Genomic DNA, 110,000 nt, shown 5'->3' with positions numbered 1-110,000 from the left:
GTTTAATACAAGCAGATTGGAAATGCAATTTGGATCAATGTGATGTCAATGGAGGTTATTGCAAGAAATCACACCCGTGTGAAGTGAGGGGCGCTAATATATTAAAGTAGGTGATGTGATGTAAAACAAACGGTGACAAAACAAACATTAAATTCTCTTTATTGTTAATGGCATTTAATGTTTGTGTTATAGGGACAAGATGACGTAAATTGTCCCTTCATTGTCAATGGCGTTTTTAAAACAAATATTGAACTAAAAATAAACATTAAACCTGTATATAGGAGGGGATAGCGCCCCTCAAAAATCTAGTGTTGCAAATTGTTGTGTGTGTGTGTGTGTGTGTGTGTGTGTGTGTATATGACATAGGCCAGTGGTTCCTAGCTCAATTAGAGATATAAGGCTTATATCTCTAATTGAGCTAGGTTAAAACCCTAACCCTAACCCTCAAGTACCCCTAGGGGTCCCCGGCGGGAAGCGAATGAAACTGTTGTGGCAGTCTGACACACACACACACACACACACACACACACACACACACACACACACACACACACACACACACACACACACACACACACACACCTCTGTATCGTACCAATTTCAGTTTCCCTCTGGTGGCGGGCGGGTGGTGTTACAGCGTGACACAGACAGACAGACAGTTTTGGTCAGCTTCTATAGTTAGTGCTCACTTCGTTCGCAATCACTTCGTTCGCAATCACTTCGTTCGCAATGACATAGGCCATGTGTTCTGTGTTAATTTTTTCCATGCAGGGGATGCCCCGAATTAGAGTGAGGAATACCTCCAGAGGTCTCTACCCACCTGATGCCTTCCCCCTGGCATACCAGGCCGTGAAACATGGCCAGTCTGTCCGTGGGGCAGCGTATGTCCATGGGGTTTCAGAGTCTACACTGAGGCGTTACATGAAGAGGAAGGCCCAGGACCCTGACGCCCCACTACCTGGCTACAAGCCCCACAACAAGGTGTTCTCTGCAGAGAAGGAGGCTGTCCTCGGAGATTACCTCCTCACGGCATCAGATATTTGTTATGGCCTCAGCAGTAGGGAGGTAAGATTAACCCATTTAGGCCTGAAAAAAATGTCTTCAGTTTTCTGAAATACCTATGTTTCTAGGCCTATATCACTCAATATTTCATGTCAAGGACCCCAAAAATTATCTGTAATTGGCCTCCGACCCCCATCTGAAAATATGTTGTTCCAGGGACCTCCCCAGAAGCAAAGATTTGAGTTTAAAACGTTTGTATTTATTTAAAGACGGTTACGCCGCGGACAAAGCCAAATCTTGTCGTGACAAATCATGACAATAAACACAATGTTTAGGGCCAAACAAGAATTAGAAAGTAGAAAAAAACGGCAGGTTACAACACTTTTTTTGTTGTTTTTCTTCTTTGTAATTGTTTGTTTGGTCCAAAATATTGTGTTTATTGTCATGATTTGTCACGACTGGAGTTGGCTTTGTCCGCGGCGTAACCGTCTTTAAATAAATACTTTTTGAAATGTCTATGGGAAAAATGCATTGGGATTCATTTCCTGGGCCTGGCGTCGTCATGACAGGGGACGGGACTGGGCCTGGCGTCGTCATGACAGGGGGCGGGACTGGGCCTGGCGTCGTCATGACAGGGGGCGGGACTGCAGCGCTCTATAAGCACAGCGAAACAGCACAACAGATCCCAAGCTAAAGTGGTAGCCTAAGTCCAGGCTACTGGTGGTAGACTAGTTTAGGTAACAGGTCCGGTCGCCCCTTTTCCATCTCGCCCCACTACTCTGCCTAGCTGTGAATAACAAGCATAATTCATGTTGGTGATTATATAAAATATAAAATCCCATAGATAGAAATGCCATTATATGAATAATGGCATTTATTCATGCCTAAATGCATGAACTGGTGCTCCTTGAAATTTAAAATGGTTGACTGCTATAGTTGTAAAAATGTTATAAGCCTAGTAAGCATAGTTCCTCTTTTTTTATTTCAGTTTTGACAACTTATATGAATGCATTGTAGGACTACATGCTAACGATTTTTTCCCCCTGTTCAGCTGTTTACAATAATGTTACACAAAGCAGAAATAATGAAAATATAAATCAAAATCATACATCAAGGTGCATAACATGTATGACTTTGATATGGACAATGAACCTACTTTTAATAATTCACCTTTGATGTCATCAGGCTCGTAGGCTTGCCTTTCAGCTGGCCAGGGAGCATGGCTGCAAATATCCGGCGGCCTGGGCTGCCAGAGAGATGGCCGGGAAGGGCTGGCTAGCGACCTTCCTGGAGCGGAACCCTGTCCTGTCACTTCGCCGTCCTCAGGCCACCAGGCCTTCAAGAGCGAAAAGCTTCAACCCTGTCAATGTTGGGAAGTTCTTTCAGAGCCTGTCGATGGTCCTCACCCTCCACCGCTTCCAAGCAAAGGACATCTGGAACGTGGACGAGACGAGCACCGTTACTGTCCAAGCTCCAGATGAGGTCATTGAGGCCTGCCAGGGGAGAAGGCAGGTTGGCGCCATGACGGCCGCAAAAAGGGGGACCTTGGTCACCATGGCGTTCGCCGTTAATGCACAAGGCAACAGCGTTCCACCACAGTTCGTCTTTCCCGGTAAGGACTTCAAGGACCACTTTGTGCGGGACGGGCCCCCGGGTTGCATCGGAACAGCAAGTGGTTCCGGATGGATGCAGGAGAAAGACTTTTTAGTTTTCTTGAAGCACTTTGTGCGTCACTCCAGAGCTACCAAGGACGCTAAAGTCCTTCTGCTGCTTGACAACCATGTGTCTCACCTCTCTTTGGAAGGCATCGATTATTGCAGGGAAAATGGAGTGGTGCTGCTGTTCTTCCCTCCACACTGCTCCCATAAGCTCCAGCCTCTGGAGCGCAGCGTGTCCGGCCCGTTGAAGACCTACATCAACTGGATCGCAGCGTGTCCGGCCCGTTGAAGACCTACAGCCTCTGGATCGCAGCGTGTCCGGCCCGTTGAAGACCTACAGCCTCTGGATCGCAGCGTGTCCGGCCCGTTGAAGACCTACATCAACTCTGCCATGGACCAGTGGATGATGCGAAACCCTGGGAAAACAATGTGCATCTACGATTTACCAGGTGTAGTGGCACTCCGTCTATAGATCAAAAGGTTACATAGTCCAGTGTACAGTCAAAACACTGTGTTGCTTCGATCAATGTCTGACTTCAACTGAACTAAAAGACTGACATCATCATAATTATACATTTGTGCATCAAACTGGATTAAACGTTACACATCAAAAGGTTATCAGGTGAGACTCGGGTCAGGTCAGCTAGACACCTGGCACTAATGAAATGCAATCAAATTACCAGCATAACCTTTTAACCATTTTTAGCAGCTTATTCTTACTCTTAAAAATTACTCAAACATTGACCAATTGGCTCCTACACCAGGTATGATTTGAAATAAAAGTACACTAGGCTAAATTTCCTCCATTTCTTTTCTGCTTGTTGTCCCTCCCAGGGATCGTAAGAACAGCACTTCCATCAGCTGCAACGCCATCCAACATAACGGCTGGCTTCCGGTGCACTGGCATTTGGCCTTTCAATCAGGATGTTTTTGATGAGAGAGATTTCGCACCCTCGTCACCACCCGCATCGGAGGAGGCGGCACCTGCCAGTCCTTCCTACTCCACACCCGAGGCCACCACTCCCATCCACGCCACGGGTCCAGTTTCCACCGCTCCCGTCCACGCCACGGGTCCAGTTTCCACTGCTCCAGTCCACGCCACGGGTCCAGTTTCCACTGCTCCAGTCCACGCCACGGGTCCAGTTTCCACTGCTCCAGTCCACGCCACGGGTCCAGTTTCCACCGCTCCAGTTTCCACCGCTCCAGTTTCCACCGCTCCCGTCCACGCCACGGGTCCAGTTTCCACTGCTCCAGTCCACGCCACGGGTCCAGTTTCCACCGCTCCAGTCCACGCCACGGGTCCAGTTTCCACTGCTCCAGTCCACGCCACGGGTCCAGTTTCCACCGCTCCAGTTTCCACCGCTCCAGTTTCCACCGCTCCCGTCCACGCCACGGGTCCAGTTTCCACTGCTCCAGTCCACGCCACGGGTCCAGTTTCCACCGCTCCAGTCCACGCCACAGGTCCAGTTTCCACCGCTCCCGTCCACGCCACCGCTCCAGTTTCCACCGCTCCAGTCCACGCCACGGGTCCAGTTTCCACCGCTCCAGTCCACGCCACGGGTCCAGTTTCCACCGCTCCCGTCCACGCTGCTACTCCTCTGGCTGCTCAGGTTCAGGCCGTGCTGCAGGCTGCCATCGCTCAACTCCAAGCTACTCTGCAGACCGTCACCACTCAACCCCACGCCACGCAGCAGGCCACTGCACTGCTGGCCATCTCCTCTCAGATGCTGGCTCTGCATGAAGCCGCCCCTCAGGTCCACGCTGCCCATCAGGTTGACGCTGCTGCCCACCAGGTTGACGGCGCTGCCCATCAGGTTGACGGCGCTGCCCATCAGGTTGACGCTGCTGCCCACCAGGTTGACGGCGCTGCCCATCAGGTTGACGGCGCTGCCCATCAGGTTGACGGCGCTGCCCATCAGGTTGACGGCGCTGCCCATCAGGTTGACGGCGCTGCCCATCAGGTTGACGGCGCTGCCCATCAGGTTGACGGCGCTGCCCATCAGGTTGACGGCGCTGCCCATCAGGTTGACGGCGCTGCCCATCAGGTTGCCACCCCTCAGGTTGCCGGCGCTGCCCATCAGGTTGACGGCGCTGCCCATCAGGTTGACGGGGCTGCCCATCAGGTTGACGGCGCTGCCCATCAGGTTGACGGCGCTGCCCATCAGGTTGACGGCGCTGCCCATCAGGTTGAGGGCGCTGCCCATCAGGTTGCCACCCCTCAGGTTGAGGGCGCTGCTCCTCAGGAGCATGCCATTGAAGACGGGGTTGAATGCATTGTGTGCCGGGAAAAGGACTTCAACAGCAGGCCTGGGCCGTGGGTAGAGTGCACGGTCTGTGGCATCTGGGCACACGAGGAGTCCACGCCACGGGTCCAGTTTCCACTGCTCCAGTCCACGCCACGGGTCCAGTTTCCACCGCTCCAGTCCACGCCACAGGTCCAGTTTCCACCGCTCCCGTCCACGCCACCGCTCCAGTTTCCACCGCTCCAGTCCACGCCACGGGTCCAGTTTCCACCGCTCCAGTCCACGCCACGGGTCCAGTTTCCACCGCTCCCGTCCACGCTGCTACTCCTCTGGCTGCTCAGGTTCAGGCCGTGCTGCAGGCTGCCATCGCTCAACTCCAAGCTACTCTGCAGACCGTCACCACTCAACCCCACGCCACGCAGCAGGCCACTGCACTGCTGGCCATCTCCTCTCAGATGCTGGCTCTGCATGAAGCCGCCCCTCAGGTCCACGCTGCCCATCAGGTTGACGCTGCTGCCCACCAGGTTGACGGCGCTGCCCATCAGGTTGACGGCGCTGCCCATCAGGTTGACGGCGCTGCCCATCAGGTTGACGGCGCTGCCCATCAGGTTGACGGCGCTGCCCATCAGGTTGACGGCGCTGCCCATCAGGTTGACGGCGCTGCCCATCAGGTTGACGGCGCTGCCCATCAGGTTGACGGCGCTGCCCATCAGGTTGCCACCCCTCAGGTTGCCGGCGCTGCCCATCAGGTTGACGGCGCTGCCCATCAGGTTGACGGGGCTGCCCATCAGGTTGACGGCGCTGCCCATCAGGTTGACGGCGCTGCCCATCAGGTTGACGGCGCTGCCCATCAGGTTGAGGGCGCTGCCCATCAGGTTGCCACCCCTCAGGTTGAGGGCGCTGCTCCTCAGGAGCATGCCATTGAAGACGGGGTTGAATGCATTGTGTGCCGGGAAAAGGACTTCAACAGCAGGCCTGGGCCGTGGGTAGAGTGCACGGTCTGTGGCATCTGGGCACACGAGGAGTGCACAGAGACAGAGCAGACGTATGTCTGCCACATCTGTGAGGACTTCGATTAAGCTGCTATGCCCCCCCCCCCCCCCCCCCCCTCCACACACACACACACACACACACACACACACACACACACACACACACACACACACACACACACACACACACAATTAGGGGCCTATGTAAATCAATCAATCTAATCAATGGGTTTCTCCCCTGTGTTTTTGTGTTAAACTTTCCAGTTATTAGGCTAGGACTATTTGTTCAATCAATCTATCTAAGGGGCTTGGTGTAGGTTTCTCCTGTGTGTGTGTTTAATAGTATAGGCTACTTGAAACTTTCCAGCTAGTATTTTTGTAAGTTTTACATGTTGATGTTTCCAGTTAATGTTTGCAGTTGCACTTTAATAACCTATTTTTCTTTTTATATATGAAAATGTTTATGTTTACAATGTGTAGCCTATGTGTGTCTATGTTTCCTAGTCTACCTGAAACGTTGTGGTTGAATGTAGGCTGAATGCAAAGTCATTCCAGTGTTCGGATATATTTTTAGTAGGCCTATGTTTCTGTTTACGCCTGCAAAAAGCTTCCAGGTTATAAGCTATTCGATAGTGGCTCAGGGATAGAGTGGCTGGATGGGAACCATGAGGTTCCCAGTTCGATCGGCTCGCCAAGAGTTGGTGTCGAAGTGTCCTTTGATGTGCAGGTTGGTGTCTTGCATGGTTTCCTCCGCCATCGGTGTGTGAATGGGTGAATGTAATGTAATGCACAATCTAACCAAGTGGTTCCCAAACGTTTTCATGTCAAGGACCCCCAAAATGACACTAATTAGCCCGTGGTCCCCCCATGTGAAAAGATACGCCAGGGACCCCCATAAGAGAAGATTTTTACGGCTCTAGCAGTGATTTTCAACCCGTTTAATTTCAAGGACCCCCAGTTTGACATGCATTAGTCTACGGACCCCCATTTAATAGCATTTATATCTCTTGGAACCCCAATTTATTTTGTAAAATCAATGCTAATTTAACTCCGAAAGCTTACAAATGGTCCCCCCTGGAACTCCCTCAAGTACCCCTGGGGGTCCTCGGACCCCACTTTGGGGACCACTGAGGCTATGAATGGGTGAATGTAATGTAATGCACAGCCTAGCCTCTATGTAAAGGTGTATGCTATGAATGGGTCCATGTAATATAATGCACAATCTAGCCTCTATGTAAAGGTGTATGCTATGAATGGGTCCCTGTAATGTAATGCACAACCTAGCCTCTATGTAAAGGTGTATGCTATGAATGGGTCCCTGTAATGTAATGCACAGCCTAGCCTCTATGTAAAGGTGTATGCTATGAATGGGTCCCTGTAATGTAATGCACAGCCTAGCCTCTATGTAAAGGTGTATGCTATGAATGGGTCCCTGTAATGTAATGCACAATCTAGCCTCTATGTAAAGGTGTATGCTATGAATGGGTGAATGTAATGTAATGCACAGCCTAGCCTCTATGTAAAGGTGTATGCTATGAATGGGTCCATGTAATGCACAGCCTAGCCTCTATGTAAAGGTGTATGCTATGAATGGGTCCCTGTAATGTAATGCACAGCCTAGCCTCTATGTAAAGGTGTATGCTATGAATGGGTCCCTGTAATGTAATGCACAGCCTAGCCTCTATGTAAAGGTGTATGCTATGAATGGGTCCCTGTAATGTAATGCACAGCCTAGCCTCTATGTAAAGGTGTATGCTATGAATGGGTCCATGTAATGCACAATCTAGCCTCTATGTAAAGGTGTATGCTATGAATGGGTCCCTGTAATGTAATGCACAGCCTAGCCTCTATGTAAAGGTGTATGCTATGAATGGGTCCCTGTAATGTAATGCACAGCCTAGCCTCTATGTAAAGGTGTATGCTATGAATGGGTCCCTGTAATGTAATGCACAATCTAGCCTCTATGTAAAGGTGTATGCTATGAATGGGTCCCTGTAATGTAATGCACAGCCTAGCCTCTATGTAAAGGTGTATGCTATGAATGGGTCTATGTAATGTAATGCACAATCTAGCCTCTATGTAAAGGTGTATGCTATGAATGGGTGAATGTAATGCACAATCTAGCCTCTATGTAAAGGTGTATGCTATGAATGGGTCTATGTAATGTAATGCACAGCCTAGCCTCTATGTAAAGGTGTATGCTAGGAATGGGTCTATGTAATACACAATCTATGTCAAGCACCTTGAATATAAGTGCTATATAAATCTACCATTTATTAAATGTTTGCAGTTGTACCATTTCGCCTTTTCAGTAGCCTTGTTTTATGGTGACCGAAGGGAATAAAAGAGTCAACATGTTTATTCTATTTAATTAATTCAACGCCTATTGTTGGTATAGAGAACTAATCATTCACTCTTAATCTAGGCTAAATGGTCTAGCAGCTAGCCTAATTGTTTTAATTTGCTGGGGGGCCCCTAGAGCCCCCTCAATGGCCCTTGTGGTCCCCGGAACTCATGTTCTATTTCCACACTCACTCCAGAGGGCCACAGTGCATATTGCTGTCGTAGCAAAAATAGCTGATCTACAAGCTCAAAACATGTCTCATCGCGACGCATTTTGAGCTTGTAGATCAGCTATTTTTGCTATATTTGAATTGAAAAACCGGAATAATTATTGCTATTTTCCTGAAAAGTAACCTTTTTATTGAATTTCAAATGCATAGTTATAGTTATGTTACCTTTATGAACTACTACGTTGGACACAAAAAGACTAACATTTTAATGCTAGTCATGAAGTACTAGTCATTTAATACTAGTCTTGAAGTAATTAAAGCAATTGTGTTCATATCAGTATTCTGATATTAACATGTGGGCCGCATTAAGTGAAGGTGGGGGCCGCATGTGGGCCCCGGGCCGCCAGTTGCCCACCCCTGCTCCTGGACATGGAGTGGACATGATGTGAAACCCTACACAAAGGTGAGAATTAGAACCCCTGCTCCTGGACATGGAGTGGACATGATGTGAAACCCTACACAAAGGTGAGAATTAGAACCCCTGCTGTTGGACATGGAGTGGACATGATGTGAAACCCTACACAAAGGTGAGAATTAGAACCCCTGCTCTTTGACATGGAGAGGACATGATGTGAAACCCTACACAAAGGTGAGAATTAGAACCCCTGCTCTTTGACATGGAGAGGACATGGAGTGAAACCCTACACAAAGGTGAGAATTAGAACCCCTGCTGTTTGACATGGAGTGGACATGATGTGAAACCCTACACAAAGGTGAGAATTAGAACCCCTGCTGTTGGACATGGAGTGGACATGATGTGAAACCCTACACAAAGGTGAGAATTAGAACCCCTGCTGTTGGACATGGAGTGGACATGATGTGAAACCCTACACAAAGGTGAGAATTAGAACCCCTGCTCCTGGACATGGAGTGGACATGATGTGAAACCCTACACAAAGGTGAGAATTAGAACCCCTGCTCCTGGACATGGAGTGGACATGATGTGAAACCCTACACAAAGGTGAGAATTAGAACCCCTGCTGTTGGACATGGAGAGGACATGATGTGAAACCCCACACAAAGGTGAGAATTAGAACAGGTACAAAGAGCACAATTGTAGGACAAAGTGTGTGAAGCCGGACGGCAGTGGGACGTGTCAGGGATTCTTGGAGCAGAGGGAAAGGTAGTAGCAATAATGGCGAGGAAGGCACTGCATGTTTACATTTTTTTTTGTACAATACCAAACCTGAGACAGTAGTAGATAATATAAGGAAAGATCAGCACTGGGGGAATTGACATGAGGTTGCACACTGTTCTCTTGTACAGTAGATGGCGGTATGCACCTTTAAGGATGGTTGCGATCCGCCTATAAACCGACTAGAGAAGAAGACGCTTCCGTTCCTAAACATAGCATCGTTTTAGAGGCTCCGTTCTTTTGGCAAATCTAGAACTTCCTGCCAGAGAGCTAGCAAATTTAAGACATCCGGTTGCTTTCAGAATAAAAGCGTGGTTAATTAAATAATTATTACATTACATTATTAGTATTGTTATTACATTACAGTTATTGTGAAGACACACATTATGTTTCTGTGTAAAAATAAGTAATTCAATAACGTAAAAAAGTTATCTAAATGGATAAATGCCCAAGTCCATGCACTGGAGTGCCCAAGTCCATTCACTGGAGTGCATGGACTTAATAAAGTGGATGCTGGACAAAATCCCTGCTATGTTTCAACTAGTGTGACATATGCACGCGTCCGGGGAGACCTCCTCTACAACACCACACTGTCCGCTAAGCAGCAGAGGTGTAAAACAAAAATTGGCACCAGGTCAGATGTAAAAAAACTTAAAAAAACGTCCCATTTCCAGACTACAGTGGACTAAAGTCGACGCTGGACAAAAATCCCTGCTATGTTTCGACTAGTGTGACATACGCACGCGTCCGGGGAGACCTCCTCTACAACACCACACTGTCCGCTAAGCAGCAGAGGTGTAAAACAAAAATTGGCACCAGGTCACAGGTAAAGAAATATAAAAAAACTTCCCATTTCCAGACTACAGTGGACTAAAGTGGACGATGGACAAAAATCCCTGCTATGTTTCGACTAGTGTGACATACGCACGCGTCCGGGGAGACCTCCTCTACAACACCACACTGTCCGCTAAGCAGCAGAGGTGTAAAACAAAAATTGGCACCAGGTCACAGGTAAAAAAACATAAAAAAACTTCCCATTTCCAGACTACAGTGGACTAAAGTGGACGCTGGACAAAAATCCCTGCTATGTTTCGACTAGTGTGACATACGCACGCGTCCGGGGAGACCTCCTCTACAACACCACACTGTCCGCTAAGCAGCAGAGGTGTAAAACAAAAATGTAACAACAGACATTGTAATTACTGGTGTTGGAACACTAATGTCTGCATGAATGGTAATGGTAGTACTTAACTACTGTGAAGTACTATGTAGATCGACCATTAACAGTCATAGTGAAACATTGATAGCTCTAAATTAGGGCTTTTAGGGTTTGACAAGTTGTTAACGGCATGCATGCACACTTGAGTACAGCCATTACTGCCCCCCCAACCCAACCATCTTTCTTCTGGCTGTCCACCACTGGCTGGGCGGTGCCCAGGTAATGAGGTGACAACGATCAATCGTTGTCACCTCATTACCTGGGCACCGTCACCTGGGCACCTGGGCAATCGTCGTGGAATGTCTTTGTTTCAACGATCAGCTCCCATTTGTTGTCATCAAACATGGGAGTGTCCTCCAGTTTTAATATAAATTGAGGTCAGATAGAACTGACTTTTAATTCCAAGTGACTTGCGAAGTTGCATGTAACATGGCAGTTTTTGGCAAGCGTCACACAGTGCTGCGATGGCCACACTCTGAGGTTTCCAAGAAGCGTCACAGGACAGTGATTCCGTCAGTGGACATCATCCAGGACAAAGAGGTACGTCTCATATGGCTATATATGGTGCGTGTCTTGAGTGTACAGGGTTTGATGAGGTCAGATCAACAACATATGGAATTTTAAAATGCATGTTGTAGTTCCTTTAAAAGGTAACTAGTAATGGGTAATATATTACTCAGTTTTACACCTCTGCTGCTTAGCGGACAGTGTGGTGTTGTAGAGGAGGTCTCCCCGGACGCGTGCGTATGTCACACTAGTCGAAACATAGCAGGGATTTTTGTCCAGCGTCCACTTTAGTCCACTGTAGTCTGGAAATGGGAAGTTTTTTTATGTTTTTTGACCTGTGACCTGGTGCCAATTTTTGTTTTACACCTCTGCTGCTTAGCGGACAGTGTGGTGTTGTAGAGGAGGTCTCCCCGGACGCTTGCGTATGTCACACTAGTCGAAACATAGCAGGGATTTTTGTCCAGTGTCCACTTTAGTCCACTGTAGTCTGGAAATGGGAAGTTTTTTGACCTGTGACCTGGTGCCAATTTTTGTTTTACACCTCTGCTGCTTAGCGGACAGTGTGGTGTTGTAGAGGAGGTCTCCCCGGACGCGTGCGTATGTCACACTAGTCGAAACATAGCAGGGATTTTTGTCCAGCGTCCACTTTAGTCCACTGTAGTCTGGAAATGGGAAGTTTTTTATATTTTTTGACCTGTGACCTGGTGCCAATTTTTGTTTTACACCTCTGCTGCTTAGCGGACAGTGTGGTGTTGTAGAGGAGGTCTCCCCGGACGCGTGCGTATGTCACACTAGTCGAAACATAGCAGGGATTTTTGTCCAGCGTCCACTTTATAAAGTCCATGCTCTCCAGTGAATAGCATTTATCCATTTAGATAACTTTTTAATTACTTATCTTTACACAGAAACATTACTTATTACTTATTTTTACACAGAAACATAATGTGTGTCCTATAGCATCGTTTAAATGCTTAATTTATAGTTTTAATGTGCAAATTAATCTTTTTTTCAATACTCTAGAGGGTACTCTTATTTTGAAGAGATCGTCCACCGGAAGTCTTATATTTGCTCACTTAGATTTGCCAAAAGAACAGTGCTCGTTTTGGACTAGAGTGCTTCTTGAATGAACGTATTATTAGCCTTTTAATACTAGTGTTATTGCTGTTTAGTGTTAGCGGATCGTAACCACAGAGTTTCTCGTTAAACCTGTTGTGATTGTAGTCTGTGTGATGTGTTGAGTGTAGATGTATTATTACAGTGTAAGTGATAGTTGAGTCATGACGGGGTGCTTCGTTTCTGACTGCAACCACCAATCTGGTGACTATACATGTTCATTCCACCGTTTCCCCAAGACTACATCTGCGAGGAGACGCTGGATTCAGAATATAAGGTAGATATAATGATATATAATGAAGTTGCTTGTGTTGTGTGGTGTTCTGTAGGTTTGTACTAGTACTACTAGCTCTGGTCCATAGCCCTAATGATAATTCTGCCCCGCATAGAGCTAGTAGCTTTTTGATGAATTGAACATGGTGGACCCTCTTGTAAACAAGTGTAATGCTTTATTGGGTCGCCCGCTCACAGTTAACAGTCTTTGTATTGAGTTTGTGCTTGAAATGTACTGTAATTCTGCAAACTGTTAATAAATATTTCAATCAATCAATCAAAGCACTGGGAAATGGACATGATGTTGCACACTCTTCTCTTGTACAGTAGATGGCGGTATGCGCCTTTAACGTTGGTTGCGACCCGCCAATAAACCGACTAGAGAAGAAGATGCTTCCGTTCCTAAACATAGCATCATTTTAGACCTAGAGTGCTTCTTGAATGAATGTATTATTAGCCTTTTAATACTAGTGTTATTGCTGTTTAGTGTGAGCGGATCGTAACCACAGAGTTGCTCGTTAGTCTGTGATGTGATGAGTGTAGATGTATTATTACAGTGTAAGTGATAGTTGAGTCATGACGGGGTGCTTCGTTCCAGACTGCAACCACCGTTCTGGGGTCAATAAATGCTCATTCCACCATTTCCCTAAGACTACATCTGTGAGGAGTCGCTGGATACAGAATATAAGGTAGATATTAATGATATATAATGAAGTTGCTTGTGTTGTGTAGGTACTGTACTATAGCTCTGGTCCATATAGCCCTAATGATAATTCTAACCCTGCATAGAGCTAGTGAAATGAAATGAAATGATTACTATATTTACCCAGGGTATCTGGAGTAAGCATCAGATACTTGTTTACAGCCAGGCCCTGCTCATACAACATTTCATGGTAGGGGTTCAATGCCTTGTTCAAGGGCACTTCAGCGGCGGTAATTTTAACGTGTCGGACCGCTGATTCGAACTGGCGACCTTCCGGTATCAAGACCGATCCGATATCCGTTCGGCCACCGCTGCCACAAGTACTGTTAGTAGCTCTGGTCCATAGCTCTAATGATGATTCTGACCCTGCATAGAGCTAGTACTGTTAGTAGCTCTGGTCCATAGCTCTAATGCGTTGCATTTCGCATTAGAGCTATGGATCAGAGCTATAGTAAGCAAAGCAAAGCAAAGCAAAGTTACTATATTTACCCAGGGTAACTGGACTAAGCATCAGATACTTGTTTACAGCCAGGCCCTGCTCATAGAACATTTCATGGTAGGGGTTCAATGCCTTGCTCAAGGGCACTTCAGCGGTGGTAATTTGAACGTGCCGGTCCGGGGATTCGAACTGGCGACCTTCCGATAACAAGACCGTTCGGCCACCGCTGCCCTTCTGGGGCAGTACTGTAGATATATGATTGATTGATTGATTTATTAACAGTTTGCATAATTACAGTACATTTCAAGTAGCCTACAACTCAATACAAAGACTGTTAACTGTGAGTGGACGACACCATAAAGCATTACACTTGTTTACAAGAGGGCCCACTGTTGAAAGTATCATTGCAGTGATAGGAAGAGTTTGTATACTGTGGACATTTGTCGAATGTATGGAGGAAATAAATAATGAGACGAGAAGGCAGTAGCTTCAGTTCACATCCTCTCTCTCTCAGCTGTACACAACAGAACTGATCAGAGGCATTTATTCAACCAGCCTATACAGGCACTGTTTTTTTGGCAAATCTAAGCTAGCAAATATAAGACTTCCCGTGGACGATCTCTTCAAAATAAGAGTACCCTCTAGAGTATTGAAAACAAAATTAATTTGCACATTAAAACGATTAATTAAGCATTTAAACGATGCTATAGGACACACATTATGTTTCTGTGTAAAAATAAGTAATAAGTAATGTTTCTGTGTAAAGATAAGTAATTAAAAAGTTATCTAAATGGATAAATGCTATTCACTGGAGAGCATGGACTTTATAAAGTGGACACTGGACAAAAATCCCTGCTATGTTTCGACTAGTGTGACATACGCACGCGTCCGGGGAGACCTCCTCTACAACACCACACTGTCCGCTAAGCAGCAGAGGTGTAAAACAAAAATTGGCACCAGGTCAGAGGTAAAAAAACTTCAAAAAACTTCCCATTTCCAGACTAAAGTGGACGCTGGACAAAAATCCCTGCTATGTTTCGACTAGTGTGACATACGCACGTGTCCGGGGAGACCTCCTCTACAACACCACACCCTCCGCTAAGCAGCAGAGGTGTAAAACAAAAATTGGCACCAGGTCAGATGTAAAAAAAAACTTCAAAACACTTCCCATTTCCAGACTAAAGTGGACGCTGGACAAAAATCCCTGCTATGTTTCGACTAGTGTTACATTATACACACTGTTAATAGGCACTTCCTGTTAAGTGCTTGGCATTTCAGAATAAGAGTTCATTGTTTACATATAATACAAGCAATAAAGATCACATGTTTAACACCCACCATTTTCATTTTTATGCAGACATGCATAAATAAATAGCCCTAGAATGGTTGTGATATTTACATGCATGTAAATATCCAGTGATTGAAAACAAGTACTTGCATGTTTTTTACGTAAGTAAAAGTATTATTACCACTATATAGACATACTCTGTTACAAGTAAAAGTCTGGTATTCAAAATGTGCTTGAGTAAATTTGCCATCAAAAAATATACCAAAGTAAAAGTAGCCTACTTAAACGGCAATGTTCACCTTCCAACGTCCTATACTACTGTAGTCTTTGGCACGTTAATTATACTTCACATACTGTACTGTGTGGTGGGAGTGAACACAGGAAACGCTAGCAGATTTATGTCCAGTCGACAGTCGTTCCAGTTTGGGTGTATTTATTTATTCATTGAATAAAGTCGAGCAGGTGAAATGAACATACCATGCATAATGTGTAATAGCAATTCTCTGGTCTCCTGTCTGTGTGTCTGGCCTGATTACTGGTCAGAGGGCCACAGGCTGGCCCTCTAGCCTGGAACTCACCTATGCTTTTTATGGCATAGGCAGCTCCCGAGAAACTATGCACAGCTGCGCGACATGAAACTAATTACTTAGACTCTACCTAGACACACTCTTCTCTCTCTCTGTCGCTCTAAGTCTTAGAGCGACAGAGAGAGAGAAGAGTGTGTGTGTGCGTCAATTTAACAAAGGTGCAGACGATCAGAAATCAGCAGAGAGTGAGCGATGTTTGCACTACTGTATGCCGAATTGAAGTGGACTCGGACCCAGACTTTTTCTCCCTGGAAATAAAAACGTCTTTACTTATTGGGGATGCTATGCATTATGAATTCCTTTCAGGCGTGGAGACAGTAAACCCACTCAACATTCCAGAGTGTGCAGCTGCCACTTTACCAAAGGACTTCAGAAGGGACCAATATGGTTCCCGTCACGCGTGAAGGGCATTCCGCCCGTGGAGGAGGACACGGAGGAGGAGGACCAGGATGAGGAGGACAGTCCACGCGTGGAGGTGGGTAGCGCTTTCGGATGTTATCAGATGATTTAATCTCCGTCATCATTAGCCTTTCCTTATCAAGACCATGCAATGGTCATTTCCTACATATTGACTCCTCAACATTTCCTACATATTGACTTTGTTGTCAGCCATTGCTAACCCTATTACTAATACTAACCCTAACTCTAACTTCAGTCTTAACCAGCCACGTAACTAATCATAACGCAAAGTTGTTGTATAGAGGGTATGCATGTGACATCATCATCATACTCGGAAGTTATGCGGGAACGCCTACTGAGTGGCAAAAAAACCCTTACTCTCCCCTTTCCCCTGCCCTCCTTACTCTCCTCTCTCTGCCACCTCTCCCCTTTCCCCTGCCCTCCTTACTCTCCTCTCTCTGTCTCCTCTCCCCTTTCCCCTGCCCTCCTTACTCTCCTCTCTCTGCCTCAGCATCAAGCTGCATCAGGAGGAGTGGACTGTCCGGCCAGCGGTGCCCAGCAGCAGGATCAGCGGATGGTGGTAGTCCACCAGGACCAGGGTCCGGCCACAGGCCAGCTGCAGGTCATCCCACAGGGAGTGACGGTGATCCCCAGCCCTGGACAGCAGATCATGGAGGTCACGTTGCCCAACGGCCAGACCCAGAGCTGCCTCTTCAGCCCTGTTGCTCAAGCCTCAAGCGCAGGTATGACCATGGTCACAAACTCACAATAAGTCTTTCTAACATGACGGATCTGACTCTTCTCTGTAGGGATGGAGCTCGTTAATGTTTTATTGATAACGATCACCTTATGGATCAGGCTTATCGAGCCGGGTTCTCATCGAGCATTTTATATTATTTTGTGGAAAGACAAGAGACGATAAATTCTGAACAGAACCAGTATATCTTTTACCAGGGCCTTCAAATACAGTATTTTTCTAACAGACAGAAGGCTATTGACCTTTTTACCAATACAATAATATTAAAGGAACTGTTAACTGGTTAATATGTACCGCCACTTTAAAAGCCTAATTGTGTTTACCCGGACAGCGCTGGTTGGCATTTATTTCTTGATCGCTTCTTGTCTTGATTGTTTAAACATGACCGGGGCCACTATGCCGCTATGCTCAATAACAAGCTTGATAAGCCCAAAGCTTATTGATAACGGGTACTCAATAAGATTCTTATCGGATTTTTTCGGGTATCGGTTATCGAGCTCCATCCCTACTTCTCTGTGTGTCTGTCGCCTGTGTGTGCCTTCGAACATGCGAGACGATTTACAAGTCCACCTCACGTCATTGTTGCAACACTGTGTGGGTTTATAGGTCAGCTCAGCTGTATTCTACACGAGAAAAAGCAGCAGGCTGCTCTGGACCGGAGCGCACCGCAGTACCTGCAAGGCGAGTAGGGGTGATGTGATGGCGCCATACAAAAGTCAGAAATTAGCATTTCTACAGCCGAGGGTAGCTTCACCAAATGGACAGATTGATTGTCTGTGTGTCCGTGATGGACGAGGTGTCAGTGGAATGCAGCGCAGCTATTGTTGTCCGGGGAGGTGTTGACGAGGTGTCAGTGGAATGCAGCGCAGCTATTGGTGTCCGGGGAGGTGTTGACATTCATTCCATTTCTTTGCCGGCACACTTTGGCAATTCAGACGGCACACTAAAGTGCCGCGGCACACAATCACTGCTATAGACTTGGCCGGAAAACAATTCACATCATAAGTGCTCTAAACCAGGGGTTCTCAACCCGTGGGTCGCGACCCCTCGGGGGGTCGCCAAATTATTTTAGGGGGTCCCCAAATTATTTATAAAACAAAACAAAAAAAAAGATTTTTTTTTAAATTTTATTTTTACGATTTTTCAAAAATAGCAGACCTACAAGCTCGTAGCGCGCCACTCGGTGGCGCGCTATGAGCTTGTAGATCTGCTATTTTTCAATAGCTAAATTATAACAATGCTTAAAACACCAAAACGTTGAGAACCCCTGCTCTAAACAAACGTTAAAAAGTGCATTAACCCATTTAGGCCTGACGTCGAAATTAAAAAAATGTCTTCTAAATTCTGACAGTTTTCTGAAATACCTCATGTTTCTATGTCAGAGGTGCTCAATATTTCATGTCAAGGATCCCAAAAATGATATGTAATTGGCCACCGACCTCCATCTGAAAATATGTTGTTACAGGAACCCTCCCCCAGAAGCAAAGATTTGAGTTAAAAACGTTCGCTCTGAAAGAATATATATTCAAAGATTTTTCAAAAATAGCAGACCTACAAGCTCGTAGCGCAGCACTCGGTGCCGCGCTACGAGCTTGTAGATCTGCTATATTTCAATAGCTAAAGCATAACTTAATGCTTAAAACACCAAAAGGGGTTCCCGCCCAAAATGGGTTAAAAGAACATGAAAGATTCACCTGGTATTAAATGTGACACAATTTACACCTTTGTTAAAAAATAATCAGAGAACCCCATTGTCCTTATTTGCATAAATCATTTGTATGTGGATAAAAACATAAAATTCAGTTTCACTAAATGTATTGGTGTTCTTATAGTGTCATGTTCTTCTTTCTCTTCTAAATGTATTGGTGTTCTTATAGTGTCATGTTCTTCTTTCTCTAAATGTATTGGTATTCTTATAGTGTCATGTTCTTCTTTCTCTAAATGTATTGGTGTTCTTATAGTGTCATGTTCTTCTTTCTCTTCTAAATGTATTGGTGTTCTTATAGTGTCATGTTCTTCTTTCTCTTCTAAATGTATTGGTGTTCTTATAGTGTCATGTTCTTCTTTCTCTAAATGTATTGGTGTTCTTATAGTGTCATGTTCTTCTTTCTCTTCTCTTATAGTGTCATGTTCTTCTTTCTCTTCTAAATGTATTGGTGTTCTTATAGTGTCATGTTCTTCTTTCTCTAAATGTATTGGTGTTCTTATAGTGTCATGTTCTTCTTTCTCTTCTCTTATAGTGTCATGTTCTTCTTTCTCTTCTAAATGTATTGGTGTTCTTATAGTGTCATGTTCTTCTTTCTCTAAATGTATTGGTGTTCTTATAGTGTCATGTTCTTCTTTCTCTAAATGTATTGGTGTTCTTATAGTGTCATGTTCTTCTTTCTCTCCTCTTATAGTGTCATGTTCTTCTTTCTCTAAATGTATTGGTGTTCTTATAGTGTCATGTTCTTCTTTCTCTCCTCTTATAGTGTCATGTTCTTCTTTCTCTCCTCTTATAGTGTCATGTTCTTCTTTCTCTAAATGTATTGGTGTTCTTATAGTGTCATGTTCTTATAGTGTCATGTTCTTCTTTCTCTCCTCTTATAGTGTCATGTTCTTCTGTCTCTTCTCTTCTCCCCACAGCAGCTACAACTATAGATGATGCCGGTCGGCCCCACTCTGCCACCCGGACCCCGGCCCGGCCCGCTAGGCTGGCACCCGCTGCCCCGGTGCATCCCACCGGTACGCCAGAAAGAATCTAGAACCTTGCGTCACCACCAGGGGGCAACGAGGGTTACCACCACTCGTCCCGTAAAACACGGAATCGTCCCGTATTTGAAAACCTTTTGCGGCTTTCGCCTTTTATTTTATATTTTTTATAGAGGGACAGACAGTAGGCTGACAGGAAACGGGGGAGTGACATGCAGTAAAGGCCGTCGCGATCGGGAGTCGAACCCGGTTTTTAAGGTTGACTAAAAAAAGAATTCACTGGTGACGACTACATAAACTAAATGAAAATTAAGCTACGATGACTAAAACTAAGACTAAATATATTGACAATTTCGTCAACAAATAAAAACTAGACTAAAATGTTAGGAAGGTACTAGTGGACAAGAGATCCAGTATGTAAGTGATTTTACACTTGGTTGCATGCTGAAAATAGCTGCTCTACAAGCACACAACGCGTCGCAGTGCGATCAGCTATTTTCAGAAAGTGTAAAATCAGTCATTACGACGGCATCAAGGCCCGCTGAAATACATTTTAGTCGACTAAATCAACCGTAGATTTATTCGACTAAAATGGCATGACATATAGTCGACTAAAACTAGACTAACTAGGCTAAAACATTCCAGGTGACTAAAATGTGACTAAAACTAAATGAAGTTTCATTCCAAAGACTGAAACTAAAATAGAAATTTGCTGCCAAAAAACAAACACTGCCTGTTTTGTCGTGTTTCTCCTCAGACCCCCTGCAGTGCGTTCAGTGTTGCATCACGTTCTCTGACGCCAAAGGAAAGATGAGGCACACTAGGAAGAGCCACCGGGAGGAGTACAACCAACAGCTTGAACAGGTAAGGAAGATCCACCGGGAGGTCAGGAATACAACCAACAGCTTGAACAGGTAAGGAAGATCCACCGGGAGGTCAGGAGTACAACCAACAGCTTGAACAGGTAAGGAAGATCCACCGGGAGGTCAGGAGTACAACCAACAGCTTGAACAGGTAAGGAAGATCCACCGGGAGGTCAGGAGTACAACCAACAGCTTGAACAGGTAAGGAAGATCCACCGGGAGGAGTACAACCAACAGCTTGAACAGGTAAGGAAGATCCACCGGGAGGTCAGGAGTACAACCAACAGCTTGAACAGGTAAGGAAGATCCACTGGGAGGAGTACAACCAACAGCTTGAACAGGTAAGGAAGATCCACCGGGAGGTCAGGAGTACAACCAACAGCTTGAACAGGTAAGGAAGCTCCACCGGGAGGAGTACAACCAACAGCTTGAACAGGTAAGGAAGATCCACCGGGAAGAAGAGTACAACCAACAGCTTGAACAGGTAAGGAAGATCCACCGGGAAGAAGAGTACAACCAACAGCTTGAACAGGTAAGGAAGATCCACCGGGAAGAAGAGTACAACCAACAGCTTGAACAGGTAAGGAAGATCCACCGGGAAGAAGAGTACAACCAACTCCTTCAACAGGTAGGATTCCCCGTAGAGCAGTCAGTGATTCTCAAACCTTTTTCGACTCGGGGAACCCCCGTAAATAATTACTCCACGGCACCCCCTGAATGACATTGTTATTTTTAGCACCTTACATTCATGTCATTACGGTATACGTACATACCTTACATTCATGTCATTACGGTATACGTACATACCTTATATTCATGTCATTACGGTATACGTACATACCTTATATTCATGGCATTACGGTATACGTACATACCTTATATTCATGTCATTACGGTATACGTACATACCTTATATTCATGTCATTACGGTATACGTACATACCTTACATTCATGTCATTACGGTATACGTACATACCTTATATTCATGTCATTACGGTATACGTACATACCTTACATTCATGTCATTACGGTATACGTACATACCTTACATTCATGTCATTACGGTATACGTACATACCTTACATTCATGTCATTACGGTATACGTACATACCTTATATTCATGTCATTACGGTATACGTACATACCTTACATTCATGTCATTACGGTATACGTACATACCTTATATTCATGTCATTACGGTATACGTACACACCTTACATTCATGTCATTACGGTATACGTACATACCTTACATTCATGTCATTACGGTATACGTACATACCTTATATTCATGTCATTACGGTATACGTACACACCTTACATTCATGTCATTACGGTATACGTACATACCTTATATTCATGTCATTACGGTATACGTACATACCTTATATTCATGTCATTACGGTATACGTACATACCTTAATGTCATTACAGTAATACTGTACGTGATGTTAGGATTGATGTTAACAGATGTTTGTGTTTTCTTCTAATGTGATATTAGGATTGACATTATTTATTGACTGCCAGAATTGATTTCAGTCTGCGTCCGTTCCCTGTCAGAGGACCTTGCAGTGAGGTGCCTTATTATATATTCAAGGGGCAAAACAATACCCTGTGTCCTAACCGGAAGTTAACAAACGGCTAAGCGATCCTCCCGCGAGGAAGGGTTAAAAAAATTAAATAAAAAACGAAATCTGAGAAATAGATTCCGAAATAAATGGGGTTTAAAAATCAAGTTATGACCATCTTGTTTTGATAGCTATAGCAACCGGGAGCTAACCAGATGATAATGAAGACGGCGATCTTTCTTTAATTCAATATGAAACAAAATAAAATAAAAACTTGTTTAACTCGTCCTTGACAAGCAGTAAAAGTCAACAACAGATGATGTTCTCTTCCCTCCAGCAGGGGGACACCATCTTCTCCTGCTACGTGTGATCATGTTATTCTTCCCTCCAGCAGGGGGACACCATCTTCTCCTGCTACGTGTGATCATGTTATTCTTCCCTCCAGCAGGGGGACACCATCTTCTCCTGCTACGTGTGCGAGCTGAGCTTCCCGTCCTCAGAGGAGCTGTGCACCCACCAACACACACACAGCCGGGAGGACAAGCGCTACAAGTGTGACAGCTGCAGCGAAGGCTTCTACTTCCTCTCTGAGGTCGGTCGACATGGTGTCAAAGGAATACGTAGTATATATATATATGTTTATTCCCCGTGAATGTAACGCCATACTACTCCATCATTCTACACTAAGCGTCACACAAAAGCATCCCATTATTAGCAGATCTGCAAGCTCGAAAGGTGGCGCGAAGCAACGTGTTTTGACCCTGTAGATCTGAAGCAACGTGTTTTGACCCTGTAGATCTGAAGCAACGTGTTTTGACCCTGTAGATCTGAAGCAACGTGTTTTGACCCTGTAGATCTGAAGCAACGTGTTTTGACCCTGTAGATCTGAAGCAACGTGTTTTGACCCTGTAGATCTGAAGCAACGTGTTTTGACCCTGTAGATCTGAAGCAACGTGTTTTGACCCTGTAGATCTGAAGCAACGTGTTTTGACCCTGTAGATCTGAAGCAACGTGTTTTGACCCTGTAGATCTGAAGCAACGTGTTTTGACCCTGTAGATCTGAAGCAACGTGTTTTGACCCTGTAGATCTGAAGCAACGTGTTTTGACCCTGTAGATCTGAAGCAACGTGTTTTGACCCTGTAGATCTGAAGCAACGTGTTTTGACCCTGTAGATCTGAAGCAACGTGTTTTGACCCTGTAGATCTGCTGCTGCTATGAGGCTAACTAACTAACTAACGACATCACGTCTTGTCTCTTGTTGTCTCATCTCAGCTGACGACCCACAGAAGGCAGGTGTGTCGATTCATCCGCCGCCGCCCCAGGAAGATCGCCCTCCCCCGGGGCCGCCCCAAGAAGATCACTCCCTCTGCCCTCCCCCAGGAACCCTCTGCCCTCCCCCAGGAACCCTCTGCCCTCCCCCAGGGCCACTGAACCCTCTGCCCTCCCCCAGGGCCACTGAACCCTCTGCCCTCCCCCAGGAACCCTCTGCCCTCCCCCGGGGCCGCCCCAAGAAGATCACTCCCTCTGCCCTCCCCCAGGAACCCTCTGCCCTCCCCCAGGGCCACTGAACCCTCTGCCCTCCCCCAGGAACCTTCTGCCTTCCCCCAGGGACACTGAACCCTCTGCCCTCCCCCAGGAACCCTCTGCCCTCCCCCAGGGACACTGAACCCTCTGCCCTCCCCCAGGGACACTGAACCCTCTGCCCTCCCCCGGGGCCGCCCCAAGAAGATCACTCCCTCTGCCCTCCCCCAGGAACCCTCTGCCCTCCCCCAGGGCCACTGAACCCTCTGCCCTCCCCCAGGAACCTTCTGCCCTCCCCCAGGGCCACTGAACCCTCTGCCCTCCTCCAGGGCCACTGAACCCTCTGCCCTCCTCCAGGGCCACTGAACCCTCTGCCCTCCCCCAGGAACCCTCTGCCCTCCCCCAGGGCCACTGAACCCTCTGCCCTCCCCCAGGGCCACTGAACCCTCTGCCCTCCCCCAGGGCCAGGAACCCTCTGCCCTCCCCCAGGGCCAGGAACCCTCTGCCCTCCCCCAGGGCCAGGAACCCTCTGCCCTCCCCCAGGGCCAGGAACCCTCTGCCCTCCCCCAGGGCCAGTCGCCCCCCACAGACTCTGTCCTGAATGTGGAACGTTGTTTTTCTACAGTAAGAAGACTTTGCATAGTGAGCACAAATAGCCCTACTAATATTCTTGTAATGTGTGTGTGTGTGAAAATAGATTTTTCCCCCCCCAGAACATTTAAGCTAAGAGCTCACGACAAGATCCAGGAGGAAATGGTATGTCTGCAAGCACTGCTTCTCAATGTTCAGAGCGAGACCAGACGGACTTGACCATGAGCAGAGTCACCCCCCCCCCCCTTCCCCTTGACCATGAGCAGAGTCACCCCCCTTCCCCTTGACCATGAGCAGAGTCACCCCCCTTCCCCTTGACCATGAGCAGAGTCACCCCCCTTCCCCTTGACCATGAGCAGAGTCACCCCCCTTCCCCTTGACCATGAGCAGAGTCACCCCCCTTCCTTTCAGACGTCAGACTTCGGTGCTCTATTGAGGGGGAAAAAAAACAGGAGCGTCATCAGGCTGAAGGAGAACATGTTAGACTGAGGGGCCATTTGGTTGTTTTGTTACTGTGTTTAATTACACTGTGTCGTAGCTGGCTCTGGCAAATAATCGGGGAGAGGATTAAAAGAGGAGTAAAAGTTGTAACAAAAATGGGATTTATTAAATTAGGCCTAGCCGCCTAGAAACGATCAACTACCAGTCCGTGGCGGGGAGACCTTGAAAGGCAATGTTTCAATCCATGGGCTATTTATAGCCTCCTGGAGGCACTGGCCCAGGTGCTCTCCACTGGCCCAGGTGCTCTCCACTGGCCCAGGTGCTCTCCACTGGCCCAGGTGCTCTGGCCCAGGTGCTCTGGCCCAGGTGCTCTCCACTGCTCTCCACTGGCCCAGGTGCTCTCCACTGCTCTCCACTGGCCCAGGTGCTCTCCACTGGCCCAGGTGCTCTCCACTGCTCTCCACTGGCCCAGGTGCTCTCCACTGGCCCAGGTGCTCTCCACTGGCCCAGGTTCTCTGGCCCAGGTGCTCTCCACTGGCCCAGGTGCTCTGGCCCAGGTGCTCTCCACTGGCCCAGGTGCTCTCCACTGGCCCAGGTGCTCTGGCCCAGGTGCTCTCCACTGGCCCAGGTTCTCTGGCCCAGGTGCTCTCCACTGGCCCAGGTGCTCTGGCCCAGGTGCTCTCCACTGGCCCAGGTGCTCTCCACTGGCCCAGGTTCTCTGGCCCAGGTGCTCTCCACTGGCCCAGGTGCTCTCCACTGGCCCAGGTGCTCTCCACTGGCCCAGGTGCTCTCCACTGGCCCAGGTGCTCTCCACTGGCCCAGGTGCTCTGGCCCAGGTGCTCTCCACTGGCCCAGGTGCTCTCCACTGGCCCAGGTGCTCTCCACTGGCCCAGGAGCTCTGGCCCAGGTGCTCTCCACTGGCCCAGGTGCTCTGGCCCAGGTGCTCTCCACTGGCCCAGGTGCTCTCCACTGGCCCAGGTGCTCTCCACTGGCCCAGGTGCTCTCCACTGGCCCAGGTGCTCTCCACTGGCCCAGGTGCTCTGGCCCAGGTGCTCTCCACTGGCCCAGGTGCTCTCCACTGGCCCAGGTGCTCTCCACTGGCCCAGGAGCTCTGGCCCAGGTGCTCTCCACTGGCCCAGGTGCTCTGGCCCAGGTGCTCTCCACTGGCCCAGGTGCTCTGGCCCAGGTGCTCTCCACTGCTCTCCACTGGCCCAGGTGCTCTCCACTGGGCTCAGTACAGTGTGTGTGTGTGTGTGTGTGGGGGGGGGGCATCACAACTGACCAAGAGAAACACTTCTAATTTTGTTGTTGCATACAATGACAATAAAACCTTTGTTTTGTACCACATCATTTGAGAGGGCCACTATATTTCCACAATCACTCCAGAGGGCCACTATATTTTAGAGATGTGTAAATGTGTCAAAAATGAAAATCGATTAGCATAATTGTCTCCACCAGGCCGAAGGCATGGGGAGAGAGTATGTTTTGCACTCCGTCCGTGTGTGTGTCCGTCCGTCCGTCCTTCCGTCCGTCCGTTACCAGCTAATCTCCGGCACCGTTGGCCCGATCCATGCCAAACTTTGCACACACACTCCATGGATGCCAACGACGAACCTCTGCCCCAAATATTCCTCAACGGCCTGTTATAGCGCCACCATGAGGCCGATTTAGGCAAAACACATTTCTGTAGATTACTCGTACACATTGTATCCATACATCACACAATTCGGTATACACTATCTCCATAGTCATGTGATCAACACAGATCTGCACAATTTCCCATCTTCCATCCTGATTGGCTAATATTGGCTTCCAAAGCTCACATGATTGGTCCGTTTCGAACAAAAGGCCACAAATCACAAACAGTGTGCAATTTCCGTGAAATTATACACACACATTTCCACTAGGCCAAGGACGACATGCCACTCATTATTTTCCAAATCAGCCTCATGGTGGCGCTATAACAGGCCAATTCCTGTTTTTAGCTATAACTTCATCAATCTGTATACAACTTATGTATGCGCACTCCCTAGAGGCCATGGAAAAACATTGTCCCTGCATCCCTCCACATCTGCCGGTTATAGCGCCACCATGAGGCCGATTTCTGCTAAACACATTGCTTATGTTAGTCGCACAGATTTCATCCAAATCTCACGCAAATCGGTACACATGATCTCTGTAGTCATGTGATCAAGACGAGTCTGTTGGATTTATCAGATTCTACACTGATTGGCTAACATTGCCTGTCCTGCTCATCCAGAATTCTATCCTCAGAGATTCGATGAGTGATCTGTCTCTGCATTTCCTCAACAAAATGAAGAAAATTGTTGCAAAAAACAAACAAACAAAAAAACATGTTTATATTACTCCTAAACATTTTGCCAAACATATCACACACTCCTATCCTCCTGGTGGAGCCCTCACTCCAGAGGGCCACTATAGTTCCACACTCACTCCAGAGGGCCACTATAGTTCCACACTCACTCCAGAGGGCCACTATAATTCCACACTCACTCCAGAGGGCCACTATAGTTCCACACTCACTCCAGAGGGCCACTATAATTCCACACTCACTCCAGAGGGCCACTATATTTCCACACTCACTCCAAAGGGCCACAATATTTCCACACTCACTCCAGAGGGGCCACAGTGCATATTACTGTCGCAGCAAAAAAACATGGTTTCAACTGATTCATGAACACGGATTCAACTGATTCATGAACAGATTAAAAAATATATATATATATTTTTTTTTAAATCAAAAAAATCAAAACTGATTTTTTCTTTTTGATACGTGGTGCCAAACTTTGTGTTTTCGCCATTGAGAATGCATTTGGCGTTTAAATTAAATACCTATAAAACATTTCAAAGTAAAAAGTTCCAGCATGTGTCTCCACAGTCAGCTGAATTATAAAAAATGTGAATGGATTTTCTAGGTGAAAGTGATTTTTGGCAGTTTTGCGTGGGCTCTCAATGTTAACTTTGGATCCCATTTGGATGCCCATCATTCTAATACAAAATGCTCAGACATGTTTCCAAATAATTTATTATTAATGTATACAAATACAAAACACCTCTCTTGGTCTCGGTCAATCATAAAATAGGTAGGTCTTGTCGTGGCGGTTTCTAGCGACTCGTTGACCAGTTTGAAACGTGTATCATCATCATTCCCTTCACAACTTGCTCTACGCCAGTGGTTCCAACAGTGCGGTCTGGGGACCCCCAGGAGACCCTGAGGCAGTTCCAGGGGGTCCGGGGACCCCCAGGAATCCCTGAGGCAGTTCCAGGGGGTCCCCAGCTAAAATGTGACCCTAACGGGTCCATTTCGTTCCATTAAATGAATCGATTTTACAATATAAATTGGGGGTCCGTATAGACTAATGCAGGGGTTCTCAACCTGTGGGTCGCGACCCCTCGGGGGGGTCGCCAAATTATTTTAGGGGGTCCCCAAATTATTTAAAAAAGAAAAAAGATTTTTTTAAAAAAAATTCACGATTTTTCAAAAATAGCATACCTACAAGCTCGTAGCGCGCCACTCGGTGGCGCGCTACGAGCTTGTAGATCTGCTATTTTTAAATAGCTAAATTATAACAATGCTTAAAACACCAAAAGGGGTTCCCGCCCAAAATGGTTTAAGGTTATTGTAGCAGTCAATTTATATTGGGGGTCGGGAGGGGGCGGGGCGGGGGTCCCGAGACATTGCCAAAGCATTTCCGGGGGTCCCCGGCCAAAAACGTTGAGAACCCCTGGACTAATGCATCAAACTGGGGGGTCCTTGAAATGAAACGGATTGATAATCACTGCTAGAGCCGTAAGAATCTTCTCTTATGGGGGTCCCTGGCATGTTATTTTCAAATGGGGGTCCACGGGCTAATTAGTGTCAATTTGGGGGTCCTTGAGGTGAAAAGGTTTGGGAACCAGTGCACTATATGCACCCAATGGCAGTGGTGGAAAGTAAGTCATGTACTTAATACTGTACAATTCTGAGGTATATACACATTTGTTTTTTACTTTACTTGAGTATTTCCAATTTTCAATAACTTTATTTCTACATTCTACTCCACTACATCTGAGGCAAATATTGTACCTTTTAATCGACTTTTTAAAATTTGAAAACTTTAGTTACTTTTTTTTAATTTTGATTATTACAAAACACACATTAACCACTTCAGGCCTATAGGTTTACTTTGGCTACAACTCAAGCTTGTCGTCTAATTTATTTATTTATTTTAACTTCTTGTTAAATGGGATATTGTGCATAATGAGTGCTTTTTACTTTTGGTACTTTAAGTATAACAAACCTTTGAACTTTTACTCAAGTAAATGATGAATACCAGACTTTTACCTGTAACAGAGTATCCCTACATTGCAGTATCGATAACTGAATGCCACAGACGAAAAACAGTCTAAGTCCACACTATTTATCCATAATGTATAAATGATAGATAAGGGGTCGTGACAACGAGGCCTTTTCGTGGAGGGGTCAGAATGAAATTTGGACTTGACTGTTTTTCGTCTGTGGTACTCAATTGTACTTAAGTAAAGAATTCGAGTACTTCTTCCTCCACTGCTGAATAGCAAGTCGTCGTCAGGTTGAAACCTCATTCCAAACTGAACAACTTTTATTTTTTCCCTACTTTCTACTTCATAACAATAATGTCGCGCAAACGTAGCAAAAGGGCAGATCTACAAGCTCACATCGCATCACGATGGGATGTGTTGGGAGCTTGTAGAGCTTGTAGAGCGGCTACTTTCACTATTTCCTTTTTTTCTGTTAAAATAATCAAAAAAATGAAGGGTTTTGGACATATGAGGTTTCCAACCAACGATGACAGAGTTAAGTTCTTCGCTGCCGACTGAACAGTTTCAACTGATTCATGAACACTGTTTCAACTGATTCATGAACACGGTTTCAACTGATTCATGAACACTGTTTCAACTGATTCATGAACACGGATTCAACTGATTCATGAACACGGTTTCAACTGATTCATGAACACGGTTTCAACTGATTCATGAACACGGTTTCAACCGATTCATGAACACTGTTTCAACTGATTCATGAACACGGATTCAACTGATTCATGAACACGGTTTCAACTGATTCATGAACACGGTTTCAACTGATTCATGAACACGGTTTCAACCGATTCATGAACACGGTTTCAACCGATTCATGAACACGGTTTCAACTGATTCATGAACACGGTTTCAACTGATTCATGACCACGGTTTCAACTGATTCATGACCACGGATTCAACTGATTCATGAACACTGTTTCAACTGATTCATGACAACGGTTTCAACTGATTCATGACCACGGATTCAACCGATTCATGAACAGTTTCAACAGATTCATGAACACGGTTTCAACTGATTCATGAACACGGTTTCAACCGATTCATGAACACGGTTTCAACCGATTCATGAACACGGTTTCAACCGATTCATGAACACGGTTTCAACCGATTCATGACGACGGTTTCAGCTGATTCATGAACACGGTTTCAACTGATTCATGACCACGGATTCAACTGATTCATGAACACTGTTTCAACTGATTCATGACAACGGATTCAACCGATTCATGAACAGTTTCAACAGATTCATGAACACGGTTTCAACTGATTCATGACCACGGATTCAACCGATTCATGAACAGTTTCAACAGATTCATGAACACTGTTTCAACTGATTCATGAACACGGTTTCAACCGATTCATGAACACGGTTTCAACTGATTCATGAACACGGTTTCAACCGATTCATGAACACGGTTTCAACCGATTCATGAACACGGTTTCAACCGATTCATGAACACGGTTTCAACTGATTCATGAACACGGTTTCAACCGATTCATGAACACGGTTTCAACTGATTCATGAACACGGTTTCAACCGATTCATGAACACGGTTTCAACCGATTCATGAACACGGTTTCAACCGATTCATGAACACGGTTTCAACCGATTCATGAACACGGTTTCAACTGATTCATGAACACGGTTTCAACCGATTCATGAACACGGTTTCAACCGATTCATGAACACGGTTTCAACCGATTCATGAACACGGTTTCAACCGATTCATGAACACGGTTTCAACTGATTCATGAACAGGGATTCAACCAATTCATGAACACGGTTTCAACCGATTCAAGTCGTCCAATTTGATCTTGCAGGTTCATGTACACACAAGATCCACGGTTGCTGATGATGGACACATTAGAAATAGTTATATCAACAACAGCACAGAACTAGGTACGGTACGGTACGGCCACACGGATGGAGATGTATCAGGTTTCATGAGTCGTTGGTCTTTCTCTTGTATTGATCTCCTTAATACAGTACAAATGGTGGACAACATTATTGGAAAACAAAACTGTCCAATCTGCTTGTAGAGAGATATTCAAGTCCTTTTTTGTGAAATTGGTTTCTAAACATAGGGGAGTAACAACACACATTAAAGGACAACTATAGTTTTTTTTTCAACCAAGGTTCATGTTTTAGGTTGTTATTGGAGAAAGTAAAAGATGAGTTACATTTTTCTTCATTTGCTGCTTTCTTTCGTTTTAGGGATTTTAGCGGTTTTTGACAGGGGGGCGGGGGCATTCGAGCATGGGGCTAAATATGTATTTCTTTACAAAATATTATGGCGATTTATTATTTACTACAGTCCTAATATACCCCAGGAAATTACATCTGGCCACAGAAGATCACAGGATCTACTGAATGTGAAGGAGGCCTACTGGGGGGAAGCCACACGGTGTGTCTTAGGCTCAATATGTCAGTTTGACACATTCAGTAGATCTTGGGATCTTTTGTGGCCAGATGTAATTTCTTGGGGTCTAGTAGGACTAGAGTAAATAATACAAAAATAAATCGCTTTAACATTTTGTGAAGAAATACATATTTAGCCCCATGCTCGAATGCCCCCGCCCCCCTGTCAAAAACCGCTGAAATCCCTACGAAAGAAAGCAGCAAATGAAGAAAAATTAACACTCATCTTTTACTTTCTCTAATAACTTAAAACATGAACCGTGGTTGAAAAAAACTAAAGTTGTCCTTTAACAAACGGCAGAAGGGGGGGGGGGGGGGGGGGACTGACCGACAATGGGGGTGAGGGGGGGGGGTCAAGAAACTTTAGGTAAAAGACAGTCATTTTGCATTTTATTTTGTCTTGTGCTTTTTGGCCTTTTTAAAAACAGATAATGCAACAAACAGAAGTATCTTTTGGCTACATGTAGCCAGGAGAGCCACAGGTTGATTAATGTCGTCTGATCTGACCTAAAAATGATATCATAATTTTACTCTATTTCAGTCACAATAACTTTATTGAAAAACAAAAAAAAAAAGAAATAAAAGAAAATCAGTCTTTCGAAGGACTGGTGTTGTGCCGACTAGGTTCTGGGTTCCGTCCTCTGAAGTGGCCTCGCGTACCCCCACCAGCGTACTGTAGTGATGTACTGCTCTTAAAGTCTTGTTTTTTTAGGACCACAGTTTTAGCACATTTCATTTTGTAGCTCGTTAAAATCAAGGAAGGGCTTCCGTTTCTTAGACATCTCTACCCAGAGTGTTCCGAGTGCTTCCTTTAAAAGCAGCGTCCGCGCCCCAGGGAAACCCTCCTCCTCCTCCCAGCAACGGGCTGACTGCTCAGTCCTCTGCCAGACACACACGGAGCCTGAAGGACCTCCTCCACAGACACACACGGTGAAGGAAAAGATGCAGCGCGTCTTCAGACCAGCTCCAGTACCTGCGGAGAAAAGAATACAAAACATATTCTTAACCCATTTTGACCTGAGATCAGATTCTAAAAATGTCTTCTACATCCTGAAAAAGCTATGTTTCTGTCAGTCGTTCTTTGATTTTTCAAAAATAGCAGACCTACAAGCTCGGAGCTTGTAGATCTGCTATTTTTCAATAGCTAAAGCATAACATAATGCTAACACCAAAAGGGGTTCCCGCCCAAAATGGGTTTTAAGCAGGGATGATGAGACTAAAAATGTTCACAGACTACCTTTTTTTTCACTGACGAGAACTGAACAAAAAAACAAAATGCAAACAAAGCTGTGATGACTAAAACTGAGGCTAAATAAATATACAGACAACTCCGTGAATGAACAAAAACTAGACTACAATGTTTGGGATGAGACTCTAGTGGAGAAGAGATCCAGTACAACTAAAAGACAAAGGTTGTGTGCAGGCGTCACTCTCCGAAAACAAAAGCATACAGTATCTACAAGCTCACAACGTGTCACATCACGTTGTGAGCTTGTAGATCTGCTATTTTCGACACACAGCCGAGTATAAATCAGGCATTTCTTCACCATTACGGTCCGCCAAAATACATTTTAGTCGACTAAACCCACTGCTGATTTAGTCGACCAAAATGTTTGCATATTTAGTCGACTGAAACTAGACTAACTAGAAATATGACGTCGTAAACTAAATGGAACTTTATTCAAAAGACAGAACTAGATCAACGTTTGAACCCTGGCATGATGTGAATCTACCTTTCCTCCCTAATAAGGTCACATCCAGCCTCTGGATGCATCCATGTTCTCAAATAACAACAATACCAAAACTGTACATCCTCAATATACTGTACATATATGTGTGAACAGGTACATTTGGAAGTGTTAAGTCCAAAGTGCTCAAACAGAAGGATCACGTATGGACCAGAAAGGCTACAATAAGCGAAAGAAAATGCCTAAATGAAATAAAAAAGCACAGACCTTGATTGTTCCTTGGCTGTTTGCTGCAATAAGAACATTTGACTCCTGAAAGATAAGGAGACACAAAAATATCAGAACATTTCATTCACAGGTTGTTATGACTCTTATGTAGGTGTGCAGTAAAAAGAAGGCTTCGATTGTGATATGACAATCGTGCCTTGCACTTATTATTAATTGCTGTAGTGTTATATCATTATAAAGGCAAATGTGACCCAGTGCGAGAACTGATATACTATATATATATATATATATATTACAAGGGCGCCTAACTTTGTTTCCAGGTGGGGGAGCACAGATTTAGACTCATAATTTGGGCGCGTGCGGAAGCATGACAGCCACTACTAAGAAGTCACTACTGACCTCAGCCCGTTCCGTCGCAGTTGATTTTTCACCTATTTAAGCTGCGGTCGGTTTGGAGACCGAGTGTGTGGACAAAAAAGGTTTTATTTCAAATAATTAGTCAAGCATGGACCGACGACCTCTGCGACGGTTCATTTTAATCTGCTGGAGCAGCTGCTCCGTTTGCTCAATGGCTCAGGCGCGCCTGATATATTATATAATAATACTAATCTCCTCACCCCATCAGGCAGGGCTCTCCAGCACACAGCGCTGACAGTAATAATAATAATAATAATAATAATCTCCTCACCCCGTCAGGCAGGGCTCTCCAGCACACAGCGCTGACGAACTCGTTGGTGTCGTCCTCCTTCTTGTCCTTGTCCAGGACACTCTTCACCGTGTCGAACTTAAAGGTCAGCAGCGTCTTGGACAGGCCCTTGTAGTAGAGGTACAGGGAGTTGTTCTCACTGCCTGTCAACACAAACAGTAAGCCATTAGAACAGGGTTTGCCGTGACACAAGTCCAGGGGTGGACACAAGTCCAGGGGTGGACACAAGTCCAGGGGTGGACACAAGTCCAGGGGTGCCGCAGAATACTGAGACCAGATTCTACAAGTGTCTTCTGTTTTCTGAAAAAAACCTATGTTTCTATATGTCAGTGGTTCTCAAACTAGTTCATGTCAAGGACCCAGAAAATGATATGTATTCGGCCACAGACCCATTTTTTTTTTAGTTACGATGAATGTTTATTTGTAAAGGTATAGCACGTTACTGTGCAGTGTTGTTTTCGTCGACTAATACCACGACGAAAAATGTTCGTCGACTACCTTTTTTCACTGGCGAAAACTAAATGGAAACTACATGAAAACTAAGCCATGATGACTAAAACTAAGACTAAATATACTGACAACTAGACTAAAATGTTAGGAAGGGACTAGTGGACAAGAGATCCAGTATAAGTCATTTTACAATTGGTTGCATGCTGAAAATAGCAGATCTACAAGCTCACAACTGTGAGCTTGTAGATCTGCTATCTTCAGCAAGTGTAAAATCAAAAACAGAACCACTCTTTCTGTATTGATATTTACCACAAGCCACATAGTCTCCGTTGGAGGCCAGGCCCACAAAGTTCTTCTCGTTGATGTGACCCTTGAAGGAGCGGAGACAGTGAGGCTTGTTGACGTTCCACAGCTTCAGCTGGCTGTCTGTTGAGCTGGTGGGGAAAAACACACTTATTTATGCAAACATTTACAGCATACAGTTTACAGCATGATACAGGAGTCAAATAAGTAAAAACTGACATGAGAGTGAAAAACGGCATAAGCATCTCGTTATTTTTTTTCAAAAGAGCTAAGACTGCATTACACATTTTTAGCCCTCTCTAATATTGGCTAGAATGGCTATTTTACTTAGCCTGGGGTTCCAGCCTGATTGGCTGCAGCTGGCTGCTGCTTCAGTGAAAACATATCAAACCGTAACATAACTGCACGGAATCCCTAAACGCAGGAGGAAGAGCCGACTTACGCAGAGACGATTTCCTCTCCGTTGACAAACTTGGCGTAGGAGACGGCTTTCCTGTGGCCTTTGAACACCATGATTGGCTGCTTAGTGTGGCGGAGGTCGTAATAGTGAACACAGTGGTCTGTGGAGACAATAAACACGGTCGTAATAGTGCACACAGTGGTCTGTGGAGACAACAAAGACAATATAGGACTGATTGAAAAGCCATTATTTACTCAAATGGACTCAAAGGGGTCCATGATTCTAAGGCCGGCTTTAGACTGCAGTCACATCAAGTCAAATCCCATTCAAATTCGATTGCAAGTGACCAGATCCGATCTGTGCATTCAGACTGATTTTAACAACTCAACGTAAAGCCGCCCTGCATCGACATGTCTGCTTTGGTTACCAACAACAATCTGACATTGCAGACAGGACTGTGTGTAGCGCTCTGTACGTACCTGCACAGCCAAAGGCCAGGTGATACCTGGATGTGGGGCTGAACTTCACACAGCACACGTTGGCTTTGGCCTCGATGCTGGCCACGGAGTTGTCCAGGTTAGTGGACCACAGCTTCACTGGAAGACAAAGCACAACGAGAAACAGGTTAGTGGACCACAGCTTCACTGGAAGACAAAGAACAACAAGCAGTCAGACACAGGTTAGTGGACCACAGCTTCACTGGAAGACAAGGCACAACAAGAAACAGGTTAGTGGACCACAGCTTCACTGGAAGACAAAGAACAACAAGCAGTCAGACACAGGTTAGTGGACCACAGCTTCACTGGAAGACAAAGCACAACGAGAAACAGGTTAGTGGACCACAGCTTCACTGGAAGACAAAGAACAACAAGCAGTCAGACACAGGTTAGTGGATCACAGCTTCACTGGAAGACAAGGCACAACGACACAGGTTAGTGGACCACAGCTTCACTGGAAGACAAGGCACAACAAGCAAACAGACAGACATGTTCGTCAGGGTAAATGGTGCATTTATATAGCGCCTTTATCCAAGGCGCTTTACATAGATGTGCATTACATTCACCCATTCATACACCGATGGCGGCGGAAACCATGCAAGGCACCAACCATCACATCAGGAGCAATTAGGGGTTCAGTGTCTTGCTCAAGGAAACTTCGACACTAACTCTGGGGGAGCCCACAGGGTTCGAACTGGCAACCATGTGGTTACCATCTGGCCACTCTACCCCCTGAGCCACCGCCGCCCCCTAGTGGCCACTCTACCCCTGAGCCACCGCCGCCCCCCTAGTGGCCACACTACCCCCTGAGCCACCGCCGCCCCCTAGTGGCCACTCTACCCCTGAGCCACCACCGCCCCCTAGTGGCCACTCTACCCCCTGAGCCACCGCCGCCCCCTAGTGGCCACTCTACCCCCTGAGCCACCGCCGCCCCCTAGTGGCCACTCTACCCCTGAGCCACCGCCGGGTAAACCCAAACGATGGGAGGGCTGTCCACCTGATGAAGGAATGTCAACTGAAATGTTGTCTAATAAAACATTTGTTTGTATATGCAAGTGAGACATACATTTCTATGTCTAGGAGGTTATTTAACCCATTCTGGTCGGGAACCCCTTTTGGTGTTTTAAGCATTACAGTATGTTATACTTTAGCTATTGAAAAATAGCCTCATAGCGCGGCACTGAGTGCCGCGCTATGATCTTGTAGATCTGCTATTTTTGGGGGATTTCTTTTTGAAAATGTAGAGCGAATCTTTCAATATATACAACATATTTTCAGATGGGGGTTCGGTGGCCAATCACATATCATTTTGGGGGTCCTTGACATGAAAAAGGTTGAGCACCACCGACAGACAGAAAACTGATTTAGAAGGCATTTGTAGAGTCGTCCTCGGGTTTAAATGGGTTAACAAGGTCCCTATACTACATCAAGCCCAGGTCTTACTGACTGGCAGAGAGAGGCAAACAGTGGTTTAACTCTGTTCCTGACTGGCAGAGAGAGGCAAACAGTGGTTTAACTCTGTTCCTGAGGAGAGGCAAACAGTGGTTTAACTCTGTTCCTGAGGAGAGGCAAACAGTGGTTTAACTCTGTTCCTGAGGAGAGGCAAACAGTGGTTTAACTCTGTTCCTGAGGAGAGGCAAACAGTGGTTTAACTCTGTTCCTGAGGAGAGGCAAACAGTGGTTTAACTCTGTTCCTGAGGAGAGGCAAACAGTGGTTTAACTCTGTTCCTGAGGAGAGGCAAACAGTGGTTTAACTCTGTTCCTGACTGGCAGAGAGAGGCAAACAGTGGTTTAACTCTGTTCCTGACTGGCAGAGTGGAGGCAAACAGTGGTTTAACTCTGTTCCTGACTGGCAGAGTGGAGGCAAACAGTGGTTTAACTCTGTTCCTGACTGGCAGAGTGGAGGCAAACAGTGGTTTAACTCTGTTCCTGACTGGCAGAGTGGAGGCAAACAGTGGTTTAACTCTGTTCCTGACTGGCAGAGTGGAGGCAAACAGTGGTTTAACTCTGTTCCTGACTGGCAGAGTGGAGGCAAACAGTGGTTTAACTCTGTTCCTGACTGGCAGAGTGGAGGCAAACAGTGGTTTAACTCTGTTCCTGACTGGCAGAGTGGAGGCAAACAGTGGTTTAACTCTGTTCCTGACTGGCAGAGTGGAGGCAAACAGTGGTTTAACTCTGTTCCTGACTGGCAGAGTGGAGGCAAACAGTGGTTTAACTCTGTTCCTGAGGAGAGGCAAACAGTGGTTTAACTCTGTTCCTGAGGAGAGGTAAACAGTGGTTTAACTCTGTTCCTGAGGAGAGGTAAACAGTGGTTTAACTCTGTTCCTGAGGAGAGGCAAACAGTGGTTTAACTCTGTTCCTGAGGAGAGGCAAACAGTGGTTTAACTCTGTTCCTGAGGAGAGGCAAACAGTGGTTTAACTCTGTTCCTGAGGAGAGGTAAACAGTGGTTTAACTCTGTTCCTGAGGAGAGGCAAACAGTGGTTTAACTCTGTTCCTGAGGAGAGGCAAACAGTGGTTTAACTCTGTTCCTGAGGACAGCTGGTCTGTATGCTGTGCTGTCTCTATGTCTCTATGCCTGTCTCTATGTCTCTATGCCTGTCTCTATGTCTCTATGCCTGTCTCTATGTCTCTATGCCTGTCTCTATGTCTCTATGCCTGTCTCTATGTCTCTATGCCTGTCTCTATGTCTCTATGCCTGTCTCTATGTCTCTATGCCTGTCTCTATGTCTCTATGTCTCTATGCCTGTCTCTATGTCTCTATGCCTGTCTCTATGTCTCTATGTCTCTATGCCTGTCTGTATGTCTGTATGCTGTCTCTATGTCTCTATGCCTGTCTCTATGTCTCTATGCCTGTCTGTATGTCTCTATGCCTGTCTGTATGTCTGTATGCTGTCTGTATGCTGTCTGTCTGTCTGTATGCTGTCTGTCTGTCTGTATGCTGTCTGTATGTCTGTATGCTGTCTGTCTGTCTGTCTGTCTGTATGTCTGTATGCCTGTCTGTATGTCTGTCTGTCTGTATGCTGTCTGTATGCTGTCTGTATGTCTGTATGCTGTCTGTCTGTCTGTATGCCTGTCTGTCTGTCTGTCTGTATGTCTGTCTGTATGTCTGTCTGTCTGTATGTCTGTATGCCTGTCTGTATGTCTGTCTGTCTGTATGCTGTCTGTATGCTGTCTGTATGTCTGTATGCTGTCTGTCTGTCTGTATGCCTGTCTGTCTGTCTGTCTCTATGCCTGTCTGTATGCCTGTCTGTCTGTCTGTCTCTATGCCTGTCTGTATGTCTGTCTGTCTGTATGTCTGTCTGTCTGTATGCTGTCTGTATGCTGTCTGTCTGTATGCTGTCTGTCTGTCTGTATGCTGTCTGTATGTCTCTATGCCTGTCTGTATGTCTGTCTGTCTGTATGCTGTCTGTATGTCTGTATGCTGTCTGTATGTCTGTATGCTGTCTGTATGTATGCTGTCTGTATGTCTGTATGCCTGTCTGTCTGTCTGTATGCCTGTCTGTATGTCTGTATGCCTGTCTGTATGTCTGTATGCTGTCTGTCTGTATGCCTGTCTGTATGTCTGTATGCTGTCTGTATGTCTGTATGCCTGTCTGTATGCCTGTCTGTATGCCTGTCTGTATGTCTGTATGCCTGTCTGTATGCCTGTCTGTCTGTCTGTATGCTGTCTGTATGTCTGTATGCCTGTCTGTCTGTCTGTATGCCTGTCTGTATGTCTGTATGCTGTCTGTATGCTGTCTGTATGTCTGTATGCCTGTCTGTATGCCTGTCTGTCTGTCTGTATGCTGTCTGTATGTCTGTATGCTGTCTGTATGTCTGTATGTCTGTCTGTATGCCTGTCTGTATGTCTGTATGTCTGTCTGTATGCCTGTCTGTATGCCTGTCTGTCTGTCTGTATGCTGTCTGTATGTCTGTATGTCTGTATGCCTGTCTGTATGTCTGTATGCCTGTCTGTATGCCTGTCTGTCTGTCTGTATGCTGTCTGTATGTCTGTATGCCTGTCTGTATGCTGTCTGTATGTCTGTATGCCTGTCTGTATGTCTGTCTGTATGTCTGTATGCTGTCTGTATGCCTGTCTGTATGTCTGTATGCCTGTCTGTATGTCTGTATGCTGTCTGTATGCCTGTCTGTATGTCTGTATGCCTGTCTGTATGTCTGTATGCTGTCTGTATGCTGTCTGTATGTCTGTATGCCTGTCTGTATGTCTGTATGCTGTCTGTATGCCTGTCTGTCTGTCTGTATGCTGTCTGTATGTCTGTATGCTGTCTGTATGTCTGTATGCCTGTCTGTCTGTCTGTATGCCTGTCTGTATGTATGCTGTCTGTCTGTCTGTATGCTGTCTGTCTGTCTGTATGCTGTCTGTCTGTCTGTATGCTGTCTGTCTGTCTGTATGCTGTCTGTCTGTCTGTATGCTGTCTGTCTGTCTGTCTGTATGCTGTCTGTCTGTCTGTATGCTGTCTGTCTGTCTGTATGCTGTCTGTCTGTCTGTATGCTGTCTGTCTGTCTGTATGCTGTCTGTATGCCTGTCTGTCTGTCTGTATGCTGTCTGTATGTCTGTATGCTGTGCTGTCTGTATGTCTGTATGCTGTCTGTATGCTGTCTGTATGTCTGTATGCCTGTTTGTCTGTCTCTATGCCTGTCTGTATGCTGTGCTGTCTGTATGTCTGTATGCCTGTCTGTCTGTCTCTATGCCTGTCTGTCTGTATGCTGTCTGTATGTCTGTATGCTGTCTGTATGCTGTCTGTATGTCTGTATGCTGTCTGTCTGTCTGTCTGTATGCTGTCTGTATGTCTGTATGCTGTCTGTATGCTGTCTGTATGTCTGTATGCTGTCTGTCTGTCTGTATGCTGTCTGTATGTCTGTATGCTGTCTGTATGCTGTCTGTATGTCTGTATGCTGTCTGTCTGTCTGTATGCTGTCTGTATGTCTGTATGCTGTCTGTATGCTGTCTGTATGTCTGTATGCTGTCTGTCTGTCTGTATGCTGTCTGTATGTCTGTATGCTGTCTGTCTGTCTGTATGCTGTCTGTATGTCTGTATGCTGTCTGTATGTCTGTATGCTGTCTGTATGCTGTCTGTATGCTGTCTGTATGTCTGTATGCTGTCTGTATGTCTGTATGCTGTCTGTATGCTGTCTGTATGCTGTCTGTATGTCTGTATGCTGTCTGTCTGTCTGTATGCTGTCTGTATGTCTGTATGCTGTCTGTATGTCTGTATGCTGTCTGTCTGTCTGTATGCTGTCTGTATGTCTGTATGTCTGTATGCTGTCTGTATGTCTGTATGCTGTCTGTATGTCTGTATGCCTGTCTGTATGTCTGTATGCTGTCTGTATGTCTGTATGCCTGTCTGTATGTCTGTATGCTGTCTGTATGTCTGTATGTCTGTATGCTGTCTGTATGTCTGTATGCTGTCTGTATGTCTGTATGCTGTCTGTATGTCTGTATGCTGTCTGTATGTCTGTATGTCTGTATGCTGTCTGTATGTCTGTATGCTGTCTGTATGCTGTCTGTATGTCTGTATGCTGTCTGTATGTCTGTATGCTGTCTGTATGTCTGTATGTCTGTATGCTGTCTGTATGTCTGTATGTCTGTATGCTGTCTGTATGTCTGTATGCTGTCTGTATGTCTGTATGCTGTCTGTATGTCTGTATGTCTGTATGCTGTCTGTATGTCTGTATGCTGTCTGTATGTCTGTATGCTGTCTGTATGCTGTCTGTATGTCTGTATGCTGTCTGTATGCTGTCTGTATGTCTGTATGCTGTCTGTATGTCTGTATGCTGTCTGTATGTCTGTATGCTGTCTGTATGCTGTCTGTATGTCTGTATGCTGTCTGTATGTCTGTATGCTGTCTGTATGTCTGTATGTCTGTATGCTGTCTGTATGTCTGTATGCTGTCTGTATGTCTGTATGCTGTCTGTCTGTCTGTATGCTGTCTGTATGCTGTCTGTATGTCTGTATGTCTGTATGCTGTCTGTATGTCTGTATGCTGTCTGTATGTCTGTATGCTGTCTGTCTGTCTGTATGTCTGTATGCTGTCTGTATGTCTGTATGCTGTCTGTATGTCTGTATGCTGTCTGTCTGTCTGTATGCTGTCTGTATGCTGTCTGTATGTCTGTATGTCTGTATGCTGTCTGTATGTCTGTATGCTGTCTGTATGTCTGTATGCTGTCTGTATGTCTGTATGCTGTCTGTATGCTGTCTGTATGTCTGTATGTCTGTATGCTGTCTGTATGTCTGTATGCTGTCTGTATGTCTGTATGTCTGTATGCTGTCTGTATGTCTGTATGCTGTCTGTATGTCTGTATGCTGTCTGTATGCTGTCTGTCTGTCTGTATGCTGTCTGTATGTCTGTATGCTGTCTGTCTGTCTGTATGTCTGTATGCTGTCTGTATGTCTGTATGCTGTCTGTATGTCTGTATGCTGTCTGTCTGTCTGTATGCTGTCTGTATGCTGTCTGTATGTCTGTATGTCTGTATGCTGTCTGTATGTCTGTATGCTGTCTGTATGTCTGTATGCTGTCTGTATGTCTGTATGCTGTCTGTATGCTGTCTGTATGTCTGTATGTCTGTATGCTGTCTGTATGTCTGTATGCTGTCTGTATGTCTGTATGCTGTCTGTATGTCTGTATGCTGTCTGTATGTCTGTATGTCTGTATGCTGTCTGTATGTCTGTATGCTGTCTGTATGTCTGTATGTCTGTATGCTGTCTGTCTGTCTGTATGTCTGTATGCTGTCTGTATGCTGTCTGTATGTCTGTATGTCTGTCTGTATGTCTGTATGTCTGTATGCTGTCTGTATGTCTGTATGCTGTCTGTATGTCTGTATGTCTGTATGCTGTCTGTATGTCTGTATGCTGTCTGTATGTCTGTATGTCTGTATGCTGTCTGTATGTCTGTATGCTGTCTGTATGTCTGTATGCTGTCTGTATGCTGTCTGTATGTCTGTATGTCTGTATGCTGTCTGTATGCTGTCTGTATGTCTGTATGCTGTCTGTATGTCTGTATGTCTGTATGCTGTCTGTATGCTGTCTGTATGTCTGTATGCTGTCTGTATGCTGTCTGTATGTCTGTATGTCTGTATGCTGTCTGTATGTCTGTATGTCTGTATGCTGTCTGTATGCTGTCTGTATGTCTGTATGTCTGTATGTCTGTATGCTGTCTGTATGCTGTCTGTATGTCTGTATGTCTGTATGCTGTCTGTATGCTGTCTGTATGCTGTCTGTATGTCTGTATGCTGTCTGTATGTCTGTATGCTGTCTGTATGTCTGTATGCTGTCTGTATGTCTGTATGCTGTCTGTATGCTGTCTGTATGTCTGTATGCTGTCTGTATGCTGTCTGTATGCTGTCTGTATGTCTGTATGCTGTCTGTATGCTGTCTGTATGTCTGTATGCTGTCTGTATGTCTGTATGTCTGTATGTCTGTATGCTGTCTGTATGTCTGTATGCTGTCTGTATGTCTGTATGCTGTCTGTATGTCTGTATGCTGTCTGTATGCTGTCTGTATGTCTGTATGCTGTCTGTATGTCTGTATGTCTGTATGCTGTCTGTATGTCTGTATGCTGTCTGTATGTCTGTATGTCTGTATGCTGTCTGTATGTCTGTATGCTGTCTGTATGCTGTCTGTATGTCTGTATGCTGTCTGTCTGTCTGTATGCTGTCTGTATGTCTGTATGCTGTCTGTATGCTGTCTGTATGTCTGTATGCTGTCTGTATGTCTGTATGCTGTCTGTATGTCTGTATGCTGTCTGTATGTCTGTATGCTGTCTGTATGTCTGTATGCTGTCTGTATGCTGTCTGTATGCTGTCTGTATGCTGTCTGTATGTCTGTATGCTGTCTGTATGTCTGTATGCTGTCTGTCTGTCTGTATGCTGTCTGTATGTCTGTATGCTGTCTGTATGCTGTCTGTATGTCTGTATGCTGTCTGTATGTCTGTATGCTGTCTGTCTGTCTGTATGCTGTCTGTATGTCTGTATGCTGTCTGTATGCTGTCTGTATGTCTGTATGCTGTCTGTATGTCTGTATGCTGTCTGTATGCTGTCTGTATGTCTGTATGCTGTCTGTATGTCTGTATGCTGTCTGTATGCTGTCTGTATGTCTGTATGCCTGTCTGTCTGTCTCTATGCCTGTCTGTATGCTGTGCTGTCTGTATGTCTGTATGCCTGTCTGTCTGTCTGTATGCCTGTCTGTATGTCTGTATGCCTGTCTGTCTGTCTCTATGCCTGTCTGTATGCTGTGCTGTCTGTCTGTCTGTCTCTATGCCTGTCTGTATGCTGTGCTGTCTGTATGTCTGTATGCCTGTCTGTCTGTCTGTATGCCTGTCTGTATGTCTGTATGCCTGTCTGTCTGTCTCTATGCCTGTCTGTATGCTGTGCTGTCTGTCTGTCTGTCTCTATGCCTGTCTGTATGCTGTGCTGTCTGTCTGTCTGTCTCTATGCCTGTCTGTATGCTGTGCTGTCTGTCTGTCTGTCTCTATGCCTGTCTGTATGCTGTGCTGTCTGTATGTCTGGATGCTGTCTGGATTTTGTGCCGTGCTCCGTTTAAGACCGTATATTTACTTAATACAGAGAATAAATATTTGTTTGGACTTCGGTTTTATTGGGCCAACGTCTTAACATCAAGTGTAGGACTTTGGCACTACAATAATAGGTTGCGGTGGTACGACGTCAGTTGCCGCTGAGAAGAGTGGAGGCTGTGAAGGGTTAACAGCATACTGTACAAGGAGGAAGTCTAAAGGTGAAGTACAGTAGAAGGAGAAGTTCAGTTCCAGCTCTTGCTCTCTCTACGAAACCTCCAACAGAAGAGAAATACTGACTACTTAAAGACAGGTGAATACAAGATAATGATTTATTATTCACTAAGTAAGGGATAATATCTGGCTAGGTGGTCGTTGTCACCATAATTCACCTTCAGGGAGTGTAACCACCTCAGCTTCGCCTCGGTGGTTAAACTCCCTGTCGGTGAATTATCTCCCGACAATGACCACCTAGCCAGATATTATCCCGCTTATTACATGGCTAACTAACATAAATTAATACATTGACCCAAAACACAACAAAAAAGTATTCCATAAGTTCACGCTGTCTGCGTCTGCCCAGCTGCAGGACTGTCGGAAAACAAGGAAGTGAGTTGATCAAATAGAAATAGAATCCATTTTCGGGTTTTACTGCTTCGTCTATTTCTCGCTCAAATGTTTTCAACATTTTTGAGAGCAATGTTTAGCTGTAAATGACATTGTGTGTCACTAGTGTGTGTGTTTACATGACTCATGTTGGAAACAGCAGTAAATCCAAGTGGGGCGCAGCCGCGCAGCTGGTGCTCAGAGGGTTTGATTAGGCAGAGGTCTGTTATACAGCGGCGGTCATTATCATGAGATAACTCACCGCTGAATTAACCCATTTTGACCTGAGATCAGATTCTAAAAATGTCTTCTACATCCTGACAGTGTTCTGAAAAAGCTATGTTTCTATGTCAGTGGTTCTCAAACTATTTAATGTCAAGGACCCCTAGAATTATTTGTAATTGGCCGCCATCTGAAAATATGTTGTTCCAGGAACCCCCCAGAAGCAAAGATTTGAGTTAAAAACGTTCGCTCTGAAAGAATATATATTCAAAGATTTGTGACGCATTTTCACGATTTTTCAAAAATAGCAGACCTACAAGTTCGGTGGCGCGCTATGAGCTTGTAGATCTGCTATTTTTCAATAGCTAAAGTATAACATAATGCAAAAACACCAAAAGGGGGTTCCCGCCCAGAATGGGTTAATAACTATCAAGACGTGGGAAGTAGCATTCAAGAACTATCGCTGATACTTTAACTTTTATCCTCGGCGTGTAGAAAAATGGCGTCATCCAGCGTCCTCCTGTCTGAAGAGCAGTTCCTGTGTTCCATCTGTCTGGACGTGTTCACCGATCCGGTCAGCACTCCGTGTGGACACAACTACTGCAAAGCCTGCATCACACGCCACTGGGACAGCGCCGATAAAGAAGTGTGCAAGTGTCCACTTTGTAACAAAACCTTCCGTGGTGGGAGACCGGAAGTCTTCGTCAATACTTTAATTTCTGAGATGGCCGGTCAGCTGAGGAACCACAAGATGAAAGAAGAACATGAAAAGACTGTGGATGAGGTTCAGCAGATGATCCAGGAGAGACGGCTGAAGGTCCAGGAGGTCAAACGCTCAGTAGATCTCAGCCGGGAAGATGCAGACGCAGTGATAGCCGTCAGTGTGCAGGTCTTCAGCGCTCTGATCAGCTGCATTGAGAGAAGCCAGGCTGAGCTCAGGTCTTCACCGCTCTGATCAGCTGCATTGAGAGAAGCCAGGCTGAGCTCATCGACGTGATCGAAGAGAAGCAGAAAACGACCGAGGAACAGGCCGAGGGCTTCGTCAAAGATCTGCAACAGGAAGTCGTTCAGTTAGAGAAGAGAAGCTCTGAGCTGAAGAAGCTCTCACACACTGAAGACCACCCGCTCGTCCAGAAGGTCCCTTCCAGCACCGGGTGGAGACCCACCAAGGACTGGACAAAGGTCAATGTCCACCAGTCTTCACTTGTGGGGGCATTGAGGACGGCTGTGGCTCAGCTGGAGAAGACATTCAGTCAAGAGATGAAGAAGCAGCTGTGTGACGTCGAGCTGAGGAGCATCCAGCAGTATGAGGTGGATGTAACTCTGGACCCCGAAACAGCAAACCCATACCTCACCCTGTCTGAGGACGGGAAACAAGTGAGTTGTGGAGACGTATGGAAGAAAGTCCTAAACAACCCAGAGCGATTCTCCATCTATGCCCACGTCTTAGGACGACAAAGCTTCTCCTCAGGAAGGTTTTACTACGAGGTTCAGGTTACAGGCAAGACTAAGTGGAGTTTAGGAGTGGCCAGAGAGTCCATCAACAGGAAAGATTTAAACCCACTGAGTCCCACCAATGGTTACTGGACTATATGGTTGATGAATGGAGAGGAGGGGTACCAGGCTCTGGCTGACCCTCGTGTCCTCCTCCCTGTAAGAGAGAAGGTCCAGAAAGTGGGAGTGTTTGTGGATTACGAGGAGGGTCTGGTCTCCTTTTATGACGTGGAGGCCAGAGTTCACCTCTACTCTTTCACTGGCTGCATCTTCACTGAGAAACTGTATCCATTCTTCGGTCCGTGTTCCAATGATGGAGGTACGAACTCTGCTCCTCTGATCATCTCTCCTGTCAATCACATGGATTAGACTCGCATTTCTCTCCCACACAAACCTCTCGCTCTTGCTAGCAAGAGCCTCCGGAGGTACATTCAAAACAGCGCAGCTAGGATCCTGATGAGAGTGCGAAGGTATGGCCATAATTACACCCATCCTCTGTTCTCTCCACTGGATCCCCATCAGGACCGAATACAAGATTTCCCTTGTCATACATCAGGGCATCTACGGCAATGCCCCCCCCCCCCCCCCACACCTTAACCCATTTTTACCTGAGGACGATTCCACAAATGACTTCTAAACTCTGACAGTTTTCTTTTTCAAACATTTTCATATCAAGTACCCCTAAAAGTGTATGTATTTGGCCGCTGACCCCCATCTGAAAATATGTAGTTCCAGGGACCCTCCCCCCAGAAGCAAAGATTTGAGTTAAAAACGTTCGCTTTGAAAGAATATATATATATATTTCAAAAATAGCAGACCTACAAGCTCGTAGCGCGCCACTCAGTGGCGCGCTACGAGCTTGTAGATCTGCTATTTTTCAATAGCTAAAGTATAACATAATGCTTAAAACACCAAAAAGGGTTCCCGCCCAGAATGGGTTAACAGAGCTTGGTCCCATGACATTGATTGTTGTAAATGCTGTTTTTATTTGTATTCTTATTTTCTGCCATGCTTTTAACCCTGAAGCAGTGCTTTATAAATAAAATGCATCGTTATTATTTCTGAAAACTGAAAAGGGTGCAAAAAAACAACCAACCATGAGAATTGTTTTCCATTAAAAATTGCACCCGTACTAACCGAGCGGTGCAACTATATCGTTATAGTTACGGCGTGTGTGTCAAGCCCTCCTCCCTGTGTGTGTGTGTGTGGTGTGGTGTGTGTGTGTGTGTGGTGTGTGTGTGTGTGTGTGTGTGTGTGTCAAGCCCTCCTCTGTGTGTGTGTGTGTGGTGTGTGTGTGTGTCAAGCCCTCCTCCCTGTGTGTGTGTGTGGTGTGTGTGTGTGTGTGTGTGTGTGTGTGTGTGTGTGTGTGTGTGTGTGTCAAGCCCTCCTCTGTGTGTGTGTGTCCCAATCAGGGGTCAAGCATAGTTGTTCCTGGCCTGGCTGTCTGTCAGTCTGTGGTGTGTGTGTGTACGTGCGCGCTGCAGTAGTCAATGGGTGAGTGCTTAGGGTGAATGGCCCGGCATATGCAGAGTCAATAGGTCAATAGGTCGTAACGGGTCAATAGGTCCTACTCTAATCAGACACACATAGGGACAGACAGACATACGGACACAGACACACATAGGGACAGACAGACAGACAGACAGACACACACACACACAGTGGGCACTGCTCAAAAAAAAACAACTACCCGATACAATCAATCAAAGCTAGGCCGAGTTATACCTCAGTTTTCTGGCAGAAAAACATCCTTATCTGCCCTGAATCCACTGACTGCACAAGATGAAACCTCTGGGATTTATTATTTAAGCAAAGCTCCATTTGTCAAGTTACCTTTAGCGTCGTCGGAACCAGAAGCTAAGAGTTTGGGATCCATCAGGTTGAAGTCGACGCTCCAACATCTCTTTTCGTGCTCCTGGAAAAAAGGAACACATGTGACGTGTCAAACTAGGGGGTTTTCATGATGCTGAATCCATTCCATTCCAAGCATTAGTTTTGCAAAAAATGGGCATGGCCGTTTTTAACCCAATGTGACGTTTTGACACGTCACATGCTACATAAAGCATGATGACATTTTTAATATTTTGCCTTCTATAGGTTGTTAATGGTATGGTCACATATGCCAATTATGAAAATTGCTCAACATATGCAAGTTAGCATCCGGCAGTTTCTACATGCTGGGGACCCATACTAAACATTTCTAACATAAAACGTTGGTGTACTCAACACGTCTAACATTAAACCTTGGTGTACTCAACATGTCTAACATTAAACATAGGTGTACTCAACATGTCTAACATTAAACATAGGTGTACTCAACATGTCTAACATTAAACATAGGTGTACTCAACATGTCTAACATTAAACATAGGTGTACTCAACATGTCTAACATTAAACATAGGTGTACTCAACATGTCTAACATTAAACATAGGTGTACTCAACATGTCTAACATTAAACATAGGTGTACTCAACATGTCTAACATTAAACATAGGTGTACTCAACATGTCTAACATTAAACATAGGTGTACTCAACATGTCTAACATTAAACCTAGGTGTACTCAACATGTCTAACATTAAACCTAGGTGTACTCAACATGTCTAACATAAAACCTTGGTGTACTCAACATGTCTAACATTAAACGTTGGTGTACTCAACATGTCTAACATTAAACCTTGGTGTACTCAACATGTCTAACATTAAACCTTGGTGTACTCAACATGTCTAACATTAAACCTTGGTGTACTCAACATGTCTAACATTAAACCTTGGTGTACTCAACATGTCTAACATTAAACCTTGGTGTACTCAACATGTCTAACATAAAACCTGGGTGTACTCAACATGTCTAACATAAAACCTTGGTGTACTCAACATGTCTAACATTAAACCTTGGTGTACTCAACATGTCTAACATTAAACCTTGGTGTACTCAACATGTCTAACATTAAACCTTGGTGTACTCAACATGTCTAACATTAAACGTTGGTGTACTCAACATGCCTGGGTTCACATTCTGGCAAGTGGACTATTAACTATTAACACTTTGATTGCTGGAAGATCTCAACAGGCCTATTTGGATGTTGCTGCCATTTAACATTGCACAAAGGCCTTGTTCGGGGGCCCACAGTAAAATGTTCTCTTAAAGCGAGAATCACACGCCTACATCAAAAGAAAGCTGAACTTGTCCACTTCAATTAAAAAAATACATTTTGATTTTACCATGTTCCATTCTGGAGATATTGACCTTTTTGCAACACCTGCATTTGCCTGGAAGTGGTTATCTTGAACAGCGAGCAGAGTTATGGATGGTTTAAAGTCAGAGACATTGACAGGCAGATATAAAATTGAACCCAATAAATATCCTATACATCCTATACACCGAATGAAAGCCCTGAATGTGTACTTTTACGAGGAAAAGAGTAAACATTGATCCCATGTACAGTTAGACAGTAATTGGTTATTGAATGCAGCTTGTGCCCACCAGATAACTTCAGAGAAGACATGGACGTGAACTCCTCAATATTCACAAAATAAGGCCTATAGCGACATATAAATACTATATACCGTATGAAACAGAAGACTCTCTGCTTTCATAAGAAAAAAACTTCTACTGTAGTAATAATAAAAATCACACCCATGTGAAGTGAGTGGTGCAACTCTGTCAGAGTTGCACCACTCACTTCACATGGGTGTGATTTTTATTATTACTACAGTAGAAGTTTTTTTCTTATGAAAGCAGAGAGTCTTCTGTTTCATACGGTATATAGTATTTATATGTCGCTATAGGCCTTATTTTGTGAATATTGAGTTCGGGTCCATGTCTTCTCTGCAGTTATATCTGGTGGGCGCAATGTGCATCCACCCAGTATCCAATTTATGACAAACTGTACATGGGATCAATGTTTACTCTTTTCCTCGTAAAAGTACACATTCAGGGCTTTCATTCGATGTATAGGATGTATAGCATATTTATTGTGTTTATTGTTATATCTGCCTGTCAATGTCTGACTATAAACCTTCATAACTATGCTTTCTTTTTGATGATAATTGCCGCCTCGCCTAATCTATCTCACTGCTTTCATTGTTTTGATCGCAGTAACATTGGGGGGGGGGGGGTCATGGGCACATTGGGCAGCAAAAGTCTTGATCCGTACGGCTATAAAAAGTCCCATTCCACCGTTCGGTTCAGAACTATAGTATAACGGTGAGACGCGTTGTCATCAGCTGATTTTGTTTTTCAAGCTAGTGTAGGGGAACATGCCTGGGCATGCTAGCCTGGCACGGCCAGACTCATAGCGAGGGTTCACTGATGTTTCCTCCGGGGAAGAATCTTCAGTGAATCCCCGCTATGAGGCTGGCCAAGCCAGGCTATGGGCATGCAGCTTGGGGGCGATGGAGGGAAAAAAAAGCGTCACCCGGCTGTGATGTCGACGAGAAGGAAAAAATGACTTCCACAGATGACAACACCACGGTTTAGGTCGCGGAAAAGTTCGTTATACATTACACCCGGGTCGATTACGTCCCCGACGCGTTCATTGCGGTCTTATCACTACAATTATAATGAATAAAAAAGCGTTACAATCACACGTCTGAGCGATCTCCGATTATGACGGCTCTGCATGGCGATACGTGATCCACCAACGGAACACTGTCTTGTCGTGGCGGCCCCTCGATACTGTGGTTAGTTCGTAGTATTGTAGGCTCGGGGATCGTTTGGTCGCTACAGTATGAAGAAGGAAACATGCATCTGTCCATGTGTGTTGCAGATGTTATGCATTTGCAATGCCGATCTGGCAGCGTTCCGTTCAGCGTTCATCATGTTTTTTTCCGAGAGACAGAGGAGAGCATGTACCCCCTCGCAAGATCCTCCTCCTGGAGAAACCGGAGGGGAGGGGGGAATCAAATGTCCGAGCCGAGGTGGAAAGCCTGGTGAGGCGAGGTTAGGTGAAATGTGATTCTTTTCACACATCGGCATGGGCGCATCCATTACACTGGCTTCTACTACACGTAAAGCGGCCCGCCCTCCTGTTTTCAGGAGGGGAGGGTTTTTTTTTTTTCTGATCACGTGAGCGGGACTAAGCAGCAATGATAGGGCGATGGATCTTCATTGTCCGGGTGGGTAAAAAGATGAATGAAAGTATGCTATAAAAAAGTGATTGAAACGTATTGATACGTGATCCGCACCCGACGTTTGATTCATTGATAACGTATTGATACGCGATCCGCGTTGGGAGTGTTAACATCACTGATTGCGATCGGGGCGATGATGTAGTACTGGTGACAACAGGCTGCAGGTCCTACCTGGTACACCTATAGTATTGGTGACAGGCTGCAGGTCCTACCTGGTACACCTATAGTAATGGTGCCAGGCTGCAGGTCCTACCTGGTACACCTATAGTAATGGTGACAGGCTGCAGGTCTTACCTGGTACACCTATAGTAATGGTGACAGGCTGCAGGTCCTACCTGGTACACCTATAGTAATGGTGCCAGGCTGCAGGTCCTACCTGGTACACCTATAGTAATGGTGACAGGCTGGAGGTCTTACCTGGTACACCTATAGTAATGGTGACAGGCTGCAGGTCCTACCTGGTACACCTATAGTAATGGTGACAGGCTGCAGGTCTTACCTGGTACACCTATAGTAATGGTGCCAGGCTGGAGGTCTTACCTGGTACACCTATAGTAATGGTGACAGGCTGCAGGTCTTACCTGGTACACCTATAGTAATGGTGCCAGGCTGCAGGTCCTACCTGGTACACCTATAGTAATGGTGACAGGCTGCAGGTCTTACCTGGTACACCTATAGTAATGGTGACAGGCTGGAGGTCTTACCTGGTACACCTATAGTAATGGTGACAACAGGCTGCAGGTCCTACCTGGTACACCTATAGTATTGGTGACAGGCTGCAGGTCCTACCTGGTACACCTATAGTAATGGTGCCAGGCTGCAGGTCCTACCTGGTACACCTATAGTAATGGTGACAGGCTGCAGGTCTTACCTGGTACACCTATAGTAATGGTGACAGGCTGCAGGTCCTACCTGGTACACCTATAGTAATGGTGCCAGGCTGCAGGTCCTACCTGGTACACCTATAGTAATGGTGACAGGCTGGAGGTCTTACCTGGTACACCTATAGTAATGGTGACAGGCTGCAGGTCCTACCTGGTACACCTATAGTAATGGTGACAGGCTGCAGGTCTTACCTGGTACACCTATAGTAATGGTGCCAGGCTGCAGGTCCTACCTGGTACACCTATAGTAATGGTGACAGGCTGCAGGTCTTACCTGGTACACCTATAGTAATGGTGACAGGCTGGAGGTCTTACCTGGTACACCTATAGTAATGGTGACAACAGGCTGCAGGTCCTACCTGGTACACCTATAGTAATGGTGACAGGCTGCAGGTCTTACCTGGTACACCTATAGTAATGGTGCCAGGCTGGAGGTCTTACCTGGTACACCTATAGTAATGGTGCCAGGCTGGAGGTCTTACCTGGTACACCTATAGTAATGGTGCCAGGCTGCAGGTCTTACCTGGTACACCTATAGTAATGGTGCCAGGCTGCAGGTCTTACCTGGTACACCTATAGTAATGGTGCCAGGCTGCAGGTCTTACCTGGTACACCTATAGTAATGGTGCCAGGCTGCAGGTCTTACCTGGTACACCTATAGTAATGGTGCCAGGCTGGAGGTCTTACCTGGTACACCTATAGTAATGGTGACAGGCTGCAGGTCCTACCTGGTACACCTATAGTAATGGTGACAGGCTGCAGGTCTTACCTGGTACACCTATAGTAATGGTGACAGGCTGCAGGTCTTACCTGGTACACCTATAGTAATGGTGCCAGGCTGGAGGTCTTACCTGGTACACCTATAGTAATGGTGCCAGGCTGGAGGTCTTACCTGGTACACCTATAGTAATGGTGACAACAGGCTGCAGGTCCTACCTGGTACACCTATAGTAATGGTGACAGGCTGCAGGTCTTACCTGGTACACCTATAGTAATGGTGCCAGGCTGGAGGTCTTACCTGGTACACCTATAGTAATGGTGCCAGGCTGGAGGTCTTACCTGGTACACCTATAGTAATGGTGCCAGGCTGCAGGTCTTACCTGGTACACCTATAGTAATGGTGCCAGGCTGCAGGTCTTACCTGGTACACCTATAGTAATGGTGCCAGGCTGGAGGTCTTACCTGGTACACCTATAGTAATGGTGACAGGCTGCAGGTCCTACCTGGTACACCTATAGTAATGGTGACAGGCTGCAGGTCTTACCTGGTACACCTATAGTAATGGTGCCAGGCTGGAGGTCTTACCTGGTACACCTATAGTAATGGTGCCAGGCTGGAGGTCTTACCTGGTACACCTATAGTAATGGTGCCAGGCTGCAGGTCTTACCTGGTACACCTATAGTAATGGTGCCAGGCTGCAGGTCTTACCTGGTACACCTATAGTAATGGTGCCAGGCTGGAGGTCTTACCTGGTACACCTATAGTAATGGTGACAGGCTGCAGGTCCTACCTGGTACACCTATAGTAATGGTGACAGGCTGCAGGTCTTACCTGGTACACCTATAGTAATGGTGACAGGCTGCAGGTCTTACCTGGTACACCTATAGTAATGGTGCCAGGCTGGAGGTCTTACCTGGTACACCTATAGTAATGGTGCCAGGCTGGAGGTCTTACCTGGTACACCTATAGTAATGGTGACAACAGGCTGCAGGTCCTACCTGGTACACCTATAGTAATGGTGACAGGCTGCAGGTCTTACCTGGTACACCTATAGTAATGGTGCCAGGCTGGAGGTCTTACCTGGTACACCTATAGTAATGGTGCCAGGCTGGAGGTCTTACCTGGTACACCTATAGTAATGGTGCCAGGCTGCAGGTCTTACCTGGTACACCTATAGTAATGGTGCCAGGCTGCAGGTCTTACCTGGTACACCTATAGTAATGGTGCCAGGCTGGAGGTCTTACCTGGTACACCTATAGTAATGGTGACAGGCTGCAGGTCCTACCTGGTACACCTATAGTAATGGTGACAGGCTGCAGGTCTTACCTGGTACACCTATAGTAATGGTGCCAGGCTGGAGGTCTTACCTGGTACACCTATAGTAATGGTGCCAGGCTGCAGGTCTTACCTGGTACACCTATAGTAATGGTGACAGGCTGCAGGTCATACCTGGTACACCTATAGTAATGGTGCCAGGCTGCAGGTCCTACCTGGTACACCTATAGTAATGGTGCCAGGCTGCAGGTCTTACCTGGTACACCTATAGTAATGGTGCCAGGCTGCAGGTCTTACCTGGTACACCTATAGTAATGGTGACAGGCTGCAGGTCCTACCTGGTACACCTATAGTAATGGTGCCAGGCTGCAGGTCATACCTGGTACACCTATAGTAATTGTGCCAGGCTGCAGGTCATACCTGGTACACCTATAGTAATGGTGACAGGCTGCAGGTCATACCTGGTACACCTATAGTAATGGTGCCAGGCTGCAGGTCGTACCTGGTACACCTATAGTATTGGTGACAGGCTGCAGGTCTTACCTGGTACACCTATAGTAATGGTGACAGGCTGCAGGTCTTACCTGGTTCACCTATAGTAATGGTGACAGGCTGCAGGTCCTACCTGGTACACCTATAGTATTGGTGACAGGCTGCAGGTCATACCTGGTACACCTTGGAGCGCTGGCCGGTGAAGCCGTCCCACAGGATGACCGTTCCCTCGTAGTCACTGCTGGCCAACAGGTTCTTGTGGTAACTGCTCCAGCTGATACAGCTGCTCAACAGTAAGATAAAACCACAACAAGGCTGGGGATGAGTTCACGTCTTCAAAGTGCAGCTTCTTATGCAAAGGCTAACATGTAATTTAGCCCATTTTGACCTGAGTTCCATTCTACATGCTGACAGTTTTCAGAAAAACCCATGTTTCTGTATCAGTGGTTCTCAAACATGTTCATGTCAAGGACCCCAAAAATTATATGTAATTGGCCGCCGACCCCCATCTGAAAATATGTAGTTCCAGTAACCCCACCATAAGGAAAGATTTGAGTTAAAAACGTTCGCTCTGAAAGAATATTCAAAGATTTGCACCACATGTTCACAATTTTTCAAAAGATAGCAGATCTACAAGCTCGTAGCGCGGCACTCGGTGCCGTGCTATGAGCTTGTAGATCTGCTATTTTTCAAAAGCTAAAGCATAACATAATGCTTAAAACACCAAAAGGGGTTTCCCGCCCAAAATGGTTTAGATAGAATGTTATGTAGACCCGAGTGATATAGTAAGAGAGTGGCGACACTAGCATTGACTCCCATTGTAACAATGGAATGCGGAAGTGCTCATTCTATCTCAATGGGATAGTTCCAATGTTTGGAACTATAGCCCATAGGCACGCGCTTTGCGGCGAGATCAAAGCATGTCGCCACTCTCTTACTATTCCACTCGGATGTAGTCCAGGGGTTCTCAACCTGGGGCCCCCCAAAATATTTTGGGGGTCCCCAGAATAGATTTAAAAAATAAAATGAAAAATGGCTGGAAAATGGAAATTAGGTTATTGTAGCGGTAATTTTGTATTGGGGGCGGTGCGGTGTACAGGCATATTTCATGATAAATACTTTTTATATATGTGATGTATTGCCATGCTTTTTGTTCTTGCTTAATGTAAGTCGCTCTGGATTAAGAGCGTCTGCTAAATGCCTACATTGTAAATTGTCTGTTGGTGTGGACTGGCCTGTGAGGAGAGAAGGACCCCCTAGCTGAGAGACAGATGAAGCAGGAGGACTGGCCTGTAAGGAGAGACGAGCAGAGCCTTCTTCACGTACCTGATTTTGGAGTTGCAGGTCATCTCGTTGACCGGGTAGTGGATGTCCACAGCGTCCTGGATCACCGTACCGTACTCAAACACCTTGATCTTCTTGGTTACGCCAGCGATGGCAAAATAGTCACAGTCTCGGTCGAACTCAATACTGAAACACAGAGACAAATGTCAAATCATTAACCAATTCTGGGCGGGAACCCCTTTTGGTGTTAGCATCATGTTATGCTTTAGCAGATCTACAAGCTCTCGTCCGAGTGGCGCGCTACGAGCTTGTAGGTCTGCTATTTTTTTTTAATCGAAGAACGACTGACATAGAAACATAGCTTTTTCAGAAAACTGTCAGGATGTAGAAAACATTTTTATAATCTGATCTCAGGTCAAAATGGGTTAATGCTCTATTTTATTTTGAACCAATTCTTTGAGGTCTAAACATTAAACAAGGATTCTGGTGTTCCCTCCCCCTCATCACAGGTTTACCCTCTGTTACATTGGGAGGAAAACAAGGCCAAGTGCCCCCTCTAGTGGTCACAACTGATACATGCTTGCTGTTGGTTCTCTGGCATCTAATGCAGTGGTTTTCAACCTTATTTTAATATCAAGGCCCATAATTAATTCAGCATTTGATCCACAGGGACCCCCAAGATGACATTTAGCCTCTCAGACCCATGTGATCCACACAGACCACCATTTGATCCACACAGACCACCATGTGATCCACACAGACCACCATTTGATCCACACAGACCACCATTTGATCCACACAGACCACCATTTGATCCACACAGACCACCATTTGATCCACACAGACCACCATTTGATGACATTTAGCCTCTCAGACCCAAAACGAAAGAATATTTTGTTGTCGTTGGATGACATTTAGCCTCTCAGACCCATGTGATCCACACAGACCACCATTTGATCCACACAGACCACCATTTGATCCACACAGACCACCATTTGATCCACACAGACCACCATTTGATCCACACAGACCACCATTTGATGACATTTAGCCTCTCAGACCCAAAACGAAAGAATATTTTGTTGTCGTTGGATGACATTTTGTCCACAATTCCATGCTGTTGGCAAACGATCAAAATAACAATTCTCCAAATTCTCTATTTTTTTTATTTAACTCTTGAGAGCGTCACACGAAACCATTTTACGCTCTCAAGAGTTAAAGATCTATAAGGGTCCATTTGGTTGCAACCAGCCTCAAGGACCCCCGGTGGTCCCCGGACCACGGGTTGAGAACCACTGATCTAATGACAGCCATGCTACTGCAATCAAGACGACGGCATGTTGTTGTGAAATGAAGACTGCAGCTTGGCTCCGTCGTGGCGCACGATGCCGTCCAAACACTCCCCAGACTGCATATTGTTGCGTTTTATTATAATCCATTCTGGACGGGAACCCCTTTTGGTGTTTTAAGCATTATGTTATACTTTAGCTATTGAAAAATAGCAGACCTACAAGCTTGTAGTTCTGCTATTTTTGAAAAATAGCGAAAATGGAAGGAACGTTTTTAACTCAAATCTTTGCTTCTGGGAGGGGGTCCCTGGAACAACATATTTTCAGATGGGAGTCCACGGCCAAATACAGATAATTCTGGAGGTCCTTTACATGAGAACGGTTGAGAACCACTGACATAGAAACATAGGGATTTTCAGAAAACTGTCAAGATTTAGACGACATTTGTAGAATCGTCCTCAGGTCTAAATGTGTTAATCCTCATTAATCCTGGACATGACATGAGACCGACATCAGTCTGGCATGGACTGATTTGTGGTGGAAGAACTTTATTTATTAAACCCATTTTGACCTGAGAAAAGATTCTACAAACGTCTTCTAAATCATGACAGTTTTCTGAAAAACCTCATGTTTCTATATCAGTGGTGCTCAATATTTCATGTCAAGGACGCCCAAAAATATATGTAATTGGCCACCGACCCCCATCTGAAAATATGTTGTTCCAGGAACCTCCCCAGAAGCAAAGATTTGAGTTAAAAACACGCTGAAAGAAAATATATTGAAAGATTTGCGCCACATTTTCACGATTTTTCAAAAATAGCAGACCTACAAGTTTATAGCGCGGCACTATTTTTCAATAGCTATAACTATAACAATGCTTTAAAACACCAAAAGGGGTTCCTGCCCAAAATGGGGTAATAAGTCTGATATGGTCCTCCCTGACAGAGAGATGAGAACTGCGTTGGCACCTGTTCTTATATAAAGCCATGCTTGGAGATTGTCCTAAAATACATCTCATCTTTCCTGAAATGGGACTCTGAAGTCATTTCCCCAAATTCAAGTTTACCAAAAGTTAACTCTGAACTTTAAATCTGCCTTTAGCTTCTGTGGCCCTGATGCATGGAACGACCTACGACCTCCTAGGACATTAAAATGGACCACATTGGTACCCTTGCATCGTTTTAAAACCTTGGTGAGCACACAGACCTCCACAATATATAACTGTTTTTAGATTTTGAAATTTGTTTTAGCATTTTATTTGTAAACCTATGTAATTTACATGAATACCTTTTGTTTTTCTTTTCCTGATCTTCCGATGTATTGTGATGTTTTTCTATGTGATTGTATTACTCTACGGGGGAAGATTGTATTACTCTACGGCGGAGGATTGGGAGCGAGTCTGCAAATGATCCCGGGCGGGTTCAGGGTTGACTCATCGATATGAAGAATCAACAAATGGCGAAATGAGATGATGAGGTGATCTAGGGGAAGGGTTTCATGAACAGATGTGTTTTCAGAACAGCGTTTTAAAAGATGAACATGTGTTGAGCAAATACCAGGAGACGATACTGGAGCCATTGTACAGGTCACTGGCATAGGAGAGGGTGGGCAGCGGTTGCACGCACACGCACACACACACACACACACACACACACACACCTGGAGACGATACTGGAGCCGTTGTACAGGTCACTGGCATAGGAGAGGCTGGGCAGCGGTTGCACGCACACACGCGCACACACACACACACACACACACACACACACACACACACACACACACACACACACACACACACACACACACACACACACACACACACACACACACACACACACACACACACACACACACACACACACACACACACACACACACACACACACACACACACACACACACACACACACACACACACACACGCACCTGGAGACGATACTGGAGCCGTTGTACAGGTCACTGGCGTAGGAGAGGGTGGCCAGCGGTCGGACAGAGTTGTAGCGCGTGAACTTGGACAGACACTCCATGAAGTCATCCAGCTGGTTGAGGTTCCTGCCTTCATCTGCATGGAGACACACAGAACACAGGCAGTTAGAACACATGGTGATGCACTAGAGAGCAGGGGTCCTCAACCTTTTCAGGCTGGGACCCCCCAAAATCATGAGTAAAATATCAAGCGGAAGTGAAGCCTCCTCCCTACTGCCCTTTCGTCTTTAGAGTCGTGCACATTTATGCTAATATAAATAGAAATCATCTAAGCATATATATCTTGCTACTTAGCAGAAATGGGGAAAAAAGAAGAGAAAGAAAATGCTCTAAAGATATTTTAAAATATATTTTCGTGAACAGAAATGGCAGCTTCCTTACTCGGATTTCGGGAGGTGTAGTTCCAGACTCTATATAGCATTCGGACATTGTGGAGTCTGGCTACGCGAGACTACCCCCTATCCTGATAAGAACTTGGATTGTGGGTGTTGAGGCATTACATTTAATAATAATAATAAAACTTCATTTGTATAGCACCTTTCATATTGTAAATGGTGCATTTAAATAGCGCCTTTATCCAAGGCGCTTTTACATAGATTGTGCATCACATTCACCCATTCACACACACATTCATACACCGATGGTGGCGGAAACCATGCAAGGCACCAACCAGCACATCAGGAGCAATTAGGGGTTCAGTGTCTTTCTCAAGGACACTTCGACACTAACTCTGGGGGAGGTATTTAGCTCGACTCGGTCCCACAGATAACATATTGTGAGAATAGCAGATGTACAAGCAAGCCCCGCCACAAGCTTGTGTTTTTTGGCGAGCGTTTCCGTACCCGTGATGCGAGACATTCTGTTGGAGAAGTAGCACTGCTCCAGGTCCTCGAAGTGGGCCGTCAGCCTCTTCCGCCGCGACGCCAGCGTGCTGTTGTACCACGTCTGCCTTTTACCCTGCTGGGAAACGTACAAATACATTCATGTTGTACCAGGTCTGCCTTTTACCCTGCTGGGAAACATAGATACATTCATGTTGTACCACGTCTGCCTTTTACCCTGCTGGGAAACGTACAGATACACTCATGTTGTACCACGTCTGCCTTTTACCCTGCTGGGAAACATAGATACATTCATGTTGTACCACGTCTGCCTTTTACCCTGCTGGGAAACGTACAGATACACTCATGTTGTCTGTCTTTTACCCTGCTGGGAAACGTACAGATACACTCATGTTGTCTGTCTTTTACCCTGCTGGGAAACGTACAAATACATTCATGTTGTCTGTCTTTTACCCTGCTGGGAAACGTACAAATACATTCATGTTGTCTGTCTTTTACCCTGCTGGGAAACGTACAAATACATTCATGTTGTACTAGGTCTGCCTTTACCCTGCTGGGAAACGTACAAATACATTCATGTTGTCTGTCTTTTACCCTGCTGGGAAACGTACAAATACATTCATGTTGTACCACGTCTGTCTTTTACCCTGCTGGGAAACGTACAGATACATTCATGTTGTACTACGTCTGTCTTTTACCCTGCTGGGAAACGTACAAATACATTCATGTTGTACTACGTCTGTCTTTTACCCTGCTGGGAAACGTACAAATACATTCATGTTGTACCACGTCTGTCTTTTACCCTGCTGGGAAACGTACAGATACATTCATGTTGTACCACGTCTGCCTTTTACCCTGCTGGGAAACGTACAAATACATTCATGTTGTACTACGTCTGTCTTTTAACCTGCTGGGAAACGTACAAATACATTCATGTTGTACCACGTCTGCCTTTTACCCTGCTGGGAAACGTACAAATACATTCATGTTGTACCACGTCTGCCTTTTACCCCATAGACATATATACATAGACAAGCTTTCCGGCTCTGAGGTGCGTGTCACCATTGAAGGCACTATTTTCCCGACATTCCTTGCAAAGCATTAGCGGAAGCTTGACAAGCTTCCGCGTGCGTAACATAAGTCCCGGAAAAGACGCGCTGTGATTGGCCAGTAGTCACTTGAGTGACAGCGAGAGACATGGAGGAGTCACATGACTCATGAGTGACGTCACTTAGGCAGCGACGCAGTCGCCTTCAGCAAATGCCTTCAGCACTTCTAAATAAGAAAGCTGCGGAGAACTGTTGCTTTGTGTTCACTCTAATGTTTTCTGTTAGTAATCTAATCCCCCCTGGCTCTGATGTTGTATTGTTAATAACTTTGTTGTTTGTGTTTGTTTGTTTGTCTTGTTTTGTAATGTATATTGTCATGACTGTTATAAAGATTTGTTAAAAAAAAAAAAAAAAGCCTCAGCACTGCACTTCCGCCTTCATTGGGATACACGTCGCTCCAATGAACTGCAGCGGCAAATGAGGCATCTATTTCTTATAATATCTATGTTTTACCCTGCTGGGAAACGTACAAATACATTCATGTTGTACCATGTCTGTCTTTTACCCTGCTGGGAAACGTACAAATACATTAACCAATTTTGGACTGAGGTCGATTAAAAAAAAAAGGCTTCTTAAATCTTAATTTTTTTCTGAAAAACCCATGTTTCTATGTCAGTGGTGCTCAACCTTTTTCATGTCAAGGACCCCCAGAATTATCTCTATTGGGCCACGGACCCCCATCTCAAAATATGTAGTTCCAGGCAGGGACCCCCCAGAAACCAATATTTTAGTTAGAAATGTTTGCTCTGAAATATATATATTCAAAGATTTGTGCCACATTTTCACGATTTTTCAAAAATAGCAGACCTACAAGCTCGTAGCGCGCCACTCGGTGGCGTGCTATGAGCTTGTAGATCTGCTTTTTCAATAGCTAAATTATAACATGTTTAAAATGGGTTAATGTTGTACTATGTCTGTCTTTTACCCTAAAATGTAAAAAGTCAGAATAATGGCTATAGGAGGATATATTCTGCCCGACAGCAACGATGTGAGAGATATACGTATATATAAATGAGAGAAATAAGAGAGCGTGTTCCGTTACCTGAGTGACCTGGGACGTCCCTCCGAAGCCTGGAGGCTGGCTGTAGTCCACGTCCAAAATACTGCTGCTGCTGCTCATCAAAGAGAAGAGAAAAAAGCATACTGTAAGTACTGTACATCTGTAAAATGTGTTTTGGCGGGCCTTGATGCCGTGGTGGTAATGGATGTTTTTTACACACGCTGAAAATAGCCGATCTAGTGAGCTTGTAGATCGGCTACGTAGTTCAGACTAGTCATTGGTCCGACAAATGACAAACCACCTCATCTCCTAACCTCACCATAACCGCAAGCACGGGAGCAGACGCTAGTCCAACATGCGGATGAATGTCGGACTAATGCCCTGTCTGAAAAGCGTCCACCTCCCCTATTTTCAGAATGCAACCAAGTGTAAAATGACACAGACTGGATCTCTTGGTCCACTAGTTCCTTCCTAACATTTTAGTCTAGTTTTTATTTGTTGACGAAATTGTCAATATATTTAGTCTTAGTTTTAGTCACCATAGCTTAAGCCGGGGCTCCACCGGACGCGTTGCGTCTCCGTCGCGTGCGTCAAAAAACGAACCGGGGCAATTTTAATGCAGTCACGCAATGCAACGCAGGCAGTGGAGCCACCCTTCATTGATTAAAAAGGGAACATTCCCTGATGGAGACGCGATGCTGACGCGCCCGGTGGAGCCCCGGTGTCAGTTTTCATTTAGTTTCCATTTAGTTTTAGTCAGTGAAAAAAGGTAGTCGACTATCGCCTTAGTTCAACACTGGTAGTGAGTGTGTACCTGGGGGCAGGTGAGGGAGCCTCCACATTAACACTGGTAGTGAGTGTGTACCTGGGTGCAGGTGTATAGGTGTGTAGTGAGTGTGTACCTGGGTGCAGGTGTATAGGTGTGTAGAGAGTGTGTACCTGGGTGCAGGTGTATAGGTGTGTAGTGAGTCAGTACCTGGGTGCAGGTGTATAGGTGTGTAGTGAGTGTGTAGCTGGGTGCAGGTGTATAGGTGTGTAGTGAGTGTGTACCTGGGTGCAGGTGTATAGGTGTGTAGTGAGTGTGTACCTGGGTGCAGGTGTATAGGTGTGTAGTGAGTCAGTACCTGGGTGCAGGTGTATAGGTGTGTAGTGAGTGTGTACCTGGGTGCAGGTGTATAGGTGTGTAGTGAGTGTGTACCTGGGTGCAGGTGTATAGGTGTGTAGTGAGTCAGTACCTGGGTGCAGGTGTATAGGTGTGTAGTGAGTGTGTACCTGGGTGCAGGTGTATAGGTGTGTAGTGAGTGTGTACCTGGGTGCAGGTGTATAGGTGTGTAGTGAGTGTGTACCTGGGTGCAGGTGTATAGGTGTGTAGTGAGTGTGTACCTGGGGGCAGGTGTATAGGTGTGTAGTGAGTCAGTACCTGGGTGCAGGTGTATAGGTGTGTAGTGAGTCAGTACCTGGGTGCAGGTGTATAGGTGTGTAGTGAGTGTGTACCTGGGTGCAGGTGTATAGGTGTGTAGTGAGTGTGTACCTGGGTGCAGGTGTATAGGTGTGTAGTGAGTGTGTACCTGGGTGCAGGTGTATAGGTGTGTAGTGAGTCAGTACCTGGGTGCAGGTGTATAGGTGTGTAGTGAGTGTGTACCTGGGTGCAGGTGTATAGGTGTGTAGTGAGTCAGTACCTGGGTGCAGGTGTATAGGTGTGTAGTGAGTGTGTACCTGGGTGCAGGTGTATAGGTGTGTAGTGAGTGTGTACCTGGGTGCAGGTGTATAGGTGTGTAGTGAGTGTGTACCTGGGTGCAGGTGTATAGGTGTGTAGTGAGTGTGTACCTGGGTGCAGGTGTATAGGTGTGTAGTGAGTGTGTACCTGGGTGCAGGTGTATAGGTGTGTAGTGAGTCAGTACCTGGGTGCAGGTGTATAGGTGTGTAGTGAGTCAGTACCTGGGTGCAGGTGTATAGGTGTGTAGTGAGTGTGTACCTGGGTGCAGGTGTATAGGTGTGTAGTGAGTGTGTACCTGGGTGCAGGTGTATAGGTGTGTAGTGAGTCAGTACCTGGGTGCAGGTGTATAGGTGTGTAGTGAGTCAGTACCTGGGTGCAGGTGTATAGGTGTGTAGTGAGTCAGTACCTGGGTGCAGGTGTATAGGTGTGTAGTGAGTGTGTACCTGGGTGCAGGTGTATAGGTGTGTAGTGAGTCAGTACCTGGGTGCAGGTGTATAGGTGTGTAGTGAGTGTGTACCTGGGTGCAGGTGTATAGGTGTGTAGTGAGTGTGTACCTGGGTGCAGGTGTATAGGTGTGTAGTGAGTGTGTACCTGGGTGCAGGTGTCTAGGTGTGTAGTGAGTGTGTACCTGGGTGCAGGTGTATAGGTGTGTAGTGAGTGTGTACCTGGGTGCAGGTGTATAGGTGTGTAGTGAGTGTGTACCTGGGTGCAGGTGTATAGGTGTGTAGTGAGTGTGTACCTGGGTGCAGGTGTATAGGTGTGTAGTGAGTGTGTACCTGGGTGCAGGTGTATAGGTGTGTAGTGAGTGTGTACCTGGGTGCAGGTGTATAGGTGTGTGTGTAGTGAGTGTGTACCTGGGTGCAGGTGTATAGGTGTGTGTGTAGTGAGTGTGTACCTGGGGGCAGGTGTATAGGTGTGTAGTGAGTCAGTACCTGGGTGCAGGTGTATAGGTGTGTAGTGAGTGTGTACCTGGGTGCAGGTGTATAGGTGTGTAGTGAGTGTGTACCTGGGTGCAGGTGTATAGGTGTGTAGTGAGTGTGTACCTGGGTGCAGGTGTCTAGGTGTGTAGTGAGTGTGTACCTGGGTGCAGGTGTATAGGTGTGTAGTGAGTGTGTACCTGGGTGCAGGTGTATAGGTGTGTAGTGAGTGTGTACCTGGGTGCAGGTGTATAGGTGTGTAGTGAGTGTGTACCTGGGTGCAGGTGTATAGGTGTGTAGTGAGTGTGTACCTGGGTGCAGGTGTATAGGTGTGTAGTGAGTGTGTACCTGGGGGCAGGTGTATAGGTGTGTAGTGAGTGTGTACCTGGGTGCAGGTGTATAGGTGTGTAGTGAGTGTGTACCTGGGTGCAGGTGTATAGGTGTGTAGTGAGTGTGTACCTGGGTGCAGGTGTATAGGTGTGTAGTGAGTCAGTACCTGGGTGCAGGTGTATAGGTGTGTAGTGAGTGTGTACCTGGGTGCAGGTGTATAGGTGTGTAGTGAGTGTGTACCTGGGTGCAGGTGTATAGGTGTGTAGTGAGTGTGTACCTGGGTGCAGGTGTATAGGTGTGTAGTGAGTGTGTACCTGGGTGCAGGTGTATAGGTGTGTAGTGAGTCAGTACCTGGGTGCAGGTGTATAGGTGTGTAGTGAGTGTGTACCTGGGTGCAGGTGTATAGGTGTGTAGTGAGTGTGTACCTGGGGGCAGGTGTATAGGTGTGTAGTGAGTGTGTACCTGGGTGCAGGTGTATAGGTGTGTAGTGAGTGTGTACCTGGGTGCAGGTGTATAGGTGTGTAGTGAGTGTGTACCTGGGTGCAGGTGTATAGGTGTGTAGTGAGTGTGTACCTGGGTGCAGGTGTATAGGTGTGTAGTGAGTGTGTACCTGGGTGCAGGTGTATAGGTGTGTGTGTAGTGAGTGTGTACCTGGGTGCAGGTGTATAGGTGTGTAGTGAGTGTGTACCTGGGGGCAGGTGTATAGGTGTGTAGTGAGTGTGTACCTGGGTGCAGGTGTATAGGTGTGTAGTGAGTCAGTACCTGGGTGCAGGTGTATAGGTGTGTAGTGAGTGTGTACCTGGGTGCAGGTGTATAGGTGTGTGTGTAGTGAGTGTGTACCTGGGTGCAGGTGTATAGGTGTGTAGTGAGTGTGTACCTGGGTGCAGGTGTATAGGTGTGTAGTGAGTGTGTACCTGGGTGCAGGTGTATAGGTGTGTAGTGAGTGTGTACCTGGGTGCAGGTCTATAGGTGTGTAGTGAGTGTGTACCTGGGTGCAGGTGTATAGGTGTGTAGTGAGTCAGTACCTGGGTGCAGGTGTATAGGTGTGTAGTGAGTGTGTACCTGGGTGCAGGTGTATAGGTGTGTAGTGAGTGTGTACCTGGGGGCAGGTGTATAGGTGTGTAGTGAGTGTGTACCTGGGTGCAGGTGTATAGGTGTGTAGTGAGTGTGTACCTGGGTGCAGGTGTATAGGTGTGTAGTGAGTGTGTACCTGGGTGCAGGTGTATAGGTGTGTGTGTAGTGAGTGTGTACCTGGGTGCAGGTGTATAGGTGTGTAGTGAGTGTGTACCTGGGTGCAGGTGTATAGGTGTGTAGTGAGTGTGTACCTGGGTGCAGGTGTATAGGTGTGTAGTGAGTGTGTACCTGGGTGCAGGTGTATAGGTGTGTAGTGAGTGTGTACCTGGGTGCAGGTGTATAGGTGTGTAGTGAGTGTGTACCTGGGTGCAGGTGTATAGGTGTGTAGTGAGTGTGTACCTGGGTGCAGGTGTATAGGTGTGTAGTGAGTGTGTACCTGGGTGCAGGTGTATAGGTGTGTAGTGAGTGTGTACCTGGGCGCAGGTGTATAGGTGTGTAGTGAGTGTGTACCTGGGCGCAGGTGTATAGGTGTGTAGTGAGTGTGTACCTGGGTGCAGGTGTATAGGTGTGTGTGTAGTGAGTCAGTACCTGGGTGCAGGTGTATAGGTGTATAGTGAGTGTGTACCTGGGTGCAGGTGTATAGGTGTGTAGTGAGTGTGTACCTGGGTGCAGGTCTATAGGTGTGTAGTGAGTGTGTACCTGGGTGCAGGTGTATAGGTGTGTAGTGAGTGTGTACCTGGGTGCAGGTGTATAGGTGTGTAGTGAGTCAGTACCTGGGTGCAGGTGTATAGGTGTGTAGTGAGTGTGTACCTGGGTGCAGGTCTATAGGTGTGTAGTGAGTGTGTACCTGGGTGCAGGTGTATAGGTGTGTAGTGAGTGTGTACCTGGGTGCAGGTGTATAGGTGTGTAGTGAGTGTGTACCTGGGTGCAGGTGTATAGGTGTGTAGTGAGTGTGTACCTGGGTGCAGGTCTATAGGTGTGTAGTGAGTGTGTACCTGGGTGCAGGTGTATAGGTGTGTAGTGAGTGTGTACCTGGGTGCAGGTGTATAGGTGTGTAGTGAGTGTGTACCTGGGTGCAGGTCTATAGGTGTGTAGTGAGTGTGTACCTGGGTGCAGGTGTATAGGTGTGTAGTGAGTGTGTACCTGGGTGCAGGTGTATAGGTGTGTAGTGAGTGTGTACCTGGGTGCAGGTCTATAGGTGTGTAGTGAGTGTGTACCTGGGTGCAGGTGTATAGGTGTGTAGTGAGTGTGTACCTGGGTGCAGGTGTATAGGTGTGTAGTGAGTGTGTACCTGGGTGCAGGTGTATAGGTGTGTAGTGAGTCAGTACCTGGGTGCAGGTGTATAGGTGTGTAGTGAGTGTGTACCTGGGTGCAGGTGTATAGGTGTGTAGTGAGTCAGTACCTGGGTGCAGGTGTATAGGTGTGTAGTGAGTGTGTACCTGGGTGCAGGTGTATAGGTGTGTAGTGAGTGTGTACCTGGGTGCAGGTGTATAGGTGTGTAGTGAGTGTGTACCTGGGTGCAGGTGTATAGGTGTGTAGTGAGTGTGTACCTGGGGGCAGGTGTATAGGTGTGTAGTGAGTGTGTACCTGGGTGCAGGTGTATAGGTGTGTAGTGAGTGTGTACCTGGGTGCAGGTGTATAGGTGTGTAGTGAGTGTGTACCTGGGGGCAGGTGTATAGGTGTGTAGTGAGTGTGTACCTGGGTGCAGGTGTATGCGTGTAGTGAGTGTGTACCTGGGTGCAGGTGTATGCGTGTAGTGAGTGTGTACCTGGGTGCAGGTGTATAGGTGTGTAGTGAGTGTGTACCTGGGTGCAGGTGTATGCGTGTAGTGAGTGTGTACCTGGGTGCAGGTGAGGGAGCCTCCACATTAGGCACCGTACACTCCGCCTCCATCAGTGGCGAGTACAGACCACTCATCTCCTGGGGAACACACACACATTTTAGGTCTTTATTTACAATCCACAAATGCATATTAGTTTACAGGGAAACAAATATAACAGGGTTAGACAGTTAGTTTACAGGGAAACAAATATAACAGGGTTAGACAGTTAGTTTACAGGGAAACAAAACAGGGTTAGCCAGTTCATGGGCCTGGGGTACAGGGTTAGACAGGTCATGGGCCTGGGGTACAGGGTTAGACAGGTCATGGGCCTGGGGTACAGGGTTAGAGTTAGACGGGCCTGGGGTACAGGGTTAGACAGGTCATGGGCCTGGAGTACAGGGTTAGAGTTAGACGGGCCTGGGGTACAGGGTTAGAGTTAGACGGGCCTGGGGTACAGGGTTAGAGTTAGACGGGCCTGGGGTACAGGGTTAGACAGGTCATGGGCCTGGGGTACAGGGTTAGACAGGTCATGGGCCTGGGGTACAGGGTTAGAGTTAGACGGGCCTGGGGTACAGGGTTAGACAGGTCATGGGCCTGGGGTACAGGGTTAGACAGGTCATGGGCCTGGGGTACAGGGTTAGACAGGTCAAGGGCCTGGGGTACAGGGTTAGAGTTAGACGGGCCTGGGGTACAGGGTTAGACAGGTCATGGGCCTGGGGTACAGGGTTAGAGTTAGACGGGCCTGGGGTACAGGGTTAGACAGGTCATGGGCCTGGGGTACAGGGTTAGAGTTAGACGGGCCTGGGGTACAGGGTTAGACAGGTCATGGGCCTGGGGTACAGGGTTAGAGTTAGACGGGCCTGGGGTACAGGGTTAGAGTTAGACGGGCCTGGGGTACAGGGTTAGACAGGTCATGGGCCTGGGGTACAGGGTTAGACAGGTCATGGGCCTGGGGTACAGGGTTAGAGTTAGACGGGCCTGGGGTACAGGGTTAGAGTTAGACGGGCCTGGGGTACAGGGTTAGACAGGTCAAGGGCCTGGGGTACAGGCTTTAGGGTTAGACAGGTCATGGGCCTGGGGTACAGGGTTAGAGTTAGACAGGCCTGGGGTACAGGGTTAGAGTTAGACAGGCCTGGGGTACAGGGTTAGACAGGTCAAGGGCCTGGGGTACAGGGTTAGACAGGTCAAGGGCCTGGGGTACAGGCTTTAGGGTTAGACAGGTCATGGGCCTGGGGTACAGGGTTAGAGTTAGACGGGCCTGGGGTACAGGGTTAGAGTTAGACGGGCCTGGGGTACAGGGTTAGAGTTAGACGGGCCTGGGGTACAGGGTTAGAGTTAGACGGGCCTGGGGTACAGGGTTAGAGTTAGACGGGCCTGGGGTACAGGGTTAGACAGGTCATGGGCCTGGGGTACAGGGTTAGACAGGTCATGGGCCTGGGGTACAGGGTTAGAGTTAGACGGGCCTGGGGTACAGGGTTAGAGTTAGACGGGCCTGGGGTACAGGGTTAGAGTTAGACGGGCCTGGGGTACAGGGTTAGAGTTAGACGGGCCTGGGGTACAGGCTTTAGTTCCGACACACGGTACACCAAAGGTCCGACGGTCATTAACCCATTTAGACCTGAGCTCGATTCTACAAATGTCAGTTTTCTGAAAAACCTACGTTTCGTTCTCAAACATTTTCATGTCAAGGACCCCCAAGAATATATGTAATTGGCCGCCGACCCCCCATCTGAAAATATGTTGTTCCAGTGACCCCCCGGAAGCAAATACTTGAGTTAAAAACATGGTTAGGTGTAGCGCGCTCCCTGCTGCTGCAGGTATTGGTCCATGGGTGGACCATCTGCCATTGATTAATGCCAAGCACTCTTTTAGTAAACTGACCATGAGTGGCCTGAACATCGCCGGCATGACAAAGAGCAAAGCCAAACAACACCTAAACCTAACCTTAACCCATGTCTAACCAATGACTAGTCTAAACTAAGTATGCACCCCCGTAGATCTGCTATTTTTCAATAGCTAAAGTATAACATAATGCTTAGTTAAAACACCAAAACGGGTTCCCGTCCAGAATGGGATAAATAGGCAAACATCCTGTGATCAGGAAGGACCTTTTTTGGGTGCACAACATGGGTGAGCATAGATATGATACACAACATGGGTGAGCATAGATATGATACACAACATGGGTGAGCATAGATATGATACACAACATGGGTGAGCATAGATATGATACACAACATGGGTGAGCATAGATATGATACACAACATGGGTGAGCATAGATATGATACACAACATGGGTGAGCATAGATATGATACACAACATGGGTGAGCATAGATATGATACACAACATGGGTGAGCATAGATATGATACACAAAGTAAACAGATTGGAATGTCAACTCAAATTGAGGATAACAGAAACTAAGACAGATTGTTAGTACGGTAAGTAAGAATGCAGGTACATGTGATGCATTTATATTGTTTCATTCATACAACATCCTCAATTTGCATAATTAGTGCCTCCGTGTGTGCGTGTGTGTGCGCGCACGTGTCTGTGTGTGTGTGTGTGTGTGTGTGTACCTCGACACGTTTGATGTCCTCTTCAAGGAAGTTGAGCTCCTTCTGCAGCTGTTCCAGTTGCTGACGATGGAATTACAGAGAGACAGACATTTAAATAAACAGGCCTGCCCGTTCATAAACACACACTAGCAGAGGTTAGCACACGCGCTGTTCTGTCATGATGACCATACTAAGCCTAGAAGTTAAGGCCCGGAGGGGCGAAGTGTTGTTGTATACAGTTTCTATTTTAGTTTTAGTCATAGTCTCTTGAATAGTTTTCACTTAGTTTTAGTCACATTTTAGTCACCTGGAATGTATTAGTGTCAGTCGTGTATGTGATTTAGTCGACTAAAATGTGTTTTGGTGGGCCTTGATGCCGTCATAATGGCTGATTTTATACTTGCTGAACATGGCAGCGCGACACGTTGTGAGCTTGTAAATCTGCTATTTTCAGCATGCAACCAAGTGTAAAATGACTTGTCTTTTACTTGTACTGGATCTCTTGTCCACTAGTCCCTTCCTAACATTTTAGTCTAGTTTTTATCTGTTGACGAAATTGTCAACATATTTAGTCTTAGTCATCATAGCTTAGTTTATTTAGTTTCCATGTAGTTTTCGTCAGTGAAAAAAGGTAGTTGACGAACATTTTTCGTCTTGGTTTTAGTCGACGAAAACAACGCTGGTTATAGGTTGAAATATAGTTTATATATATAGGTTGAAATTAAAGGGACGGGGAGCAGAAGTATATCGTGTGCGGACATTCCACTGTTTTCCTTCATACTAGGCCTAGTACAATAGCAGAGATTGTTGTTTTCCTTCATACTAGGCCTAGTACAATAGCAGAGATTGTTGTTTTCCTTCATACTAGGCCTAGTACAATAGCAGAGATTGTTGTTTTCCTTCATACTAGGCCTAGTACAATAGCAGAGATTGTTTTGTAAAGTATGGTTGTCATCAACCAGACCTGCTGTAGCCACATCAAGTCCGAGATATAGCCACGGTATTCAAAAAACGGTTTATTTTTACTTGCGAGTTAAATTAACACAAATTTAATTTTTATTAAATCTTATTTTTTTTTTAAGATAATAAATGTTACCCTTTTTTTCTTTTTACAAAATATCAACTCAAAACATCGGCAAATGGTGGTCTAGGACCCAATAATCTAATTAAATCAACAATTAACACAATTATGATGTTTTATAAATATTGTTCCTGCTGTTCTACATACTGCAAACCAGGTGAGGAGATCACAGATTGAGGCTTTCCACCTGTTTTTATATGAAACATCCGAGACCATTACGTTTATTTTATGGAAGATGCTTCCGAACATGTTGCTGATTTGACCACTTCAAATGATCTAATCTTAAAATAACCGAAACTAGCCCATCATCTACAATCTACAAACTACTGGATGGTAACCGCATGGTTGCCAGTTCAAACCCTGTGGGCTCCCCCAGAGTTAGTGTCGAAGTGTCCTTGAGCAAGACTCTGAACCCCTAATTGCTCCTGATGAGCAGGTTGGTGCCTTGCATGGATTCCCTCGCCATCGGTGTATGAATGTGTGTGTGAATGTAATGCACAATCTATGGAAAGCGCCTTGGATAAAGGCGCTATATAAATGCACCATTTTATTTACCAATGTGCATGTGACAGTGAAACATCTTGAACATTGATAAAAATCAAACGCAGAGTCAAAACAATCAAACAACAGGCCAAACGCCGTCGTACTTCTCTCTTGTTCCTCCTGGCTTCTTTGAGGAACTCCATGAGGATCTGTCTCTGGGCTGCCTGGGATTCCTAGTGGAGACACAAATACAATCCATCAGTTTTAGAATTAGAACACAATGAAAACCACGTAGGAACGTAAGAGAAACCATACCTCTGGCAGGGCTTTCCCTGGCTTTGGTTCAGGCTTGGGTGGTAAGATTTGCCAGAGGGTGTTTTGTTTTAGTTAGGAGTCTGAAAAAGGCCTGTGATCACATAAAAAGGTTTAACCCATTTTGGGCGGGAACCCCTTTTGGTGTTAGCATTATGTTATGCTTTAGCTATTGAAAAATAGCAGATCTACAAGCTCATAGCGCGCCACCGAGTGGCGCGCTACGAGCTTGTAGGTCTGCTATTTTAAAGAAATCGAAGAACGACTGACATAGAAACATAGCTTTTTCAGAAAACTGTCAGGATGTAGAAGACATTTTTAGAATCTGATCTCAGGTCAGAATGGGTTAACGTGCAAAAATATGGCTATTGGAACCAGGGTTTCCTCTTAGATTTTATGTAGCAGTGGTGCTCGGGGTGGGGGGGGGGGGGTGGGGGTAACGGTAAGTGTTTGGTAGAACATCTGTCCCTGTTTAGGGTCGAATTATACTTCTCATGCTGGGGGGAAGTGTTGGACATGCTTACCATAATAAAAAACAATTGTATACATTATTATCTACAAGGATTCCTTGTGTTTTGGCGTGTTGGGTCGTAAACTAAATTGTAGTGTTATTCTGAATGTCACACTGCATCTGGCAGAGGTGCTAATGGTCTTGCTGTGTGTTTGTGTGAGGCTCATCTGGCAGAGGTGCTGATGGTCTTGCTGTGTTTGAGGCTCAAAGGAAGCAAAGCACAACAGATTGAATCAGTGTGTAATGATATAAGAAAACAAAGCAAAGAATCCATTTCCTTTCGCCGTTTTAAGATCCTTCGGTGCTAGTAGACTTCTGTTATTATGAGTGTTCTCCAGTACTGTAGTACCACCTGGTATGGATGCTTGTCTGTAGTCTTAACCCATTTTGACCTGAGATCAGATTCTAAAAATGTCTTCTACATCCTGACAGTTTTATGAAAAAGCTATGTTTCTATGTCAGTCGTTCTTTGATTTTTCAAAAATAGCAGACCTACAAGCTATGAGCTTGTAGATCTGCTATTTTTCAATAGCTAAAGCATAACATAATGCTAACACCAAAAGGGGTTCCCGCCCAGAATGGGTTAAAGTCACGACTGCTGCAACAACTGAACATTTGTTCAAATCAGAACAGTTATACATCCACATATGATAACAGCATCCTAAGGTTAGCAAGGAATATCACCTCTAATACTAAGCATGTGTTGTATGGAGAATATAAGGAATATCACCTCTAATACTAAGCATGTTTTGTATGGAGAATATAAGGAATATCACCTCTAATACTAAGCATGTTTTGTATGGAGAATATAAGGAATATCACCTCTAATACTAAGCATGTGTTGTATGGAGAGTATAAGGAATATCACCTCTAATACTAAGCATGTTTTGTATGGAGAATATAAGGAATATCACCTCTAATACTAAGCATGTGTTGTATGGAGAATATAAGGAATATCACCTCTAATACTAAGCATGTGTTGTATGGAGAGTATAAGGAATATCACCTCTAATACTAAGCATGTGTTGTATGGAGAGTATAAGGAATATCACCTCTAATACTAAGCATGTGTTGTATGGAGAATATAAGGAATATCACCTCTAATACTAAGCATGTGTTGTATGGAGAGTATAAGGAATATCACCTCTAATACTAAGCATGTGTTGTATGGAGAATATAAGGAATATCACCTCTAATACTAAGCATGTGTTGTATGGAGAGTATAAGGAATATCACCTCTAATACTAAGCATGTGTTGTATGGAGAATATAAGGAATATCACCTCTAATACTAAGCATGTGTTGTATGGAGAATATAAGGAATATCACCTCTAATACTAAGCATGTGTTGTATGGAGAGTATAAGGAATATCACCTCTAATACTAAGCATGTGTTGTATGGAGAGTATAAGGAATATCACCTCTAATACTAAGCATGTGTTGTATGGAGAGTATAGGTTGCTGCCTTCAGGAAGGAGATATGGTGTTCCAGCATACAATAAGGTCAGACTGAAGAAGTCTTTTGTCCATAAGTCGACTTTGAGGCTTAATCAGGATTTTGGCCGCAGGACTAGACTGAGCTGTGGACATTGGACTAGACTGAGCTGTGGACATTGGACTAGACTGAGCTGTGGACATTGGACTAGACTGAGCTGTGGACATTGGACTAGACTGAGCTGTGGACATTGGACTAGACTGAGCTGTGGACATTGGACTAGACTGAGCTGTGGACATTGGACTAGACTGAGCTGTGGACATTGGACTAGACTGAGCTGTGGACATTGGACTAGACTGAGCTGTGGACATTGGACTAGACTGAGCTGTGGACATTGGACTAGACTGAGCTGTGGACATTGGACTAGACTGAGCTGTGGACATTGCTCTGTGCCCTTATGTCTCGATTATTATATATATTTTTTCCTACCATTGCTGTCATGGCCGTACCTTAAAGCTACCTGATTTATGGCAAAATAAATGGTTATGGCAAAACTTAACTTAAATAATAATCACTATTATGGGTCCATAAAACATTTATTCAGCTCTTTTGAATGCATTAATTGCATACACTTTATATTCTGCCTATTCAAGCCGAAACCGAATAGGCCGAAAATGCATTTTTAGCCATTTTCTGCCGAATATTTTCTGCTGCCGAATATTCGGTGCATCACTATCATATAATCAATGAAAGACTGAAGAGACTCTAATCTGAAACTGGAGACCTTACAGACAGTATGCAAAGGCTAAACTTATGTCATTTAGATTTATTATTTAGCATTTTATTAGATTGACGTCATGTCTCCTTTGCTCACCGCCTCCAGCTGCTTCTTCTTCTGAACCAGGAGCTCCAGCATCAGGTTGACGTTGGCGAGGTCCAGGTTCTCCTGGTCCGGGCTCAGCACGTCCTGGAACAGCCATCTGGAGCCGTTCTACACGACAACAAGACCATTTTAACAGAGATAACAGCCACCTTGCCCCTACTGCTACTCATAGTCACATAGTCACATAGGTTAACACGGACATTGCTGTTCCTTGGAGTGGTTGCACCACTCAAAAACACAAGCAGTTAGAATATGGAGATTAGAGGTTTCTGTGTGTGTGTGTGTGTGTGTGAGTGTGTGTGCATGCGCGTGCGTGCGTGCGTGCGTGCGTGCGTGCGTGCGTGCGCGCGCGTGCGTGCGTGCGTGCGTGTGTGTGTGCGTGCGAGGATCTTACAGGATGGTCCAACTTGAGCCTCTTCTCCTCGGACCTCTGTTTCTGTTTGAGGATCAGTTCATTCACTGGAACACAAGGAAGGAAAAGGACAGACGGCTCCAGATCAGAGGAGGAAGGAAGGAGGTCAGTCAGTTTAACCGAGGCAGTAACAACACCGTCAGGACTGGAAACCCCAGCTTCATAAACACAACGCACCACAGCGTAACATTTAACCCATTTTGGACTGAGGTCGATTAAAAAAAGGCTTCTAAATCCTAACATTTTTCTGAAAAACCTATGTTTCTGTGTCAGTGGTGCTCAACCTTTTTCATGTCAAGGACCCCCAGAATTATCTCTATTGGGCCACGGACCCCCATCTCAAAATATGTAGTTCCAGGGACCCCCACCCCCAGAAGCAAATATTTTAGTTAAAAATGTTCGCTCCGAAATATATATTCAATGATTTGCACCACATTTTAACAATTTTTCAATGTAGCAGACCTACAAGCTCGTATGAGCTTGTAGATCTGCTATTTTTCAATAGCTAAATCATAACAATGTTTAAAACACCAAAAGGGGTTCCCGCCCAAAATGGGTTAATAAAACACTTTTCTAATACTCCTCGACTACCTCGATGTTTCTTTTCTTTTTAGCCCACTATTTTGCAACCCATTGTTTCACCCAGTGTCAATTATCTAATTATTCCTGGGCGCTACACTTCCTCTGACAACCTGGGGGGGCAGCGGACTGACCTCATGCTTCCTTCTATGCATGAGGAGTCCAAGCTGCTTCTTTTCACCTGACAGGGGGGAGTTTCCCTGGTTGGACGTAGCGTGCGGAAGGAACACGTTATCCCCTCCATCAGGCGCCCCGGCTGGCCAGGGGAGGTAGTTTAGAGACCAGGATTACTGCATGTTTTTGTGAGGGTACCTACCCTAGGGGACACGGGGAGAACATGCAAACTCCACACAGAAAGGCCCTTTTGCCAATGTTTATTTTCTGATTAAAGACCATTGCATGCAATCAACGCAGTCGCAGTGCTGCACGTTTATGCCCCGTTTTTGTAGGCATCAAGATCAGCTAGATTATAGTTATAGTCAACAATGCAGTCCCCCGGGACCCGCGGAGCCGCTCACGGCCCGGTCGCGAACCGTTTGTTGGGCCGCCGGCCACGGGGAAGAGAAAAGGAATAAAAAAAGCCTCAAATAGGGCAGGCACTTGGACCATGCGGCCGCTGACTCGGAGGGGGAAGTGAGGGCTGCCCCAGCCCCCTCCTTACCTGCTGTGTGATTACTTTTTATTATTTTTTTCAAGCACCTCCGCTGCTCTGGCTGGCTGTGCCTGTCACGTCAGTGTTTAGATGCCGGCCGCCCGGTGGTCGCGCTTCTCCGCTCGCACCCAACACCACAACAATGTTAACTTCGGGAGAGAACGCCAGTAAGCACATACAAGTTAACGACAGATCTACTAGGCGCATGCGGCATGGGCAGCCCCATGAGCGATGTGGATCTGTCATTTATATGGAACGAACGTACGCTTAGCTTGATGCTAACGCGACCCCCCCCCCCCCCTCTCTCTCTCCCTCTCTCTTTAACGTGCGATAGAGAGACGCCTCTCTCTCTCTCTCTCTCTCAGGCCTGGCCAATCAGCAGCAGCTTCTAGCAGCTTCTAGCAGCAGCTTCTAGCTGCTGCTGATTGGCCAGGCCGTTTTGTGGCCGGGCATCAAGTCTGCCTGAGAGTTCCCAGATGGGAGCAGGAGGGGGGAACCCAGTGTACTCTCTGCTGCCCCATCTGGCGGAGTCAGGTTATGGAATCATAGCTTCAAATTTACATTGGTTGTTCAAGTTAATTGATGTGTTGATGTTATTATGGTATTTACTATAGACCAGCGGGTGGCGGATTTAGCCGCGGTTGCCGCGGGTGAACCGCAGTTTAGGGTGGATTAGGGTCAATTACATTTATTATAAATTAATATTGAGGAATATACGTTCGGCGTGGGACTGGGAGTGATTAAGTTCTTTACCCTGCCGCCGATGACCGCTGGATATGCTGTATGAAAATACGTCGCGAAAACGTGGACGGCGTGTTACCATGGAAATGGATATATACAACCACTACGTAACATTGGTTAACTGTCGAGAGAGTGGTGAGTGACATTGTTTGTACAAGTAGTATAAATAGCCGATCTACAAGCTCACAACGCGTCGCAGCGACGCGTTGTGAGCTTGTAGATTGGCTATACTGTATACGCTGGGCGCTTCCCTGCGCAGCGGATTGCGGGTGGTGCGGATTAATAAATTGGATTAATTAATAAATTGCGGTCGGATAACGGGCGGATTATAATTATGCACATGCGGATTCGGGTGACAAAAAAGCTCATCCGCTGTTCTCTAGTATTTACCATAGGCAATATGCCAATATTGAAAAAAGTTAAAATGACCAGTGAGCAAGCAGGCTCATCAAAAAGGTAAGATTTGCACTAGGCTATTTCTGCTGTGCAGACCCGTTTTTGACCCGACTGTATAACCGGAAATACCCTGATTTTTTTCATGTGGGCCGGTACCAATTGGACCCCCCATCTGTGAAGTACTGGATACGGCCCTGCACCAATGTACACAGTTTAAAAAAAATAAAAAATAGAAAAATGTGTGCAGGGTTGAGTATGTTGAATCTAGTTTGCATTAATGAGGATTTAGTTGACACAATTAAATAAAATGGCGATAGTATCTAGTGTGGGGCAGACGGCCTGTCACAGACAGATTTGGGAGACCAGTAGCTTCGTGGTTGTTTTCGTCTCAGATTTAGTCCGACTGAGGGACACAGTATAACTCTATGGGGACACAAAAGCGACACAAAAGTGGGACCCGGAAGTATCTCTGGAGGGGGCGCTCACGTCACGGCTAAAATACTGAATTGGTAGGCCTAGTTAAACAACTAGTCGACTAGTAAACTAGGCAACTAGTCAACTAGTAAAAAATACCGAATACCGAATATAGGAACCTAGCTGACACACAGCACTGTGAGCGAGCGTGGACAGTGATAAAAGGGCAAATGTATCAAACTATCCTGCAGCGACTAACAGCAAACTGAGCACAGATTGTGTCTTTCACCCTCATTCGCTGTGTCTGTACTGTAGCTCAAGTAGTGTTCGTGGAGGCAAATCATGAACTAAGCAGAGAAACAGTCACACAAATGGTGCTTACAGCAGCTTGCTACTACTGCAATTTGGACATATAAAACTGGTGCTTTTTTTCCCTTCTTTTTTAAAGCAGACTAGATTATACCCCAAGCTGGTGGTAACAAACAATTTCAATTGTATTCAATGTTATATTTCTCAAACAGCAAGAGGACAGACCACAGACAGATAGAGGACAGACCACAGACAAAGAGCCATGCATGACCAAGACAAGAGCTGAGCTCTCATGGAGAAACCACAACATTCATCCCACCAAGTTGGGGGGGTCACCATTCAAGCCGACTTGAAATGGGACATCGATGTGGACTATATATGCTGACCTCGGCTAACGGAAAGCCATTTGTCCAATGTCGCCTTAAGACATTTGGGGTACCATCCAAGACCCTGAATTGGTTTGGATCTACACAGGCTATGGGCACGCGGTGCTGGACGATGTGCATGACCTTGTGACACATTCTAGATATTAGACATAGATATTCTACTGTTAGATTTATATGTATTTGATGTATTTTACCATGTGTTGTTCTTGCTTACTGTAAATTGCTCTGGATTGAGAGCGTCTGCTAAATGCCTAAATTGTGCCTACCAAGAAAGTTGGGGTACAGCTGATCCACGTTGTCCACGATGTAGTTGCACTTGGGACATCTGTTGCTGTCCTCCAGACTCTGACGGATGCACTTGAAGCTGCAGAGAGGGACCACGAGGCATGGGATGTTATTATCACACACACAGCAGAGAGGGACCACCGAGGCATGGGATGTTATTATCACACACACAGCAGAGAGGGACCACCGAGGCATGGGATGTTATTATCACCCACACACACACACACACACACACACACACACACACACACACACACACACACACACACACACACACACACACACACACACACACACACACACACACACACACACACACACACACACACACACACACACACACACACACACACACACACACACACACACACACACACACACACACACACACACACACACACACACACACACACACACACACACACACACACACCAGGATTTCACAAGAGGTTAAGGACACTACTTTCCCTGTAGAGAGTACGCACATGCATCACTTTCCCCCCGAGACACGCCTCCTAATCTAGACTGAGAAAACATTGAGCCGCATTGAGGAAGCGTTGGAGTTTGGACGTTTTTGCGCTATGCAGGACTGTTGTTCACTTCCATCCATACTCCAACGGGTGGTACGCAGGACTGTTGTTCACTTCCATACATACTCCAACGGGTGGTACGCAGGACTGTTGTTCACTACCATCCATACTCCAACGGGTGGTACGCAGGACTGTTGTTCACTTCCATACTCCAACGGGTGGTACGCAGGACTGTTGTTCACTACCATCCATACTCCAACGGGTGGTACGCAGGACTGTTGTTCACTTCCATACTCCAACGGGTGGTACGCAGGACTGTTGTTCACTTCCATACTCCAACGGGTGGTACGCAGGACTGTTGTTCACTTCCATACTCCAACGGGTGGTACGCAGGACTGTTGTTCACTTCCATCCATACTCCAACGGGTGGTACGCAGGACTGTTGTTCACTACCATCCATACTCCAACGGGTGGTACGCAGGACTGTTGTTCACTTCCATCCATACTCCAACGGGTGGTACGCAGGACTGTTGTTCACTTCCATCCATACTCCAACGGGTGGTACGCAGGACTGTTGTTCACTTCCATCCATACTTCAACGGGTGGTACGCAGGACTGTTGTTCACTTCCATCCATACTCCAACGGGTGGTACGCAGGACTGTTGTTCACTTCCATCCATACTCCAACGGGTGGTACGCAGGACTGTTGTTCACTTCCATCCATACTCCAACGGGTGGTACGCAGGACTGTTGTTCACTTCCATCCATACTCCAACGGGTGGTACGCAGGACTGTTGTTCACTTCCATCCATACTCCAACGGGTGGTACGCAGGACTGTTGTTCACTTCCATACTCCAACGGGTGGTACGCAGGACTGTTGTTCACTTCCATCCATACTCCAACGGGTGGTACGCAGGACTGTTGTTCACTTCCATCCATACTCCAACGGGTGGTACGCAGGACTGTTGTTCACTTCCATCCATACTCCAACGGGTGGTACGCAGGACTGTTGTTCACTTCCATCCATACTCCAACGGGTGGTACGCAGGACTGTTGTTCACTTCCATACATACTCCAACGGGTGGTACGCAGGACTGTTGTTCACTTCCATACTCCAACGGGTGGTACGCAGGACTGTTGTTCACTTCCATACTCCAACAGGTGGTACGCAGGACTGTTGTTCACTTCCATACTCCAACGGGTGGTACACAGGACTGTTGTTCACTTCCATACTCCAACGGGTGGTACGCAGGACTGTTGTTCACTTCCATCCATACTCCAACGGGTGGTACGCAGGACTGTTGTTCACTACCATACTCCAACGGGTGGTACGCAGGACTGTTGTTCACTTCCATCCATACTCCAACGGGTGGTACGCAGGACTGTTGTTCACTTCCATACATACTCCAACGGGTGGTACGCAGGACTGTTGTTCACTTCCATCCATACTCCAACGGGTGGTACGTACACCCGTTTCTAAATTTACCATAATGTAGGAGGCAGCAGGATGTTGCGTTATTGAAAACGAGCGCTTCCAATCACTGAAACTTTAAAAAAAAGAATCACCTGCATGGAATGTATTGACATAAAAGTAGCTCATAACATGCTTTTTGTAAAGCTACAATGTGGGTGAGTTTAACGTTGTTTAATACAATCCGATAGGTCTTTTCTGTTTGGATCTATATGGGCTGTCAAGGCCAGAAAGTCGTTTTTATGCCACTCAGCAGGCGTTCCTGCATAACGTCCAGGTACGTTGATGCCACGCGCACAGTGAAGATGATGCCACGCGCACAGTGAAGATGATGCCACGCGCACAGTGAAGATGATGCCACGCGCACAGTGAAGATGATGCCACGCGCACAGTGAAGATGATGCCACGCGCACAGTGAAGATGATGCCACGCGCACAGTGAAGATGATGTCACGCGCACAGTGAAGATGATGCCACGCACACAGTGAAGATGATGCCACGCACACAGTGAAGATGATGCCACGCACACAGTGAAGATGATGCCACGCGCACAGTGAAGATGATGCCACGCGCACAGTGAAGATGATGCCACGCGCACAGTGAAGATGATGCCACGCGCACAGTGAAGATGATGCCACGCGCACAGTGAAGATGATGCCACGCGCACAGTGAAGCGCGTTGGTTGGTAGAAGGTGATGATGTGAGTTATGTCAGCTGTCCACCGACACAAAAAGGTGCAAACAGCCTCACCTATATATCATTCACACGTTCTGCTGTACAACTCATTAGTCTGAATATGGCCCGTTTATGCACTTCAATAAACTATTTTTCATTCCATCATCACAGCGTGTTACTCTGACGAAGACGGGTTGCCCCAGCCTGCGTATTCCAACACATGCTCTCCTCCAACAGAGTCACCAAAGCCAAAGCAAAACCAGATTTTCCAAAGATCATTGATCAACATAAAACCGAGTAATACAATATATTGCAATGCTGTGGTCTAGTAGGTTGGAAACTAGAAATCCATAATAACAACACGCAAGTGATGTGGAGGGCTGTTTACGCCCCGAGAATGATAACAACTATAGCGATAATGAACCTGAACGGTTATGCTCTAGCTCAGGGGTGGGCAACTTTGACGATGGAGAGGGCCACTATATTTCCACACTCACTCCAGAGGGCCACATTGTATATTAATGTACTGTCGTAGCAAGAATAGCTGATCTACAAGCTCAAAACGTGTCGCACTGCGACGCGTTTTGAGCTTGTAGATCAGCTATTTTTGCTAAATTTGAATTGAAATACTGAATATTTTTTTCCATTTTTGATTTGGAATCAGGCATTGCATTTGGAATCCTGAAAAGTTACACTTTTATTTAATTTCAAATGCATTTAGTTATAGTTATGTTAACTTTATGAATTAAATATAAATACATTGGACATAAAAAAGACAACATTTTAATACTAGTAATTAGCAGAAATCATTAATATATCAATGTTCGAATATTAACCTGCGGGCTGCATTAAGTGATGGTGAGGGCCGCATGTGGCCCCCGGGCCGCCAGTTGCCCATGTATGCTCTAGCAGCTAGCATATGCTACGTTATGCTATGTTATGCTCTAGCACAGGGCTGCACAAAAGTTAGATGGTGATCTACCCGTAGATCAGAAAGGCTTTGCAGGTAGATCACATGACATGGCTCTAAAATATACATAATTAAAAAAGGAAAAAGGCATCTGCCACTTGAATTAAGGTGACTTCATTGATTAACATCAAATGGGGCCTGTCGGCTCAAACCCACAATGCAATACTTTGTTTTCAAGAGTGTTGCGCACCACAAACGTCAGATGCATTACAAAGCTAGACAAAACAAAACGGTACCAGTTCCATTTCCACGGTCCGCTATTTCCCGTTCCAAGTGCGTTTGTCTTATGTAACACCAGCGCCTCTATTCCAAAGCCCCTTCAGGTACATGTTTTAAGTTTTAACCCATTCAGGCCTGACCTCAAAATTTAAAAAAAATCTTCTAAATCCTCCAGTTTTCTGAAATAAATATTTTCACGATTTTTCAAAAATAGCAGACCTACAAGCTCGTAGCGCGCCACTCGGTGGCGCGCTACGAGCTTGTAGATCTGCTATTTTTCAATAGCTAAATTATAACATAATGTTTAAAACACCAAAATGGGGTTCCCGCCCAAAATAGGTTAACTATTTTCAGCAATGATATAATATTTTTTGGGTGGGTAGACCTTGTTGTGCTGGTCATTTTGAAAGTAGCTCTCAAGTCAAAAAAGTGCGGGCACCCCTGCTAGCTTAACCGGTAGGTTTTTTATCTCGAACTGGCACTATTTTTTCAACATTGAGAAACATGGATAGAGTGGTGCTGGCTGATGAGTGGTGACGTACGTCATCAGCAGCAATGGCTACGTAACAGCCGACGTTATGAAATACGAGTCTGCTGCCTCCTGCCGGCCAGACCGAGCAGCGAAGTGACAATACAAATCCACGGAACGCAGCGAATCAGGCTGGAACCCAGGCTAGCCCATTTCGGCCTGACATCGGAATTTTTAAAGAAGTCTTCTAAATCCTGACAGTTTTCTGAAATACAAATTTTTCTGCATCAGTGGTGCTCAATATTTCATGTCAAGGACCCCAAAAATGACATGTAATATGCCTCCGCCCCCCATCTGAAAATATGTTATTCCAGGGACCTCCCCCAGAAGCAAAGATGAGTTAAAATGTTCACTCAGTAATAATATATATTCAAAGATTTGAGGCACATTTTCACGATCTTTCAAAAATAGCAGACCTACAAGCTCGTAGCTATGAGCTTGTAGATCTGCTATTTTTCAATAGCTAAAGTATAACATATTGCTTTAAAACACCAAAAGGGGTTCCCGCCCCAAAATGTTCTGGTTATGCCCTGCGGTGAACATGTTGGACTGTTCATGAGCCATGAATTATGATGTGTTGAACTGTACATTGTGATGGATTGTGATTGGCTGTCAGTATCAGTTCAAGAATGAAACAAATGCTTCCAGAAATATCTTTCCACATAAAGATATTTCTGGGGGCATAAATTTGTGTGCAGACTCTTTTTTTCCCTCACTATTCTTGATCCGACACCAGCCTATTGGGTTATAGATGTGATCACCCAGCCTATTGGGTTATAGATGTGACACCAGCCTATTGGGTTATAGATGTGACACCAGCCTATTGGGTTATAGATGTGACACCCAGCCTATTGGGTTATAGATGTGACCCCCAGCCTATTGGGTTATAGATGTGACACCCAGCCTATTGGGTTATAGATGTGACCCCCAGCCTATTGGGTTATAGATGTGACACCCAGCCTATTGGGTTATAGATGTGACACCCAGCCTATTGGGTTATAGATGTGACCCCCAGCCTATTGGGTTATAGATGTGATCCGACACCCAGCCTATTGGGTTATAGATGTGACACCAGCCTATTGGGTTATAGATGTGACACCAGCCTATTGGGTTATAGATGTGACACCAGCCTATTGGGTTATAGATGTGACACCCAGCCTATTGGGTTATAGATGTGACACCAGCCTATTGGGTTATAGATGTGACACCAGCCTATTGGGTTATAGATGTGACACCCAGCCTATTGGGTTATAGATGTGATCCGACACCCAGCCTATTGGGTTATAGATGTGACACCAGCCTATTGGGTTATAGATGTGACACCAGCCTATTGGGTTATAGATGTGACACCAGCCTATTGGGTTATAGATGTGACACCAGCCTATTGGGTTATAGATGTGACACCCAGCCTATAGGGTTATAGATGTGACACCCAGCCTATTGGGTTATAGATGTGACACCCAGCCTATAGGGTTATAGATGTGACACCCAGCCTATAGGGTTATAGATGTGACACCCAGCCTATTGGGTTATAGATGTGACACCAGCCTAGTGGGTTATAGATGTGACACCAGCCTATTGGGTTATAGATGTGACACCAGCCTAGTGGGTTATAGATGTGACACCCAGCCTATAGGGTTATAGATGTGACACCAGCCTATTGGGTTATAGATGTGACACCCGGCCTATTGGGTTATAGATGTGACACCCAGCCTAGTGGGTTATAGATGTGACACCAGCCTATTGGGTTATAGATGTGACACCCGGCCTATTGGGTTATAGATGTGACACCCAGCCTATTGGGTTATAGATGTGACACCAGCCTATTGGGTTATAGATGTGACACCCGGCCTATTGGGTTATAGATGTGATCACCCAGCCTATTGGGTTATAGATGTGACACCTAGCCTATTGGGTTATAGATGTGACACCCGGCCTATTGGGTTATAGATGTGACACCCAGCCTATAGGGTTATAGATGTGACACCCGGCCTATTGGGTTATAGATGTGACACCCAGCCTATAGGGTTATAGATGTGACACCCAGCCTATTGGGTTATAGATGTGACACCCAGCCTATTGGGTTATAGATGTGACACCCAGCCTATTGGGTTATAGATGTGATCACCCAGCCTATTGGGTTATAGATGTGACACCCAGCCTATTGGGTTATAGATGTGACACCCAGCCTATTGGGTTATAGATGTGATCACCCAGCCTATTGGGTTATAGATGTGACACCCAGCCTATTGGGTTATAGATGTGATCACCCAGCCTATTGGGTTATAGATGTGACACCCAGCCTATTGGGTTATAGATGTGACACCCAGTCTATTGGGTTATAGATGTGACACCAGCCTATTGGGTTATAGATGTGACACCCAGCCTATTGGGTTATAGATGTGACACCCAGCCTATTGGGTTATAGATGTGACACCCAGCCTAGTGGGTTATAGATGTGACACCCAGCCTATAGGGTTATAGATGTGACACCAGCCTATTGGGTTATAGATGTGACACCCGGCCTATTGGGTTATAGATGTGACACCCAGCCTATAGGGTTATAGATGTGACACCAGCCTATTGGGTTATAGATGTGACACCCAGCCTATTGGGTTATAGATGTGACACCAGCCTATTGGGTTATAGATGTGACACCCGGCCTATTGGGTTATAGATGTGATCACCCAGCCTATTGGGTTATAGATGTGACACCTAGCCTATTGGGTTATAGATGTGACACCAGCCTATTGGGTTATAGATGTGACACCCAGCCTATTGGGTTATAGATGTGACACCCAGCCTATTGGGTTATAGATGTGACACCCAGCCTATTGGGTTATAGATGTGACACCCAGCCTATTGGGTTATAGATGTGACACCCAGCCTATAGGGTTATAGATGTGACACCCAGCCTGTTGGGTTATAGATGTGACACCCAGTCTATTGGGGTTATAGATGTGACACCCAGTCTATTGGGGTTATAGATGTGACACCCAGCCTATAGGGTTATAGATGTGACACCCAGCCTGTTGGGTTATAGATGTGATCAGACACCCAGCCTAGTGGGTTATAGATGTGATCAGACACCCAGCCTAGTGGGTTATAGATGTGACACCAGCCTATTGGGTTATAGATGTGACACCCAGCCTATTGGGTTATAGATGTGACACCCGGCCTATTGGGTTATAGATGTGACACCCAGCCTATTGGGTTATAGATGTGACACCCAGTCTATTGGGTTATAGATGTGACACCCAGCCTATTGGGTTATAGATGTGACACCCAGCCTATTGGGTTATAGATCTGACACCCAGCCTATTGGGTTATAGATGTGACACCCAGCCTATTGGGTTATAGATGTGATCCGACACCCAGCCTATTGGGTTATAGATGTGATCCGACACCAGCCTATTGGGTTATAGATGTGACACCAGCCTATTGGGTTATAGATGTGACACCCAGTCTATTGGGTTATAGATGTGACACCCAGCCTATTGGGTTATAGATGTGATCCGACACCAGCCTATTGGGTTATAGATGTGACACCCAGCCTATTGGGTTATAGATGTGATCACCCAGCCTATTGGGTTATAGATGTGACACCCGGCCTATTGGGTTATAGATGTGACACCCAGCCTATTGGGTTATAGATGTGACACCCGGCCTATTGGGTTATAGATGTGATCACCCAGCCTATTGGGTTATAGATGTGACACCCAGCCTATTGGGTTATAGATGTGATCACCCAGCCTATTGGGTTATAGATCTGACACCCAGCCTATTGGGTTATAGATGTGACACCCGGCCTATTGGGTTATAGATGTGACACCCGGCCTATTGGGTTATAGATGTGATCACCCAGCCTAGTGGGTTATAGATGTGATCACCCAGCCTATTGGGTTATAGATGTGACACCCGGCCTATTGGGTTATAGATGTGACACCCAGCCTAGTGGGTTATAGATGTGACACCCAGCCTATGGGGTTATAGATGTGATCCGACACCCAGCCTATTGGGTTATAGATGTGACACCCAGCCTATTGGGTTATAGATGTGACACCCAGCCTATGGGGTTATAGATGTGACACCCAGCCTATGGGGTTATAGATGTGACACCCAGCCTATTGGGTTATAGATGTGATCCGACACCCAGCCTATTGGGTTATAGATGTGACACCCAGCCTATTGGGTTATAGATGTGACACCCAGCCTATTGGGTTATAGATGTGACACCCAGCCTGTTGGGTTATAGATGTGATCAGACACCCAGCCTATTGGGTTATAGATGTGACCCCCAGCCTATTGGGTTATAGATGTGACACCCAGCCTATGGGGTTATAGATGTGACACCCAGCCTATTGGGTTATAGATGTGATCACCCAGCCTATTGGGTTATAGATGTGACCCCCAGCCTATTGGGTTATAGATGTGCACGTCTGTTTGGTCTCCTCTGCCACTGGCTTGTCAGTATCACTCAATCGCTCTGACTGTCAGTCAGTGATAACATCCCAACGTTTTAACGGATCCCTCACCAACCTTAATCCGGTCGTTTTAACGGACCCCTCACCAACCTTAATCCGGTCGTTTTAACGGACCCCTCACCAACCTTAATCCGGTCGTTTTAACGGACCCCTCACCAACCTTAATCCGGTCGTTTTAACGGACCCCTCACCAACCTTAATCCGGTCGTTTTAACGGACCCCTCACCAACCTTAATCCGGTCCTTTTAACGGACCCCTCACCAACCTTAATCCGGTCCTTTTAACGGACCCCTCACCAACCTTAATCCGGTCGTTTTAACGGACCCCTCACCAACCTTAATCCGGTCGTTTTAACGGATCCCTCACCAACCTTAATCCGGTCGTTTTAACGGACCCCTCACCAACCTTAATCCGGTCTTTTTAACGGACCCCTCACCAACATTAATCCGGTCGTTTTAACGGACCCCTCACCAACCTTAATCCGGTCGTTTTAACGGACCCCTCACCAACCTTAATCCGGTCGTTTTAACGGACCCCTCACCAACCTTAATACGGTCGTTTTAACGGACCCCTCACCAACATTAATCCGGTCGTTTTAAGGGACCCCTCACCAACCTTAATCCGGTCGTTTTAACGGACCCCTCACCAACCTTAATCTGGTCGTTTTAACGGAAAACGGACCCCTCACCAACCTTAATCCAGTCGTTTTAACGGATCCCTCACCAACCTTAATCCGGTCGTTTTAACGGACCCCTCACCAACCTTAATCCAGTCGTTTTAACGGATCCCTCACCAACCTTAATCCGGTCGTTTTAACGGACCCCTCACCAACCTTAATCCAGTCGCCTGTAAAACAAGCCCCCCCCCGCCCACCCACTGCTGCAAGGCCCACCCACTGCTGCAAGGCCCACCCACTGCTGCAAGGCCCACCCACTGCTGCCAGGACAACCAGTCCACCACTACTGGGTTTTAAATCAAGGCCTCTTAACCCATTTTGACCTGAGATCAGATTCTAAAAATGTCTTCTAAATCCTGACAGTTTTCTGAAAAAGCTATGTTTCTATGTCAGTGGTTCTTCGGTTTTTCAAAAATAACAGACCTACAAGCTTGTAGCGTGCCACTCGGTGGCGCGCTATGAGCTTGTAGATCTGCAATTTTTCAATAGTTAAAGCATAACATAATGCTAAAACCAAAAGCCCAAAATGGGTTAAAGGAGCATTCAGTGATTTGGGTGATTTGGAAAACCACCCAGTCCGCCCCGGTAACAAAATGTGCACATGCACGCTCTACAGTGGGGGGGAAGTGCAACAGGCCAACAGCATGTGCACCAAGGCCCACCCCCACTCGGTCATGATTGGAGGAAGGCCCTTCTCATACTGATTGGATGAAGGCTTTGCCACCCGCCACCAAAACTGAAACTAGGGTTTTTTGACCCCAGGGGCTCACTGGGGACAGGGAGGAACTCCTTATATGGTCAGCACACTCTATAGTAGGGAGGATTATCCAGAAAAAAAGAAAAAATAAGTGATATTTGAATTAAGTCAAATCACTGAATATACCTTTAAAAAAACAGTAAAGCAAAGACATGCTAGCAAGTCAAGTGGCACTTACCAGAAACTGTGTCCGCACTTGGTCATATGAGCCTCTTCTATCATCTCGAAACAGATGGGACTAGAAAACAGGATAGAAAGAAAACCATGTTATAATAATGTTCTTGATCTTTGATCTTTATCCATGTGTAACTCTGCGAGGGTAGACTTGGATCAAGACTATCGTAGATGTATTTTATTGATTTTGAACAGATACGAAAGAGTAAGTCAAGACCTTGACGGGATTCCAGCCAGGTGGTCCCCAGCTAAATGATGGAGAGTTGATAAGCAAAATGGACCCTTATAGATCTTTAACTCTTGAGTGTAAAATGATACACAATTATCTCATCCTATGGTACCATCATCAATACAGCATGGTATGTGGACACAATCTTATCCGACGACAATAACATATTCCAGCTCTGATTATAGGCTAAATCTCACCAAACTGCTGGTCCGCGGCTCAAATGCCGAATAGAAAATGGACCTTGATATGGAAAAAAAAGGTTGAAAACCACTGCTTTACGTGACCATTTGTGACCAGATTTGACTGAGAGACTACCATCGCGCAAATTCCAGCTTTTCACCAGAGAAAAACTTTTTTTCTTTTTTCAAAATAGCACAGGCAGACTCTTCACATACTAGAGCATGTCTGAAATAAGTGTCAGAGCTGAAATGTAAATATGAAATAAATGCTTAAACATGTAGCTAGGTGTAATGTTAGAGACCACAGAAGTGAACCTTTCAAGCCTGTTTTCTCAACTCGCTGTTTTCTGCAAGACATTACTCTATAAGCCATATCTCCAAAACTGGTGGGTCAAACTGAACAACCAATATTGAAGCTATGATCCCTTGCTTTCATGACATGAAAAAACAAAAATTCAATGGCAGTCTCAGTCAAATTTGGTCCCACACGTGTACCCTCTCTCAGATCAGACACGTCTCCATATCCTCACCAGACAAAGTCGTTGCTCTTGTCCTCGTAGGAGTTGAGCAGGCCGTTGTACAGCGGGGCCTGATGGAGGGGTCTCTTCCTGCTCAGGACCCCGGACGAGGAGGACGACGACGAGGACGACGCGGCGGAGGGTCTGCTCAGCGACGCCAGGCCGCTGCCTCTGGAGCTCTGCACGGGGGCCAGGGAGGCGGTGGGCACCGACGACACGCCACCACCGGCGCCGCTGCCCGGCTCGACCGCTGCCACCGTCCGAGAGGAGGGCACCACGTTGGCACTGCCGTTGTTGTTCCCGGTGCCATTGCTGCCGGTCGTCCCACCGGCAGCACCGCTGCTACCATTGGAGCTGAGAGAGAGAGTGATGGAAAACGTTAGGCCTGACATCGAAATTTAAAAAAATGACTTCTAAATCATGACAGTTTTCTGAAATACCCATGTTGTCACGGTGCTCAATATTTCATGTCAAGGACACCCAAAAATCTATGTATTTGGCCACCGACCTCCATCTGAAAATATGTAGTTCCAGGGACCCCCCCCCAGAAGCAAAGACTTGAGTTTAAAACGTTCGCTCTGAAAGAATATATTCAAAGATTTGCGCCACATTTTCACGATTTTTCAAAAATAGCAGACCTACAAGCTCGTAGCGCTTGTAGATCTGCTATTTTTCAACAGCTAAAGTACAACATAATGCTTAAAACACCAAAAGGGGTTCCCGCCCAAAATGGATTAACAGTTTGAAGCACAGGCATAGGAGGAGGCGTGATTCAATATTACGGAAGGCAGCGACATGGCGATGCAAAGATACAGTCTACCAATCATTGTCAATGGAAGCCAGCGACATGGCGATGCAAAGATACAGTAAATGGTAAATGGTGCATTTATATAGCGCCTTTATCCAAGGCGCTTTACATAGATTGTGCATTACATTCACCCATTGCACATTCACCCATTCACACACACATTCATACACCGATTGCGGCGGAAGCCATGCAAGGCACCAACCAGCACATCGGGAGCAATTTGGGGTTCAGTGTCTTGCCCAAGGACACTTCGACATGTAGCCAGGAGGAGCCGGGATTCGAACCGCCGACCCATGGATCATTGGACGACCTGCTCTACCTCTTGAGCCACAGTCTACCAATCATTGTCAATGGAAGCCAGCGACGTGACGATGCAAAGATACAGTCTACCATTCATTGTCAATGGAAGCCAGCAACTAGCCCGTCTCCGGACCCCCCGGGTTGAGCTCCTTTGGACCTACCGCGTAGGGTCCGGTATCACCGGCTTCAAGCGACATGGGATGCAATCTGATTTACCCTGACTTACCCCTCTGCTGCGGTGTGGGTGTCACGCTGACATATTCAAAAAGAAGCATATGAACGCTATAGGAGACAACGAACCTTCTGACCCCCCCCGCGAACGGCTCAGAAGCCGTTAAGTATTTTTAATGTTTGTACGACCGTTTTGGCAGCTCTGAAATTCTCTCTTGTTGACATCCCATTGTACCGCCTCCAGCCTCTCGGTTGGCTAGCTGCGCCTCCCTACGCGCCTCGTAGGCGCAGCTAGCCAACCGAGATGTCAACAAGGAGGGACCGAAGAGAGAATTTCAGAGCTGCCAAAACGGTCGTACAAACATTAAAAATACTTAACGGCTTCTGAGCCGTTCGCGGGGGGGGTCAGAAGGTTCGTTGTCTCCTATAGCGTTCATATGCTTCTTTTTGAATATGTCAGCGTGACACCCACACCGCAGCAGAGGGGTAAGTCAGGGTAAATCAGATTGCATCCCGTGTCGCTTGAAGCCGGTGATACCGGACCCTACGCGGTAGGTCCAAAGGAGCTCAACCCGGGGGGTCCGGAGACGGGCTAGCCAGCAACGTGACGATGCAAAGATGCATGTAGCTGCTCCACACTTTGCGTCTTTGTGTCTGCCCGTGTGAACGCACCATAAGGCTTGTTTCCATTGGGGTCCTTCTTACTCAATTCATCAGAACATTAATGACATAAATATGCAGTATGCAAAAACAATTAAAAAAAGATCATATAAAACAGTGGTTTCAAACCCTTTCAATATCAAGGTCCATTATTTATTCTGCATTTGAGCCACGGACCACCATCTGATGAGATTCAGCCTCTCGGACCCACAATTTAGAATATTTATTTTATTGTTGGACAAGATGTGTCCACAATTCCATGCTGTATTGATGTCGATACCATTTAGGAGAGACAACAGGCAAAACGTTGATCAAAATAACAATTCTTCAACATCCTCTAATTGTGTAGACTTTAAGTAATGCAGATGCAGATGTAGCAATCGAAAAAAACCTCTACGAGAGTCTAAATGTTTGGGCTAATGCAGATGTTTAACAATAATTTAACTCTCAGGACAGGGGTCCATTATTTGGTTCCATGTTACACTCTCAAGAGTTAAAGATCTACATAAGGGGGTCCATTTGGTTTACCAACTCTCCCATCAGTTAGCTGCTGGGGACCACCTGGAAGGACCACTGGTTAATGAGAACCACTGATTTATAAACAGTTACAGAATTTAGAAATCAAAACATGTACCTGGCAGTGGTGTTGTTGCTGGTGCTGGGCACCGAGCTGGCACCCTGCGAGGGCGGCCGGTTGTTACCCGACATGATCCAACAACCAACAATAACAACACTAATAACACTCTGTGATGTCGTTTATGTTCTTAATCAAAGCATCCGGACGACCTCGGGGGTCTCTGTAGTACTGGAACGACGTTAGCTTAGCTAGATGCGAGCTAGCTAGCTGGGGTAGCTAGCTAACCGTGCTAACACATCCTCCTCCAGACAGGACAGGTCGGCGGACAGTGTTGTGTTTTTAATCCGTCGCCTCGCGTCCCTCCTCGGCTGTGAGCGTGTCTGTGTTACAACAACATGGCCGGAGAGGAGAAGCAGAGGCACGACATGAAGAAATTGCGGCTGTGTTTGTTGTTGTTGTGGTTGTTGTGGTGGTTGAGGGATTAGCTGCTCACCCGACGGAGCTAGCTTAGGTTAGCTACACAGCTAGCTACTACTACTGGGCTGCCAGTGTTGCCAACTCTCGTGAGAGAAATAAGCCAACCACCCACCTCCAAAAACAAGCCAAAACAAACCCAATAATATGACCATATAATCCTAATAAAAATAGTTGATGCATTTATCATTATAAATACTATATATGTCTATGATAATTAATGTTTTTGGACATTTATTATACTAATAATTAGCATATAAAGAAAATAAAAGCAAAAGGAGCCAAAACAAACCCAATAATATGACCATATAATCCTAATAAAAAGATTTGATGCATTTATCATTATAAATACTATATATGTCTATGATAATTAATGTTTTTGGACATTTATTATACTAATAATTAGCATATAAAGAAAATAAAAGCAAAAGGAGCCAAAACAAACCCAATAATATGACCATATAATCCTAATAAAAAGATTTGATGCATTTATCATTATAAATACTACATATGTCTATGATAATTAATGTTTTGGTCATTTATTATACTAATAATTAGCCTATAAAGAAAAGAAAAGGATCTCTGGGGAAAAAAACAAGACATAAGTCGCGGGAAATAAGCAGACTTGGCAACCCTGCTGGCTGCCTGGCTGCTAGTGCCATGTGTTGCCAGACACCGTGAGAGAAATACACTAAACACCGTCCCAGGGTGGTGTATGAAAAACTAACCTCGGCGTCACCACCATGCAGGCTTTCAATGAAAACATAATGGCAACAAACAATCCCAGAAGAATAACGCTTTTTTTATAGACGCTTTAAATGTTTGAAACATTGTAACTAACACAGTGAAACATTGTGACAGTGAAGAGAAGCAGACATTACAACCCGCAACACTCCAGGTTAGAGAAAATAAATCAATAGAATGAAGAAAATGCCAGCACTCAATATGTCCTTTTTCACATGATATCATATATATAGGCCTATGTTGTAAATAAAATCATGTGAAAATGACATATATTGAGTGTTGACATTTTCTTCATTCTATTAAACATTGTAACACGTAATTGATTGATTGAAATATTTATTAACAGTTTGCAGAATTACAGTAGGGCCTACAATTCAAGCACAACTCAATACAAAGACTGTTAACTGTGAGTGGACGACCCAATAAAGCATTACACTTGTTTACAAGAGGGTCCACCTTGTTCAATTCATCAAAAACAATGTAACAGTAACAGGTGAGTAACAGCTGAAGCTTTTTTTGTATACTATTTAAATAGTTTGCTAAAAATGCTGCTATTTTTGTCCCAAAATGACTACAACATTTTTAAAAAAAAATGCTACACAATGCTCAGCTTAGCTTGGACCAGAGCTACTCTGCCACAATGACAGTTGGAGGGGTACATCTGTAGGCTAATATATTATATAGCCTACCTACTCTCCCCGTTTTCAACTGTTTTGTTATATTTTGACACGTGCTTTGGCAATGTAAATGTAGGCCTATGTTTTCTTAATGCCAATAAAGCTACAGACAATGTTTTGAATTTAACTTTAACTTAATTTGAGAGGGGTCCTGGATGTTTGAGAACCATATTGGTTTAAAGTTAACAACATTAGGAAGCCAGCACAAATAAGCAACTACACTACACTTTAGAAACAAGCCCATAAAAAACCCCAAAACAACTATCAATATTTACAAGCAACCTTGGAGAAAAACAAGCCCAAAGTAGCTTATAATAAGCAGACATGGCAACACTGCTGACTACTACTGCTGCTGAGACGAATGTACTAAGGTTTCAACCATCATGTCATCACCGGATTATTATGTTGATTATTATGTTGATTGGCTGATGCCAATACTTCTGTATTTTACTCAAATACATTTTGAATGCAGGATTTCTACTTGTAGAGTACTTTGATTGATTGAATGATTGATTGATTGAAAAATGTAATAACCTTTTTTGTAGAATAGGTACAGTTCCAACAAAAGTAGACCTACAGGTCAATACAAAATCTGCTACTAGAATAAAACCAGAAAAAGCACTAAGACTTGTTTTACATCAGGGTCCTCTCTTTTCAATTCATCAGAACATTTAAAGACGTACAAATATACACTTCTATGCAAAAAAAAAGAGAGAAAATTATATATAGGCCTAGAGTTAAAACCCATTTTGGTGTTAGCATTATGTTATGCTTTAGCTATTGAAAAATAGCAGATCTACAAGCTCGTAGCGCGCCACCGAGTGGCGCGCTACGAGCTTGTAGGTCTGCTATTTTTGTAAAATCGACTTGACATAGAAACATAGCTTTTTCAGAAAACTGTCAGGATTTAGAAGACATTTTTTAAATTTCGACGTCGGGCCTAAATGGGTTACAAAAACAGGAATGACACGCGTGTCATTAACAGCCAGGTAAAACAAACAGGAATGACACGCGTGTCATTAACAGCCAGGTAAAACAAACAGGAATGACACGCGTGTCATTAACAGCCAGGTAAAACAAACAGGAATGACACGCGTGTCATTAACAGCCAGGTAAAACAAACAGGAATGACACGCGTGTCATTAACAGCCAGGTAAAACAAACAGGAATGACACGCGTGTCATTAACAGCCTGGTAAAACAAACAGGAATGACACGCGTGTCATTAACAGCCTGGTAAAACAAACAGGAATGACACGCGTGTCATTAACAGCCTGGTAAAACAAACAGGAATGACACGCGTGTCATTAACAGCCTGGTAAAACAAACAGGAATGACACGCGTGTCATTAACAGCCAGGTAAAACAAACAGGAATGACACGCGTGTCATTAACAGCCAGGTAAAACAAACAGGAATGACACGCGTGTCATTAACAGCCAGGTAAAACAAACAGGAATGACACGCGTGTCATTAACAGCCAGGTAAAACAAACAGGAGTGACACGCGTGTCATTAACAGCCTGGTAAAACAAACAGGAATGACACGCGTGTCATTAACAGCCAGGTAAAACAAACAGGAATGACACGCGTGTCATTAACAGCCTGGTAAAACAAAACAGGAATGACACGCGTGTCATTAACAGCCTGGTAGAACAAACAGGAGTGACACGCGTGTCATTAACAGCCAGGTAAAACAAACAGGAATGACACGCGTGTCATTAACAGCCAGGTAAAACAAACAGGAATGACACGCGTGTCATTAACAGCCAGGTAAAACAAACAGGAATGACACGCGTGTCATTAACAGCCTGGTAAAACAAAACAGGAATGACACGCGTGTCATTAACAGCCTGGTAGAACAAACAGGAGTGACACGCGTGTCATTAACAGCCAGGTAAAACAAACAGGAATGACACGCGTGTCATTAACAGCCAGGTAAAACAAACAGGAATGACACGCGTGTCATTAACAGCCAGGTAAAACAAACAGGAATGACACGCGTGTCATTAACAGCCAGGTAAAACAAACAGGAGTGACACGCGTGTCATTAACAGCCAGGTAAAACAAACAGGAATGACACGCGTGTCATTAACAGCCAGGTAAAACAAACAGGAATGACACGCGTGTCATTAACAGCCAGGTAAAACAAACAGGAATGACACGCGTGTCATTAACAGCCAGGTAAAACAAACAGGAATGACACGCGTGTCATTAACAGCCAGGTAAAACAAACAGGAATGACACGCGTGTCATTAACAGCCAGGTAAAACAAACAGGAATGACATGCGTGTCATTAACAGCCAGGTAAAACAAACAGGAATGACACGCGTGTCATTAACAGCCAGGTAAAACAAACGGGAATGACACGCGTGTCATTAACAGCCAGGTAAAACAAACGGGAATGACACGCGTGTCATTAACAGCCAGGTAAAACAAACAGGAATGACACGCGTGTCATTAACAGCCAGGTAAAACAAACAGGAATGACACGCGTGTCATTAACAGCCAGGTAAAACAAGTGTCCTCCGTTGTGCATCTTCTCTGCAGCGTCACTATAGCCTCGGTACCCAGGCTTTCATTTTTGTCGGCGCAGAAAATGAAAGCCTGGAGGAACGCACTCAGCCTGCATGGGCACACCTGAACTTCCATGCGCGGACAAAAGAAGCTGTCTGCCGGCTGCTCTTACGGGTTTTTAGACAGCTGGTGGATGGAAATGAAGCTCCACCCACGCGGCAGAATGCCGCTGGGGCAAGCTTTTGCGGGAATCTGGCCGACGAATCTGGAGTCGCCCATTTACCAACTCGCACCGGGTGGGTGTACAGCCTCAGTAAAACTATGCCTAAATAACTAACCCTATTCCTAAACTTAACCCCAGCTAAAACTATGCCTTAACCCTAAACTTATTTATAACCTTATTCTCAGTAAAACTATGCCTAATAAAACCTAACCCTATTCCTAAACTTAACCCCAGCTAAAACTACGCCTAACCCTAAACTTATTTATAACCTTTATTCCCAAACCTTTTTCATGTCAAGGACCCCCAAATTGACACTAGTTATTAGCCTGCGGACCCCCATTAGAAAAGATATGCCAGGAACCCCCCATAAGAGAAGATTTTCACGGCTCTAGCAGTGATTCTCAACCCGTTTAATTTCAAGGACCCCCCCAGTTTGATATGCATTAGGCTACGGACCCCTCGGATTTTTAGCGGTTTGTCTGTCGGTTTTCCGAAAAACTCGTCCAGTGTGCAACCACCTTAACTCTAAGGCGCGATTCATACTCCTATTTTAGAGCCGAATAAAAGTCGGTTCGGCTCTGTAGAGCCTACAATGTGACAGCCTTTTGAGGTTCGCGGGGGCGAGTACCGTCCTAAAGTCGGCTCTTCGGTGCTACTGAAAATGTCCGACGAGCCGAAATCATTTCGGCACTACAGCGCCGAAACAGTGGTAAAATAGGAGTATGAATCGGCCCTTAGGGTTCCATTTATACACAGAGTTACAGACCCATAAGGGTGACAAGGGTCCATTCGGTTCCTAACTATCATTTAGCTGGGGACCCCCTGGAACTCCCTCAAGGACCCCTGGGGGTCCCCGGACCCCACTTTGGGAGCCGTGGTAAAACAAAAAAACACAGGGGAAAAAGTAGTAGGCTATGGATACTAAAATGTGTGAGTATTCCATCATTGCACACAAACTACTGTTCAAATGGAATTATTGTACCTGAAACCTCAATGTAATATTGTGTAATTTATTTTATTTTCACTTCATATTACACTTTGTTCTGTGTTTTGTGACGTCACTGGCCTAACCTAGTCTTTTTTTTCTTCCTATGTCTACTCTTGGTTGCTTTACTCAGGTGTCCAAATTCCAGCAGAAATGCTGCCCTCTAGTGGCATGGAGTTTAACCTGCAGGGTGAGTGGAGAAAAAAAATATGTGACGTTTGCTTGTTTTCAACACCTATTTCAACACACTTTTTCCCCCTTTTACTTTCTCATTCTTCTGGTGTATTTTATGTATTATTATTTCACATCAAAGGCATTGGATACATTCTTACGCAGCAGGCCACAGAACACAACTGTAAAAGTGTAAAGGTGTTGTATGTATGCACCTACCTTGGTATGCCAAACTACGTAGATTTGTGTCTCTCGATCATCACTCATGTTTAGTGTGGTTTCATTGATGATGATTGATGACATCGGGTTGGCATCAAACATATAGGCTAGTAGAAAACATGTTCAATGAGTATACATTAGGTAACAGGGGTCAAAATATTGCCACGGACATACAAAAGGAGTAAGTAGCCTTGCCGAGCCATGAGGCCCATAGGGCAGGAGCCTATCTCCTGTTTCTGTAGCCATGAGGCCCATAGGGCAGGAGCCTATCTCCTGTTTCTGTAGCCATGAGGCCCATAGGGGCAGGAGCCTATCTCCTGTTTCTGTAGCCATGAGGCCCATAGGGGCAGGAGCCTGTCTCCTGTTTCTGTAGCCATGAGGCCCATAGGGGCAGGAGCCTGTCTCCTGTTTCTGTAGCCATGAGGCCCATAGGGCAGGAGCCTATCTCCTGTTTCTGTAGCCATGAGGCCCATAGGGGCAGGAGCCTGTCTCTGTAGCCATGAGGCCCATAGGAGCAGGAGCCTATCTCCTGTTTCTGTAGCCATGAGGCCCATAGGGGCAGGAGCCTATCTCCTGTTTCTGTAGCCATGAGGCCCATAGGGCAGAAGCCCATCTCCTGTTTCTGTAGCCATGAGGCCCATAGGGGCAGGAGCCTATCTCCTGTTTCTGTAGCCATGAGGCCCATAGGGGCAGGAGCCTATCTCCTGTTTCTGTAGCCATGAGGCCCATAGGGCAGGAGCCTATCTCCTGTTTCTGTAGCCATGAGGCCCATAGGGCAGGAGCCTATCTCCTGTTTCTGTAGCCATGAGGCCCATAGGGCAGGAGCCTATCTCCTGTTTCTGTAGCCATGAGGCCCATAGGGCAGAAGCCCATCTCCTGTTTCTGTAGCCATGAGGCCCATAGGGCAGGAGCCTATCTCCTGTTTCTGTAGCCATGAGGCCCATAGGGCAGAAGCCCATCTCCTGTTTCTGTAGCCATGAGGCCCATAGGGCAGAAGCCCATCTCCTGTTTCTGTAGCCATGAGGCCCATAGGGGCAGGAGCCTATCTCCTGTTTCTGTAGCCATGAGGCCCATAGGGCAGAAGCCCATCTCCTGTTTCTGTAGCCATGAGGCCCATAGGGCAGAAGCCCATCTCCTGTTTCTGTAGCCATGAGGCCCATAGGGGCAGGAGCCTATCTCCTGTTTCTGTAGCCATGAGGCCCATAGGGCAGGAGCCTATCTCCTGTTTCTGTAGCATGAGGCAGCTTGATGTACAAGTACACCCCCTGTACATGACGCTAGTATGTTGCAGGGACTTACCCCCAATCCAACCCTTGATGCTGAGCGTCAAGCAGGGAGGCACTGGGTCCCATTTTTAGAGTCTTTGGTACGACCCGGCCCGGGGATCGAACCCCGACCTCCCAGTCTCAGGGCGGACACTCTAACCACAAGGCCACTGAGCTGGTACATGACATGGTGATACAAAAGGAGTGGACAATAATATTACCAGAAAGACATATAAAGAGCTATACCCCTGAATGACTATAACAGATCTGTAACTCTAGGAGTGTTCAAATGGAACCAAATGGACTCGTACGGGTCCATTTGGTTCCATTTCTACACTCTCAAGCGTTATGGGGGACATTACAAAATACAACTTTTGAGAACCACTATAGCGCTATAGAGCGTCGCAGTCCCGCCCCTTTCATGACGACGCCAGGCCCAGGAAATTAATCACAATGCATTTCTCCCATAGACATTTCAAAAAGTATTTATTTAAAGACCTTTTAAGCGTCGTACGAAGCCAACTCGAGTTGTGACAAATCATGACAACACACACAATATTTTGGACCAAACAAATAATTACATAGAAGAAAAACAACAAAAAAAGTGTTGTAACCTTCCGTTTTTTTCTACTTTCTAATTCTTTGTTTGGCCCGAAAAATTGTGTTTGTTGTCATGATTTATCACGACAAGAGTTGGCTTTGTCCGCGGCGTAAACGTCTTTAAATAAATACTTTCTGAAAAGTCTATGAGGAAAATGAACGGAGAATCATTTCCTGGGCCCTGGTAGGAGGCGGGACTGGGCCCTGGTAGGGGGCGGGACTGGGCCCTGGTAGGAGGCGGGACTGGGCCCTGGTAGGGGGCGGGACTGGGCCCTGGTAGGGGGCGGGACTGGGCCCTGGTAGGGGGCGGGACTGGGCCCTGGTAGGAGGCGGGACTGGGCCCTGGTAGGGGGCGGGACTGGGCCCTGGTAGGAGGCGGGACTGGGCCCTGGTAGGGGGCGGGACTGCGACGCTCTATAGCGCTATAGATGCCATAGTGTCGTAGTAAATAAGGGTCGATACATAAGAAACTGAAGAAAACCTGGTCTTATGATCAAAATAAGAACATTATAATGGTGTGTACATTTTGTACAAACAGAAAATCTAAATTTTGCCATTTGACCATGTATACACAGACATCTAAAGAAAAGGTGGCGATCCGAGCACTCAAAAGGTTAAAAATAAGGAGAGGGTAGGATAAAAATAAATGTACTTTATTTAGAAAAGTTAAAATAAGGCAACATGTTTCGACTCAAACGGAGTCTTCATCAGAGTCTTCATCTTCATCTAGTCTTCAAGTATATACTTGCCCTGATGAAGACTCTGTTTGAGTCGAAACATGTTGGCTTATTTTAAACTTTTCTGAATAAAGTACATTTATTTTTATCCACCCTCTCCTCATGTTTTAACCTTAGAGTGCTCCAGTCCCACTGATCCTTGAAGCACCAGCCCTACCTTAGTTCAGGGGTTCTCAACCCGTGGGTCGCGACCCCTCGGGGGGGTCGCCAAATTATTTTAGGGGGTCCCCAAATTATTTAAAAAAAAAAAAAAAAAAAAAAGGATTATTTTTTTTTCTGCTATTTTTTTTCCAAAATAGCAGACCTACAAGCTCGTAGCGCGCCACTCGGTGGCGCGCTACGAGCTTGTAGATCTGCTATTTTTAAATAGCTAAATTATAACAATGCTTAAAACACCAAAAGGGGTTCCCGCCCAAAATGGTTTAAGGTTATTGTAGCAGTCAATTTATATTGGGGGTCGGGAGGGGGCGGGGCGGGGGTCCCGAGACGTTGCCAAAGCATTTTCGGGGGTCCCCGGCCAAAAACGTTGAGAACCCCTGCCTTAGTTTACATCATATTTCTTTGCATCTCCATCGAGCACCTGGTTGATTTTCTTTTTTGTCGCTACAGTATGTATCGCGGACATGTTGGTGGCAGCGGTGGCCGAACGGATTGCGGAGCGGTCTTGATACCGGAAGGTCGCCATTTCGAATCAGCGGTCCGACACGTTAAAATTACCACCGCTGAAGTGCCCTTGAACAATGCATTGAACCACTACGATGAAATGTGTTCTATGAGCAGGGCCTGGCTGGAAACAAGTTCTTGAGCTTAGCCCAGATACCCTGGGTAAATATAGTAATCATTTCATTTCACCCCGGACTCCTCCTCGCCCATGTTTGTTATTTTTCTCTTCGATGACATCAAGATATTGCTTTATTGCTTTATTTGTCATTCTTTCCAACTGCAGCAGCAGAAAAAAACGAAATGACGTTTCTCCTAGTTAAAAGACAGCACAGGCTCATACAATAATAAATATATCAAGTGCAAGACAATACTCTGAATATAAATACGTCCTAAAAAACTACAGAAATCCATCAAAAAGATAAATAGAATAAGAAAAACATTTAAAAACTGAGCATAGAGTTCATGTCATCAGTTCATGTCCTATCTGCCAGGGATACTAGAGTTCAAGAGTCTGATTGCCTGACATCGGGTTTGCATCAAACGTGGGCGAGCAGCAGAAGACATATAGGGTAACGGGCCAAGCCAAGAAAAAGAGCGTCTTGTCACTCAAACCATCCACCTGCAGCTCTGCAAATACCATCTAATAACCATTAACGTATTCACAGGCACAGTCTCTCCCAGAGGCCCCGACTCGCTTTTCCATTTTTACTGTCACTTGGACAAATAGTGCAGGCCCAAACATGGGAAACTCCGTGTTGCGCGCAGCGGCTACACGGAGTTTCCCCATGTTTGTGTTTGCGGAAGAAGTTTATATGTATCCTCTTATGTGGCCCAAGTTTAGGATATACAATACAGCCTTTAGAAAGAGGAAAATTACTGGATACATCCAAGAGTAAATTAATTTGCCTGAAAAAGGACCCGCCACGTAAAATGTTCCCCCCCCCCCCCCCCGTATTTGGGTGTAGCAGCAGCCAACAGTGAGCCTATAGATACTTTGTTTGGTTTCTCACGCAAGACAGAGCAACGCATTTACGTGTGTTTCTTTATCTTAATGAATATCCGTGCGTTATAAAGCATTTGTGATGATCCAAAAGGGTTTTGCCAGTCAAGGTATTTTACATCTTTGTTTATTTTATTCAAGTTAAAGAAAAACGCTGACTGATGAAATGTAATTTGAATTTTGGCTCTATTAGTAATCTCAGCAAGGCAAATGGCTTCTTGGTTAGAGTGGGTGACAATGTTATCACACGTAAAGATGAAATTACCTACCTAGGCTCCATCCTGGAGGCTAATCTTTCCGGTGATAAAATGGCCACCAACGTAATCAAAAAAGTCAACCATAGAACAAGATTCCTCTACAGGATCTCCTCACTGGTCAACAAAAACACCTTGAAGACCCTAACAGGAGCCCTTGTACAGGGTTTCTTCGACTATGCATGCACCTCCTGGTACCACAGCACCTCAAAGGCCCTTAAAACCAGGCTCCAGACTTCCCAAAACAAACTGGTCAGGCTCCTACTTGATCTAGCCCCCCGAACCCACCTAACCCCTGCCCACTTCGACAGGCTGGAATGGCTTAGGGTCGACGACAGAGTACAGCATCTTGCAATGGGTCTGGTCCACAAGATTCGATACACCACCAAGATACCCATGTACCTGTCTAGATACTTCCTTAATGTTAACGAAGTCCACACCCACAACACCAGAGGGAGTGCAACAAACCATGTACAACCCAGATTCGGCACAAACAAGGGACTAAATTCTTTTCGCTCCTATGCCACCAAAATGTGGAACGCCCTACCAACTCATTAAGACATGCGAATCCCTTGACTCCTTCAAAACCGCTCTCAAAGGGCACCTACGGATGGCTGCAATTCGAAACTGGCCCCCGTAAAATCTGAATCCCCCCCCCCCGCCCCCCCTTTTTCCCCTCACTGTATATATTTATTTTCCTTTTTTACCTCCTTTATGATGAATTCCTGTTCTGTCTATAGAAGTGTCTATTTGTACGTCTCTAAATGTTTTGATGATTTGAACATGGTGGACCCTATTGGAAACAAGTGTAATGCTTAATTGGGTCGTCCACTCACAGTTAACAGCCTTTGTATTGAGTTTGTGCTTGAAATGTACTGTAATTCTGCAAACTGTTAATAAATTCTTCAATCAATCAATCAATCAATCAATGCAGAGTTCGGCCATCGTCACACAGCCATTCCGAGTTTAGTTGAAACTGACTACAACCAAGCATAAAAGGACTAGTCTTTTAGCTCTACTGGATCTCTTCTCCACTAGTCCCTCCCTGACATTTTTAGTCTATAGTTTGTTGACGAAATTGTCAGTATTTAGTCATAGTTTTAGTCATGATCATACATAGCGATATTATAGGCACACATTGATCAAAATAACAATTCTTCTGTATTATCTAATTGTGTAGAGACTTCTTGTAAATTAAGTAATGCAGATGTTCAACAATAATGCAACTCTGGAGAGCGTATTTGATTTAGTTGCGCAAGACTTGCTTGCTCAAGAGTTAAAGATCTAATATAAGGGTATTTGGTTAACAACTCTCCATCGTTTATAGCTGGGGACCACATGGAACCCCTTCGAGGACCACTGGTTGAGAACCACTTGTTGAAATGGTTAAATGGTGCATTTGGTAAATGGTGCATTTATATAGCAGCCTTTATCCAAGGTGCTTTACATAGATTGTGCATTAAGTTCACCCATTATAGAGCGTCGCAGTCCCACACCCTCGAGAGACCCGGAAAATAAATCCCCGTTAATTTTCCTCGTAGACTTTTCAGAAAGTATTTATTTAAAGACGTTTACGCCGCGGACAAAGACAACTCTTGTCGTGACAAATCATGACAATAAACACAATTTCTCGGGCTGAACAAATAATTAGAAAGAAGAAGAAAACGGCAGGTTACAACACTTTTTTTGTTGTTTTTCTTCTTTGTAATTATTTGTTTGGTCCAAAATATTGTGTTTGTTGTCATGATTTGTCACGACAAGAGTTGGCTTTGTACGACGCTTATAAGGTCTTTAAATAAATACGTTTTGAAATGTCTATTGGAAAAATGCATTGGGAACTATTTCCTGGGCCTGGCGTCGTCATGAAAGGGGCGGGACTGCGACGCTCTATTCACTCACACGCACATTCATACACCGACGACGAAGGAAACCATGCAAGGGATCAGAGTCTTGCTCAAGGACACTTCGACACTAACTCTGGGGGAGCCCGCGATGGAACCGGGAACCTCGCGGTCCACCCCTAAACCACTGCCGCCCCATATAAGTTAAAACTTACCTGAGGTTTGTTCAGACAACACAAACATTGAAGCTGTGTAGCCCCTCAAAAATCACACTTGCGTGAATTGAGGGGCGCTTTTAGCATCATACATCATCATACATCACATTCCGTGCTCAGCCAATCGAATCATCACATTACACACACACTACAAATACACAAAGCTGTGCATAGGAGGGGCTAGCGCCCCTCAAAAACTTCATATAGCCTGTCTCATGTTTTAAACATGCAATGCCTGTATATTTTGACCAGCATTAAAAAATGTTGGAATGTTTTTAAGGGGGGAATTCCGCTAAATATGACGTAAATTAAAACATCAAAACATTAAACGCTGTTGACATTGAAGGGAAAATTTACGTCATATGTAAACGAGCAAATCGGCTAACCAATCACATGTTGGTGGGAGCGCTTGGCCAATAAGGGACCAACTTATGTACCTCATGTAGCCCCTCATTTCACACGGGTGTGATTTATTTCCCCTATAGAGGTAAAGTGACTCCAGCCAGTGAATAGAACCCATTGACTGAACTATATACGTATATAACATATTGTGTTAGCGCCACCCCTCCCGCCCCCTATTTTATACCACTGCCGCTGAAAGGGGGCTTGTGTTCCTTTATGCCTTTCTCTCCCCCCTCTTTCCCTCCTCATTTGTCCAACACATCAGCTTGGATTTTACCCCATTGGGACCCTGCTTCTTATTTTGTATGGAGAGAGAGAGGTGTTTGGGGGGAGGAGGGGGGAGGAGGGAGGGGGGTGTTTAGGGTCAGTTTGTGGTGTTGATAGTGTTGAGGTTATACCGAGCAAGACAGATAGGTGAGACATGAAAGAGTTAAGTGACAGAGGGAGGGGGGAGGGAGGGAGGGAGGGAGGGAGGGAGAGAGAGGGGATGGAGGGAGGGAGGGAGGGAGAGAGAGGGAGGGAGGGAGGGAGGGAGGGAGAGAGAGAGGGGGGGGAGGGAGGGAGGGAGAGAGGGAGGGAGGGAGAGAGAGGGGATGGAGGGAGGGAATGGAGGGAGGGAGGGAGGGAGAGAGGGGGAGGGAGGGAGGGAGGGAGGGAGGGAGGGAGGGAGAGAGAGAGGGGGGAGGGAGGGAGGGAGGGAGGGAGAGAGGGGGATGGAGGGAGGGAGGGAGAGAGAGGGGGGAGGGAGGGAGGGAGGGAGGGGGATGGAGGGAGGGAGGGAGGGAGGGAGAGAGAGAGGGGGATGGAGGGAGGGAGAGAGAGGGGGAGGGAGGGAGGGAGGGATGGAGGGAGGGGGGTGGAGGGAGGGAGGGAGAGAGAGAGGGGGATGGAGGGAGGGAGGGAGAGAGAGGGGATGGAGGGAGGGAGGGAGAGAGAGAGGGGGAGGGAGGGAGGGAGGGAGGGAGGGAGGGAGGGAGGGAGGGAGGGAGAGAGAGAGGGGGATGGAGGTAGGGAGGGAGAGAGAGGGGGGAGGGAGGGGGGGAGGGAGGGAGGGAGGGGGATGGAGGGAGGGAGGGAGGGAGGGAGGGAGAGGGGGATGGAGGGAGGGAGGGAGGGAGAGAGAGAGGGGGATGGAGGGAGGGAGGGAGGGAGGGAGGGAGGGAGGGAGGGAGAGAGAGAGGGGGATGGAGGGAGGGAGGGAGGGAGAGAGAGAGGGGGATGGAGGGAGAGAGGGAGAGAGAGAGGGGGAGGGAGGGAGAGAGGGAGGGAGGGAGAGAGGAGAGCACGCCTCAGGGTCAGTGAGGTCGGGAGCGACAGGCTCAGATGAAGGATAATCTGCAGAGAGGTCCCTTACAGTGGGGGGTGAGGGGGGGTGAGGCCCCGAAGGAGCACACCCACCTCTCTCTCTCTCTCTGTCTCTCTCTCTCTCTCTCACACGCACGCACGCACGCCCGCACGCACGCACGCACGCACGCACGGTCTCTCCTCTCACCCATTCTTTTGGTCTCCACCAGGCCAAAGGCACAGGGAGAGAGTATGTTTTGCACCCTGTCTGTCCGTCCCGTCCGTCCGTCCGTGTACAGCTAATCTCCGGCACCGTTGGCCAAACTGTGCACAGACTGCACACACATGGATCTGACCCATTTTCCATATTCCATCCCGTTTGGCTATAAGATTGCACAGCATGCGATTGCTGTGAAACTTTGCACGCACATTCCCACTATAGGCCGAAGAAGAAATGTCAGAATTATGATGGCGCTGTAACAGTCCAATTCATGTTTTTTCTTATAACTGCTTTTACGGATCTGTGTACAGCTTTGCTTGTAGACTTTCTAGAGGCCAAGTAAAAACCTTTGGCCTGCATTTTTCACATCTGCCTTCTATAGCGCCACCAGGAGGATCACTTACAGTATGTAAAACACATTATTACTCCTCCAGATCTTCTCCAAATTTCATGCAAATCGTACATATACATGATCTCTATGGTCATGTGATCAACACAGATCTGTTTGATCTTTCATATTCCATCCTGATTGGCTACGATCTAAAGTTTGCAGGAGTGGCTCCGTTTAAAACAAAATGCAGCTGTGAATCTTTGCACGGACATTTCCACTATGTTGAGGAATTAATGCCATCCTTTTAACAATGCCCTATTGTAGCGTCACCAGGAGGCCCGTTTTTGCAAAAAGAAAAACACATGTTTATATTACTATCTACACATTTTGTCCAAACATCACAAACGTCCCTGATCTGGTGGATCAGGGATCGTCTGATCAGGGATCAGTGGATCTCTGGAAATCAGTCATAAAAGGCTGCACAATTTACATATAGGCAGAGGCTCAAATCACGACAACGGGATGAGAGACAGAGAGACACCATCCTATGCCACACTGGATTTGTTATGAAGAATAAAATATACACAACTGTACATACATTACATACGTATGTTAAATGTATATATTTCCTCCACCTGACATTTATCTTACCATTCCCACAACAATATACAGTAAACAACAAATAACATATTTTCATTTCATTTGCATTTTTGGACATAGTTTGAATGGTGATTAATCATGATTAATACATTTTTAAGCTGTGATTAATCTGATTAAAATTTGTAATCGTTTGACAGCCCTAATATATATATATATATATATATATATATATATACACACACACACATCACCCTGCCCCCCACCCTGCCAACACCACCTTCTCTTTCTCTCCTTTCATTCTTTCCCCTAACAAAGTTGCAGCTGGATCTCAAAAGGCCCTCTGCCAGCAGCAGCGGGCAGAGATCCCTCCGTCCGGCATGGGTTGGGATTGTGGAATTCTTGCCTCCCACTGTTTAGGAACCCTTTTCCTTTTTTTTCTTTTCTCCTCTCTCCTCTTCTTCTCCTTCTTTTTTTTCCACCCTTTCAGGGGCCCCCGCCATAACTGCCAGTGGCCTCTCCTCTCCTCTCCATCTCCGACCTCAAGCCATGCAGGCCCTGTTTGCAAATTGAGCCCTGCACAAAAACAGTGGGGTGGGGGGAGGGGGGGATAGGGGGCGGGGTTGGGGGGGTAGGGGGGGGTGCTCGCCTGCTCGGGAAGAGGTAGCAGCATTTATAGAGGTGCACGAACAGCGACGGTTGCCCGTGGCAGCCAGTTGATTTTATACCCTTCAACAGCCTGACTTTTTATACTTTTGTTGTATCGGCTATTTTTTGGCAAGGGACACCATCGTTTAAATATATATATATATATATCCCCTAAACGGCAGATGAGTCGGGGGGGGGGGGGGGGGGGGGGGAGAGAGAGGAGAGAGTGACTGTGCATAGATGAA

The 110,000-nt window shown here is 45.8% G+C and overlaps 2 protein-coding genes and 2 long non-coding RNA genes across 9 annotated transcripts in view; 2 read left to right on the top strand and 2 right to left on the bottom strand.

Annotated features, from left to right (window-relative positions):
• LOC306918245 overlaps window positions 1-3,822 on the top strand; it is a 4,617-nt gene extending 795 nt beyond the window's left edge. The window contains exons 2-3 of the long non-coding RNA XR_013789313.1: window positions 772-1,065; window positions 3,495-3,822. This is a non-coding gene — a long non-coding RNA (uncharacterized lncRNA). The remainder of the gene's footprint in view (window positions 1-771; window positions 1,066-3,494) is intronic.
• Window positions 3,823-12,434: 8,612 nt separating this feature from the next.
• Window positions 12,435-24,544, top strand: LOC306918241 (uncharacterized protein). Of its 5 annotated transcripts, none has more exons than XM_079531113.1 (8): window positions 12,435-12,719; window positions 16,039-16,207; window positions 16,643-16,874; window positions 17,495-17,569; window positions 19,514-19,612; window positions 20,337-20,443; window positions 22,460-22,603; window positions 23,285-24,544. In XM_079531113.1, exons 1-8 carry the CDS (start codon window positions 12,607-12,609, stop codon window positions 23,441-23,443), a joined length of 1,098 nt encoding a protein of 365 aa, XP_079387239.1. In that variant the 5' UTR covers window positions 12,435-12,606; the 3' UTR covers window positions 23,444-24,544. The 5 variants fall into 5 exon arrangements, with proteins under 5 accessions (XP_079387239.1, XP_079387237.1, XP_079387241.1 ...); XM_079531111.1 differs by having other exon boundaries at window positions 22,457-22,603; XM_079531112.1 differs by lacking the exon at window positions 12,435-12,719 and adding an exon at window positions 13,134-13,404 and having other exon boundaries at window positions 22,457-22,603.
• LOC306918243 lies at window positions 24,242-24,643 on the bottom strand. The gene is made up of 2 exons (XR_013789312.1): window positions 24,538-24,643; window positions 24,242-24,369 (listed from the first exon to the last, which is right to left on the bottom strand). It is a non-coding gene; the product is annotated as an uncharacterized lncRNA (long non-coding RNA).
• A 7,076-nt stretch (window positions 24,644-31,719) lies between these two features.
• Window positions 31,720-94,229, bottom strand: cop1 (COP1 E3 ubiquitin ligase). Of its 2 annotated transcripts, none has more exons than XM_079531117.1 (21): window positions 93,750-94,229; window positions 91,189-91,530; window positions 90,255-90,314; window positions 79,747-79,844; window positions 75,986-76,050; window positions 75,583-75,699; window positions 72,616-72,684; window positions 70,909-70,968; window positions 68,347-68,426; window positions 62,511-62,580; window positions 60,360-60,477; window positions 59,458-59,593; window positions 56,285-56,428; window positions 55,133-55,241; window positions 48,285-48,366; window positions 35,601-35,717; window positions 35,164-35,281; window positions 34,728-34,852; window positions 33,951-34,111; window positions 33,302-33,346; window positions 31,720-32,319 (listed from the first exon to the last, which is right to left on the bottom strand). In XM_079531117.1, the coding sequence occupies exons 1-21, from the start codon at window positions 93,821-93,823 to the stop codon at window positions 32,302-32,304; spliced, it is 2,208 nt and encodes a 735-aa protein (XP_079387243.1). In that variant the 5' UTR covers window positions 93,824-94,229; the 3' UTR covers window positions 31,720-32,301. The 2 variants fall into 2 exon arrangements, with proteins under 2 accessions (XP_079387243.1, XP_079387244.1); XM_079531118.1 differs by having other exon boundaries at window positions 60,360-60,474.
• Window positions 94,230-110,000: the final 15,771 nt, after the last annotated feature.

Source organism: Electrona antarctica, assembly GCF_951216825.1.
Source record: "Electrona antarctica genome assembly, contig: scaffold_211, whole genome shotgun sequence".
NCBI classification, from domain to species: Eukaryota; Metazoa; Chordata; class Actinopteri; order Myctophiformes; family Myctophidae; genus Electrona; species Electrona antarctica.
Note: the sequence above shows the minus strand (reverse complement) of the source record. Positions and strands in the feature narration are given on the sequence as shown.

Excerpts from the sequence above, each read along its gene's own strand:
- LOC306918241 (XM_079531111.1), top strand. The coding sequence starts at position 12,607 with ATGACGGGGTGCTTCGTTTCTGACTGCAACCACCAATCTGGTGACTAT. Across the intron at positions 17,570-19,513 it reads CGCACCGCAGTACCTGCAAG|CAGCTACAACTATAGATGAT; the intron begins GCGAGTAGGGGT and ends TTCTCCCCACAG. Across the intron at positions 20,444-22,456 it reads ACAACCAACAGCTTGAACAG|CAGGGGGACACCATCTTCTC; the intron begins GTAAGGAAGATC and ends TCTTCCCTCCAG.
- cop1 (XM_079531117.1), bottom strand. The coding sequence starts at position 93,823 with ATGTCGGGTAACAACCGGCCGCCCTCGCAGGGTGCCAGCTCGGTGCCC. Across the intron at positions 56,429-59,457 it reads GGCTCCAGTATCGTCTCCAG|TATTGAGTTCGACCGAGACT; the intron begins GTGCGTGTGTGT and ends TCTGTGTTTCAG. Across the intron at positions 34,853-35,163 it reads GGAGAGGAAATCGTCTCTGC|CTCAACAGACAGCCAGCTGA; the intron begins GTAAGTCGGCTC and ends TTTCCCCACCAG.